At 47.2% G+C, this 142208-nt stretch overlaps 3 protein-coding genes, 1 long non-coding RNA gene and 1 pseudogene across 9 annotated transcripts; 3 read left to right on the top strand and 2 right to left on the bottom strand.

The window, feature by feature from the left end:
• The first annotated feature begins 42180 nt into the window (after positions 1–42180).
• Positions 42181–48054, top strand: LOC130858724 (uncharacterized). The gene is made up of 3 exons (XR_009055102.1): positions 42181–42287; positions 45898–46124; positions 46243–48054. It is a non-coding gene; the product is annotated as an uncharacterized LOC130858724 (long non-coding RNA).
• A 4601-nt stretch (positions 48055–52655) lies between these two features.
• PTMA (prothymosin alpha) lies at positions 52656–57617 on the top strand. 2 transcript variants are annotated; one of them, XM_057745659.1, is made up of 5 exons: positions 52656–52788; positions 55601–55672; positions 55929–56022; positions 56511–56584; positions 56862–57617. In XM_057745659.1, the coding sequence occupies exons 1-5, from the start codon at positions 52744–52746 to the stop codon at positions 56907–56909; spliced, it is 333 nt and encodes a 110-aa protein (XP_057601642.1). In that variant the 5' UTR covers positions 52656–52743; the 3' UTR covers positions 56910–57617. The 2 variants fall into 2 exon arrangements, with proteins under 2 accessions (XP_057601642.1, XP_057601641.1); XM_057745658.1 differs by having other exon boundaries at positions 55926–56022.
• An 8778-nt stretch (positions 57618–66395) lies between these two features.
• Positions 66396–114553, bottom strand: PDE6D (phosphodiesterase 6D). 5 transcript variants are annotated; one of them, XM_057746762.1, is made up of 6 exons: positions 114317–114553; positions 74403–74491; positions 73714–73839; positions 72894–72999; positions 70143–70306; positions 66521–66646 (listed from the first exon to the last, which is right to left on the bottom strand). In XM_057746762.1, exons 1-5 carry the CDS (start codon positions 114364–114366, stop codon positions 70189–70191), a joined length of 489 nt encoding a protein of 162 aa, XP_057602745.1. In that variant the 5' UTR covers positions 114367–114553; the 3' UTR covers positions 66521–66646; positions 70143–70188. The 5 variants fall into 5 exon arrangements, with proteins under 5 accessions (XP_057602741.1, XP_057602745.1, XP_057602742.1 ...); XM_057746761.1 differs by lacking the exon at positions 66521–66646 and adding an exon at positions 66665–66790; XM_057746758.1 differs by lacking the exon at positions 70143–70306 and having other exon boundaries at positions 66396–66790.
• Positions 114554–114976: 423 nt separating this feature from the next.
• COPS7B (COP9 signalosome subunit 7B) lies at positions 114977–139868 on the top strand. The gene is given in 9 exon segments (XM_057745733.1): positions 114977–115135; positions 119018–119096; positions 119099–119174; positions 122111–122288; positions 126435–126510; positions 128748–128836; positions 130613–130815; positions 132631–132736; positions 138420–139868. Coding segments are annotated over 9 exon segments (1029 nt in total). The 5' UTR covers positions 114977–115072; the 3' UTR covers positions 138579–139868.
• LOC130858758 (60S ribosomal protein L28-like) lies at positions 123021–123427 on the bottom strand (annotated as a pseudogene).
• Positions 139869–142208: the final 2340 nt, after the last annotated feature.

The following is a 142208-nucleotide window of genomic DNA, read 5'->3' as shown; positions in this document are numbered from 1 at the left end:
TACATCACTTGTGAAATTAAAAATAAATTTAAATATGTTAGACCCTCTGAGCAGCATGGACAGTAATTGCCAGTTGTTCAGAGAAGGGTCAGGCAGGTGTAGGATTCACTGATTGGCTGAGCTGGGTGGGAACTGACCAGGTGAAAAGGCACCTCGGGGAAGAGCTGAGGAGTAAAGGGAAGGTGTGGCAGGTCATGAAGGCAGCAAGACCCTCATAGCCTGAGAGAGGTTCCTATTGGAGAGGAACTGGCCACTGAGGAGATGCCAAGCAGCTGCTTCAGAGTCTCTGGGAGGCTTGTTTAAGAGCAAAGACACCAGAGAGTTCCCTGGTGGTCCAGTGGACTCGACGCTTTCACTGCCAAACCCCTGGGTTCAATTCCTGGTCGGGGAACTAAGATCCCACAAGCCACGGGGCATGGCCAAAAAAAAAAATGGCAGAGACCCCCCCCAGCCCCCCTCCCCCACCCCCCACACACACAGGCTCCAGAATTCCTGTTTGTTAAATTCCTCAGATGATTCCGACGGTAATGTAATGGGTCCACCTCTGTAAGGCTTCTGCTGGGGGTGAGGGGACCCTACTAGGGCAGCTCAGCCTTTATGTTTTGCATGGGGGCAGCCAGAACCTGGGTCTACAGCTAAAAACAAAGCATGAACACTGCTAGGCAGGAGTGAGAGAGTGGAAGTGGTTGTGTCACTTTGAAGTAAACTGGACTGTACTGGGCATGACCACATCTCTGAGCAGCCAGGCAACACTTGAGATAGCGTGGGCCCTGAGCAAGGAGGGCCAGGAGGAGGAGGAGGAGTGGAAAAGAAATGGCCAGGCCAAAAGACATTTCAGGAGAAGAATCAGAGGAAATGACTGACTCTACGGGGGATGCACAAAGGGCAGTGAGAAAGATGACCCCTAGGCCTGTGCCTCAGAGCTGGGCTTTGTCATGCAGACCCGTCCAGAGGCAGCCCCATGTTGGGGAAGTTTCCAAGTTAGGGGATGACGGAGAGTGGCAGTTCAAACCCTAGGCCAGGATAAATCTGCTTTCACGGCCACCTTGAGGGTACAGCTGTCCTGCTGGAGAATCCTGGCCATGTTAGGGAGTTCCCGGAGAAGAGTGGGAGGAGGGAGCTCGGGGAACTCACAGAGGAAGCCTCGGGTGATGGGGCAGCTTTTCCGTAAAAGAGTTTTCTCTGTGTTCCCTTTCCTTTCCAAGAGACCTTCACCATGGGAAGGCCTGGGACAGACCAGCACCACAGTGACAGCAGGGTGGATGATGGGGGAGACAGAGGGTGTGAGACCCTAATGTAGCCTATTAACCCTATCCCCTCCTGCAAAGGACTTCTCACCCTAGACAGAGGGCTCAGCATCATGGCTCCAGTTACCGGTAATCCAACTGCCAAGCTTCTTCCCAAGAGCCTCCCTCCTGCTCTTCTGTCAACTTCTCTCCACGTAGCATCCTTGCCCATCTCATGGGCTTCATTCAACCCAAGGTCCCACACACCTCAGAGCAGGAAACTGATGGGGAAGACACTTCCCACAGGTGATAGGGCCAGAGGAGGGGCCGAGTTAGCTCTCAGATTCATCTGGCTCAGGATATTTATCAACTGCATTTTTAAAAAATATATTTATGTATTTATTTATTTATTTATTGGCTGCATTGAGTCTTCGTTGCTGCGTGCAGGCTTTCTCTAGTTGCAGAGAGCAGGGCTAATCTTCATTGTGGTGCACAGGCTTCTCATTGCAGTGGCTTCTCTTGTTCTGGAGCACGGGCTCTAGGCACACAAGCTTCAATAGTTGCAGCACGCAGGCTCAGTAGTTGTAGCTCACAGGCTCTAGAGAGCAGGCTCTGTAGTTGTGGCACACGGGCTTCGCTGCTCCATGGCATGTGGGATCTTCCTGGACCAGGGCTCGAACCTGTGTCCCCTGCATTGGCAGGCGGATTCTTAGCCACTACGTTAAAGGGAAGTCCTCAACTGCATTTTTTATTAAGATACTGAAATACAAAATAATGTTCTGGCACAATGTGTTCAGAATATAAATAACATAAAACAAGCTCAGGAATACAATCGAGACAGTGAGGACAAAATTATAAATGCATTTTTTTCCTTTTGTTTTAACAACAGTACTGCAATAAGCATTTTTGTAGCCATGCATTTTGGACACCTTAAAGATTCCTCCCAGATAATTTCCAGAGGTAGAATTGACAGGTTAAAAGGTACTGGTTAATTTTAAGGCTTAATTTTCCTCCACAAAATTCTCTTCCAATTATTGGGCATTCCTAGAAGTAATTAATGAGGAAGCTCCTGCCCAACAGTGGGGATTCATTTGCTAGTCTGATACATAATAAGGGGAAATGTTATCTCAAGGGTTTTATTTTGCCCTGCTTTGAGTGTTAAGGTGGGTGAAATTTTTCTTCTCTTATTAACCATTTCTTTCATTCTTTTGATGAACCTGCCTGCTCCCTTCACCCATCTTTCTCTTTGGTGCCCTGTACTTTACAAAAGCATTTGGTATACTAAGGATATTTGCCCCTGTTGCCATGTTTATCTGGAAAATATATTTTTCAAATTTATCTTTTGCCTTTTCAACTTGTTTTGTTTGTGGATTTTGACATATAGAAATTTCTCATTAAAAAAGTTGAATCTAATAGATTTTTGCTTTATTTCAGTCTTGGGTGGGGTGCTGAGGTATAAACAGTAAGAACAGAAAGGAATTTTGAGGGAGGGGGTGACCATCTCTGGGAGGAGATGCTGAGTGTGGCGAGGCCCCAGCTCACCAAAGGGAGCTGTTCCAGGCCCACCCAGGATTTCCTGTCGGAGGTAAGAGAAGGGAGGGAGAGAAGAGGAGGAGAGAGGGAAAAGGGGGAAAGGACAGAGGGAGAAAGGTTCTGGATGGCAGGGGAAGGCCTGGCCAGACCCAGTGTGTAGATATGTCTCCAGGTTGGTCCTGCCTGGTGATGGGACTGGAGAGAAGCCTGACTGCTCAAGGAGACCAGCTTATGTCAACCAAAAACCAACATGGTGTCTGAAATGTCCTGGGAAGGGGACAGAATCTACACAAGGAGTAGTCTTTGGTCCCAACTGAGGGCACAGCTGTCCCATAGACAGGCCGTCTAAACACCACAGTGGAAGTTCTGCCTAAACACAAATGAGGCCAGAGTGTGAAAACCCGGCAGAGGTCAAGTCCTCATTTCAATTCCTGCTTAGTGAGGGACGCTGTCCAGAAGGAGTCTTTTCCTGTTGTTCACTCTACATTTGCAAAGACTCCAAAGTTGTTGCTGTTTTCCTGTTTACCAGAGTGGAATTTTAAGAATAATTTAAAAGTAAATTTGCCTTTCTCCTCCATCCAAAAGCTGAAAAAAATCTCAAGCACGGTTTGTGAATTTTAAACCTTAAAAACTGTTCTCTAAGTTTTCACACTGTGTGTTTTGTGTTTGCATAGATGAATTTGAAAAGGAAGGTCAGAGGCATTCTTTGTAACTTACTCTAGACATTCCAAAAGAACAATCTTTGGCTAGTGCTAAGAAGTTACAGAAATAGGCCATTTGGTCACTGGCTGATTAGAATGGAAAAGCCAAAGCTTTTCCGAGAGGAAACAAAAGGAGGTGAGGCTTCTAAACCGACCACTCAGAAGAGTGTGTGTGTCACTGAGGTGTGACTGTAAGTTTTGGGGGCTTGCCTCAGCTCTGTCTAAATCTGGGTAAGCATTTTGGGGGGTGGGTGAGCAGTCTCTTTAGTCACAGAGCTGTTTCTGACTTGAAGGCTTTCCCTGAGGGCATATTCGTGTGGCAAGAGGGTGTGCATGGGGCAGCCTGCTTCATGCATTCTGCCTGTACAGAACAGTACATGTGTGTCATCACAGGGCTCATGTGTGTCCCTGGGTTTGTCATTCTATGTTGCCGGGCAACCCAGTGTGTATGGGCAATCCAGTGTCTGGGTGTGTCCCCTTAGCACGCTATGCTCTCTCCTGTGAAAGTCTGTGGGCACAGCCTGCATGTGAGCATCTGGGCTGTGACCATCCCCACGTGAATCAGGTCTGTGACAGCCCCTGTCCTCTGGTCTCAGTGATAAATGCCCAAAAGCACAAGTGGTACATGGCTGGGGTTCTCCCAAGCTGCTGCCTCTGGAGGTTGGAGCTAAAACTGGAAGTTTCCATTTGGCGATGAGTGTGCAGACCCCTCTGTTTGAGTGGCGGACTGTTTAAGGCCCTAGCAGGACCCTGCTCGTGGCTGAGAGTTGGTGAGAGTGGTGAGAAGAGACTGGCTGCTCCAGACTCTTCTCAGCATCCTCCCAGGAATCTTTTGAATTCGATATTTGGAACGTGCCCAAAGTCTCTCAGTACCATGGGCAGTGATCCCTCTAGGCAAAAATGAAATGTCTGGAAACATCAGCAGGCAGACCTGTGAGTGCCTGAAACTGGTTCTAAAGGAAATTTTCGGGAAAAAAAAAGAATTTAAAATTATTTTGCACAATGAAAGCAACGTCTTTGGAATAGAGAAGTTTCTGGGGGTGATTCCTTTAGAGTTCTGTTCTATTTTGATTTTCGAGAGATCTATTTTAATACTGTAGAGGTGGAAAAATGGGTTCAGGAAAGGAGCTGATTCGCTCGGGCCACGCAGGGAGGTGGAGACAAGGCTGGAACTAGAACCGGGCTCCTGAGGGTCCCGGAGAGTTTTCCCCGCGTGTTTGTTTCTGTTTACATCTGTGTGTCTCTGGGCGTGGTCCCCTCTGAGTGGTGCACAAGCAGGCGCTAGGCGTGTCGCATCTGGGAGCGGCTCTGCCGGCTCGGTGATTCTCCACTGCAGGGAAATTCCGGGGGGCAGATCCTGCCTCAGCTGCGGTGAGACATTATTTCCTTGGGAGGAAACCAGCTCTCAGCAGCCAGAAACGAAACAGTTTCCACTCAGGGAGGGAGGAGGGCGGCGGGAGGCGGGAGGCGGGCCTTGCTGTGAGAGGCCCTCACTGCCCTCCTGGAGGCCGGCCTGGAAAGGAGCCGCCCTAGGGCCCATAGGCCCCTGGCTCCCTGAAGCCTCCAGACACAGTTTAAATTTAGACCTTCTATTCTGGTCCTTGCAGCTCCGGCCTCACCCTCGTAGCCGTAGAACAGGCCAGTCTCCCTGAGCATAACTGCTCCTCTCAGGCAGTGTGCAGTAAGCTCCTCTCCTGGAGGAGTGTCCTAAGAATTGTTTTGTGGCGCTGTGGAATTGTCAGGCAGGGAGAAATAGAAGAAAGATCAAAGGCAGGAAAATCCACCACCCTAACTCACATTTTGGGACCTGGGACCCCTAGGTCCGCTCCTTGGTCCCCCGTTCACCATCGGACGAGAAAAAGGGCTGACTGAGTGCAGCTCTGTGGAAACGTGCAGGAGGGGCAGCAGCCTCTCGCTTCCTGTGCTTACTACTTCATCCGGTCTCTGCGCCCATGTCCCCTCCCTGGCCACCCAAATCGGCGCACCTCTCCCTCTCGGCCCCTCCCCTGCCTCCTCGTCTCCTAGTGCGCATTGTCATCTGATAGCGGCCTGCGTTCCCTTGTCTAGCAGGTTCCTCTCCAGAATGGAAGACCCAGAAGAGCAGGGACTTGGTTTTGCTCAGGGCTGTATCCCCAGCACCCGGAGAAGTTAGCTGTATTACCCCGAACACTTGCTTTGTGACAGGCACTGTATAGGTGCTTTAAATGCATTATCTAATTTTATCCTCAGGACAATCTTGTGAGGATTTTTACCCAAGTAGGAGAATGAAGCCCCGAGGAGTTGAGAATCTTGCCCAAGAACACACAGTTTGACCCTAGCTGTCTGTGCTCCTGCACATACCCTTAACCGCTACACCGACTTGGCGGCTGAAACGAGCGAGGCCCTGCATATCCTCTGCTGGGGAGACCACCACTCTCACTCAGCCTTTGCTCGCTGAGCTCCCAGCGCCAGCCTAAGCGACGCTGAGCCAAACCCCTAGCTCCCGCCAGCTCACCCCAAACAGCCTGGCCTTTGGAGGGAGAGAAGACGTGCATTCATGGGGAGGGATCCAGAATATCTCACTGTGAGGAGTTTTATTTTTTGGTTTTTGCTTTTTTTCCCCTGAACTCCCCTTACCTAAAAGCAGTGCCTCCTCAAAGCACTCAACTGTCATAAATTCCCTCCCCCAAAGTTTTGCAACCAGAGAAGATTGACTCTTATCACTGGAAAGAAGTCTTGGGTTAAGAAATCACAAAAATAAATATTGTCAGGGCTTCCTAGGTGGTGCAGTGGTTAAGAATCCGCCTGCCAATACAGGGTACACGGGTTTGATCCCTGTTCCAGGAAGATCCCACATGCTGCAGAGCAACTAAGCCCATGCACCACAACTATTGAACCCATGTGCTGCAACTACTGCAGCCCACGCGCCTAGAGCCCATGCTCCACAACAAGAGAAGCCACGGAAATGAGGAGCCTGCGCACCACAATGAAGAATAGCCCCCACTCACCGCAACTAAAAGAAAGCCCGCACACAGCAAAAAAAGACCCAACACAGTCAATAAAACTAATTAATTAATTAATTAAAAAATAAATTGTCACAAAACTATGGAATCTCTCATCTATTCTCCCAAGGGTTTTTTCCTAAAAGTCATTTATTTTCTCATAAATGCCTTTGTCCCTCTCCCCTTCCCTTCCTAAGATGATATATAAGCCCCCAATTCTAACCACTTCCTTGAGTCACATTTTTCTGTGAACTCCCATGCATGCATGTGAATTAAACATCTGTCTTTTCTCTTGCTAATCTGTATTTTGCCAGTTTAATTTGCAGGTCCCCAGGTACTGAACCTAAGAGGGTAGAGAAAAAGGTTTATCTCCCAGATAATGCCGAGTTAGATCTGGAGGGAGAAACACTGGTGGGGCTGTTCTCTAGATGGGAGGGGCCTGTTGACCCCTGGCTGGTTGTTGATTGTCACAGTTGATTTGTGCTCATTTTTCTTCTGCCTGGTCACTGTGCATCAGAGGACACTATACTCTCTGCAACTGAGGTTTTTTCACACAAAGCTAATATATACTGGAACTTGCTCCCTTAGCCTCATTAACATGCTTCTAGCTGAAAGAAAGGCCCCACCAGGAAGGGCCACTGCCCCAAGCAGAGGGCCAGCTGGCCTAAGAGGATGAGTGGACATTTACTGTGGGGAATTCACCACAGTCTGCAGTGCAGCCCTTGGCTCTGTGGGCCAGAGGGGATCTCTTTCAGCAGGACTGATTCACACTAATTAAACTCACCAAGTACTGATGTAAAAACCAGAATGCTATCTTCCTATTTTGCAGAGAAGTCTGTCTGGCCAAGAAGATGCTCACATTGGCAGGTCTAGACAATCTCTCTCCCAGTGTGTGAATCTGACAGGAAACTACACTCCAGGGAGAAGGTTGCTATGTGGGCCTGGGATCTGGAAGGAAAGAGAAGCTGGTAAAGTTTGAGGCTGAGGGATAGGGGAGGGAGAAACTTACCACATTCTATTTTCAACTTTTGACTGTTCTCCCATGTGCTCGTATATCAACTCAAGGAACAATTTGTTTTTAAATTTTCATTTGGCTTGATATTAAACTGCAGAGGCAGCTCTCAGACCCAATTCTGTGCTCTGCTGCTAACCTGTTCCCAGGTCCTCATCATAGATCAGGCAGCACTGTACATCCATGCCGGGGACACAAGGACCCTAAGGCAAGGGAGCAGGTGCGGGGAACGGCACACGGGGTCCTTTGACAAGAGTTTGGGGCACGTATCTCCACGTATACCTTGCAATGCCCAGAAGGAATAGGAGGACCACAAGCACCTCACCAAAGCCACCAGGATGCGGTGCAGGCCAACCCCAGCAGATGGCGGCGTGTGGCCAGGCTCCCAAGGAAGGGTGCCAGCCACACACAGCACACTGGAGTGGGGACTGGAGGCCTAGGGAGAGGGCTGGCAGGGTGACTGTGAGGGTGGGAGGTGCCCTTGGCAGGCTGGACAGGCATGCTCCCTCATCTTCTCTGTGCCACAGGCCCTCTGGAGTATGCTAAGGCCTCTGGACCCCTCTCAGAGTGAGATTTTTAAGTGCATAAAGTAAAATACCCAGGATTACCAAGGAAGTAGATTATATTGAAATACAATGACCACGTGTGATCGGTAATTCTTTTTTTTTTTTTTATTGATTTATTTTGGCTGCTCCAGGTCTTAATTGCAGCATGCGGGATCTCTGATGCGGCATGTGAGATCTTCTAGTTACGGCATGCAAACTCCTTAGCTGTGGCATGTGAACTCTTAGTTGCGGCATGTGGGCTCTTAGTTGCGGCATGCGGGATCTAGTTTCCCGACCAGGGATCAAACCCAGGCCCCATGAATTGGGAGTGAGGGGTCCGACCAACTGGACCACCGGGGAAGTCCCGTGATTGGTAATTCTTTATTAATGTATTAAGTCCGGACCAGATCCGATGGTGGGCCTGATAACTACCATGATTTTTAAGTTATGATGAAGGTAGACGATGTTCAAAGTACCTGCACTGGCTGTGCTATGATATGAAAATAGCTGTGACTTCTATTGTGATAAGGTCCTGGGAACCGCCTGGACTACTGTGGTGAGATGCCTACAGGCACAATAGAAGGAAATGCTAGATTTCAATGAAAGATTATTGAAAATAGACATGTAAATTTATCCTGTCCAAGTTCACCAACTCCTAGAACCTTAACTGCAGGCTAAGAATCTGAGTGAAGGTTTGAAGGGGCACCAAATGGGGAAGAAAGGATGGATTTCTAGACCATCTCCCCCACACCAATGTTCATTTTTGCCATTCAAATCAAGTGTCAGAGACGGGAAGGCACAGGAGGGGCAAGGGAGATAAGGATGCCTGGGGGCTGGTCTAGCTGCTGCCAGGACACTTTTCCCAGCTGGAAACACATGTGGAATTTGCACAGATGGACGCTCCACCCCAGCCTCCAGGCCCTCCAGTGACCAAAGGAAATCAGGGCTTCCATCTCTCTCAGTCCTTCATTTCCCCTCCAAGGCCACCCCAGTTCATTTCACTTTAGGGGAGACAGAAAAGAGCCCAGAGCCCCTCTTCCTCCCCTCAGAAGGTGGCTCACTTCCCCTCAATAATGGGCCAACAACAAGGAAGTGGGGGAAGACCTTCCCCTCTGCTGTGCCTCCATCTGAAAAAGTGCTTTGAGTCTGCATCTACAAACAGGGAGGCCAGACGCTGGATTTGTCTAGGCAATTCCCTTCATCTGTGGGCTTGGCATATATATATATACACACACACATACATATATATATATTTCATATATATGTTTCATATATATATATATTAGTTTATTTGGTTTGCTTTTCAACTTTGTGTTCCAAAAAATTTTAAACATACATAAAAGTAGATAAAATGTACTCCCATATTCTATGACTCTCAACCTTTTGCAACACTGGCTTTATTTGTCCCTTTCCAGCATAATAATTATCACTCCCAAAAGTCCTAGCTTAGACAACCACATGCAATACCTGATCCTAGGCTGGATCCTACACTGGAGGGAAAAATGCTATTAAGGCAGACAGCGGCGGCAAAAAAAAAATGCTATTAAAGACATCTTTGGGTCAATTGATAAAAATTGGGATATAAAGAGTAGTACAGGGAGTTCCCTGGTGGTCCAGTGGTTAGGACTCTGCACTTTCACTATCGTGGCCCAGGTTCAATCCCTGGTTGGGGAACTAAGATCACCCAAGCCCCTCAATGCAGCCAAAAACAAAAAAACAAAACAGTAGTGCAGGTAGAAATATTGAGTTATATTTACTCAAGTTGATTTTAAAAATTGTGGTTATGTAAGACAGTTTCTTTATTCTTAAGAAATGAATAGGAGTAAGGGGCCACAATGTATGCAACCAACTTTCAAATGTTTCAGAAAAAAAGTGTGTACACATATGTACATTTAAACATGTATGTGTATATGTATGTATATGTATACAGAGAGAGAAAAAGATTGAAAATAAATAGGGAAGATGTTAAAATAGGTAAATCTGAGTAAAAGCTATAGGCGTGTACTTCACTTATTTGTATTCTTGCAACTTTTCTGTAGGTTTGGATTTGCAGAAAAACTTACAAAAAACATATTAGCAAACCAATGAGGAGCACTAGTGTGGACAATAAATTATATGGCCATCCTACCTAGGACTCATCTAAAGTCTAAAATGGCCAATATGGCTTGATTGGGCAGTGGGTCCCCGGTTTAAGGAGTTGCGTTCCACAATTCTGTGTCTGTTCTCTGCCACACATACATTTGCATCTGTCTGAGAAGCTACAGAGAATACCCATAAAACCAGTGCTGTTGTGGAGCAAGGACCACTTGCAGGGCGCTGGGGCCAGGACAGCAGGTGCCTGAGACTGGATGTGGTCTCTGGGCAGGTGGACAACGTTGGGGGCCATCCTGATAGGACAGAGCTCCTCAGCCCCAGGTTCAGCCAGCCCCGGAGGCCCTCAGTTGCTGGGGCTCCACAGGCCGAATCCCTTACCCCTGTTACCAGGGCGGAGACACCGGGGCCCTGGCCTGCAACAATTTCTGGCCGGGGGCATCCCAGCACCTCACTGACAGGACGCTGACACCCACAAGAACGAACCAGAACAACAGCTGACTGTCCACGCCCTCAACCATCGCCTCGGCTTTTCATAAATGGGTCTGGAGCCTTGAGAATTCAAAAGATCTCCTGGGCAGAAGCATTCTGCTCCATCATGCGTTTTTCTGTATCCATCTCTGGGCTGGAATTTAACGCATTAACTCTAATCTCCCAGACATCTTTTTTTTTTTTTCTTCTTTTTTGTGGCACATGGGCTTAGTTGCTCCGTGGCATGTGGGATCTTCCTGGAGCAGGGCTCAAACCCGTGTCCTCTGCATTGGCAGGCAGATTCTTAACCACTGCGTCACCTAGGAAGCCCTCCCAGACATCTTTACATCAACTCGTGTGCCACCCTCCCCCTGCATGCTTCTCCCACCCTTGAAATGCATATGCATAACAAAATCAATAGCTACTATTTACTGACACTTCATGTACATTTGATCATTTAATTGTCCCAAGGAGGTGAGTACTATTATCCCATTCTACACAGTTTAGTAAACATTAAATTCACCCAGCTAGAGAATTATGGAGGGGATCTTCCAGCACAGGCAGGCCTTGATGGGGCGGGGCAGGCAGGCTGCACGTGGAAAGCATCCCCACCTTAGGACCTGGGAGCCCAGAGGTTGAAAAGTCTGCTCTGGAAAGGACACACAGGTGAGGCACGGTCCAAGATTTATGAATCTCCATGCATATAGCTGGGTCTCCTGAGTATACACTTGGGAACTGGCTGCTTCGGTTCAAACCCCAGCTTAGCTGATCACTAGCTGGGTGACTTTGGGCAAGCGTCATAACCTTTCTGGACCTCAGTTTCCTCTTCTGTAAAATGGGGATAATAATAGTACCTCACGATGTGGCTGTGAGGATTAATGAGTTACACACATAGAGATTCTAGGACAGAATTAGCTCCTTTTACAAAATGCTGCCTTCTGTGCATCCCTCCTTTAAAGCTGCTAGATCCAGAAGACTCATTCACTTTTTGAAAATCAGTTAGTGAGGTTAGCCAATAGAAGGTTGATCACTCACGTAGTTATCTCTTCGTTTCTTTGGCCATGCCAAGCGGCTTGCAGGATCTTATTTCCCAGGTAATAAATCCGTGCCCCCTGCAATGGAAGTGCAGCTCCTAACCACTGGACCGCGAGGGAATTCTCCAGCAGTTATCTCTTAAGAAGAAAGTGCAAAAGTCTGAGAAAGAGAAGAGTTAGATCAAGGTGGGAAGATTTCAGAAATTGTGTGTGTATATGTGTGTGTGTGTGTGTGTGTGTGTGTGTGTGTGTGTGTGTGTGTGTGTGTGGTCTTTTTAAATGCAAGGAAATAGATCTGCAGGGATACACAGCTCCCATACCTTGAGGGGTGGCAGGAGCAGGGAGCTGAGATAAGGGCTTCTGCATTTTATTTCTGTAGGTGTCAGCATTTTTCAAAACAAAAAATTTAACAAGCACATACAACCATTGGACAGAGAAAGCTATTAAAACAAGAAAAAGCCTTTTTCAAATACCTTCTTTTCCTCAGATATTAGTCAGCCCATTGAACATGGGGCTGAAAATGGGTTTACAAATAACACAGGAAGTTTTCCTCAAACATTAGTTTGAGGACTTGGAATTTCCAACAGGGACAACAGAAAGGGATATTCTCAGCTGGGTCTTCTTTAGTTAAGAAGATTCCTGGTGCCAAGCCGGATGTAACATGAACCCACAGCCTGCCCTTCCAATTGCAATGTATCAAAGATGGAAAGCTGTTGCCCAGCTAGTGAGTTGTCTGTGAATGGAGGTGTTGCTGGACTATCTGGAGTCCTCTTCACCAGCACCTTGTCGAAGGAATTTATGCATCTTCAGGTAAGGGCTGCACTAGCTGCTTCCAACCCAGCATTGCTGGGATTCCAGCACCCCAGATCTTCCCTCCAACAGGTCCCACTTTGAGTGCTTTAGAGCAGCGCTTCTCCAATGTGAAATGTGCAAGGAATTGCCAAAGGCCTCTGTTAAAATGCAGATTCTGTAAATGTAGGATGGGGTCTGAGACTCTGCATGCCTAACCAGCTCCCAGGCCCAAGGCCTCACTTGAGTAGGGAAGGTCTGGAGTACTTGACCTAGAGGGTCCCCTACCCTCCTCATCTTGCTCCTTTCAATTTCCACAGCCTGTCAGTGTTTTTTAAAGTGTGGCTGCTAGACAGTTCTTGGTGCAGTCAGTATGAGCTGGACCACCGCATCCCCTACTCCCAGTGAATTGGCAGTTTGGAGACAACGTCATCATGGAACTAGTGTCAGCTCCCCAGAGAGAGCCTTCTTATCCCATGCCTGGTCCCACGGAGTGGTCTGGGCTGTGTGGAGACTGCAGCCCTCCTCCCCACCCCTACCTTCCATGAAGTGCCTCAGCTGCCTAGACAAGCATACATTTCTCAAACTGCCCATAAAACCAGTTTCCCTAGGTCCTTGCAAGATGGCTCCTACCTACTGGGTGCGCCTCCCCATCCAGTTGTAGAACAAAAGCCATTAGTCAAGAATTGAAAAATGGGAATAAATGTTGAAGGTACATGGGGAATCATACTCTTCTACTTTTACATATGTTGAATTTTATATAAACTTTTTGCAATTTAAAGCAGTTTGTTCTCAAGGCAGACGACCTTAAAAGTGCACGCACACAAAAAGGCTCTCTGTTCGTTATCGCTCACAACAAATTTGAAAGTGTGAACTACAAAATCCTAGATGCCTAAGGAAGGCATAGAAACTACTATCTTCAATTCAGTCCCTCTTATATCAGACCTAGTAGTGATTTCCAGTTTTATAAAGTAGCCCTGTAGCCATTTGCAAGATTCTGGAATAAAGGGCAATATGCTCACTAAGGAGTCAGTAGTGAGCTCTGCATCTGCCAGCATTTTTTTCTCCATTGGGAAACATCAGGCCTTCGCACCAGGCACTTTTCTAAGCCTTTTAACTGCATTAACTCGTTTATTCATCAACCCTACAAGAGTTATTACTATTATCCCCATTTATGAGAGGGAAATGAAGTTCAAAGAAAGTGACTTGCCGAGGTCACACAGCCAGTTGGAGGAGAGCCCAGGCAGTCCACTGCTGTTCTAAGCACAGTGCTTTTCATTCCGGAACCAGGCCCCAGGGCACTTGTCCCAACATGGATATGAAAGCCTAACCCTCTAGAGTCTTCTGAGGCATATCCTCACAGTGGAATATTATTCAGCCATAAAAGGGAATGGAGTACTGATACCCGCTACAACCTTGATGAACTTTAAAACATTATGCTAAGAGAAAGACACCAAACACAATGAGCACATATTGTGGATTCCATTTATATGAAATATCTAGAATAGGCAAATCCACAGAGACAGAAAGTAGATTCCTGGTGGGGTTGAGAGGAGGGGCAGATGAGGGATGACTGCTAAGGAGTGCTGGGGTTCTTTTTGGGGTAACAGCCACTCAACTTTGTGAATATATTAGAAACAACTGAGTTACATATACTTTTAAAGGGGTAGATTTAATGGTATATGTTATATCTCAAAAAAAAAAGTCTTTTGAGGATTCTCAAGAATCTGATCTAATGAGGAAAATATTTAATAATTTAGTAAACCAAAGCTGGTGAAGGGTGGCAGAATATGCTACCCACAAATGCATCACTTTGATGTAAGGATTCTTTTGAGCTGAAGGCCACTGAGAAGCAGATACAAGATAAAGCTCTCTACCCTCCTCCTATTTGGACATAAATTTGCAGAGGTGGCCCCTCTTCTCTCTACCAGGAAGGACAGAAGTCAATCACTGGAGACAACTCTAGACACTTATCAGTCTGCAGATGGCAACAGAGGGACCTACATGAGAAACCTTGTTAAAAGTAGCCCTTATCTACCACTAGTTCCCCCATATCTTTACCTTCCTACAATTTGATCCCCTAGAAACTCAAAGCCCTTTTCCTTTCTCTTGCCACGTCTCTAAAATATTGTTGTTCTTGTGTTAGGTGCTACATAATAAGCCCAAGTTCTAACCACCTGTTTGAGTTACTCCTCACTGGGTGCTGCCATGTGTCTGTGTCATGCACATTTTAATAAGCTTCTGTCTATTTTTCTCTTGGTAATCTGTTATTGTTATTTAGTGTACAGAGCTCCAGTCAGGGAACCTAGGATGGGTAGAGGAAAAAGACTTTTTTTCTTCTCCTACTCCTGCAGAAACCTCCATTGTCTGGCTCCTATTTCTCTGTCTCAGTTCCTGTCACTCGCGCCCCCTACCTCCCATGCCCAGCCTTTCTGGACTTCTTCAGCTCCTCAACTTTGATGTGCCCTTTCCCTCTTCAGAGTCTAAGGGAATGCTGGCCTCAGCTGAAGGATCACTGCCTCCAGGAAGCCTCCCTGGCCTTCTGCCTAAGTCAGGGCCACTGCCACCTCGTGTAGCACCTCATCATCCTATACTTAATACCCTGGTAATTTTCTCAGGGTCTGGCTTCCTTGTTAAACTCTAGGCTCCATGAAGGCAGCGATGGGCTGTCTTGTTCGCTATTCTATCCCTTGCCACCCGTACCTGAACAGAGGAGGCACTTACAAATCTGCTGAACAGAGAGACCTCAGGGCCCAGTCGCAGAGAGAGCACTGTGGCTTTCAGAGGGCCCTGCTGCTTTGAGAGGGTTGCAACTGACCTTGAGCCCCATCCTTACATGGGTCCATTTCACACAGCCCTTTTGTTATTTACACCAGATAACACACGTGCCTGATGCACCAAGCAAGCACTGACTTGTTTCTCAAATGAATTTTAAACCTTCTCTTTCCTTGATTAAAAGTTTTGAGCAGTCTTAGCTGTTGTTTGGGGTGGAGCTGAGTACACAGCTGTGATCTGCAGGGAGCTTTAGTAATGTTTTCTCAAAGGCAACCAGCTAGTTGATCCTGCTTCTTCCTTAAGAGAGAAGAGCTGGCTGCCTTCCCCTCAATTGTTAAGAATAGACAGTCTTTCACTAAGTAGAAGAAGCACCTACCATTTACCGATAATGCTGGGTGTTGGGATCCCTGCCTTGTTAAAGTTTAGACAAATAGGCAAGGACATAATTACAGATCTGATGGAAATGGCAGATTGGAGACTGAGGCTGCAAAGCAGATGCCTCAAGTTGGACGAAGCATCTCTGCTCCACTGTCCATTAATTGATGAACTTGGGCAAGACTCATAATCCTAAATCTCAGCTACTTCATCTGTAAATGAGGAATCATTCCTGCTCTGCCCTCTCTACCTTGAACCAACCATGTCCTGATCTACAAAAATTCATTCCTCGTAGGATCAAACCAGCTTGGGAAACTCGGGTAAGGCAGTTATGACCTGAGAATGTGCTATGGCAGGGAAAGAAAGAAGGCAGGAATAAGCAGGCTTTTCCTCCCAATCCCCAGAAATGATCACAAGTCACCAGAATTCTCCAGGTCACTGGATGCCAACATTCTAGAGCTGGAGTGCTCCTCAGACTTCACCTAGTGCAGGACTGCCCTGGCGGTACAATGATTAAGACTCTGTGCTTCCAACGCAGGGGGCATGGGTTGGATCCCTGGTCGGGGAACTAAGACCCCTCATACCCCAAGGTGCAGGCAAAAACCAAAAAAACAAAAAGCAAAATCACTTACTGCAGTCTCCCAACTGCACAGGACCAAGAGGCCCCACAGACAAGCAGGAACAGGAGCAACAGGAACTTCCCAGCCCCTTCCAGCCTCCAAGCCTTTTCCATTTGCCCACCCACAGCTCTCCCATTTAATCAAAAATGCACATGTATAACATGAATCAAACTTCTCAAGGCAAAAAAAAAAAGAAAAACACTAACTGGAACCATGCCAGCTTATTAAAGCGTGGTTGTCTTGGAAGGCGGGTTTACTACTTTTCCTGCTTTCCTGTCCTTTAAGTAACTTTTGAGTATTTAACCTCTCTGTGCTTCAGTTTTTCCATCTGTACCTGGTTATGAAAATTAAAGCGCTTAAAACAGGACCTGGCATATAAGTAGTCAGTGAATGCCAGCTATTATTTCTTTCGAAATATTTTACCAAGAACATGTATTATTTGTACAATGAAAAATGTTTTTTAAAATTTTATTGCTCTTAACAAACCTCTCTTCAATGAAAAAAAATTTACTTTTTGTTCATCAGTGTTCTCACGCTTCCCCCAAATCCACATTTCCAATCTGAAGTAGCAAGTTGCAAACTACAGTAATTTACGGAGGGGTCTGCTTTTCTTTTATGAAAAACCATCGGAGTCTGATCCCCAAAACTTTCTGAAGAGCTCCATCGTCCTGCTTCCGCGAAAAAGCGCGCGGACAAAGAGGAAAGAACGCGTGGAGGAGGCCTCGGGCGTTCCCGGAGGCGAGCCCTTGTTCCGCTCTGGGGAAAAGGCGCCCAAACCCGCCATTACAGCGCGCGAGGGAAAATGGAGGCGCCCGGCCCGCCCCAAGGCGGCGGCCACGAGCGCGGCGCCTGCGCCCTGCGCGCCCACCCCGGCCCGCGAGGCCGTTACGGCCGTTGAGGGAGGGCGAGGGGAGGGGCAGGAGCGCGGCACCTCGCCCCACCCCGCGCCTGAGCGCGCGGTTCCGGCGAGTCCGGCTCCGGCTCCGGCCCACCAGTCCGCTCCAGGCCTCTCCGGCCCGCCAGCCGCTCCGCAGGCGCTATCGCGCTCCGTGCTTTCCCTCCAGCCCTTTGTGTCCTGGCGCGCGTCGGAGGGGACGCGGGAACGCGCGCCACGCCGTGCGCCTGCGCCAGAGGGCGGACGGCGCGCCCTGCCAGGAGTCGGGAATGGGTGCCGCTCCCGGACGCCCCGCCCCCGCCCCGCCCCCTGGCCGCCATTTCGTGCTCCGGCGCGCGCAGCCACCGTGTGATGGATGCCCGGAAACCAGGACAACGAAGGCCCGAGCGCAAGGCCTGCGCGGACTGCAGGTCCTTCCGCTGCCCGCCGGGCGAAGATGGCGCTCAGAGACTGCAGCTGTGTCCTAGTAGGAGGGGAAATGGGCGCTTCTACCTCCTTTGGATGGGCCTGCAAACTGGCCTCAGGACCATGCACGGCCTCGTGTGTGCACCTTCGGGAGTGTGCACCTTTCCGTGTATGCTCAACCTCTGGAGCTTGTACAGCCATAGTATGCCCAAACTCGTGTTTCCACCCTCTGGCATGCACGAGCCCGTGGTTTTCCACGCGTTATTGTGTGCGCGACCTCGAGAACGTGCTCGCACCTGAATATGCGCACACTTGCCTTTGCAGTGCCTGGCTGCTTACACAGGTCCGGGTGTGCACAGACTCGGGTTGGCACCAGCCCTGTGTGTGTATAGACAGGTGCACTCATGAATCTAGTGTATGCACCAACGTGTTTGTCTGGCCCAGGATGTTCGTAGACCCAGGAATGCAATCCCAGCTTCCCACAGTCTGGGGCACCCGCGAAAACTATCCCGTTTCTGGCCTGTTTTGGATTCTTTTTGCTTTTGCTGAGTTTATACTCAAAACATAACCAACTGTCCGTGCCCTTGTGCTGTTCTTAACCTTTTCTCTGTTGTTTTCGCCCTGTTTATGGGCTTCTGCTGTGGACCTGACTTTGCACTGGGGGCACGTGGTGGCAATGACGCAGGGCTAGTGAGGGGAACTGACAGAGAAATGGGCAGTTGAGGGCATCGTGATGCAGATTTGAAGGAGGCGCCTGGCCCAGAAAGGTCAAAAAAAGCTTCCTGGAGGAAGCTGGAACCAAGGCCGGTCTAGCAGGTCAGGCCTTAGCTGAAGAGGGTATCAGGGGTCAAGCCCCAAGTTTGGGCTCAGGCCTGAAAATTTTGTTCTAGGAGGCATTTAAATAGGAGATACCATCAAATTCGCACTTGAGAGAGCACATGGAGTTGAAGTAAAGAGGGCAGGTAATGGAGAGGAGGCTGTGTGGGAAAAGGAGGCCTGTTGGTGGGGCCCAGGAGGCAAAAGATCTGGGGACCCAGCTCAGCAGGGAAGTGGCCTCCCCAGGGAGGGGATGAGAAGGGAAAGCAGGATGGGGAACTGGGGTCTCTCTGGTTTGCACCTCCTGCTGCTTCTGGCTCTTCCGTGTTACATACACTCTTCTCCCCAGGAGAGGGGCACAGACTCAAGCCCCAGCGCTGACCTTTACCAGCTGGCGCCTGGGCAAGCATCTATCTATGTCAGTGGGGATGGAGGGAGCTACTGCTTGTAAGAGAACAGCGCAGGCACAGCGTAAGTTCAGTGAACATGGGATGCTAGTATTTGAATTGGGCTGACTTCAGAAGTCGCCTTGTCTGGTTCTCCTTTCCCTTCCATCAAAGAACCACCTCATTTGTGTATCTTTCATACGGTTAGGGATAGTCTCCTGTTGTGCTCAGTATTCCTAGATACATTTTAAGGGCATAAAAGTCCATCTCCTCTAACATTCCCATTGAGAATTCCTCTATAACATGGCGAACCCGCCCCCCGCCCCCGTCCCCCGTTGAATATCTCATGATGGAGAGAGGGCTACTTCACAAGATAGACTCAGATCTTTGCAATCTGAAATGACGGTTTTGTGTTTTTTTTTTCCTGTCAACCAAAAGATACTTTCTGAGCACATGCTGTGTGTTACGCCTGTGTTAGGGCTAGGGATATAGTTCCTACCTCCAGGAGCTTAGAGACCCAAATTGCAGAATACCAGGGTTTGCAGAATACCAGGGTCCAAGAGCAGACAGATAGCTTCTTGATACTTGATATGTTCATGGTGGAAGTCCATGCAGTGTGTATTACAGCATGCAAGGCTGCTCCTATGCATCTTAAAACTGTAGGGCACTGTGCAGGTGGGGATTGGATGGGCACATGCTCCCCCTTCCCCCCCCACACACACATTGGGAGTGACCTTGTCAAGCACAGCCTCCCTCTACCCCATCCTTTTCACAGCTGCCCCTGGCCTGGGCATGGTCCATTGTCCATGCTACTGGGGGTTGGGGGAGCTGACGCATGCTCAGAAGCAGCAGCCACTTCACTGGAGAAAGAACCAGCAGGGGGGACTTCCAGTGGCACAGTGGTTAAGAAGCCACCTGTCAATGCAGAGGACACGGGTTCAAGCCTTGGTCCAGGAAGATGCTACCTGCCGCAGAACAACTAAGCCCGTGAGCCACAGCTACTGAAGCCCACGTGCGTAGAGCCTGTGCTCCGCAACAAGAGAAGCCACTGCAATGAGAAGCCTGATCACTGCAACAAAGAGAAGCCCCCATTCGCCACAACTAGAGGAAGCCCTAGCACATCAAGGAAGACCTAACACAGCCAATAAAAAATGAACCAGCAGGGACCCTACTCAGACAGGGGCTGTGGGCATGGAGCACACCCCCACTGTCCTTAGGGGTGGGGCGATTCTGCTGAGCCTTTCAGCAGCCACTTCTGGGCAGCCCTCCCTGCCTGCCTGGGAGGTGGGGCCTGGGGATCAGCAGCCATTTGTTGTTTCTGTGCCACTCAGGCTTAGGGCAAGTTTTTCCACCATTTTAATCCCCCGGCAGGGCCGCAGGCTGCAGCCTCCAAGCCTGAGATCTGATCTAAATAAACTCTGTGTAACCTGGAAATGGGTGAGGTGGTCCCACCTCCTCTCCCTCTGAATGGGCAAGTTGTACTGGATCATTGCTCCACTTTTCACACTCTTCCCAAAGGTCCAAGGATCTGGGTGATGGCAGCCTCCCTCAATGGCCCTTTTTCTGGAGTGCAGGCTCCAGAGACAGGCTCCCTGGCCCACGCCCCCCATCCCCCCCTCCCCCCGCCCCTAAGCAGGAGCCAGAGCTGCCCCCTCTGAATTCTGTGATAGGCATGGAGTCTGTGCCCAGGAAACACCTGGTGGGGAATCTCTCTAGCTCCCAAGAGTAAACTACAAGGACCTAGAAGGCTCCACCCATGGGCGGATTCTTACCTCCAAAGGGTCACATCTAAGAAAGGAGGGATCTCTTGGAAAAATGAGACTGTTTGCAGAATAAATGCCACCTTGTGTCTGCCTACTTGCTGCAGAGGTCTGTGGGCTTGTTCTGTGTAAATAACTTAATGGAATACTCCAGAAGGGGACGCAGCCCATGTAAGCCTGACCCTGCCAGCTATCCGACAGGTTATAAAATGTTTCCTCTCTAAGCTGTGGCAGGGAGTCAGGATGCCTCAGTCACAACCCACAGAAATAAAAGACATAGCCCTGAGCTCTTGGGGAGGGACAGCTTGGGGATCGAGGGGTGGATTTCTTCAGGGAGACCATCCGTCCACGCTGCCCCCAGCGTTTCTGGTTGGAGGCTCCAGGGTGTGGCGCCTCTGAGATTGCAAAGCCAGGTCCTGGATGTCCCAGCTGCGTCCGGCCCTCCCTCCCCTCGCCTCCGCTCCCCCAACCCAGGGCAGCCACGGGCTCTAGCGTTGGGGGGCGGAGGAGAAGGCTTCCGGGGCTTCCTTCCCAGCCGGGCCGGGTGTACCCCTCGGGCCGCGCAGCGTGGGGACCTCTGATCAAGGCCCCTGCCCACCCACTTCCCCGCCCTCCGCTGAGGCCAGTCGGGGACTGGGCGGGGCCCCGCTCAGGGCGGTTCCTGCGGGGTCAGACCGCCCCAGCCCGGCCCGTCCGGGAGGCGGCCGGGGCAGGGAGGGAGGGAGGAGGGGGCGAGCTGAGCCACTGCCCAGAGGCCGCGCCGCCCAGGCGCAAACATTTCCTTATGTGGTGGCTCCGAGGGCTTTGGGCGGCGCCCGGGGGCTGCCGGGGACAGTCGGACACGCCCCGGGTGATCGCGGCTCTCGGGATCGCGGAGTCGCCGCTCACTGGGATCTCGGCCTCATCCTATGGACTAGACAAAGAGGAAAGGCCCCCTGCCCTGTTCTTTGTCCCCTGGAGCGCGTCCCACGTTCTCCTAGGAGGAAGTGGTCACTGCTTCTCGGCTGGACCCTCTCTCTCCCCAACTTCCCCTGCGTTTGTGGGAAAGTGCCCCTGAGGTCTGAGGTTCGGGCCGAGACCTCGGGCCTGGGCGCAGGAGGGGTAGGCTGCCTGCCCCGCTGGTGCCGGGCATCACGCCGGCCCCTCCCTGGGCCATCTGCACAGGGCACCATGTGCAGCACCCTCCTTTGCCTTGGGAGCTATATTTGGCCCTGGGGGGATAACAGGGTGACTCATGGGAGAGACAGCCCAGGGGTGGAAAGTAAATGAGCTGCCTCCCCTCCAACAGGGCTTGACATCAGAACATGAGAACGAACTGCCTTTCCACTGCAAGGGCAGGACTCTAGGGTCCCTGCGCTGGGGGCGCAGGGACAGTGACCTGGGCAGGCACCCCAGCTTCCCAGAGCCTGATGAGTGCACCCTTGACTCTGACACGCCCAGGTTCTGTGATGTCTGCGCTGAATGACTCTAGATTCTTGGGCCGGTATTTCACTTCTCCAATACTGCAGCCTTTGAGCAGACTTTAATATCTGACAGGGCAGGTTCCCCATGGGATATTTTTTAAATGGAGCTTTTAGTGGGATGCTTACCTCAGTCAATCTAATTGGTCTAATTTCAGGGAGTGTAATTTGAGGCTGCATTTGAGGGGTAATCCCCATCCAGTCAGGGAGGCCTTTGCCTGCAGCACCACCCCCACCAAGCTGAGGGAGAAGAAACTCCCTAGGCCTGGCTCCCTGCCCTCCTCACCAGCTTCCTGTGACTCCCAGCCCTCCTGTATAGCGCCTTGATCCCTGGCTCCCTGGGGTCTGTTCCAGAGTCTCTGGCACTCATGCCCAAACTGCCTTCCCCAGCTACTGCCCTAACTACCCAACACTGGGAAAATCATCTCCAGCCCCATCCTGGCTCAGTGGGACTGGGCAGGATTCAAGCGCCCCAGAGGACCACTCTTCTGTGGGACATGAGGTTCCAGGAGCTAAAGAATCGTGTCAGTAAGATGGCAATGGCCGTCCTTGCCCAATGCACTGAAACAGAACATCAGTGGATAGACTGTCCAGGTTTGTTTTTGGTTTTAATATTTTATTTTATTGGCGGTGTCAGGTCTTAGTTGCGGCACATGGGATCTTCTGTTGTGGCTCAGGGGCTTCTCTCTAGTTGTGGCGTGCGGATTCCAGAGCACATGGGCTCTGTAGTTTGTGGCAGGCGGGCTCTCTAGTTGAGGCGTGCAAGCTCAGTAGTTGCGGTGCGCGGGCTTAGTTGCCCCACCAGGGATCAAACCGGAGTCCCCTGCATTACAAGGCAGATTCTTTACCACTGGACCACCAGGGAAGTCCCGACTGCCCAGTTTCAAGACCTCCTTTCACACTGGGGAGAGATCCCCAAGGAATCTGAAGAAGGGAGAGGGGGAAATGGATACTCAAAAGCACGAGACACTCTGTAATCTGTATGCGGATGAAAAGGCCAAGTCTTAGATTAGAAGGGCTTTTAGTAGATCCCTTCTCATTCACCCCAACTATCTGAAGCAGAAGCCTCTCTACTGAATTCCTGGATTGCTTCCAGTGACAGGAAACTCACTACTTCTGTGTGTTCTATCTTATACAGAGCTGAAACCTGCCTTCTTTAATGTCCATCTTCATAGTCCTCGCCTGACTGTGTGTTCTGTGAAGGCAGGGTCCTGAGTCCCGCTGCCGCCCTCAGTGGTGGAGCACAGTGGTGTTCCGTGAACATGTTGTCAGAATGAATGATGAAGCAAATTGAAGGTTTGCTCAAGTGCCACCTTGAAGCCCTCCACTCTGGGCTAAACCACACCAGCTTTGCCCCCATCCCATATGTAACATGGTTTCCAGAACATTCTTCATCCTTCCCATCCTGCTGCTGCACCCAGGTGGCAGTGTTTCTTCTCAGCAGTGGGCCGCCCGAAGGGCACGGCACAGACATAGAGTGGGTGTGGACCTCTCACTGTGTGCTCTGTGCTGTCATCCACGCCGCCTGACCCTGCAAGGCCTTATTTTTAGCCTCCTGCTGTGGCTGCATCTCTCTGAGCCTGGTCTTTGGTGTGGCACAGCTGTAACTTTAACTTTCACAATTTTAACAAAGAGGAGGGCTCCTTGCTGCATATGACAATGGCGCCCTGCCCTGAGAAGGGCCGGTGGTTCCAGCTGGCATCTCGCGGGGCTGGGCTGGGCTGGGCTGGGGACCAGCAGTCCCAGTGCTCCTGGGAAGGACCTGTTCTTGGGGCCAGGACTCTGGTTGTGGGCAAAGAAGATGCCAGAGTGTGGTTGTGGCTCAGCAAGCTTTGGGGCTCTCCCTGAGACCCCAAGCTAAGACCCGTAATAGGGAAATCAGCAGATCCCTGACCCTGGTTGATGGAGCCCCTCAGGGCCCCAGGGCTTCCGGATGCTGTGGCTCAGCTTTGCCCTCCCACAAAGCTGAACAGGTGCAGGGGAGCTGTGAACGCCCAGCTAGGGTTTAATCTGTGTTTGTTGACTGACTGCTGGATACTAGGAGGTAGGGAGCAATGCCGGGTCAGTGTCTACACCTCGGAGCCCTGATCCTTCCAGTCCCCTCTGCAGTTTGGGGTCAGGCCAAAATCACACCTCCTGCCCTCAGTTTGTGGATCTGATGAAGGGTGGCAAGAGGAGGCTCTGGCCCTGAAGCTGCCTCGAGGGACTGGGAATCTGCCTGGGACCAGGCCTGGCCTGAACTTGCAGACAGAAGACAGGTAAAACTCTACAAAGTCCCCTCGGGAAAGACAGGGTAGAGGTGGGGGGTGTTTGCTCAGAGAGGTTTTCCTCCCCTGAAGGGGCTTTATAGCATCCAGAGTGCCCACCCTCTAAACTGCCTGTCAGCTTGAGGGCAGGGGTGGGGGGCGGCATTCCAGGTCACCAGGTGCCTGATGGTGCAGTGGGTGGAGCTCAGGCAGGGGTCTGGCCAGTGGGGGAGGGGCACAAGGGCGGATGGGGAGGGAGGGGCAGGATCACTGCTCCCGCTGACACCCACTGCAGGATCCTTGTGACAGAGGAAACCCGAGACACCAACAAGGTCAGTGCAGGGCAACTGAAAGGAAGAGAAAATTCACCCACGTCTGAGAAAGAAAGGAAGGCTTGGGAGAGGTCCCTCTCAGGCCAGCGGAACCCAACTCTGCCCCAGCGGAGGGCAGGGCGGGCCCTGGGGCCACTGGCTCAGCTGAGCTCCAGGAGGACACCAGCTCAGCCCCCACCCCACAGGGCTCACTGGGGGCCCCAGATGTGCCAAGGAGAGCAGGCACTCACCTAGACCCCTCCTCACATCCCCTGCCCTCCACCCAGCTCCCTCCTGCTAACACTCTGTCAGCCTTTCTCCACTGTGCTGACTCCCAGTACCGGCAGGTATCTTTCTCCCTGCCTGCTAAGAGTGGTGTGGATTTGCCAACAGGCTCAGGCCCAGACCCCCGGTCCTGCCCCAGGCCTTAGAGAGCCTGAGAGAGCCCCCTGGAACCTTCCGTGGTCCATTTAAGGGAGGCTGGGGGGCGGGGGGCAGGGGTGTGAAGAACCCTGGATGGGTTTTCAGGGCCAGGTTTTCATGGCTGAGGTCCCATTCTGACCCTAACTGGCTGGATGAGCTCAGGGAGGTCACTCTGCTCACTGGCCCTCAGTCCCTGGATCCCAGCTCTGCTGGCCAGTGTATGGTTGTTCTGATTCTCAGAGGGTGGGCCATATGAGCCTTGCCCAGTTGGGAAGGAGCCAAGTGGAGAAGGTCAAGGTCAGAGCCTGGGTGAAATGCAAATGAGAGCCCAATATGTAAATCAGTCAGTGTTTGTTCCTTCTTTTCTGACAAGACCCAGGGAGTCCCAAGTGCCTCACAGAGTGCCTGTGACCTGACACCTGGGTGTCCTTGCAGAGAAGTGGACTGGGCACCTGGGGTCACTGGTGGCATGGACCATCCCTCCACAGCCTAAGCGCATGGCCCTTGGTCCCTGGCCCAATGAAACACACAGCATTCTGCCCCTTCTGCAGTCGCTTGTGTCCTGTGTCATCCCGCAGACTGTGGGTGGCATCTGTCACCCCCAGGCTCAAAGCGGAATGTCTTTGAGTCTGGGGCTGAGTTGGTTCTGTGGGTCTAGGGGTGCATTTGGCAAAGACCTTTGAGGAGCTGGCTGTTCACCCACTATAACAGGGACAGTTGTGGTTTGGGGCAGGGGGTCCCCCTGGGGCCAAGCTTGGGACCCTGCCTCAAAGGATGCAAGGCATTCACATGAGACCCGGCAGGGTGACACCAGCACTGGGGGTGGGGGGGGGGGCGTGTTGCCAGGGCTGCTGGCCAGCCAAGCAGCTGGGCCACTGGGGCCCCGGGGAGACCCAGATGTTGTCTCTTTTCAGCTCATTGCTTTCCAAAGTGAAAGGGGGGGAGACTGGGTAGGCCACAAGGAGGAGCCAAAGGGCCCCCCAGGGTTTACTGAGGAACAGCTGGGGAGGGAGAGCAGGGGCCATCTGTTCCCCAGGCTGTAGGCTTCAGGGAGCAGAATGGGCTACAGGGAGGGCCTTCCAAGCACCAGTATGCAGGGCTGCCCCTCAGGCCTCATTCCTCTGGGAATGGGCTCCAGGGGTCATGGCTGGGGGCTGAGTAGATTAAGGGGCTGAGAGATGGGTTCCAAGACCTCTGCACAGAGCACGCTCCTGGGAATTGGATGTGGGGGGGATGAGACCAGAAAAGGAGAGTCAGTTCCCATGGGAAGATGAGGAGTCCACCCCCAGCTCCTTCCCTCCCTCTGCCTAATGGAGGGCACCAAAAACACCTTGGGCCTGGACCACCTGATATTTTCAAAGTCCTTTCAGTCCCTGGACAGGGACAGAGGTCTCCATTTTGCTGAAAATCTCATTTTCCACCCAAATCAATGAGCCTTCGTTCTGGAGGGTCTTTGGAGTCCCCCTGAAGAGCTGGGTGAGAGCCTCAGAGGAAGGAGACACAGGGGATGGGAGGCTGTCTCTGGGTACTGTCCTCTCAGGGCTCTCACCTCTGACTGTCCCCCAACCCCAAGCCAGCTGGAAAGCCCCACTCCCTCCCCTTGTCCCTACCCTCCTCTTGGCTCCCTCTCCCCACCATCCAGGTCCCAGAGAAAAGAGAGCCCCTCCCCACAGGGCATCCCACTTCCTGCCTCTGTCACCTGCAAACAACTCAGATCCCTGTCCCCAATGAGGAAGCAGAGGTGGCTCTGCTACTGTGCTGGCTCCCACCCTCCCCCACCCAGTTCCGGCACCCAACTCCACATTTATACTCAGTGGTGGGTCCTTCCCATCAACACTGAAGCCACCACGTCCCTCCATGTTAACAGGAGTGCCCCAAGCCCACCTGCGCCTTGGCTTCCTTGCCTCACAGCCACCCTCCTGAAAGAGATGTCCACGCCCGCCTCTGCTTCCTTCCACCTTCCTCATTCCTCAGCCCAGGCCACCCTGGAACCACTCAGAGGTTTGTCTCTGCAGTGCCATGTCCCACTTGCTGTGCTCCTCTTCCCTCCCTCTCTGCTCCCCTGGCCCTTCCTGTCCTCCTTGCAGATCCCTCTGTCTGCCTAGGTCTCAGTGCTAGAGTCCTCCCCCAGGAGTGGCAGAAGCTGGAGGTGTGGACAAAGGCACTGGCATCAGACAGCCTAGGTTCCACAAGGCCTCACTGCCTACCAGCCGGGTGGCCTTGACACGTTCCTTCACTCTCTGTGCCTCAGTCTCCTCAGCTGTAAAGTGGGAGGACAACATGGAGGTGACCTGCCAGGTCTCATGAGGGGCTGGAAGCACTCGCCCTCTCTTATTATTGGCCGGCCCAGGGCAGCTGCCGCTCAGAAGAGCCAGAAGGAGTACCGGCTCCGAGCTCTGCCTGCTGGACCCCGGCGCTGATACTCTCAGGGGCAGTCACGGGCCGGGTAACCAAGGGACGTTTCACTGAGGCCGTCCCAGGGCAGCAGGCAGTTTGGCTGACCTGGAATCCCAGCCATCTGAGAGCTCACAGCCATGCACACACACACACGTGCACACACACTCCATGCATTATTCCTCCTGAGCCACTACGGGAGTGGGCGCCATTGAGGGGCTCAGTCATTGGCACAGGATACCGTGTTCTCCCCTCTGCTGCCACTGCTCCCAAGGAGGTCAAGTCCCCCCACCCCACCCCACCATGAACCTGGAGGCCCCTGGAGCATAAGGGGTGGAGGCTGACAACAGATGGGTTAACTCTTGGCCGGGCTCCTGGAAGGGGTGCTTCTTAGGGCACACAGCTCCCCCCTCCAATCCTGGCCTCTGCTTGGTCCCCAAAGCAGCTGGCACCCCTCCCCACATCCCCCCCTCCACTGCCTCTGACCGAAGGGGGCACAGGGCTCCCCCAGGTGGCCAAGTATGCGAGGACGCGAAGCTGGGGAGTGTGCAAGGACTCGCTTCAGATATCTTGCTCCTTCAGCCGTATAAATACATCTGCCTGGTCAGACCAGGTGTTCCAATTTAGGCTTCAGAAAATCAGGTCACCTGGATGTGTATTCACAGCTGTATGAAAAAAGCAATGCATGCGGTCCAGGTATAATGTACTCTTGGCCAGGCTGTGGGCAACTGCTGGCAGACATGGGTAGAGGATTGTCTGCAGGACCTGGCCTAATGCTCTGCTTTGTGTCATGGGTCATAGGACACAGACATGGGGACAGGAAGCAGAGCATAGAGCCCCAGCTAAGCAAGCAAAAGCACACCAGCACCAGTAATCACCACCATTTATCATGCGCCTTTGGTGTGCCTGTCACCATGCCCCAGGCTTTCCATCCTTCGTCTCTTTACTTCTCACAGCAACCTAGGAAATAAGCATTATTAATACCCACATTTAGCAGATGAGGAAACTGAGGCTCAGTGAAGTTGTTTAAATCCCTTGTTTAAAATCACGCAGGTGAAGCCTGAATTTGAACTCAAACATGTCTGACTCCAAATTCCTGGCAAAGTAACTAGGAAAGACATGAATATACTCATGAGATGCTCATGAATGAGGGCATACGACTCCTTCCTACCCCAGGAGCACACACAGCAGGTGCTCGGCAGAAGCGAGTGGAACTACGACAGGCCAGTTATACAAGCACAGTGAATACACATATATGAGAGAAAGGGAGAGTTAAACCAGCGTCCCTCCCAGGTGCACACGCAGGCGCGGGGTGACCCAGTAGCCGCCGATGTGTGCAGGAAGGCTCAGAGCTTGGGTATTTGTCCTTCTAGCACACAGACACCCGGACACCATGCAGTAAACTAAGATCCAGAAGGTTCCAGGGATGGGCTGCAGCCTACCCTCAGCTGAGTGGCAGCGGCGGCCCAGCGTTCTCAACCCCGACAGGTTTTGGTGATAGCCACACACAAGCAGGGGAAGTACACATGAATCCGGGCTTGGTCACAGGTGCCCCACCCACACATACATCTTCTGAAGACAGAACCTACTGCCGCCATCTGTTCTGTGCAGACACAGCTGAACTCTTGGCCTCTTGGGCAGACAGTCCAGCTCACACTGACAACTACATACACACAGAACTCTCAGAGAAGGGAAAGAAAGGTCAAGCTAGCTAGGGGCTAGAATCTTTGCAGCCGCATAGACATTTGTGCCTAAGCCCTGGGATCAACCGCCTAGGTTGCAGTCTGTCCTCAGGCATGGCCTCCCACCTTCCAGAGTTGAGACTTTTTTTCTGCTTTCCTATTTATTTTGAAGAATGGGCCAAGGCCCGGAATGCCCAGGATGGCCACCAGGAGGCGCACAAGCATTGAATAATCCTTTTCAGCACAGCCTCCTACCAAAACCTCTTTCATTCATTCTTTTTTTTTTTAAGATTTTTTTTAAAATTTATTTATTTTATTGGCTGTGTTGGGTTTTTTTGCTGTGCGCGAGCTTTCTTTGGTTGGGGTGAGTGGGGGGGGCTACTCTTCATTGTAGAGTGTGGGCTCCTCATTGCCGTGGCCTCTCTTGTTGCGGAGCACGGGCTCTAGGTGCGTGGGCTTCAGCAGTTGCAGCACATGGGCTCAGTAGTTGTGGCTCACGGGCTCTAAAGAGCAGGCTCAATAGTTGTGGCACACGGGCTTAGTTGCTCCACAGCATGTGGGATCTTCCTGGAGCAGGGATCGAACCCCTGTCCCCTGCATTGGCAGGTGGATTCTTAACCACTGTGCCAGCTAGGAAGCCCTCATTCATTCTTAAATATGTATTAAACACATATTCTGTGCCAGGTGAAAGGACCCAGAGAAGAAAGGGTGGTGAGGGGAGTGGTTAGGGCAAGGGAAGAGGCATGTACCTATGCTTCAGTAGGACAGAAGTTTAGATGGGGAAGGTGTTGGCAGGAGGCTGGGTCAAAAATAACAGCTACAAGGAAGGGAGGGAATACGGGGATATGTGTATAAAAACAGATGATTGAACTTGGTGTACCCCCCAAAAAATAAAAAATAAATAAATAAATAAATAACAACAGCTGGATTATACCGAGCACTGGCTGTGTTCCAAGCTTTTCGAAATTTTGATATGCATTAACTTATTTAATCCATAACTGTATGAGATAGGTACTCCATTATACTGCTTTTATTGTGGGTGCAGTAAAGCAGGCATAATGATAGTTACTTACCTCACAGCTTGTTGTAAGGAGTAAATGGATCGATATGATTATGTGCAAAGCTCTTGGAACACTGCCCAGTTGTTACCATATCCATTTTACAGATGGGGAAAACAAGGCCCAGTTAACAAGGAGGCAATCGTAAACAGGCTCGTTACAGAGTGTGGGTTTACTCAGTCACTAGAACTCCCTGGTAGGTCCAATTGGGGAGGAGGGGGTTCCCGGGGGAGAGACAATTTCAGCAGGGAAGGGACAAGACCTAATTTGTATTTCATGCTGGCTCTATGGTGGGCCAGCCTGGTGGGAGGGGTCTGGTCAGGTAGAGGCTGTTACCAAGGTCCCAGATATGACTACACATATGACTAGTGGCAGTGGAGGGCAGAAAGGAGAAGACAGATTTTGAGAGACATTAAGGAAGCAGCCTGGAGGGTCTGGGTGCCCAATTTCATGCCAGAGTTGGGGGCAGGAGGAGGCAGAAAGCAGTGGATGGGGAAACAGAGTGAGGAGGGGATAGGGGTGTGTGGGCCCCCCACCTGCCTTCTGGCCTTGACCTAGGAGAGGGCTCCATACCCTTGGGGCTGAAGATAAGGGGAAAGCAGACCCCAGGTCCCTCTGCCCCATCTTTTCCAGAGAGCCTGGGGATGGTGTGAGGGTCAGGAATCCTAAACTCTGGCTCCCTTCTGTTTAGGGACCATGGGGCTCTGGGCTCCACAGGGATGGCACTGCACTGGTCTCTCCCATCCTACTTGACACCCTAGCCCTTGCCCACAGGGCAGGACTCAGGAGTCTCACCCACCCTGTCTGGCTGCTTGTTCCCCAGCATTGGGACAGTGATAGCATCCTCCTCCCCTCCTAAACACTGAGGTTTCAGGCTCACAAAGCCCCCTCTTCTACAGGCTCTCATTTAATCCTCAGATCAACCTGGAATCAGGACCTTATTATCTTGGTTTCAGAACTGAGGGAGCCACCTTGGAGGTAAGGGGCCTGCCCTGGGTCCCACAGTGGGTGCCTGAACCAGCCCTCTGCCAGGACTTTTGGTACAAATCATGGGCTTTTACCCCCTTCACTCCCAGCATCACTGGATTCCTGGTGGTCATGCTGGGGAGATGGAGGCAGCTGTGCTCTGTAGCTTAGGACTCTGTGCAGAGCTGAGAATGGGGCTGGTAAGGGGCATGGTTTGGAGTCACTAGGGTCCTTGGGCAGAAGCAGGGTCCAGCTTCAGTCCCAGATAGAGGAACCAGCTGGGTGGGGCACAGGGCCTCCCAAAGGGTGGAGGTGGAGTGGGACGTGCCTGGGCAAGCAAGTGGGGACAAAGAGGGCCTCAGCACACCTGGCGCCCGGCGGCCCGAGCCCGAGCCCGCCAGGCCAGATTCAAAGAGGAGCCGGGGCTGTGATTGGTGGCCCATGTCCCTCGCTCCACCCCTTCTCTCTCACCTCCCAAGCAGCTGGGAAAGGGGGCTGGAGTAGAGAAGGCCCCTTATCCTAAATCCTTAAGCACCAAGCGCTGGACCGGCTGGCAGTGAGCTCACTTAACTCCCTCGCGTGCTCCGAGCCCTGCCGGGGCCCTGCCTGGTGTTCTGGCGGCGCCATCAGCCCCAGCGGCTCCCCAAGTTGCCAGGCTTGGGTGCTCGGGCCTCAGGTCTCCAGACACCTCTCCTCTGAGCCATCCTTCAGCTCACGGGCGCCTCACTCGTTTTTTTCCTCCGCCCGTCCTCTCTGAGTGTCCCCTGTTCTCTGACCCCCCTCCCAGTCCAAACACTAGGCGTTAGCCAGCTTCCTGGGACCTAGCCCCTTTCCGCTTGGGCACCCTGGCCCTCCGGTGCTGGGGACCTGCCCTTCGGGCGTCCCCGCGGGGCGGTGGCCCAGGCCTCCCTGCCTGGGTCCCGGGGGACCCCGCGCTCAGCTGGCCGCGGGGTAGGGTGGGGGTGGGGGTGGGAGTGGGTGTACAGGTTGCGAGGCTCTGCGGAAGGCCAGCCGAGGGGGGTTGGGCAGGAACTCGACCCCCGCCTGCGCCCCGCCCCCGGCGCAGATGGCGGGGTGCAGACTGTCCCGGGCCACAGTTCGGGGCTCGGGTTTCGGCCGCGAGGGGCCCGCTGAGGCCGCAGCCAATCACCGCCCGACCCGGCCTCCCCCGCGACCCCAGCAGCCAATCACGGCCCGGCCCAGCCGCCCCCGCCCCACCGTGTCCTTTGTTCCCGCTCACCCCGGCGCGGCCCCGGCGGCCAGGCTCCTGGCCTCCGGCCTCTGGCTCTGCGACTTCCGGCCAGCGCTGACCGGGCTGCATGCACGTGCCTGTGTACTCGGTGTGTGCACGCGCGTGTGTGCCGGGTACGCCCTGCCTGCCCCGGGGTACTCCTGCCGGGCCGCCAACACAGGCCTTGCACACTCTTGTGCCCGCAGCTGCCCCTAGATGGCCTGACCACAGCCCCAGAAAAGCTCTTTTGAGAGGCTGGACTTTGACCATGGGCGGTGGGCTACGAGTGAGCGCCAGGACTGGGCAGTGGTCCAGCTCAGGCCCCACCTTTCCTTCCTGGGCCGCGGTTTTCCTTGCTCTCTCACGCTTCCTCGCCTTTGCTCAGGCTGCTTCCTTGGCAGCTGCCTTTCAGATACCTGCACCTAATGAACTCAGAACCTTCCTTCCAGACCTACCTTGGGGATTGCATCCTCGGTGACACCTGTCGGGGTGGCAGATGCCTCCCTCCCATGTCCCCCTCACTCACTCATTGTGTGGTCCCCTCTAGTCTGGTTTGGTGGTGTCCACATCACCAGTTGAGGGACTGAGACTCGGCAGCAACAAGCCCTCATCCCAAGTACTTGGGGATCACACAGCACCTTCAGGCCTAATCTTGGTTCCACCTGAGAGGTTTGTTACCTCTGGCCTACTGTAAGGATTAAAAGAGCTAAAATCTGCGAAGAACAGAGTGCGTGCCTGGTCACCCACACAGGCTACAGCCCTTGCCATCCCAGGGGCTTGCCATCCCAGGGGCTTGCCCTCCCAGAGGCCCTGCCACTTCCCAAATTCCCAGATCCAGTGGAGTTTCCTCTTGCTCTTCCTCCCCCTCCTTCCAGTCCCCTCCTGTGACCTCCAAGCCTTCTGCCCAGGACTCCATCCTAAGTCCCCTTCTCCCCCTATTTCCTCCACCTTCCATAAGTCTATTCACTCCCAGACCTCCCCCTGCCCTGCCCAGATCTGTCTCCTGGTCCCCCTGGAGACCTCCACCCGAACATCACTCAAGCATCTCAAAGCCAGTTTGGAGCAAACTCCAGGTCCTCGTCCTGCCACACCTACTCCTATATCTGTAAAGGACTCACATCCTCACTATTGCCCAGGCCAGAGACCCAGGTGTCATCCCCACCCTCACCCCCTTGCTCATCATCCACTGTGACCACATCTGTGGCTTCCAGTCCTGGCTGCCCCACTCTCTCAGGGCCAATGCCTTGGCCCACACTCTTCTACTTTTTGCTGTTTCTCCTAATTGGCCTCTTGCTCTCTGCCTCCACAGTCTGCAGCGCCCACTGCTTGCAAGATTTCTCCTCCCATTGCCCTCAGCATCCAGTTCCAGCTCCTGGGTGCAAGTGACAGGGCCCTGCCATCCGGCCCTGCCTGCCTTCCTGTCTCAGCCACAGGCACACAGAAGTATTTCCGTTGAAGCCCTTGACACAACTAGGAGGTTGGGAGTGGGTCCACCTTCCCAGGGCTCCCTAAAAGGAGTGATGCCAGGCACTGGAGTGACCAGAGGAACACCTAAGGCTGGGCAGTAGATTGGCTCAGCAAACAGGCTCTGCAAACAGGCACACTGGGTCTGGGTTCTGGCTCTGCACTTGCCCAGTTTGTAACTTTGGCTTTGTTACTCACCTTCTCTGGCTCTCATGTCCCAGATAGGTTTAATATTGTCTCTTCGAAGGTCTAGAGGAGATCTTAGGACCCAGGGCCAAGAATGGGTAGGGGCTGTCTCCCCTCCCAGGTACTCCCCGGGGCCTTAGCTTCTAAATCACCTGGGGGAGGGGCAGGGCCTAGGTTGGAAGAGCCAGGTGGGAGGCCTGGGGGAGGAGGAAAGGGGCAGGGGAGAGAGAGGGGGCAGGGAGGCTGACAAAAGAGACCAGCTGCTGTTTGCACACAAACCCCAAGTTGATAAAGAGTGGAGGGCGGGGGTGGGGCGGGGAAATGTCTTGGCAGGAGCCTCTGCCAGCTGAAGAGTCTACCCAGGATCATCGTGCCCCTCCCTCCACTGCCCCCCACTCTGAGCTCTTGCTACTCGCACCCAGCTGTACATCTGCTCCTAGGACTGCAGCAGGGAAGGGCAGGAAGGGCCTAGAGTGGGTGATCTGGCCCCCTTATAGCCCAAGGCTCAAGTCCTCCTCCTCAGGCCACACACATCCTGAGAGCAGCCCTGGGGAAGTCCACAGGAAGGGCCGGAGCCCAGGGGAGCCCAAGAACTCAGAGCAGGCCCAGACGTCCAGTCTCGGAGCTCCTGGTCAGAATGAAGGCCCTTCGAGGAGCTCTGAGAGCCTGGAACTTGGAGAAGAGAGGAGGCTCCCGGATGTGAGGCCTGAAAGAGTCCTCTGGCCCTGGGGCCTCCCCGCAGGGGCAAAGTGGCAGACCAGGGCTAGGGGGGAGGCCAGGAGGCTCCTGTCAGCTCGTTGGCCCCCAGCAATGCCAGGAGGGCCCGTGGGTGGCCCATCAGACCGGGTGCAGATAAACAAGGCCCAAGGAAGACCAGCTGGGACCCTGGGTGTCATGACTGGGAACCCCTATCAGTCACCCATGCCCGGAGGGTCATGGAAGGGCCCTGCTCCATCTGTGCCCATCTCCCCTGCCCCTGGGTCTGGCTGGCCTGTCGGCATCTCCCCAGCGCAAAGAGCTGCCCCCTCCCCACAGCCAGCTCCTGCCATGTGGGCTGTGGGCGCAGCTGACAGGCTGTGCCTGTGCAAGAGCGTGTGCCAGCCTAGCAACAGCTCCCAGGCGCTGGGAGAGGCAGCACCAGGAGGGCATGGCAGCCCCCGTGCCCTCCCCTCCGCCCACCGCCTCCTCTTTCCCCCGGTGCTTGAGCTTCCTGTCAATACCTGCTCCAAAAGAGGGTCAGCCTGGTGCCAAGCTCCAAAGACAGAGGCAGGATCCGGACATCCTGGGGACTTGGGCTTCTGTGGGCCAGTCCCTAAGGAGCCAGGAGCCAAGCTTTGCAGGGAGCAACTTTGAGAAAACTCTACCTTGCAGACCCTGAGCCCTGGGCCAGAACACAGTTGGAGAGAAGACTTTTCCCTTCAGTTTCCTTCTCAACAGTTCACTCTCCTTCTCTCAAGGCTGGAATAGGACTGGGTGCAGTGGGAGGGCAGGGATGGAAGTCCAGGGAGGAGGGAGAGCTGGGCAAAAGCTTGGCAATGGAATGGGGAGGGGCACAGGAGCACAGTGAGAAGGAGGCGTGGGACCAGGCAACAGTGGGGCCTTGAATGCCAAGGTGAACGAGATGTTTGTTTATCCTGGAGTCCATAAGACCCACAGAAGATGCCGAACAAGGAGCAATGAGATGGACAGGGCAGTGGAGAGACCGCGGCCACAGTCCAGTGAGAAGAGGTGAGGTGGATCTGGATGTGGGGGAGCAGTGGTCCTGGTGTAGGGATAACACCAGGGGTCCTGGGGTCGCACAGGCCTCGGTTCCAATCCACACCTTGAGCCTCTCTGGGCCTCTGCTCCCTCAGCTGTGATTTGGGGGCACGATGAGGCCTCCCTTGCGGCTTAGTTGGGAGGGTTGGATGATGTAATGCATTCGGGAGCTCTCCTGAAACCGAACTCTTGTCACTGGTGGGAGGGAAGAGTGGCTTAAATGGGGGCTCGGGCTTCTGAGTCACAGGGTGGCCTCCACGTGGTCAGAGGAGCACACCCATTGCTGGCTTCCCTTGGGGGGGGGTGCACACAGTGAGAATGGTGATGGGCTGGGGGTGGGGGCGGTCCAGAAATGCAGGATGTGTCCCTGAGCCCAAGCTCAGCCTGAGCAGGGGTGTGGCTGAGCAGGAACAAGGGGTTTTGGAGCAGCGGCCTGCAGAGGCAAACCGCTGGGACCCCCATGCAAGGCCCAGTTGCCACAGGGAAAAGGTGGGGTGGGATCAAGAAGGCAGCACCCCACAATGTTCTAGTTGGTGAATGGGGCTTGATGTCAAAGGCCGTTGGAGTGCAGAGAAATAAAGCTGTCTTCTTCCATCCCGAGTGTGTGCACAGGTGCCCATTTTGTTGAGCCTGGAGGAGTGTGTGTTCAGGGGTTTTGCAGCTGAGCAGAGGACCAGCCTTGGCAGGGGCTTCAGGAGCACTGGGCCCTAAGGATAGAGAATGCTCACTTAAGACCCCAAGGCCAGTGCTGAGAAGGCCGGCCTGGTGCCACCCCGAGAGAGGACCAGGCTGGCTGCGGCCCAAGGCCTTACCCGGCCCACCCTCCCAGGCCCAGGCCACAGAGGAGGCATTGATGGCAAAAGAGGCACCCAGAGGCCACCGCAGCTGGTGCAGCATGGGCATTGCTGGGCCTTGGAGGGGGAGAAGGATGATGCCCGCAGCACTCAAGCCTCCATCAGACCTCGGGGCCCAAGTGTGAGCATCCGTGGTGAGGCCCCAAGCAGCCTCCTCCTGAGATAACTCTGCGTTGGGGGCAGGGGCGCCTGACTCAGGGCTCCCACACCCCTGCAAAGGAAAACCTTGGCCCTTCCTTCTCAGGTGTTGGCAGGTGGCAGAGGGCCCCCCCCCCATAATGGGTAGTCTCAACCCTGCCTAGACTCCTTCAGTGACCCTCCACCACCAGGCAGAATCTGGGCACCTGTGCCCAGCCCACCTCTCAGGCCTTGCCTTTCCCACTGGACTCCCAGAAGAGCTTCCACTTGCCTGCCACGCCCCGACCTCCCTCTCTGATCCTCTGCTCTCTGTGTCCTGAGCCCATCGGGCCCCCACAGCCTCACCCACCTTGCCTGCCAGTTCAAGTCTCAGGCTTTACCTACCCCTCAAGCCTCAGCTCAGGCTTGCCTTCCCCATGGAGCCTTGTGAGATTGCTCCAGGCCAACTTAGGCCCTCCTAGGCTCTCCCTGCCTTTTGCAGGCACCTCCAGTGTCCTTATCATCTTAATTATTATGCTAGAGTATAATTGCTCACATGCAAAGCTCCTTAGGGACAGAGGGCTCGATATCTTCCTCTCTTTCTCCTCGTAGGCACCGAATAAACATTAGAATGGCCAGCGGCCAGCTCTGCCCCTGCCAGCCTTCCGCGGATGCCCACGTGAGCTGTCCACTCCAGGGACCACCTGGCCAGGGTGCTTTCAGCACAAGCAACTGCTTCAAGGCAAGCCAGGCTCCATTCACCTGCACCCGAGTCCAGGGGGACAGGTGGGTGTCTCCCCACAGACACACCGTCACACAGACAGGCACCCACCAGACACAGAGACGCAGGCCCACACAGGAACAGACTCAGACAGTCAAACGCATCTGCACACACACACAAGTACAAGCACAGGTGTGCACACACACACTGACACATTCTTATGCAGACACAGATATGCACACACGGACACATACACACATGCACACACGGACACACACACACATGAACCCATAAACACATCTGCAGACACGTGTACACAAGACCCACTCACATAAGGCACACCCTCACAGACATGCACGTATACTTGCACACACAGAACACATGTGCACACGCAGGGACCCCCAAGTACACACCGAGCCAGGCCTCAGGGCAGGAGGAGGGACTGCTCATCTGGGCCGCCAGCTGCCACCACCTTCCTCCCAGAGCCCCCAGGCCAGCAGAGGGCGCCCGAGGCCCCTTCCCTCCAGGCCCGGCTCCGGCGGGAGGGAAAGTGCACAGTTGCCACCCGCCCTCCCAAGCTAGGTTCCCTTTGTTCCCCCACCCGGAAGGAGGCCACTGCGCCTGGGGAGCACCCAGCCACAGAGTCCTTTAGGCGCTGATCATTTGCACGCGTCTCGGCCCCAGAGGGGAGCACGGGGGGCCACCAGGTAGTGCGAGAACCGAGGCTCAAGGCCGGTGCCTGGCCTGAGGACAGTAGCAACCACAAGGAGGAAGAGCCAGCCCATCGCCCACTGCCCGTCCAGGCAGGACCATGCAGCCCCTACGGCCCGGCAAGCCCACACCCCTCACAGGCCTGCCGCCCTTCCCCCTGCCTCACTGTCTCCCTGAGTGTTTTAAGTGTTCTCCCCTGGGAGGGGGACCACCCAGGAACATTGAAATGGGAGCAAAATCCCAAAGGCAAGCCTTACATCCTCCCCTTTTGCCAGTGCCCAGCTCTTCTGGCCCCATCGAGCCACCGGTGAGGCATTTGATTTTCTAAGGACAGAAGCCTCAGGTCTCCCTTACCTCCCACCCTGAAACCCAGAATCCTGGAGCTGTGCTAAGCAGAGATCACACACGGGAGTCATTCAAGATCTGCCTCTGCTGCTTACAAGTTAAGGGCCTTGGGTGAGTGCTCTACCCTTCTGAGCCTCAGTTTTCTCATCTGTAAAATGGGCATCCTTAACAGTTCCTACCTCCTTGCAGGTGGATGTGAGGACAAACAAGGCAGCAGAGCCCTGGTTGGGGGCCCAGCACACAGTGTGTGGAAGCTGGCTGTTATCCCTGGTGTGATTACTGTGTCCTGACCCCTCTTCTGCCTGAACCTTTGGGGCAGTGTTTGGACCCCAGCAGAGGCCACGCAGTATGTGCTCACTAAACCCTGGGATGTGGACAGGATGCGGGCAGCCCGAGGATGCGGCACCTGTGCCATCAGCAAACAGCATGTGTCAGGGAGAGCCTGGCAAGATGCCAGGCCATGTTTTCCAAGTGGTTGGTTTCTCGGGGATGTGAGTGTCTATTCCTTGCGGGGCTGAGCTCTCAACCTGGTTCTTCCTCCTTCCCCAGGAGGGTAGGGCTAGGCTGGTCCTCTCCATCCGCTCCTCCCCACCCGCTTCCCAGTTGTCTACCTTAATTAGGCTCTTTGAGGCTCAAGAGGGGGTATCTGTGCCTCCTCTCCACCCCCAGACTCAGGCTCACCCAGAGAAGGGGTCTCCTCTCCCTCAAGGGCATTGCTGCCCCTTCTGCAGGCAGACGGGGAGCCCTGGCCAAGCTGGTGGCAGGAGTGGGCCTTCCTGTCCTCCGCTGCCTGGCCCCTTGCTCAGTGGTCAGCCATGCGTGGGGCTCGGCAGGGCCCAGGCAGACTGCTCTCGTCATTAGCGGCCAGGCTCGCTCCAAGTGAATTAGCTGGTCCTCGGGGAGTAAGCGCTGAGGCCTGCAGGCTCCTGGCACTGGCCAGTGATTCATTCACCACAGCCTCACCCCTGCTAGAGGCCAGTAGTGTCCCTGCCCCCAGCCCACTGGCCTAACTGGAGGCCGGGGAGCAGGAGGCTGGTGCCTGGAGCAGCCGAGGCTGCCCATCCGTCTGCCCCATCATCCTGTTAATCAGGCTGCTCCCCTGTGATGCTCCCGCGGGTGGTGCTTGCCTCCAGCCGCCGGCCCCTCCCACACGCAGGCCTGGTGGCCCTGGACCCACGCCCAGCCCTGCTTCCGCCAACCTGGCCCGTCCCGCCAGGCTCTGTCTCCTGCTCCCTTTGTCACCTGGGCACTTGAGTGACCCGAGGGAGGTCCCCTCATCCTTTTTCCTCCTCCCTCTGTGCCTTCCTGCCCCCCTCAACTGAAGCCCTGGGATCCACTTAACTGGTCTTCATGAAAAACAGAGGCTCTGTCCATGTATAGGAGGCTCCTGGTAACTGCTTGGGGCCAGTCCCTGCCAGCCTCAGGCCGGGCCCGCTCAGAACTAAGGTGGGTGGGGAAGGCACAAGCTTGGTCTCTGCCACAAAAGCCCTTAGGAGCCCACATGCATCCCTTCAATGATCCCCCTCCTCACCTTCTTTTACTCCAGGTGTCCCCAACCCCCAGGCCGTGGACCACTCCCCATCGCTCCCCATCACTCACATTACCGCCTGAACCATCCCCACCCCCCTCCATCCGTGGAAAAAGTGTCTTCCACGAAACCGGTCCCTGGTGCCAAAAAGGTTGGGAACCACTGCTGTACCCAATAGGAGATAGGTGTTCAGAAGCAGGTGTTGTTGAATGAATGGATGACTGCCCTCCCCCACTGCAGACGTGACTTTTCATCAACACTTGTGACTCACATCTTGTCAAATCTCTCCAGCTTGAAAACTGTCCTACTGCAGCTACGGAGTGGAAAGCACCCACATTTCGTGGCCAGAGACCTGAATTCCGGGTCCAGCCTGTTGTCTATGATCTCAATGATGACTCCTCTAAGCCAACAGATCCCCATGGTCATGCAGGGCTGGTCCATCCCCCAGGCTGACTGTGAGGATTAGAGGCATTTTCTCTTGTGCAGGGAACCCAGGGCATAGAGATACCACCCAAAGGCAGCCACAGAGGACTTGCTCGACATGCTCTTCCTGGGGGGGCCTCCCTAGCACACATGTGTGCAATTTCCCCTGTATTGTTCTATAATCCTGATGGTTGCTCTGTAATTGCTCTCAAATGGTTTCATCATAATAAATAGCATCTGCAGAGCAGTTTACAGTTTACAAACTAACTTTTGCCTCATCCCCTTCCCACCTTTGCAAAAAGAAACTGAGGCTCAGAGAAGTTAATTGACTTCTCTAAGACCACATAGTGAGGAGGAGGCTGAGCTCACCCCTCCCCAGGCTGTGGGGCCTACTGGTCCCCAGGCCACAGTGTCCCCAGTTCCAGGCAGGGGAGGGAGGCACGGGGAGGGAGGCGCAGGGAGGGAGCTTGGCTGGAGGCAAGGAGGCTACCTGGGATCTGATGGCCGGTGAGGAGGCTGGCACCTCACTAGGTGCAAGGCCTTCCACGCAGGATTGTGTGCTCACCTGTGTGTACAGGTAGGCATTCAGGTTGAGACCAGGTGACCCCCAGAGGGGGCATATTTAGGGATCATGCCTCCCAGGGTGAGACGTGGAACCTATCTGTTCTTAGGTTTAGGTGACTTGGAAATTTCTAGACAAAGACTGGGCCAAATGAAATGCTTCCACTGGAACTGAGGATCCATTCTCACCCAGATAAGCTGCAATATTAGCTGTTTGTTTGATTTGTTTATTTCCTGTTGTTGTTTTGGTCAGAAAACTGAGGCACGAGGGAGGTGCATGGACTTGTCCTAGAGGCACAGTGAGTGAGAATGTGAGATGGAAAGGCAAAGCAAGGGGCCACAGGAGGGAGGGTTCTTCCGGAGGAAAGGGGATGGGGCAGGGAGGAGCCATCAGCAGGGAAGGCCCCCCACCTACCCGGAGCTGCCTCCTCCTCTGTGAGTCCCAGCTCAGGAGATGCCTCCTCTGGGAAGCCCTCCCTAACTGCTCAGGCTGAGCTTGTCTACTCTCTCCCCTGGCTTTTGTTGGGTTTTTTTATTTTTTTATTTCTTTGGCTGCATTGGGTCTTTGACGCTGAGGCGTGGACTTTCTCTAGTTGTGGTGCGAGGGGGCTACTCTTTGTTGCAGTGCATGGGCTTCTCAGTGCAGTGGGTTCTTTTATTACAGAGCACGGGCTCTAGACATGTGAGCTTCAGTATTTGTGGCTCCCAGGCTCTAAAGCGCAGGCTCAGTAGTTGTGGCGCACGGGGCTTTGTTGCTCCACAGCATGTGGATCTTCCCAGCCCAGGCATCGAACCCCTGTCCCCTGCATTGGCAGGCAGATTCTTAACCACTGTGCCACCAGGGAAGTCCCTCCCCTGGGTTCTTGCTGCTGTGGCCTTCATCACACTCAGTGTGTACCTTCCCAACTGTGCCTGCCTCCTTCACTGGGTGGTGACCAGGGTAGGGAGCATCTGTGTGTGTGTGTGTGTGTGTGTGTGTGTATGCTAACAATTAAGATGGTTTAAAAATTCAGAACAGTACAAAGGAAAATAAAGCAAACACCTGTGTACCTGCAGAGACCGGCTTTGTGCTCCAGCCCTTAGGTGGGAGGGATGCTTGCATCACTGCAAACACTGCAGACACATGCTCATGTCTGCACATGCATGGACACACATGACTGGCTCATACTCACAAAACATGTCTTCAGACATGGCTGTGTGTTCACAGTTGCACTTCCAAGGCACGTGCACACCCATAATCGGGAGGTGGAAGGACTGGGATGGGGCCTGGTCCAAAGAAGAGAAGCTGGGCCAAGGCCAGGGGTGTGGCTGCTGTGTGCCTGTCTGCCGAGGGTTTCCAGGCCAGCACCAGGCCTGCCCCTGGCTGCCATTCTCACTCAGTGCTTCTGTCTTGATAGGCAAGGCAGGCTCCCCCACCTACCGGGAGCCCACAGGTAAGTCACCAGGGTTGGGGCTCCCTGACTCTATTTCTGGGATTTCAGGCTGTGACATTTGGCTCTTTCCTGGCCTTTCCTACTGGCCCCTCTGCCTCCTATAGCTTCCGGCAGCCGGGAGGTGGCAGGCAGCCCTGGCTCCTGGATGACTTACACACGGGCGCAGCCACCATGGACAGATAAAGACTGAGGTCCCCTGGGAGGGGGACCTGAGGGCAGGGATCAGAGCTTTCAGGGCAGAGCTGGGTGACCTTGGGGCTAATAACACCAACTGCTCTGCCACAGTTTCTTCAAAGGCAACAAATCACGAGCTTTGTGTGCTGAGAAGTTACTACCAAGTAATAATAACAGTTACCAACAGACTCTAAGTTGCGGGTTGCTTTCTATTGAGATGTGAACAACGTGACCGCTGCCCAGTGTCCTGGAAGAGCTCAGATCCCTCTCCCCATATTTCAGGAGCAGTTCAGCTCTCTCCATCTGACCCCAGCGCAACTCCAGGCCCACGCAGGCACATCCGGGGCTTCAGGTGCGCAGCTGGACTCGAAGGCTCTGAGCCTCAGTCTGCAGCTGGGGATTTGAAGAGTGTCCCCTCCGCATCTCACTGGGAATTTGTGAGGCCCTCAGCGTCCTGCGCCTTCCCCAGGGAGCCAGTTCAGGGAGGGAGGGGGCGCCAGGCGGGGTGGTGGCTCTTCCTAGCCTGCCTTTGGGTTCTCTGAGGGACCAGTCCAGGCTCAGCCAGGGAACATCCAGGTTGACAGTGCCAGGAAAGGGGCAGGGAGGCTGTGGGTGGCTCCTGTATTCTGAGCTCCTGCAGCTCGTTCCTGGGAGGGCTGGACCACACTTCCTTGGGCTGAACAGCATGCCAACATTTGGGATACTCCTGTCACATGAGGAAAGAGCCAAATCTGAATTATTTGGTGTAAGTACCATTGAGGGGGCCATGGAGAGGGGTGGCTGATTTTTCACTCATCCTTAAATAATGTAACGAATTTTACCATTTCTTGGAAAGTCCTCCAAAAGACAAGAGAATGGTAACAGAAAAATGGAGTGGGATGGAAGGGAAGTGGGGGGGCAGGGAGTAGACTCACCCAGCCATGTCAGGGCAGGTGGGGTGCTGGGAAGGGCTGGGAGAGTCGGGGACAGCCACTCATGGAGCCAGGGCAGGGCCCGAGGGAGGCCAGCGCTGGGCAGCTGGGGTGGTGTGGAATGACCTGTCTCCACCCCGCCAGTTCCCTCCGGGGGCCTCCATTTCCTTTTCTGTAAAATGGGGCACCTACCTGAATTGGTGTGAGGCTTAAACGGCATAACCTGAGAGAAAGTGCTTGGTATAAAGGGCTCTAGCCTGTTTAGTTAATTATCAGGTTAATTAATTTAGGCCTTGGTTCTAGAGTTCATAGAAATACTTAAAGGCCAACAGAAAAAAAAAGTCACTGAAGTTGGGCTAAGGGAAAATAGGGTAGGAAGTAAGAGGGGGTAGGGTCAGTGCCATCAACCTTGGGGTGTGCTCCAGAGCCCAGAAGTGCCCCAAGATGGGGCTGGGCTCTGACAGCCCAGACAGAGAGGGAAATATGCTTAGTTACAAGACACAGAGGGTCTTTAAAGAAAAACCGAAGCAAGTTATTTGGGAGAAGTCTTTTTTTTTTTTTGGTGGCACCCTCAGCAGTGAAAGGGAGGCGTCCTAACCACTGGACTACCAGGGAATTCCCCAGCAGAAGTCTTAGGAGGGTATAACTGATTCCCATTTTACACGTGAGAAAACCAAAGCTCACGGAGGTTAAATTGTGCCCAAGGGCGCATGCTAAGCCACAGAGGCCAGTGAGGAACCCTGGTCTGATGGGCTCTTGCCCCACCTCCCCCAAAGAGGACAGCAGCGGGACCTGGAGTTTGCGCTTCTAACCACCAGACTACACTGCCCTGCTAGTGCTGAGGCCTGAGAGGAATTTGTCCTGTGGGTCGCTATAAAAGGAACATTGTGCAATGTTGTATTTCCACAGCCCAGAGCAAGGCCATGGTCAATGGTAGCCTGGAAAAATGTTTAAGGCATTGTTGCCAATTGTCTACTGATGTCACGAAAAAGCTCAATGGAACAGCCTGGGAGTATTTAGTTTTCAGTAGGCTAACTTTCTGGTGAACCCTTGGCAACAAACAGTTGCAAAATGCCGTTCTCCCCAGGTCATCATATCCCACCAGAAAGAATCTTGCCTCATAACCAGAAAGCACTCATCTGGGAAGGCCTCTCTGCCCCTTCTGCAACCTGAGAGGCATCTGCTGGGGGATAAGCGCCTCAGCTGGTGAAAATAAACTCCTTACCAATTGATAGAGGAAAGCCCAGGATCCTGTCCACCCTGTTCAAAGAGGTGGGGGTGGGCGCACGCTGATGGGGGTAGGATTACTTGTGACCAATGACTTTTCCCTTTGAAACAGAGAGAGAGAGAGAGAGCACGTGAGAGAGAGCTTGTATTCTATCTTTTTAAAATTTTTATTGGAGAATAGTTGATTTACAATGTTGTGTTAGTTTCTGCTGTACAGCAAGGTGAATCAGTTATACATATATCCACTCTTTTTAAAATTCTTTCCCTATATGCACCTGGTTTTAAAGCCCAGCTCTGCCATGTACTTTGGGTAACACCCACCCACTCTGTGCCTCAGTGTCCTCTTTTGTGAGGTGGGGATGACAAGCCTCAGAAGACTGAGTGAGTTACTGTGGGTCTAGAATTCAGAACAATGTCTGGCCCAGACTTTATTCAGTAAGCAGGAGCTGCTTTTCTCACATGGCCTGTCTACCGCTTACACCTCAACATGCTGGGGTTGCAGCTGTGTCACTCACTTGGGCCCTGGTGCGGCAGGTCTTCAGGATTCTAGCCCAGTAGTCATGCCCTAAGGTGGAAGGGCACACTTGGAATGTCTCTGCTTGATTGGAGCAAGGCAGGTTTCAGAAGCACCCTCTTTCCTCTGACCCTCCTGCCCCACTTTTTTGTTCATGTGCCTGCCTGGCTGGTCTCTATGTTGGAGCTGCCCAGACTCTCTCGCCCCTGTTCTCTCCCTTACATCTTCCCCTGACTTCAGGCTCTTACCAAGCCCCACTTGCTCCAGGAAGCACCCCTAACCCCTCTGCTCTGCCCTGGCATTTGAATTTTTAGAGCTGGTGTCAGCCGGGGCCCCAGTCATTCATTGAGAGGGAGGGTAGGTGGCATGGAGCCCTGGCAGCCAGGGCCAAGGGGGCTCTATTCCTGGCCAGGGGCCACTCTGCTGGCAAATCAGGCTCCTATTCTGGGTCCCAATGTCTTCACCTGTAGAATGGGGCTCTTTCCCATCCTCTCCATCTGCAGGGGTGCTTGCCCTAACTGTTTGAAGTGTGTTCAATTTTTCTCTTCTCCTTTGGTACGAAGCAGGCGTTAGCACCAGGATTGGGGCTGGCTCAGTGGAACGTCAGGCCCAATTCCATTTGATTCAGAGCAACTGAATGGTCATTTCTTGATGAAGTGTAGCCAGATGTATAAGGCACAGGGCCACACTGAGTGGGGACCCAACCAGACATGCACCTGCCACCCCCAGCCTGCAGGGAGGGGAGCACTTGCACAATATGCCCAGAAATCCCCTCTCATTTCAGCCCAAATGATGGGAACAAGGTGAGGAGGTAAAGAGACTTGCCTAGAACCAGCATCCATCAAGCCTAGGAGTGGTCCTCCAGTCCCTGGCGCACTCTGCTCCTGCTGGTGGCCCTGTGAGGAAGAGAAGTGGGACTGAAGAGAGAAATCATGGAGAACTGCCACCACTGCCATGTGACAGCCTTCCACGAAGCTGAAAGCTTTCAGTGACCAGAAACTGGGGTTCTCAGTTAAGGACATTTCTTAATGCTCATCCTTCCCTGCTTTGAGAGCTGTTTCATTTCATGCAGGCTCACTTATTAACATTAATCATTAATTTCTAATTTCCCTTTTATTTGTTTCTTCAGGTATTCAGAACACATTTTACTTGTATCATGAATGCTCCTTGTTTAATAATAGTGGTGACTTCTGAAGAACATTCTGGAATACATTTTATCATCCTGAAAATCTTAACTGAGGAAACCTCCAACCTATCACATATGGCCCAAGAGGAGACTGGTTTCTACCAAGGTGATAAATACTTCAGGGGGGTCTCAAAACCATGTCTTGGCCAAGGACTTTGCACCCCAGAGCGCTGTGGCCCTGTGAACAATGCAGGATGGCGTGGGGACCAACAGCCATGCTGTTCTCTCCCTGGGACCCGGGCCGCATTCTTCCCTCTGCTTAGCGAGTTCGGGAAAACCGAGGCCTTGCCAGCAGCCAGGTGGATGGGGAGGTGCCTGGCCTATGCTCCTGAGGTAACACTCGTCAAGCACCTAAGTGGCAAGAGAGAATGGCCTGCCCTGGAGAAAGCTGCTAAGAGCCAGCAAAGAGTCACAATTCCAGGCCTGGCCACGACGCAGCACGTTGAGAACATGCTGCAGCTGAGGAGGCATTGGGGGCTCCCAGTTCAGGTGCGGCAGCTCTGGCTTTCCTCTCAGGCTTTAAATGCACGTGGAGCTCGAACTTCCCTAGGAAAGGTGCTGCCACCTTTCTTTCCCTTCCCTGGGGAGGTTTGAGTTCTGGGATAATGTTTCCTCCTGTTTTGAGATTTTCCTATAGAATTGCCCACGTGAGAGCCTCACTTTTTTTCCCCTGTGAAATTCTCAGAAAACCTCTGGGAGGAGAGAACATTTTTTTTAAAGGAGCCTGAGAAATCTCCTCCCCTAGTTCTAGAGACCCTCCCTCCCACCTGGATCTGGAAGCCAACAGATTCCTGTGCTCACAACCATCACTGCACATGGCAGCTGTGAGCCCTCCCGGGAGGGCGCGGGAGGTCCTGATCCCCGCATCGCCAGCTTCCTCTGTGATCTTCCCTAAGCCCCTCAATCCTTCTGCTCTGCCATGTGCAAACCAAATGCTCCCAGTGTCACCCTGGCTTCTCCATGGCAGAGAAGCAGAATCCAAGCAGGAAGCTGTTTTGGGATTAAGGGCTACAGGACCCTTCTTCCTGACAGTGCGTCACAGATTTCTTCAGAAATGCCTTACCATCATGTGAGTAAGGACCCATCCAGGGTAATCAACGCACCTGCTGGTGCGTCCAGGAGTTTCCTGGTTGTAGCACTGAGTTCTGCCTCCTGAAACAACCCAGACAGTTGGTCACCCTGTCTGTACTCCCCTTAGGTGTTAAAAAGTGAATAGCTCCTGGCTGGTGGTGGGTCCTCCACCCCTCATACCTTCTCCCCCCCAAACAAGACTGGGGGAGGCTCCTCCAACAGGGGTGAAAGAAAGGTAGAAAAGACCCATTTGAGTTTGAGAAGAGGAGAGAGGAAGCTTCAAGATGTCAGAGCCTGCCTCTCCCAACTTCAGGCTTAACTGGGCTGGGATTTCTGGCCTGGCCCAGAGAACCTAGCCCCTCAGCTGGGGCCCACTCTTGGCTCCTGTCTTGTTGGCTTCCACGTGGGGCTGGGTGGCAGGAAGGAACAGGTGTGGAGATGCCCTGTTAAATGCCTCCTCACGGTCACATACCTGTTAAACCTTTCTTCGGGCGCACTGCTCTCGCAGGCTTTCTCTGGCAGGGCGGCAGGGCGTGTGCCCACCCACATGCTCCCCCAGACAGTACCTTCACCTGCTCCTGTGATGCTGGGCCCACGCACTCACAAACGGTACCCAGAGCTTAAGCAAAACACCCACTTGAGCTATGCAAATAGGTGCACGTGCACGCGCGCGCGCGCGCACACACACACACACACACACACACACACACACACACACACTACACACTACACACGATAGATGCAGGGAAGAAATAGCACAGGCCGGCAGAAGATTCCCGGAGACACCATGGCATGAGTGTGCTCAGGGGATGGCAGTAGCCTTGTACACAGCACACACCTCTCCCCCAGCCTCCTCAGCGCGTCTCCAACCAGGACTCCAGTTTGGCATCAGTTCGGAGCAGGCCCTGAACTTCAAGAGATGTTCCCCACCCTCTCCCTGCCAGGCAGGAGCCTTTGGGTGGCCAGACCTGTGTGGGTATCAGGGCCTTTTGGCACAGCTCCCAGGGAGAACGGGCAGGCCCAGGCGTGCTGCACAAGAGAGCAGGCGTGTGGGGGGTGGCTCTTACACAATCCCACCCGGGCTCGGCAGGGCGGGAGAGTTGAAAGGCCCCTGGCAGCTCCCCAGGCCCTGATGCCTGGGCAAGGAAACCACAGCCTGAAACTCCTGGTTTCTAAAGGCGGGATTTTTTTGAGGCCTGTTCCACGCAGGCTGTCTCTCAGGCTCTGTCATTCCTCTGAGGCCAGAGGGGCTGCCAAGCATGTTGGGCACCGACTCACAAGCTTCCAGAAACTCAGCTAGGCCGGTGCCCTCATTTCTCACCGAGTATGGGAAGAATTTGCTGAAGACATTGTTCCTTTGTCCAGAGTCCTGCAAAAACTGTGAAACCAACCCACTCAGGTACAGATGGCAGCTGGAAAATGGAGTCCTGAGAACACTGACAGTTTTCCTGGATGTGCCAGACCCTATTTAAAGCACTTTCTGAATATTAACTTGTTCAGTTCCCACCATAACCATGGAAAGTAGGTACTATTTTTGTCGTCTCCATTTTTTAGAGGTGAGGAAGTAACTCTCCCAAATTCACACAGCTAGCATGTGGCAGGACTGGGATTTGAACCCAGGCAGCTTTACCAGCATTTATAGTCTTTCTGGTCTTTTGGGAATCAAAATTGTGAGATGACCAATTAGGAATATGTTGGAAATGGCTCAGGAGCAAGAATAGCAAACTTAAGTGCCTACAGGGCCAGGCAAGTGAAATAAGTGTGTGCCTCAGGCCAGCCGGGAGAGGCCTGTTGTCCAACTAAGAGTGTGTAAGCAACCCAGCCAGTGTCCCTAATGCAAATTCCCTAAAAACAAAACTTGTCTGGAGGCCATCTGGGTCCCCTGGCTTAGAGCAGCTCTAACCTAAGCCCAGTGCACCTCAGGCTGTAAACAGACCAGGGACAGGAAATGTGGGATACCAGGGCATACCAGTTTGTCTTGGGGGTGGGTGGGTGAGTTTGAAAGGCCACAGAGGCAGCAAAGGGCAGAGATGCATCAGTAAGTGAAAGTGATAGGGGATGGCAAGAATGACCTGTTCAGAAACAGCAAAGGAGGTAAGGGGTTGCCTGTCACTGGAGGAATGAAGCTCTTGATTAGCCTAAATAACCTGCTCACTTATGGACTATCAAATACCACACTCCTATGGCAGGATGGAGGTCCAAGTCCCCTTCTGATGCATGGCTCATCTAACTACACGGATTCCTCCATTCTAGGGTTTTAGCCTCAACTTGGTCACTGAATTCACCTGGTTACTCCAAGTCCCTTGGTATAATCCCTTGGTCTGTTTTCTTGACTTGTTACAAGGAGAGTGATATCACCTTAGAGGTTAAACCTATAAATTTGCTGATTTTCAATTGTTTTGGACCTATAAAAAACATCAGTTTTACATAATTTAATCCTATAATTGTCCTACCTACTTTGGAAGGTGTGGAGAATAAATGAAAGTCTTGAAGCACAAGCCAAAGGCTCACTGCCATGTACATACCAGGCACTCAGTGAGTGCTCGGTGAAGGTAAATGCTGGTTCCAGAACCAGGTGGACATTATTAGCCTGCCTTACCCACTTCTAGCAAAGTCAGCTGCATAGGGACAGGGTCAGGCAAAGCAGTTCTCCGAGGGAAATTCACATTCATCCAGTTCCTCCCAGGACTCCCCGGGGACCCCCCATGATGGCCAGAATCCAGAAGAGTCATGCCCAGTTTTCAGCCGTGGACACAGAGACGACTGCCCAAGGCCACTACCCAGACAGGGAAGAAGACTCAATTGCTTAAATGCGGCACAGAACAAGCTCTCAATGCATCCGGGTTTTGTGGACTAAACAACCCCCTCCAGGATCACCAGAGTTTAATGGTTGCGCCGCAGGTCGAAGGCGCTCTTCTACCCCCATTTATGATGGCTCACAGTCTCTCCACTTATCGGATAGTGTGACACAAAGGAAGGGTCGCAGCTGCAGCGTCCAAGGAGACCCTTCCTCCTTTGGGGCGAAGGGCGGTCTCATGTCCGCGTCGCAATAAAGGCAACTGACTGCGGGCGGGAGCGGACCGAACAAAAGGTTGGGACGCGTGGTCCTCGGGGACACCACTGCGAGTCCCTTGCATTGGCGCGCGCGCCCGCCCTAGGGAGAATCCCACCTCCAGCCATTGGGGCGCCCCGGGGCAGGGCGGGCGCCCCCCCCCGCCGCTGCGTAACCGGGACGGGATGGCGACCGCCAGGCAGCGGGAGGTGGCGCGGTGCCTCTGCCCTGTCCAACACCTGCCCCACGTTTCTCCCGGCAAAAGGACAGGGAGCCCGGGCCTCTCTCTCCCCAAAGGGCAATTCGCTCGGGAAAGCCCCCACAGGCCAGCGGCCACACTGGCAGATGTAAACGGGGGTGCGGGCCTGACGCGCGAGGGATAGGGAGAGCGGGAGGGGGCCCAGACCTGGATGGCGACCCGGCACTCCGAGCCTGCTCCTGGCTGGGCAGCGGAGTCCCGGGCCTGGGGAGACAGCCGGGCAAGGGCGGGGTGAGCTCAGTGAAGGGGGTCTCGCGGTGGGAATGGGCCCCTGACCTAAGAAAACCAAGAAGGGCGACCCACTCAGTCTCTCCTCTCGCCCAGGATCTCAAGCACTGCTGGACTTGGCATCCGTCCCTCCTCCGTGATCCCAGACTCCGGGTTTTCTCAATTCCCAACTCGTCCCCAAGAGACAGACAGCGGAACCAACCAATGGTAGGACGCAAAGCGTCAACTTTGTGTTCGCCCGCCACTCTCAGCCAGTGTGCACTCGCTTCTCGCGAGTCCCGCCTTCCGTGTCGGGCGCCCCCTTCTGGCAACACCAGTATGAACCCTATCTGTCGCCATCTTGTGTGTGGCACAGGTATTTTTCTGGAATGTCTTTCCACTTACTCTTATCCTTTCTCCCACACAGCGGGTTGCTTAGTTCGACAGCCAAGTGAGATGGTGATAAGGAGAGTGTAGTCTACAGTTTTCCGATCGGCTGAGTGGGTTGGGTCGCCACGTCACGCAACGCTTGCCGCGTCCAACGCCATCTTGAGTGTGGCATCTTGATGGTTCCTTTCTTCGGGCTCCGCGTGTTCCCTAAATGGCGCCCCAAACTTCAAGGAACCCCCAAGGACTAGCCCAACTGAATAAGGGATGATTATTTCCCCATGCATAACCCTGCAAAGAATAAGTTCATGTGCCCTTCGCAGAGCCTTAAGTGGAGTGGGAGAGTAATAGACTCGAAGGCCGGGCCCTGGAAGGATCCCAGTAGCTGTCGCGACGGCAGTGACAGCTCGGGGCAGCCGCAAACCAGAAACCTGAAGTGCGGGGACCGTTATGTGGTGCGACGCCGGAGGGCTGTCCTGCTCGAGGGCAGAGCCCACACCGGCCCTGGAGTCCCCTCGATGCACGAATCCCCGAGTGTGCGTGCTTGGCACGGAGCCCACTCGTCGGCTGGCTTAGGCTGCGGACGCCAGGGCTGGTAGTGGGCGGCGGGGTCACCTTCCTAAAGACTGCGGGCGCCCGGAGCTGGGCAGAGGGGGTGGACGTGGCAGAGGACGGGGCGGCCCAAGTACCCGGGTCTTGGCTTCATGCCTTCATCGCTCGTCGTGGGGCTTCCGCCGACTAGCGCTGGGACAATTCATGGGGGAATGTGCCAAGGCGCGGGGGGCGGGCATCTCCACGGGCACTATTCAGGGCACCGCCCGGGGCGAGCACAGCCCAGCACCCGGCCTTCCCCTCCCCCTCGCTGGCAGCCGTCGCGAGGGCCGGCCGCCGCCTCCTCTTCCCTCCCCCTCCTTCCGAGCAACCGCGGGGAGGGGTGAGGATGGGGGGGGCTGGGCGGGCAGCTTTGCCGCGCTTTGGCTTTCTGCGTCAGCAGCCCCAAGCAAAACAGCGGCGGGAGCGCGCCCCGAGGGCGAGCGCGCGCCCCTCCCCCACAGCATTAGTGCCGCCGAGACCCAGCAAACTCAGGCCCTGAATGACAGTACGGCCGGCGACTGCGCAGCGCGGGACACACCAAGGCACTGCCGCTTTAAGCATGCTTGCCCATTGTTCGGAATCGAGCCAATGAGCGAGCGCCCGCTCCCTGCTTTCAGCCAATAGCATTCGGGCTAGGGAGGACGAGCGCCGCCCACTAATCTATATTAAAGGTTCTGGCGCCGCGTGAGTTCCCCACTGGCTGCTCTGAAAAGCCATCTTTGCATTGTTCTGTGTCCGGCTCCTCGCTCGCCGCAGCCACCTCTGCCGCGCGCCTCCGCCGCCGCCGCCGCGGACTCCGGCAGCTTTATCGCCAGAGTCCTCGAACTCCCGCTTTCTTTTTATTTCGCTGCATCGGATCACCGGCGTGCCCATCATGTCAGACACGGCCGTGGACACCAGCTCCGAGATCACCACCAAGGTGAGGTTAGACGCCGCCCGCCCCTTTGGGGTCCGCGCGCCGCCACCCCCGGAGCGGTGTTTGGCGCGCAGCACCAGGGTGCCCCGAGCCTGCTGTTGCTCCCTTCTGTGGGGAGCCCGCCTTCCCCCAGTCTAGGCTCCCAGGCAGCCCAGTCTTTGTGCGTGCGGGGGAGGGGGCGGGAAGCACCGCGGGCAAACGTGATGTCCGTCGGGGAGTGGGCCGGGAGCCCTCAGGGACGCGGAGGGTCGGGTGCGGAGGCGGAGAGATTCAAGGGGAGGCTGCTCCACGGCTCCCGAAACTTGTCTGTGACTCGTCTGAGTGGCGGCGGGAGGATAGGGGCCGGTCTGGGGGTCGTCGGCCCGCGGGGCGCACGGAAATAACTTTGAAACTCGAGCGCGTTTGGAATCGGAAGTGCTGGGGGGGCGCGTGTGCGGGCGCGGGCCGGCTGCGGAAAGTGCCGGCTCCGCGGCGAGCGCCCGCCGGCGGCGCTGCTCTTTGTTCGGCGCCGGGCCGCCGCGTTTCGCGCCTTGTAGTGGGTCAGACAAGGTTTATCTGGACTACGCTCTGATAAGGCAGAGTAGGGCGGCGGGCCGCGGCGTCAGTTGTCTCCGCGGAGGTGTGAAGGTTTTCTCCGCCCTGGGTGTCCTCGGGCAGTCGGGGACGGGCGTCCGGGGTGGGGGGAATGTGCCGGGATCGGCCGCCCGGCCTCAGTAATTCTCCAGCGGTACCGGGTTTGACTGAGGAGGAGGCGAGCCCACGCGCTGGAGGGGAGGAAACGGAAAGTGAAGGAGCGGCGCGCCGGGGCGATGATGGGCGCCCCCCGCGGCTGCCCGCGGGCACCGTATGTGCGGCTGCTCCGGGGCTACGCGGGCGAACAAAAGCTGCGGCCGTAACTGCCTTGTTACGGGGTCGAGCCGGGCGCCGGAGGCTGTTGGGGCCCGGTGCTGCGGATTCACTGCCCTCGGATGTGAGGTCCTGCGCGTTTGGCGCAGCTCCGCTCCTGCGCGCCGCGTCGGTCCCGCAGGCTGTCCCGGGGAGTGTCTCCGCCCTCGGCGGGAGCACGGCACTTTGAGGAGGGACCGCTTTTTTTATCCTTCGGTTCTTGTCCGCGTGTCTCTCGTGCCTCTGCGGGGATAGGCGCGAGTCACCTTGGCGTCTCCTTAATCCCTGTGTCCCTGGCGTCACCTCTGGTTCTCTCCCAGAGGGACGACTCCCCCGGAGGAGCGGAGCTTGGGATCCGGATCTCCGCAGGGGCTCCCTCCGGCCTTCTCTGGGCCCAGGCAGGGAACTAGTTTGGAGGAGAGGGTCGGTCCTCTCCAACGCGGTCGTTGCCTTTCCTCCGAGGTGATTTCTCGCTAGGAGCAGTAAATATCTCTGGAGTGCTTCTCTGACGGTCTCGGGCTGTGGGAGTAAAAAAGCCCCGCGGACTTCGGGGCGGCCTCCTGCAGGACTTTGCCCGCCAAATACAGAGACGCAGACCCCGCGCATCTAGGCCTGGTGGGGGCAGGCGGCGGGGGTGTCCAGAGGCCCGGAAAAACTGGAGAGCAACTGGCGCGCCTTCCCCGGTGCCAATGCAGCCCGCGGGTGCCGGGTCTCCAGGGTCAGGGGCGCACTTGGCGGCCCCGGGCCACGTGCTCCGCGCGCGCGGTGCGTGCAAAGGCCCGCGCGCAAAGCCCGCCGGGCGGGGGTGCGCGCCTGCGCGCCGCGACCTCCCCGCCCCCACAGCTCCCCGGGGCTCCGGCCGCCAGGGGGCGGGAGCGGGCGGCGCCGCGGTCCGCGGTGGTCTGGACGGGGAGAACCAGGAGGAAGGGGCCTGCAGGTGCCCTGGGGCTGTTTGCAGGACAGCAGCTGAGCGGACCCCCGCCCCCGGACCGCTCGACGCCTGTTCGTGATGGCGGCGGAGTCTGCCGCACTGGGTGGAAAAAGTTACAGAGCTTTTGGGTGTCCGCGGCGGCGCTGCCCTTTGGAATCCGGGCCGTGTCCGCCTCGCGAGGCGCGCTCCGATGGACACAGAGCAGACCCGCGGACGGGCGAGAGAGGCCCGGAGGGAAATCCGGTGCCGCGGGCGGCGCTCCTCTTAGTGCGGAAGGGCCTCGCTCGGGCCCAGGAGAGCTTCGCCTGAGCCCGCGCGTATTTCCAGGCAATGGTGTGCCGCCTCCTGGGACAGTTGTCGGGTATGGAGGGCTTGGCGGGATTCCGATTCTTTAAAAAGAAAACAAAACCCCACAGTGTTGCACTTGCCAGGTCCTGGGCTACTGAGGGCTTGGAGCGCGGGGCCTCTGGCTGGTGAGGCGGCGTCCCCAGTTTTGCCGGTTCGCTCCCTCCCATTCCCTTCCCAGGCTAGCTAGTCCACCTCGGGGAGTCTTCCCGCAGTCTCAGGGCCCTCCCCACGCTACCTTATTTATTTATGGAGCATACCTGTTGTCTTCCAAGAAGGATTTTTGAGAGGTGGAGCTCCCTCTGGTCGGAAACAAGTCTGTGGTGATTGTGTGAGTGAAGTGTTCCCCGGCTTGTCCGCCCGGCCAGACAGGTTTCAGGCTGTGGTGCCACATGGCTCTTTTCTTAAGAAGCATGAGTAAAGGGGCAGTGGAAACAGTCATCGTGGGCCCTGATTTTAAAGTTTCATTTTAAGGGTTGAGAGGTAGGACAAAATCCTAACCACAGACACCCAGTGCTGCCTCCACCTGTAACGTTTAACTTTTAATTTTGGACACCCAGATCAGCACTGGATCCTTCGTATTTGTAGGCCTGGGCCCCTTTGCCAGCCCTGGGTTGCTCAAAAGACTTATTGGTTCCCTTTTCCTTTTTGAAGGACTTAAAAGAGAAGAAGGAAGTTGTGGAGGAGGCGGAGAATGGGAGAGAGGCACCTGCTAATGGAAATGCTGTGAGTGTCCACCTTGGTCATGACCCCTAGCAGTTCCTGGCTGAGGTTTCTTACTTAGACTTTGGGCTTTACCCATGGTGGGGGGAGGGCCCGAGGCCTTGGACAGGTCTGTGTCAGGATCTCTTGGAGCTTCAGGGGGCATCTTTGGAGTGGTGTCTTCTGGTCTGTAGAAGCATTGGGCAAGATTTGGAAGAAGGGATGGAGCAGAGGGACGTTTTGTTCTGGTCAATAAGCTGGTCTGTTTTCTGTCGAGGAGAATGAGGAAAATGGGGAGCAGGAGGCCGACAATGAGGTAGATGAAGAAGAAGAAGAAGGTGGGGAGGAAGAGGAGGAGGAGGAGGAAGGTGATGGTGAGTAGGTTTGTCTGTCTTTTTTTGGGCACCTTTCCCTCATCTTCTTTCGCAAATGGGGAGAGATTGGGGGCTCTCTGGGGGTGGCAGGTCCAATGGATCGTATTCAACGGGGCTTGTACCTTCAGAGCCGGCATCTCCCTCCTTGCTTTAGGCTAGTGGTGTGGAGCTGTGTGCCACACACCACACTCACTCCCACTCCCACTGGAGAGTGTCCTCCACACACTGAGGTCTGGCTTCTCTGGCTTTTGCTTGACCTTTCTTTCCTCTGAAGACAAGATGCCGGCAATGTGGGTACCCTGACTGCCTAGTTTGTCAGATCAGGGACACTCAATCCTAGCAAGCCTAGTACTTGGAGATAGCCCAAGGAGCTGTGGTTTTCTTGTCCCCCTCCCCATTTCTGGTGGCCACTGGGTGGGAGGGTACCAAGATCCTCCCTGATTGGCCGAGGAAGGCAGAGAGGTTTAGCTGGGCTTTGATCTCTCCAGGTGAGGAAGAGGACGGAGATGAAGATGAGGAGGCTGAGGCAGCTACGGGCAAACGGGCAGCTGAAGATGATGAGGTGGGTCTGGTCTGGCTTGAGGAGGGGAGAGGGTTGGGTTCTGAGGCGCTAAAACTGGAGAGGCCGGTGGGATTTCAGTGGTTGTAGTTGGTGTGGTGTGTGGTCCTGAGTGGTTCTTTCCTCGTTTTGAGCAGGAACAGGAAGGAACATGGGCCCAGCTTCCCAGAGTCCTCTGGGGCTGCTTGTGCCTGGTCTTCACTCTGCCAGCAGGAGCTAAGGCAGTTGGTGGGTGGGCCTGATGAGTTGAAAGGGACCTTGACAATTTTTCCCTTCCTAGGATGATGATGTTGACACCAAGAAGCAGAAGACCGATGAGGATGACTAGACAGCAAAAAAGGAAAAGTTAAACTTAAAAAAAAAAAAAGGCCACCGTGACCTATTCACCCTCCACTTCCCGTCTCAGAATCTAAACGTGGTCACCTTCGAGTAGAGAGTCCCCGCCTGCCCGCCCGCCCACTGGTGGGCAGCGCCACCCGCAGATGACACCGCTCTCCACTACCCAACCAAAACCACAACGTGAATTTGCAACAGGGGAGGAAAAAAGAACCAAAACTTCCAAGGCCCTGCTTTTTTTCTTAAAGTACTTTAAAAAGGAAAATTTGTTTGTATTTTTTATTTACATTTTATATTTTTGTACATATTGTTAGGGGTCAGCCATTTTTAATGATCTCGGATGACCAAACCAGCCTTCGGAGCGTTCTCTGTCCTACTTCTGACTTTACTTGTGGTGTGACCATGTTCATTATAATCTCAAAGGAGAAAAAAAACCTTGTAAAAAAAATGAAAACAACAACAAAAAAAACAATCTTATTCCGAGCATTCCAGTAACTTTTTTTGTGTATGTACTTAGCTGTACTATAAGTAGTTGGTTTGTATGAGATGGTTAAAAAGGCCAAAGATAAAAGGTTTCTTTTTTTTCCTTTTTTTGTCTATGAAGTTGCTGTTTATTTTTTTTGGCCTGTTTGATGTATGTGTGAAACAATGTTGTCCAACAATAAACCGGAATTTTATTTTGCTGAGTTGTTCTAACAAAGCTGTCTCAAGCCTAGTTTTTCATTGGTTTCTTTGGGGGCAAGGAGAGGAGGGGAGGATCCTGAACTCCAGACCAGCCATCCTTCCCGGGGACAGTGGCTTGAGGACACCAGTTGTGGGGGGAGGTGTGCCCCTTGGGCAGCAGGGTCTGGTGGGTAGCCATGGTGGTCAAAGACTAAGCTGCAGTTGGCTAATGGGAGATGAGAGCATTGGAGCTACGGGCTGCCCACTTAACCAGCTTAAGCCTTCCTACAGAGTGTACAGAGAGCCTCTTCTCAGCTTAACCCAGGTTCCCTGGAAGGAGGCATATACACTCCCAGACACAGGGAAAAGGCTACATATGGAGCTGCCCTCTGGATCGGGGGGGGGGGGGGGGGGGGTGCGTGGGCTATCGGCCAAGTGTGAACCCAGGGCCAAAGATCCCAGAGATGCCACCTCCCCGTGGGACAGCTGATAGCTGTGACCTTCACCTCAGACCTCACTGCATTTTCCTGGCCACAGAATGGCTCCCCCTGGTGGTGACATGTGGCACATTCTGGTCCCTTAGAATATATCTTCCAGGGCACTGATGCAGACTTGCCCTTATTCTCCAAAGTCTGGGTTCCAGGAGTAACATACCTTAGTTGGTTGGGTGGGGGGCAACCTATCCCTTAAGCACACTTGGATGGTAGGTGAGCTGTTTCGATTTTCAGGCAGGTGAGCAGTGAGTCAGGAAAGCAAACTGGAGGAAGTGTGACCTCAAACTTAAGCTCGCTGAGAGAGGTGACTGTTAAGAGCCCTCTAAGAAACTTCTGGGGTCCACAGATGAGCTTCAGGGGCAGAAGCCCCCTGTAAGCACCCATGGTGTGAAGTGTGCCTTCTCTAGGGGTCAGGGAGGGTTGAAACCCCAGGGCTGGGGGTGCCAGGAATTTGCTTTCATCATAAGGTGGAGAGGCTGCAGGACCCACCTCTGCTGGCTGGATGACCTTGGCCTCCTTTTGTTCCCCCGAATTCACTTTCCTCAGCCTGGAGTACCCTTGGGTCTTTCCTGCAGGCCGAGGTGGCTGTGGGCAGAGGAGGGGTAAGGACCCAGAATCCACGCACCCTCCCTCCCCACCCCTGCCCTCTGACACTCTGGCTTTGTGGGGGTTCCTTGCCTAGCCTTTGAGCTGGCTGGGGTGGGGGCACTGCTTTATCACAAGAAAGGCCTTGGAACCCCAGCCCTTCCTGATGGGAGGAGACACTGGATATTTCATCTATACCCTTCTCCTTCCTCCCTCCCTCTCAGGCCCCTGCCATTTGCATGAAGGAGTCATCTGTCCTTAAGACAAGTTGGTGGGGGTGGGGGTGTGTTTGGAGGGGGGGGGATGTTAATAACCAGGTATCCATTTACAACTCCTTAAGGACAATCTATTTGTCCTTAAGGAACTGTAAATGGGCCACTGATAAGTGTGCTCTGAGCACTAGGACTAGGTGAACTGACAAAGCAGGGAGAGCTTCCTGGGGAGGTGGCATTGAAGGGCCATTGAGACTGGAGGGGCCAGAAGAATGAAAAAAAGATGTGGGTGGATGATTTGAAGGGTGGGGAGTAGCAGGGCTTGGGCAGCCCTAATGCAGGAGGCCATGGAGGGCACATGGGCAAAAGGGGCAGGCAGGGACAGGCAGTCTGAGCTGGTACCGAGGTAGGATTTGGGGAAGCCATGGAGGTTTTAAATAGGAAAGCTCCTTGGGAACCATTAAAGTGACAACTGCAGAGGTAGGGTTGGGGAGGAGGCTGGATTAAGGGAAAGTGCTGGGAGGGAGAGAACCGGGTACATTTAAATCATGTGGGTTAAAGCATCTAGACGCAGGATTGAATTAATTGGATGTTGGATGCAGTTCCCACCAAGGACCCCAGGCTCCGGCCTGAGCCCTCTGGCACAGGGAGGAGGCGTTTACCACTTGGAAGGGGCGGGAGACGGTCTGGACCCGCGTGGTGCCCTCACTGTGTTTGAGGCTGTTGTGTGCACAGGTCTGGAGGGCAGGAGAGAGGCCTGGTTCAGGCCACAGTAACCAAGGTGGAGGTGTGAACACGGTGGGCCAGGGCAAGGGCATAGCAAGAAGAGACAAGGCACTTCACACCAGGGAGCCCACCAAAATGGGTGCAGACCCTCCCAGTAAGTGACAGCTCTGAGACCAGAGCCACCTCTCCCTCTGCCCTATGCCTGGCCTCCCTTGCTCACCAGCCACAGCAGCCTCCTTGTGCCCGGGGCAAGCTTGATCCTCCCTCAGTACCTTTGCATTTGCTGTTCCTGCCACAGGAATGCCTGACTTCCAGACTGCTCTTTACTTGCTCCATGTTAGGTCTCAGTACTAATGTTATTTCCCTAGAGAGGCCTTCCCTGTTCCCCAATTCTCTCCCTTGGCCATACAGCAATTCTCACAATGTGAGCTTGTATATTTACCTGTTTGTTTGTTTTTTGGCTGTCCCCCACTGAGGTCAGGGGCCACTTCTTATTCATCAAGTTTTCCTGCACATGGTAAGTATTCTGTCCATTCCATTCATTTTTTCATTCATCCTTCTGCTTGCATATTTACCAAATGCTCTCTCTATCCAGTCACCATTCTAGGCTCTAGAGATCTGGAAAGGAACAGGACAGACACGACAGGACACCTCCTAGTGGTGGGACATCAGTCATTCCATACCTCATCTCCCCCACACTTGTGGTTTCTGCCAGGCGCCCATGTTCTGGGAGGGCCTTGCCCTTCACAGGGGCTGGAGCCTGTGGTGTGTGGAGTAAGGATGCAGTGTGGAGGTCCCAGGCTGCCTATGTCCCATTGAGATGTCCCCTAACTGCTGAGTCAAGGCCAGATCAAGGTTTTGGTACCAGGGACCCTTTGACCCTGTGTGCCCATCCCATGTGTCCTGCCAGGCTGGGCTGCTGGCCCCTCAAGGCAAGACTGGATGCTCTTTGTCCTGCCGCCCGGAGCAGCTCCTCCTGTGGATGTTCCCAAGGCCCTAGAAGGGGCCTAGAGGGGGTCCCTGAGGCAGGGGAAGGGGTCTAGGAAGACCACATAGCAGACAACATATGTAGGTGGGATCAGGTCTAACCCAGTTTGGAACAACAACCCCTAAAACCGCCAGAAAGGAGGACAGAAACTTAGTTAACCCTGTGCAAACACAGACATGCAGCCTTGTTAGTATGGAGCACATTAACTGAAGCTTTCTGGGTCTCTATCTCCTCCTCTGCACAAACGGAACAACAGCATGAGGCATGTGCCATGGCCCAGAGTTGCCTTTCTCAGGGTCTCGCCTCTGCACTGAGCTCCTGGCACTCCTTTTCCCATCCTCATTGCCTCACCCCTCCGGAGGTTTGGTCTGGAACAGTCCTTGTTGCCTTCAGCAGAACCCTCTTTTCTCTAGTCCTGAGCTTGGTACACAATTTATCACTACCTGGGATGTGGCCCAGGGTCACTTTGATTCTACCATAGTCTCCTCGGAGGCAAGGGCAGGGCCCCCAAGGAGCCCAAGTTGGAAGATTTGTGAGGAATGGGCGCCCTCTGGTGGACATAGAGGAACTGCATGTGGCTCCCCTGCGTTCTGCTCAGTCCAGGAAAGAGCCCGTCAGTGGGCCATGGTCCTAGGGAACACAGCCTCACCCCCACCCCCAACAACAACATCTTCCTCCCTCTCTGTTGCTGGAACCCCAGTAAGACATGAAAGTCAGTGGTCATTTCCCAAGCCTTCTCTCTGGGCAGCTGATGGCCCATCTCAGGGATCTGGTCCTTCTTTTCTTGAAGCGGAGATCCCAGGCCTCCCCAGAACCAGAGCTGAGGCCAGGGTTGCCTCCTTTGGAGTCATGGACCTTACCTGGGTTCTGCACCCCTGCACTCCCTCTTGTTTAGTTCTATTCAAATGCTTGGTGTGCAGAGCGCCCTCCTTGGGCAGGCTGAGCTCTTAGCTGTCTCTGAGCCCTGTTGTAGGACCTCTCACAGCGGCTGCTGCCCTGAGTACAGCCCTAGGGCCTTTGGCTGCTTGGAATTGGGGGTGGGGTCAGGGGTTCCCAGCTGCACTCCCTGGAACTCTGAGCTGCCTGCCAAGCTGCCCCAGACCCGAGTGTCAGGATCTGGTGTCGCCTCTCCAAAGCGCCATTGCTGGCCCAGGGGTCCAAAGGCCTCCTAGATCCCAGTCCTTCCAGGGCCCTGATGCCCAGCCTCCTTTGAGGCCTCCTATGTCCTGGATGCAGGCCAGTTCTGTCTGCCTCAGGCCCCTGGCCACTCTGTGGTCCGCTCCTGGTGGAAGCTACTTCACGAGGATGAAAACCCTGGTGGAAGTTTCACTTGGGGTAGTCCAGTTCTGCAGTGTGGCTGCTCGTCCCCTCCAACCTCAAGCCTTTGAAGGCAAGGGCAGGGCTGTTCTCAGGTACCTCCTCTCAAGAGACCTCAGACTGTGCCCACAGGCTCTGGTCTGAGCTCAGAGAGGTGATGAAAGCTCAAATTAGGAAACACAGCTGAAACATTCTAAGGCTGACTGGGACATTGACCTTATATACTGGGTGAATGATATGTGCATTATTTATAGAGAAGGCCTAGCAGCCAGTAGCTGGTGTGGATTCCATGAAGTCCTGGGCATAGCCAAGAACCCAGCTTGGAGGGTGTATGCCCTCATGAGCTCTCTGTCAAGGCTGCTGCCCATAGCAACAAGAAGTGCCAGGTGGTCATTTGAGACAACCTCATTTCACATGCACCCATGCTGAGGCCCAGCTGTGAGGCTCTTGGCAGGGAGTAGATCCCTTGCAGCAAGCAGATGCTGGTGAGGATTCCAGAAGGTACTGGGACATCTGTTGTTTTTGCCACCAGCAGCCTTCACCCTTCTCTTGGCAATAATCTTGCTGAAACTGTACGGTTTGCCTCCTGAAGAATTTCATCTCCCTCAATCTTAATCAAGCCCCACAGGCAGGATGTGACTCAGTCCTGGCCAGTCAGCACCTGGAGTACCACCCTCTTGGCCATACTGATTGGCTCAGAGCTGGCACATGACCAAGGTTGATCCAATCAGAGTGAGCCCTGAGATTTTTGATTGATTTACTGGGAAGGGAACAAACTTGGGCCTGAGCCTTGGGTCTTGGACTTAAGCAGCTAGTGAGATGGTAAGGCTGTAGCCCACACAGATAGGAGCAGAACTGAGCCAAGAGGCAGAGGAACCCTAAGTTCTGATGACATTGCTTGAGCCCCTGAGGCCAGCAATGCCTGAAGCTAGAAAAATCTCTGGGCTTTTTAATTATGCAAGTCAGTAAATTTCTTCCTAGCTTAAGCTGGTTCAGGTTGGGTTTTCTGTGGTTTCTGAGTCATACTAGTAAACAGGAGAATACAGGTCTCCAGGCTCTAGTCTCCAAGGCTTCCATGAACAAAGACAGCTTGAAGAGGGAAGAGTACAGAGGTATGGGGGATCGCTTCTCTGGAGTGGTTTCCAGGTTGAGAGGGAACAGAGGGAGGTGAATCAGCCTCAGAAGAGGCTGTGATGCTCACAGTCCATCTCTCAGCAGGATCCCAGCTGCGGCGGGGGGAAGAGGGGGCCCAGGGTCATCTGAGCTGCCCCTCTTGCATCACCTGCCTGGAACCGCTCTTTCCCTCATCTCTAGCCCCAAGTACTCTCTGGTCCTCTGACCTCCCAGGGACTCACTGAACCTCCAGTGTTCCCACCTGTGCCTCACAGCCAAACGGTCTCATTGAACTAACTCGATTGCTCTGGGAGGCTCCTGGATAAGAGGTGAGACCCCTCACCTTTATGCAGCCTGGTGCCTCCCGACTGTCTCTCTGCCCCAGGGTGTGCCTGAGAGGTGAGATCCCCTGTTTGGGGAAGTGCTGGGCTAAACAATGTTAGAAGTGTCTTCTTTCCACGGAACTCAATGGATCTTTAATATACCAAGGAGTCTCCAAGAATAAGGTTTAACGTGCAGCTCATTCCAAGTTTATTTGACCTGGATTTTTTTCACAGAAAGCCTATTAACATGTTGAAGGACATTCATGTCCAGAAAAAGCTGATCTTGCACAACAAGGACCATCACCAGGGCTCAGGGAATATTTGCTGAGCTACGCAGATGATGGGAAAGGATTCCTTTGGGAACCGATTCCACAGTCTGGCTCTTAGAGGCCTGCATGGGGCTCACACAGGCTCCCTCGGCTGCAGGTGATCAGGGACCCTGTGCTCACAGCAGTGCCCTTTGTCAGTACAGCCTAGGAGGTGTGTGGCAGCAGTAGATTGGGGAACAGCAAAGGGTAGAAGCTGGTACAAACCTTTCTAGAAAGCATTTGACCCTATATATCAAGATTCACAAAATATGTACGTGCTTTTTTGACATAGAAATTCACCTGCATATGCCATTCTGTGTCCTGGGAAAACTTCTATCCCTTCTCCATAGTTATTCTCTGGGTCCTTCTTGCCAGTCTCCCCACAACGTCCCAAGTCTGACTCTTGTGGTTCCCGCTGGAGCCCGGGGCTGTGGCCTGCTGGACAGTGATGCTGGGCAGTCACCTAGCCTTGAAGGGCTGAGGAAGGCTGGGTTCCAGTCGCAGAGGGAAGTGACAGTGGCGTCTACAATTCTGACCCCTTTGTCAACACTGTCCCTGGTGAGCTGCTCTACTAGTCAGCCTTGCAGTGAGCGCCCCCGCCCGGGAGAAACGCGTTCCTTTCCTTGGAGACAGTGTGGTCTGAATCCATTTTATTATTTTATTTTATTTTTAATTTTTGGCTGCGCCACGCAGTTTGCAGGATCTTAGTTCCGTGACCAGGGATCAACCCCTGTGTCCCCTGCAGTGGAAGTGCAGAGTCCTAACCAATGGACCACCAGGGAATTCCCTGAATCCATTTTAAAGAAAGAACATTTACTGACCTTGGCAGTAAATGGGTCCCATTATTAGATGGGTGGGCTTTCTATTATTTTCCTGCTGGGGCACCTGCCAAAGTCGCCAACAGTGACTTGACTTTTGAATGGTAGTCTCTTGTTATGCAATGACATTTTTCCCAGGGGCACTCCCAGTGGCTATTTGCCTCCCTGGGAGGCTGAGGGGTTTGCGGGCAAGGTTTTCCTCTACAAACGACTGCGTGCCTCCTCCAAAATGCCACCAAACCCACAACTGAGCTCCCAGAGTTCTGTGCCATAATGATAGCATTTGAGCCTGGAAACGCTCAAGGAGCACCACGGGCATAATACCATTTCAATATCATAAAACGTCTACTTTTAAGTAAGTGCGAACCCACCAAGAAAAACCTTAGCCTAATTCTACCAAGTGCATTATAGATCATTGCTGAATACACGCCAATTAAAAGAGTAACAGTTAGTAGACAAACTGCCAGAAGAGATGATGCGGATTCCAAATCTGGCCAAGGGTTGGGCCAATAAGTATGATCAACAATGTACCATGAAAGAAAAGAAATGACCATTATCAACTTCTGCAATAACACAAAACAGTGAAATGAAATTCCAGTTCTGTAAACAGGTAGACCGATCATGTACAGCTTGATTATACAGGGGTGTCCTGTGCACCATTCAGAGAGCATATCATCTAGCTCAAAATACACACTTCAGCCAAACACGGAAGTAATAATTATAACATATATGAAACATTCAAGTGACAATAATTTTGCTTATCCTCTTACAATTGAGAGGAGCTATTTGGGGGATGATTTGAATAAATCAAGTCATTTATGAAATCATTCTAAGAAATTTGAGTAAATGTCTTTTTTTTTTTTAACTTTTAATACATTTCCTTCAATAAGTGCAAGATTTTAAAAGGATTCCATGGGGGACTTCCCTGGGGGTCCAGTAGTTAAGATTCCGAGCTCCCAATGCAGGGGGCATGGGTTTGATCCCTGGTCGGGAATGAAGATCTTGCTTGCCACACGATGCAGGCGAAAATAAATAAATTAATTAATTAAAAAAGAAAAGCATTCCGTGGAACCAAAGGCTGTCTCAGAGTACAGAGCTGGGTGGTCAATACCAAATTTGTTGCTACTGCTGCCAGTGATGTTTGTGTGTGTGTTTCTTTCGTTTTTAAAAATATTCATTTATTTATTTGGCTGTGCCGGGTCTTAGTTGTGGCATGCAGGATCTATTTTCCTGACCAGGGATTGAACCCAGGTCTCCCACCCCAACCCCCACCGCATTGGGAGAGCAGAGTCTTAACCACTGGAAAACCAGGGAAGTCCCTGAGTATGTGTTTCTAACCCTCTGAAAGGCATAATTTTAAACTAAGGGCTTTATCAGAGATCCCCAGATGCCTTCTGTTCACAGTAATCTTTGTGTCTCAGTAATTTTTTTCATGGTGCAACTAGGCCAAAACAAATAACTAACAATTCTATTTATTAAGTAGTTAGGTCCAAACAACTTATTAAGTATTTACGTCCTAACTTAGTAGCTGTTGTATTATTTTGGAAAAAGTCACACAGATTGCGAGAAAAAATATTATTTCATTTATAATCACAATGACTTACTAGTGGAGTTTGTGTACCTGTTGAGCACTGCACAGCTTCTCAAACCTGGAATCAGATTGGACACCACTCCCCTCATTTCCTGTTCACACTGATTTTGAGCAGTGTACGACGGACGTCCCATATCGCTGCATTTCCTTCAAAAACCGAAAGACTGTATGGCACCCCTGTGAATTCACTGCAGTGCCGTGGGGTGCCTCGATGTACAGTTTGGGAACCAAATGTATTTACCAGATTTCTGCTTCTCACTCCACTGCATTGCATCCTTCAGTTTATTCAAAGGTATAGTCGAAGCTGCTCAGTTTCAGACCAAATAAAAGCACCAAAAAGAATTGCTAAGTCATTTAATGTTTTCACTTTGAGGATCATTTAAACAGTGCATTTTGAACACTGCAAAACAATTACCAGGTCACTAGCAAGAAATTCTAAAAGTAAACTTGGCAATACACAGGGACCGGCGAGCAGATGCACATCCTGGGGCTCTCTCTGGTTGTGATGTGAAGGATAAATCAGAAGGGGAGGCCATGCCGTTGGCTGGACTGGCCCCAGATGGTTGTGGAACTGCCGCAAGGGCGGTGGGGCTGGAGGACACGATGTGGGAGATGGTTATGAAGCCTCCGTCTACTGGATTGCAGGGCAGCCCACTCTCCCTGCCAACCTCCAGGAAGTTCTCATCTTTCCCCCACACCTGGGCAGATGTTTCTATCCAGCCCTTCCATCCAGGCCTGGGGGAAGGAGAGCGAGGACATCAGCACCGGACCCTTTGCCCTGCTTCCTCCTCTCCATCCTTCCTCAGATGGAAGGGGCAGGCTGTTACTCCTCCCACAGGCAGGGCCTTCCCTGTCATACTCTGAGTTCTTTGTAGCATCAAGTGTGGCACATCTGGCTCTTACTTTGGAGATGAGAGGTTAAGGGACTTAAGAAAACTCTTCCTTTGAGTAAAGCCTGGCTTTCCAGACTGTTGGCTTGCTGGGGAATTGTCAATCCTGTTTTGCGGTCAAAAGCTGAATGCTGACTTCTTTCCGTTTCCTTACCTCCTCATTTCAGACACGCTGCCCTTGCACTGTCCTGTTTTCTTCAGAGCATTGATTACTATCTGAAATTATCTGTTTTCTGTTTCCTCTCATTAGAATCTAATGGTAGGACTTCACTCATCTTGTCCAGCAAGTGTCTCCACCACTTAGAACAGTATCTGGTACACAAAAAGTGCTCAATAAATAGGCATGGAGTGAATGTATAATGCTTAAAGAATTTGCACAAGTGGGATTTCCCTGGTGGCCCAGTGGTAGGACTCGGAACTTCCACTGCAGGGGGCATGGGTTTGACCCCTGGTCGGGGAATTAAAATCCCGCATGCCACAAGGCACGGCAAAGGAGGAGAAGAAGAAGAAAGAATTTGCACCAGCATGTTCTCAATATATAATAGCTAAAAAAAAAAAAAAAAAAAAAATCCCAAATCTACCAACAAACATTTTAGGAACAAGGCAGCTGGAAGAAAATGAAGAGCCTGCAAAGGAGCAAGGAGGAGACACTCAGGAAAGGGGTTCCCAGAATCCCAGCAGATAAAGCAAGGACTGGACAGGGGTAGTGGGCTTAGTGGAATTCACTGATGCCTCGAAGGAGAGGAGGTCACAGGCCAGAGCCAAACAGCCGTGGGTTGAGTAGTAAATGATAGGTAGGGAGTGCAAAGAGTGAGTGGAGACACTTCTGAGAAGTTTGAATCTGTAGGGAAAGAAAAGGATGGAGCAGGAGCTGAAGGCCATGCAGGATTGAAGGAAAGCCTTATTTATTTACTTGTTAAAATATTTGCTTGTTTGTTTGTTTATATTTGGTTGCACCAGGTCTTAGTTGCAACAGGCACGCTTCTTAGTTGCAGCATGCATGTGGGATCTAGTTCCCTGACGAGGGATGGAACCCGGGCCCCCTGCATTGGAAGTGCAGAGTCTTAACCACTGGGCCACCAGGGACGTCCCCAAGGAAAGCCTAATTTTTTAAAATTTATTTTTTTTAGGGCAACTTGAACATATTTTGTAGGCTGAGAGTTGAAGGATCCAGAGAAGAGGGCTTTTCTGATTTTTCTGAACTGCATGTAATCTCTCCTTCCTTTAAATGCCCACCTTGTCCTACTCTTATGGCAGGTACTTATAACTGCGCAACTAGACAAAGCTCAGGAAAGGCAGGCCTGTGCCTTGCACAACATCTTACTGATACACATAACAGGCGTGTAAGTGTGGCCTGAATGCGGCTAGATCCCCTCTGGTTGACTGTGCTTCCTCCACCTCCTCATGCCCAGCTAGGGCCAGGCTCAGTGCTTCACCAGGTGCTCCATCACAGAAGTTACCCAACACACTGGCCAGTGACACAGATGGGAAGATGGACGAGACGGTTTACTCACATCACACAGGAAACCTTAACCAAAACTCTCTAAACAGAAATCTATGTTTAAAGGAGTCTCTAAGTTCTCCCAAGTCTTTCTCAAAGGCCATGCTGCCTGGGATTTTTCTGTCCTCTCCTCTAAAGACTCTGAAGTTCCTCTTGATTGCCCTGAGGAACTGAACGCTTCCCCTCACTTGCATAGGTCAGAACTGGGACCGTCCTTTGTCCCTTAAGCATGCTGCTTGGAGATCTCAGTTTATCTTACAGCCACCAGTATACATATGTATGTCTCTAATATTTGCTAAATGCCTCTACCAGTATTTCAAAGTATGGTCCACAGACCACTTGTGGCAGAATCATGCAGGGTGCATTCATAGGCAGATCTCTGGGCCCCACAACTACTAAGTCACAATCTCTGGGGGTTGGCAGATGCCCATAAATGCTTGAGAATCAGTGGCTGTGCACGGTGCCAGGCCTGATCTCAATGCTTCTCCTTACAATAACATTTTGTGGCCTTTAATGTATCCACAACTCCCTCCCCAGATTTTCAGGCATTTGGACCAGCAGCCACCCTGCAAAGACTGACATTAACCCACCAAGGGCCCTGGTCCCTGCAGCTCCTGTGCCCTTTCCTTTCACCTGACTTATTCCCTGGCCTGTACCACCTCCCTTCTCCTCCCACCATAGCATTCAGCCATCCTCCCCATCAGCTCAAATCCCACCCTTGCTTGGAACTCCTTGATTGGCATTGTTCCTGAAGCACATGCTTTTTTGCCTTGCTTGTTTCATGATAAAATGATCAATATTTCCTGAGCACATGTACCTGGAGAGATGGCAAGCTTCTAAGAATGACTGGGCTAGGATTCTTTCTGCTTTTCTCATAGTGGCTAGTAAAGACATGTGTCCCTGACAGTGCTGGCTGGGTGAGTAGGTGGAGAAGGGCAGTGAAGGAGGTCTAAGCAGGTGGAGAAACCTTCCCTGGGAAGTCCTTTTTCTATCAGAATGTGTCCAGGCCCCTGAGAGCCTTCCCTGATGGGACTCTGGGGAGGAGATATAGTCCAGGAAAAGGGAAGGAGACAGGTCCACTCCACCCACAGATGCACACAGGCCCTTTGTGGTAACAGATGGAAGGAGAGCAGGGATCTGGGAGCAGGGGCAATACCAAGGAGGGCCCATCTCTTGGTGTTTTCCCTCCTCTGGCCTTAGACCTTACTACTTGAGGAACTAGAAAACTTTTAATTGTTGGTAGTTTATAAAGGACAGTGAAGGCTACTGGTATCACAGAGGTAAGTTCCTAAAAAAAGAACCCTTTTTATTTTTCTTTCAATTGTCAGACTTGAAAGCACTGTAGATATAATCACTTTTCCCCCACACAGGCTTTCTCTGACCACGGATTTTAAGGTCTTCCAGCATCCCACCCCATCCCAGATGCTTTCCCATTGTTTTCCAGTTGAGTTTAGGGAGATCTTTTCTTCATTTTGTAACTTCTAGTCTCTCATTTAGGAATGTAAGAGTCCTTACTCTACCAACTTAGAACTTCTAACCTTTCTGGAAATCTCTTGAACAAATGCACATTATAAACGAAGGGAAAAAGTTAAAAACAATACAAACAGAGGGTGCACATACGTTGTGGAAGAGAACCACTAAATATCATATCTAAAGACAAATGTTAAGGTCTGGGTCCTGTTCGGGTATGTTGTACCTTCTTGGAAAGCAGCAACTGAAGAACTCAGGAACCGCGAGATCTATTAGTCGGATCTCTGGAGTAAAATATAGCTGTGATCCTGTGGTCTGTTAAATGTCTTTCTTCCCATCATGGAGGCAGGTTCACATTCCAAAAAAAGGAGAGATGAAAGCAGTGCCATGCTAAAGATGTAGGAATATTTTAATTCATATGTTTTAATTCATTACGTAATAATAATATCAGTCTATTTTACAAATTAAATGTATGAGAATGTATGAAATAGAAATGGTAGGAAAAAACTAAACATGGGTCAGGAACATGAATTTTTCCAAAACCAGGGGCCAAAGGAAGATGTGTTGCTTGCAGGGCCCAAGGAGGAAGCAAGGAGGGTGACGGGAACAGCTCGTGGTATGTGTTTGTTCCCGTGTCAACTCCAGGAAGGAGTCGAGGCATGCCCTCCACCCTGGTCTAGTATTGGGAGTTTAGTCTGGTCAGTTGAAGACTGTGGCTTGAGAGAAAAAAGCCATCTGGTTACCTACACAGAGCTGGTCCCCTGGTGGCCGCAGGTGGGTTTTGCTGTAGAGGGAATTAGGGGTGGAAGTGTCAAAAATCAAATGTATAGAGGAGAAAAGTAAACACTTTCCTCCTTCCCCCCTAAAAAAATGAATTCTTGAAATGTACACACATTCTTCTCTCAAACGTAGAAAAGTCTCACTCTGGATGTGCTTACAAGAAGATCGTCGTCAAAAAACTTTGTCTCTATGATAACATTTCCACTATAAGTAAGAAGAGAGAGCAAAAGAGTGAGTGTGTTAGGCAACAGATCTCATTTCCACTAAGTGGTTTCAATCTGGGTCTGCTGGGCCTGTGGACATGCACTCACCTATAACCTTGGCTTAGGGATATTAAAATCTGTGTCCATATGGGGTGAGAGGTCTAACATGACATTTAACTTCTGTGACTAGGTTGGTCTTCTTCAAGTTCAAGAAATCAGAACAGGGAGCATGTCTTAATCCACAGGATACCTAAGGCCCTTAGAGTGCTTTGCACACAGGGGTGCCTATAAATACAACTGGCTTTCTGATCCACATGGAAACCTGCAGACCTCAGGGGGGGTATCTTTTCCTATAAAACTTACTCTAGTGGACAGCTGTGAGTTGGCCTGTCCTGCATCTATTCTCCTCACTTTGAGTAACAGCACTCTGTTCCTCTCTTGGGGAACCACCCTATTTCCAGCCTATGGATCAATCAAGTGGCCCTTCCCTCACCTGGCAGAGGGGTGGACACAGGATGTAATTTGGCCAATCAGACTCTCTCCCCTGAGCAAGATCCTTCCCACGGCTGCTCCTTGAGGAAACCATCCACAATTCCTGCCACCTGCATCTTTCAAGTTGCTCAGGTCTTAGTCCTAGATTCAACTTTGTCCTGTAAGCTAGAGTCAGTTTCTATGATTTATGGCTTAAGAACCCCAAACAATACACCAGTATCGTATACAGTGTGCAATTTCATTTTTCTTGGTGGGTATCTTAGTGTTTCCAAATCAAACTACTCTTGAACTGAGTTAAAGGCAACAGGGGTACTATTTTAGGGTTCTAAAAAGTAAGATATAACTTAACCTAAATATGTTATCATAGACTTAGTGGTGTTGGTACCTGAAAGAAATCAGGCCTGGCCAAGAAGTCAAATAAGGGTTAATAAACTCTAAAAAACGCCCTTCTACATATGAGACTGTACTTTCCCAGGGTAATTACTATACAGAAGATACATTTTTGCTGGTAATTAATTACAAAATAGGTAAATAATGAACTTAAGATCTGACTGGCTGATAGAACATAAAAATACCTACTCTCATGCAAATTAAAAATCTATTTGAGGGCTTCCTAGGTGGGGCAGTGGTTAAGAATCTGCCTGACAATGCAGAGGACATGGGTTCGATCCCTGCTCCAGGAAGATCCCACATGCTGCGGAGCAACTAAGCCCGTGCGCCAAAAAAAAAAAAAAAATCTATTTGAGACATAAAATAAATAACCTCTATTTACAAATTCAATGTGGCTTTCATAAAAGACCTATTTAAAGAGATGATCCAATATTACGTAATTATCTGTGTGAATAATTTGTTATTAGGCAATACTGCTAACACTTTTAAAAGACTAAAATCTTTTCCCAAGAGAAAATGGTAGGTGGGCAGTTATTGACTGACTTTTGGGGCAAAGGACAAATTATTCTTTGAGCAGGAAGCATATCTATTAAAGTTGTAAGCTAGTCTCTGCAAAACTATAACCAAACATTATCCTCTAAAATAGAATTAGACTTTGCTGGATTCTGTGGAAGGCCATTCAAACAAAGTACAGGTTTGATAGGAAAGGGAGCAAATTAGCATAGATTTAATATATATTATGGTTTCCTTCCATATCATCTCATTTTATCCTCACTATACCTCTGTGAGAGAGAGTCATTAATTCTATCTTTAAAGAGGAGAAGAGTAAGGCCCAGAGGTAAAGTACATTGTCCAAGACTACACAGTTAGTCAGGGTTAATCAGGAATTTAGTCTAAAGGTCTACTCTGAATTCTTTAATTCTCTCCATTCTGTTACACTGTCTTTTTCACATGACAAAAGTCAGTAAGCTGTAACCTTGGATACTGCTGGATACTCTTTTACCCTTGTTCTCAACCTAGATTGCCTGCCTACTGAACAGGACCACGAGTCCCATGTGCCTGGAATTCCTGCTTCTAGACCCCTCCACAGTTCCTGTGGCCCACTCACTCACGTTAGCACGCTGGCTGGCATCATCTGGGACTCGGGCGCTGCCTCTATCAGGGACTGCCAGGTGTTTGTGGAGTTAGGGATCACAAAGCCAAACTCGAAGAACCATTCTGAAGGGAGAAGGAAAAGTGGATGAGCTGGTGCCCTGGGCAGAGTCTCAGGGCTCCGTGTCCCCATCCTTTAGAGCAAGCCTCTTCCTACCCCAAGAACCACCACTGAAGCCTTCAGAAACTTCCCAGGCCAGAGGCACAAGAAAGAACATGGAAGCCCCCTTCAGCCTGTCCCTTGGACCACACCAGAGGCCTGCTCCCTATACTCTGGGATCTAAAGGACAAGGACCAGCAACATTTTCTTAGAAGTAGACTGGATGTAAATCATGTAAACGGAAGCAGAGAATAGGCCTTTTCACTTGGAATTTCAGCTCTAAGACATATATGTGCACTCTTACACTTCATGGTGAAAACTCAATGCAGAGTGGCCTTGCAGTCAAATCTGTACGAGACTATATGGAGAGCTCTGTACCAGGCCCTAACCAGTGGCTTCCTTGTGACCAGGTTACAATACCTTGTCAGTGACAAAGCAGGCACCAACTCCAGGCCCTCCAGGGTCAGTAACCCTCTTGTTGGGCTCAGAGCCCCTCGTGGTTGCCAGCTTTGCTTTTGCCCCTTTTTGCTGCGGCACCCAACTCTGCCGGGGTGTAGGAGCTCTCTCACAAGCTGAGTTGCACAATGACTGTTATGAAAGCAGTGCTTTAGTTCACTGGGTCTTGACTTTTGTCCCTGTCACCCTAAGCCCAGATTTCAGGCATGTAGGTAGCAGAATACCTTCTAGGCATTGCCCTTTGAAGTAAACTTTTTGTTCCAGGCGGAATTTTTCCATTTGCTCTGCTGAAGAGAAGTTCAGTTCTCGAGATACTGCCTTGCATTTGAGGATTTTCTTGGGAACACGGGCTGGTAAAGAAAAAGAAATACTGAAACCATTCCTGGGAGCTTCTTAGAGATGATTTAGAGCATCTATTATCTATGCTAAATTTCATAGAATGCCTTGGTAACAGAATTACACTTTTTAATTAAAGGCAGAATTCCCAGACTGGTCCAGGGCATTTGACAGAAAGATCTTCAAGGAATAACAGATTTAATACATTTAAAGCCCAGCTCTTCTTATCAGGAAAGGGGCTGAATGGAAAACTTGTTTCTATGCTGTTCTGTTGGTTTTAACCTCTTGGTTTTTCCTTTATTTCACGGAGATAAAACGCAAATTTTCTTTTGGAAAAAAACTAAGATCTTACTTTCTATCTTGGTTATGTTGTAATTCTAAAAGTTCAGCACAAAGCAGGTTTTGGGAGGTAGGAAAAAGAAACATAAGAGAGAAACTAGAAATCTCAGCACCACGTGGGTTGCCGTGCTGTGCCTGTAGAAGCCCGTCCCTTGGTGGGTCTGCACTGACCCAGCTTCCTGATGCCCAGCTCCTGCTCTGCATTGTCAGCCCTGTGCAGACAAAGGGTGGGAAGTACCTTCATGCTCCACTCCAGGGACTGACAGGTCTTCTGTTCCTTGCCAGAGTATCTTCCCTGTCTCAGCATCCCGAAGGTTCATCCAATTTCTGATCAAATTTATTAAGGAAAAATAAAGCACTGAAGTGACTCCTACTTTGTACTCTAGGTGTCTCAGATTTGCTCCTATCAACTCTTGTTTACTTTTTAGCAAGTTGGCCTAACTGCTAAGTGCCAGAAAGCAAATAAGAATGTGTAGGAGAGGGACTTCCCTGGTGGTCCAGTGGTTAAGACTCTGCGCTCCCAATGCAGGGGGCCCGGGTTCAATCCCTGGTCAGAAACTAGATCCCACATACATGTTGCAACTAAAAGATCCTGCATGTGCAGCTAAAGATCCCTCACGCGGCAATGAAGATCCTGCGTGCTGCAAGTAAGAGCCGGTGCAGCCAAATTAATAAATTAATTAAAAAAAAAAAAGAATGTATAGGAGAGTGCAAAAGACATTTAAAGGAAGAAGCAGAGACCCAGGGGAGATTTTTTTTTAATCTATAACATAAGAACTCAGAGACTACACATCTAGAAGCTGCAAGAAAGAGGCAGAAAATGAAGAGTGCAAAACTTAAAATTTCCCAACAGAATCTGATCAGCCAGGATAAAATACCTAAAGAAACAGAAATGAGAGAAATCCCAGGAAATGACTCAGGCAGATTGCCCTACAGTGAAGAGCACAGTCTATAAGCTTTACTCACAAGTCCAGATCTCTCAAGTAGCTTTTTAGTGGCCTGCTCTTAAACATGAGAAGATAGCCAAGAAGAAACTCAAGAAAACATTTACTACGAAAGATAGACCAAAACAAAGAGAAAAAAAGCAACTTAGAGGAAAAAAGAGACTATAGAGGAAGATACAAACTATAAAGGAGCATTAAAAACACAACACAAGGGACTCCCTTGGTGGCACAGTGGTTAAGAATCTGCCTGCCAATGCAGGAGACACGGGTTCAATCCCTGCTCCAGGAAGATCCCACATGCCACAGAGCAACTAAGCCCATGTGCCACAACTATTGAGCCTGCACTCTAGAGCCTGCAAGCCACAACTATTGAGCCTGCCTAGAGACCATACCCTGCAACAAGAGAAGCTGCCACAATGAGGAGCCTGTGCACCACAATGAAGAGTAGCCACCCCCCCCACCGCTCTCTGCAGCTGGAGAAAGCCTGTGCGCAGCAACAAAAAACCCAATGCAGCCAATAAATAAATCAATAAATAAATTTATTAAAACACAAAACCAAAAACACAACACAAAAACAACCAGCAAAACATAATCCCTACAAATACTGTACTAAAAATTGTATACAATTGAATTTTGTATATTTTAGGTGATTTTTCTCTGGCTCAAGGTTACAACTTTTGAGACTGATCAACTGATAATCTCTTTCAGTCAGAAAATGCCTTCTAACTTACATATTTATATTTTGTTGTTTCCATATTGCTCATCATACAATAAATGAGTCAACAATGCCAATTAAAAAAAAGTATGTTCAGAGTACAAAAAAGAACTCTGGGAAAATATATATTTTGATCGCAAAACCAAACAACTCCATGCAAGGGTTGGAAGACAAAGTTGAGAGATTCTTTCAGAAAGAAAAAGAAAAAGACTACAAGGATAGAAAACAGGAGAGTAAAGACACAAAAACTGGACATCAGTGCAAGAGGTCCAACATCTAATAGGAATTCGAGAAAGAACAGAAAACACCAAGGAGAGGAAGTTATCGAAAAAATGAACCCAAGAAAATGTCCCAGGATGAAAAGGTCCAGCAAGGGCCCGAGTCACACCATTGTGAACTTGCAGAACATGAAGGTTAAAGAGAAGCTTCCAGAGGGAAAATGAGTTGTTACACAAGGGGTCAAAATCAGAATGAATGAGACTTTCAGCAGGGACTGTGGAGGACAGAAAAAAATGGAGCAGTGCCTTCAAAATTCTCAAGGAAATGATATCCAAAACTAAAAAAAACCCTTTACTTTCTCAAGAAACTAATGGTAATATGCTCCTTCAGAATGACAGGGAAGACCAAGGAAGAGGATGACATCGAATCCAGAAAGCAAGGGATCTAAAACCAGAGGCAGGTAAAGGGGTCCTTAGAGTGATGGTGAAGGAGACCCCAAGACAAAAGCTCCTTAGCAGGCCTGGAGGGTGACTGGTCCAGGGTCCAGACAGGAGCAAGTCAGAACACTTAGGGAGAGATTTTCTTTTAAGAAGATGAAATTTAAAAAAAAAAAAAAAGATGAAATTCATAGACTAATGTGATTATATGGAAAGAGGATTATGCAATTAGGGGAGATTTGGGGGTCAAGTCAGCGAGAAGTATAGAAAATTGAAGCAAATGAATAAAAAAACCAAGACAATTATTAACATCAGGGAAAAATCAAAGGTGGTCCTGGGAGAAAGAGGTAGTCACAGTATACTACGCAGCTTCAGTGCAAACAGTGTTGATGTGGTGATAATAGAAACACAGCCTGGATCCAATACAATTTTCCCGGGAGAAGGGGGAGGGAGAAGCAAGTGTTTGTGTGATTAAGAGGAAAGTGTTAAGAAAGAACAAAACTCATTTCTATTGTGGGAAGTCGATAAATAATGCCCAAAATGGAAACATTAAGATATAACCACAGCATGCTATTTAGAAATATCAAGATAAATACCAAATAAATCAGCTAGAAAGAATTGAAAATACTTTTCTCTGAGGAGTAGAAAATAGGAGTGGGAGCACGTGGAACACTGTTCTTCATCAGAAACCGGGTAGAACTATGACTCAATGCTGTGCATATACAACTTTGATAAAAATAAGGACTAAATTTAAAAAGATAGTCCCAGGTTTTTCTCTTTCTGTTTTTAAAAACAATGAACAAATCATTAAAGGAAAATGAAATGAATATTCTCCATGCATGCCAGCTGAGCCTGAGAAAGATGGTTAATATTTGTAGAGACTGAGCTTCAGATAAATACTGTTGATACAGTTTATATCTTTTTTTTTTTTTTTTGCTGTCTAGCAACCAAACCCTCTTCCCAACCAGCACCCTGAAGCCTCCTTTCCCCCACGGGTGGCAGTGACTGCTCTGTACTATAGCAACTAGACGATCCAGATCCTTCTCTCCTGGTCATGGTGCAGCTGGGGGCAAGCACATGACGTAGCCTTGGGCACCTGGGGCCCTAAAGGTGTAGTCACACAAGGATTTGAGGAAAAGTCAGCATTTCTTCAGGGTGGGGCAGCAGATAGTGCCAACCTGACCTTTTCTGCAGTGTGTCCCCTGATCCTGCAACTGCCAGTCAGTTCTGAAAGCGCCAGAGAGGCTTTGAGATCCTTTCCCATTGTTTGGGTAGCATGCAGTGAAGGTCCCTGAATAACACAGTTGATTAGCATCATTATGTATATAACGGTACTACATTTAACCCTCTGGAGAGATTCTTCCTGAGTTTTGCTGCTATATTAAAAAAGTCACAAAAGAGAACAAAGGGTTATCCAGTAGTGTGCCTTGAATGTGATGGGTACCCTAAGCTTCCCGTGCCCTTGGTCTGCCTGTGTGCTGTCCCCGACATGAACCCACCATTGCTTTGATGTTGTGTGATTGTGCTACTCTCCTCTCAGTGTGTAATCCTAACTCTCCTTGTATGCTCATTATATCGTTGGATACTGCTGCTCTGCTGCACCTATGTGGTTTTCTCTCCTCTGTTTCATATTTCTACTCTATTTTTTTAAACAACTGAATCCAAAAGAAGTCAAAAGTAGCCATACTTGCTTAGGCCATGTCTTACAATTCTAATTACTACACATATACTTACCCATTCTAGAGTCTCCATATATTAAGAGAAAGCTTCTCCAACTGGAGAAATAAAACAACAGATACGACCACTCTAGCAAGTCCACGCTGAGCCTTGATCTAAACGGAACTGCCTTAGACATTTAAGACCAAGGTTTTCAGAAGACACGGTACTCATTCAACCTGCTGTGTACATGTTTTTTATTCTTTTTCTACAGATAGTCTCTTATGTACAAATATAGCCACACTGGACACCAGACTTTCTTAAATAACAGAACTAAAATTACTTCTAAAGTTCCAGGCTCACATGCAAGTAGGACATTCTAGCAAAACTACTATAAGAAAAGCCTTGTGGAAGGGGGTCTCCCCGCAAAGCAACAGATGGATCAGACCTAGCAGCTTCTAGAAAAAGCATTACTGCCCCTGGCCCAGGTCAGCAAAGAAAAGCCTGGGACTTACTCTTCAATCTGTTAGGGGATGAAAAGAAAACAGCCTTAAATTAGAGTATTCTCTCTGACAGTTAGTGGATAGTGAATTTAAATTTTCTCCATTTTATAACAAGGGAGAGAGGCTGCTAAAAACATATGGCTTATCTCCCTAATATAAGCATCTCTTCTCTTTATAAATAATCAGATTAAGGACTTAATTATCTTTTGGGGAAATATATTAAAAAAATATCTTTGGCCAATTCAACAATTAGGTATTTCCTGCACATACCCTAATCTGGAATACTATCTATTGGTGTCTATATCATGTGCTTCATTTCATAATCCTAACAAAACCTACAAGATTTTAGCCTCAGCAAATAATACAAAATTAGGAAAATACAAACAGAGCTCTATCCAGTGATGTTGGGATGGAACCTACTTAGAGCCCCTCCAAGTTCTGTGATTTTAAGGGTGAAAAGGAAGACCCTTAGTTCATGACAGAGATGCAGTTATTTGGGAACAGCTTTCTAAGTCATAAAAATACAAATCCATGATAGCCTATCAGTAAAAAGAAATAAAAATTATTGACGTGAGTGTGTTAAAATAATAACAATGAGAAAAACTGGTCCACAAAAGAGGAAGCAAATTTGGCTAAAAATGTTGGAAATGAAAGGCAAGCTCTGATGACTGAGCATCATCCTGCTGAAAACATTTTTGTTTTAACAGCTTTTTGCCAATCAGATTTTTAAAACAAAAAGAGCCTGAGTTTTAAGACTCAAAGGTCAAGTGCCTTCCAATCTTGAGAGAGGAGAGGATTAGGTGGACAAGCTTTAAGGAGGAGAGGCTGGAGGACTATTTATAAATACCACCTTCTGGGTCAGCCAGGTCTTTTCTCATTTAAAAGCTCCCTGGTGATTTATATGCAGAATGAGCACAAAGGAATGCTCCTTTACTAAGGGAAGCCTCTGCTGGGAAGAGAGCTGTCCCTGGTAGCCCCTTATTTGGAACCAGGCAGGCAAAAGAAGCACTCAACGTAAAAGTGAGAGCATCTTAAAAATAAGCTTCAGAGCAAAAGCAATAATTTGTAAAGTAACAAAGGAAATAAACCAAGACAAACATTATGGAAGAACGAGAGACACTTGGCTCAGCATGTGGTCTGGTATGATTTAGGTGCAGTCCAGTGCAGGAGCTGGGGACAGACCTGAGATAGAGAAGGCAGTCAGGAGATGGTGGTGGGGTGGGAAGGGAAGGTGTGGGGATAGAAAGAAACCAGCTAGATGAGTGGGGTACTAGGTAAATTTCCTTGCCAGATGTGAATGCAGGAACTGGGGGGATAAAAAGATTTAAAATACTTTGTAACAATCATCTATAGAAGTGCTTTGGAAGCAGTACTCTTGGGAGTCCTAATTAGTTTCAAATGGAAATAGTCAACATCAATTTTTATATATGAAGTGGAACCAATCTACTGTACGTGTCAGTACCTCACTGGCCAGTTGAAGGAGGAGGAAAGAATGAGTGAGATTAGGGGAAGCGAAAAGAATAGAGAGAGGGAATGGGAAAGGCAAAGAGGGGAATGAGGAAAGAAACACAGAACACACACAAACAGGAAAGAGACACAAGGCAGAGAGTTAAAGAAAAAAAAAAAAAGACACTAAGAAAAAGAGACAAATAGAAATGCCCACATAAACTCAGAACCAAGAGACAGGCTCAAAACAGAAGGAAACAAAAAGAAAGAGACTTAGGAAGTTTAGAGATGAGATTCCAGTTTTTCCTACTTTAATATTGTCTTGGTTAGTGGCTTTCATAGAATGGTTTCAAATTGATGGGTAGAGGAGACTGAGCACTCCAACTCTCAAGCCCCTCTGAAAACGTTAACTGGCTGATTCATAGTTTCTTGGAATTTATCAACCAAACTGTGGTTACCATTGGGGACAGGGAACAGGAAGGGGTGATATAGGGGTAGGGGAAGTAAGAGGTACAAACTATTAGGTATAAAATAAGCCACACAGATATACCGAACAACATGGGGAATATAGCCAATATTTTATAATAACTATAAATGGAGTATAACCCTTAAAAATCGTGAATAACTATATTGTACACCTGTAACTTATATAGTATTGTACAGCAACTATACTTCAAAAAAAAAATCTGTGGTACTTTCGAGAATGAAAGAGGGTGTTAACTGGGAAGCACACTTAAATTAGTTGGTTCATGTAAAGTGCTTAGAACAGTGCCTGGGCATTTAGTAAGCAGTGTGTTAGCTATTATTATTATTAATTATCATCTCCAATCTGGCCTCCTTCTAGTCTTGCTTCCTCCTCCAATCCATTCTCCTCCCAGAGGAAGTGGTTTCTTAGAACTGTAAATCAGATGTCAATCCCATTTTCCCCTTGGCACTTAAAAAAAAAATGGAGTCCTTTCCATGGTTTCCAAGGTGCCCAGTCACTATGCTGTGGTTACAGTGGGCTCCTTTCTCTGTCTCCAACACAGTAAGGTCTCTCTGGCCTGCGTGATGCCCATCGGAGAGCTTTTGCCCTACTCTTCACACCCTCAGGTCCTGGCTTCACTGGCATCTCCTCAGAGAGACTCTTGGGACCACTCACTTTCCAACAGTTTCTAAATCGATCTGCCTGACTCCCAAGTCAGGGCTCCATCTGTGTCCCTAGGCCAACACCTGGCCACACCTTGGCTTCCTTTAAGCAGAGGATTTGTGATTTCCCCATCTTCCCTGAGAAAAGGCTAAATACCACTCCACCTTTGTGTGTTACTTTCCTGATCAAAAACCTTCAATGGAGCCTCACAGACTGATTCAGGGCTCTTCATATACCTGATCTCGAACAGTCATTCATTCGATAAATGCTTATTGACAACCTACTATGAGCCAATATTGACATCAAAGTTGCATGTAAAAAATTTTAGGCAATATTGTTTCACAAAAAGTGACAGGTGGAGGGAAATAACATTTCTAAATCCATATATTATTTTATTAAAATTATGATCTTAAGTATGCATGTAAAAATACTCCATCCACATCCCTTTTTTAATAATATTTTTTTTGGACTTCCTTGGTGGTCCAATGGGTAAGATTCTGTGCTCCCAATGCAGGGGGCCTGGGTTCAACCCCTGATCAGAGAACTAGATCCTGCATGCATGCTGCAACTAGGAGTCCACATGCCACAACTAAGAAGCCCGCATGTCACAACTAAAGATCCTGCATGCTGAAATGAAGATCCTACGTGTTGAAACTAAGGCATGGCACAGCCTAAATAAATAAATAAATAAATATTAAAAAAATTTTTTTTCACTGGAAAGATAAGAAATTGCCTTACACTCCAGGTCACCTTATATTTGGGCATTATTCTGATAATTTTGTGGGTTTTCTTTACTCAAAACCAAAGACCTTATTTACTCATTTCCTTTAAGATAATTCATACTCAAGCTGGATAGTTGGCAATGATACTGAGATAATTATCTAATGATATTAACTCCAATCCTGATATCAATTTAAGGATGGAATATATATAACATGTCAATTCATAGCAATTCACCAAGAAGGGAGAGGGTTTATCAAGTGTTATTCTGTCCTACTCTTTTTTCTTTTAAATAAACTTTTAATTTTAGAATAGTTTTAGATTTACAGAAAAGCTGTAAAATAGCAGAGTTCTCATATAGCCCACACCAGTTTCCCTTATTATAAACATTTACGTTTGTCACAGCTAACGTAAACGTGAACCAACACTGATACATTATCGTTAAAGTCTACAGTTTGTTCAGATTTCCTTGGTTTTACTGTGGTGTCCTTTTTCTGTCCTAGGATCCCATGCAGGATCCCACATTACATTTAGTTGTCATGTCTCCTGAAGCTCTTCTTGGCTGTGAGAATTTCTCAGACTTTCCTTGTTTTTGATGACCTTGACAGTGCTGAGGAGCACTGGTCAGGTATTTGCTGGGTGGCCATCAACTGGGGTTTGTCTGATGTTTTTCTCATGATTAGACTGGAGTTGTGGGTATGGGGGAGGAATATCACTGATGTAAAGGTCCATTTTCATCGTACTGTGACAAGAGTACACACTAGTGACATGACTCATCACTGTTGATGTTGACCTCAACTGCCTTGCTGAGGTAGTGCTTGTCAGTCTCCTCCATTGTAAATAGTCTTTTCCCCTTCTGTCCATACTGTACTCTTAGAAGGAAGTTGCTGTATGCAGCCTAAATTAAGGGGTGGGAAATTATACTCCACCTCCCTATGGGAAGAATAACTATATAAATTATTTGGAATTATACAGTAGAGATTTGTCTCTTCTTCCATTTATTTTTAAATGCAATTATTTATTTACATCAGTTCAGTTGATTTTGTTATCAAATGACTGTGCTCTGATACCTAAATTTTTATCTACAGCATGAAAATATTTCAACACTAAGTGATCCGTTTAAAAATACTCATTTAAGATGTTCACCTGTAAGTCTCAGGGATTCATTTGGATTGTAGGGGCAAGATAGAGACCACAGGGTATATTAGTATATAGTCACAAGGAAAAGCTGACAGAGAGGAAAACAAAATTGGTTTTGAGCAGAACACCTGGATTAGAGTCCAATTTCTACCACATAATATCTGTGTGATCTTAGATAAGTCATTTATCCTGCCTGAGTTTTAGTTTGTCAGCTACCGATAATACCAAAGCCTTAACATTACTGCAGGATTATATGAAATGCTTACAAAAATGGTTTCTAAATTGTTAGACACGATACAAATGTAGGATATTATTATATCATAATTATTCAGGATTAGAAAAAAAGGAAGTAACTTCTGAGCTATTTCAAATTCTCTAATAAAAGCACATTATCTTAAATGCTGTATAATCTTCAGTAAGGGAAAAGTTAAAAGTTTAGTTGTATTAGTTAACGTTTGACTTTGGTTTTATTCACTCAAAACCTTATAATTCCTAGAAAATCTGTTGTAGTCCTTTTTGTTGCTCATATATTAATCAGCATTTCTTTTCCCATCTTCATTTGTTTAAGAGTATAGGTAAGACCTAATGCTACTTTATACTTGTAAGTATATATATACTAAATATTAGACATATAGAAAGCAGAAACTGTATTTAGGGGTTTGAGTAGCTTAACCTGAAAAAATTAAGGCAGGAATGGCTCCCTTGGTTTTAGCATTTCAAATAAAACCTAACTTCCTTCTGGTTTTCTACTTCACTCCACTGATATGTATTAACTAAAATTAGGAGGTAGGTAGATTTTTTTTTTTTAATCACTAGAAAATGATTTTTTCTTCTATTGGCACTTGTTGTTAAAGCTAGTTCTCTCAAGGTATTTTTTTTCTCCTTTATATTGTTGATACAATAGCCTCCCAACTGATTTTTCTCCTCCAATCTCTAGTCCATTGTTTCTTAAAATGTGGGATGATCTTGTTAAAAAAGCTGCTTCCAAGGCCTCATCTCAGAACTGTTTGCTCAGAATCTCTTCAGGTGAGGCCTGGGGAACGTTCATTTTAAAAAGCAATTCTTCTGTGCAACAAAGTTGAAGTACTACTTGTTTAGCCTTTACAATCTAATACACTGTGACTAGAGTTACATTCCTAAAGTGAGAGCTGGATCATGTCATTAGTTCCTCTACAAAAACCTTCAAAATATTTTCACTGTTCAGAGAAAACTTCCTAACTTCTTAGCCTGGCATTTAAAACTCTTTACATTGTGGCCCAAACATCTCTCTAGCTTCCGTTTCTGCTCCCTATACCTTCCTGTACCCCATTCTCATCTAGGCACAGTGACTATATTATGCCCTATGCACCTGTATGCTCTCTGGTCAGCTTGGACACTTGTTTGAAGTCTCTCATGCGAGGAACCAGAGAGATCAAGAGAGTTGAGTTGCCGTTTGGGGACCTAATCAAGTGTTATGATCACCACAAGGGCACATCAGACAAGTTGATAAAAGGAGGTGGGAAGAAGCCTTTCTTTAGCTTAGAGGACCCCTGTGGAGGCAACTGTGACAGAGGAAAATGGGAGTAACAAAGACAGAGCAATTATCATTGGCAGAGGCTGGCTATAATTGCCCCAGATATATCAACTGCAGAGCAAAGGCACCCATATCACCCCAAGAAAATCTCTAAAATACATCAAGTGTAACTAGTCTTTACTTCCATCACTAAGAGAAGGAAACACTCTTTGTCTTTTTTATTTAATGCCATAAATGTCGCACAGCAAAACTTGTTCCACAAAACGGCTGTTTCTCATCATGCGATGAGACTAAGAGAAAGGCAATAAAGCAGAGCTGTTCAGTACCCTAACCACAGTCACACAGCTGAGAGGCAGCAGCCCAGGATTTGGAATGATGGTCAGACTCTGAAGCTTAAACTTCTTCCACTATTCCCGCTGCCTCCCCATGAAATGGAATAAAGCAAAGATAAAACAACTGTCTTAGTCTTCTTACCCTTTCCTCCAAAGATTAAAATTCACCTTGGTTTCTATTACAACTTTTTAAATTACCATGTATTTTTCTTAACGAGATGAAAAACAACTTATTTGTTAAAAGACCCAGAAAAACTCTTAAGTCTTTAGCATTTCTAGAAACACCAAACTGCTCAAGCCAACGGCAATTCTGGTTTCAGTCACTGGCTCCTACTCTAGGCGAAGCTGATTGCTCATGAAAGTGATTCACAGGTAAAATACAGCTTTTAATTCTTTCAACCATTAGTAGTTCAGGTCTCCCTTAGTTTACTCATTCTTCTATATCCTAATTTACAGTCCTTGGATGATGTAGAGATGAGGGTGACTATCAGGTGATAGAAGAGGACTATACTTTTTTTTATACGTTTTTAACAATGGATGAAAAGAAATATTTTGTATTCAAGGAAGAGAATGGGTCAAGAAGTGTTGAATAAGGAGAAATAAAGATGCTATGTATAAAGTAAGCCATGAGGAAACACTAGAAGCATTCCTTCTATAGTCAGAAGTAGGACAGAGATATCTTCTAGCACCACTATTATTTACTTTATTCTGGAGGTACTAGACAATACAATTATAAGAGAAAAGAATAAGAAATATAAAAATTGGAAAAGAGAAAATAAAATTATCATTACTTGCAAGTGATATGACTATATATCTGGAAAACCCAAAAGAATCAAAAGAAAACCTACTGTAAATAATAAACTGATAAGGATGCTTGGCCCCAAATTAAAACTATATTAACAAAAAACAGAAAATATAATGGAATGAAAAATCTCACAAGCAAAAGCAACCAAAAAGTTAAATACTTAGGAAGAAACAAATCAAGAATTTGTAAGCTCTACAAGAAAAAAACACTCTAAATGCTACTGAGGGACACAAAAGAAATATTAAATAAATGGAAAAGCATACCCTAATTTTGGATGGAAAAAATAATGTCATAAAGATTAATAGGTAAATTTAATGCAATCCAAAAAAATGTAACTATAGGATTTTTATAATAAAAAGGTAAACTAATTTTAAAATTCATATGGAAAGTAGGAGAATCATCAGGAAAAGAGTAACAAGGAAAAAGTAACAAGAAATATATCCTTCCAGATGTTAAAACTTACAAAGCTATAGTAAGGACTTCCCTGGTGGCGCAGTGATTAAGAATCTGTCTGCCAATGTAGAGGACACAGGTTCGATCCCTGGTCCAGGAAGATCCCACATGCTGAGGAACAACAAAGCCCGTGTGCCACAACTACTGAGCCTGCGCTCTAGAGCCCGAAAGCCAACAACAACTGAAGCCTGTGCACCTAGAGCTTGTGCTCCACAATAAGAGAAGCCACTGCAATGAGAAGACTGCGCACAGCAACAAAGAGTAGCCCCGATCACCGCAACTAGAAAAAGCCCATGCGCAGCAACGAAAGCCCATAGAAGCCAATACATAAATAAATAAATACATACATACATACATACATACATAAGCTATAGTAATTAAAATAGTGTGTAGAGCTGAATATGATTAGACAGATCAATGGAAGAAAACAGAAAATCAACCAATGCAAGAATATAGAAAAAATCATATGGAATTTAGTATATATTAATAGAGACATTTAAAATCAGTGGCAAAAAAGGACTACTGAATAAATAGTGTTAGGACAAAAGGGTGGCCATATAGAAAAATTAAATCTCTACGTCACTCCTTCCATTAGAATGTATTTCAGATAGACCAAAGTTAAAAAAGGAAGGAAGGAGGGAAGGGGAAAAATACAGAGGGAAATGTGGGAATCTTTTTTCTAATCTAGGAGTGGGAAGGTCTAATATGATGAAAAATCCAGGAGCCTTTATAGGAAGTCTCTTCCTTCTCTGACCAAACCTGCAAACTGCCAGAAATCTTCACTTCTACTGTCATTGTCTTATTCCTCCCACTTAAAAGCCTATAGAGGATCCTTATTTCCTTTAACATATAATTTATTCCTCCACTTGATTTTTAAAAAAACATAGTCCAGCTTTTAAACCACAAAGTCACTGTATAACCTTTTATACTGTTTGAAAAAATTTTAATCTGTATATTATTTAAAAATGAAAGCACAAATAACTTCAATAAAAATCACCTCCTAATTATTAACCAAAGGACAGGCCTAATTTTTCATACCCTAGGTCACTTGAATTTCTTTCTTTCTTTGGAAGCTTTTCTCTTTAGTGATGATTTGGGCCTGGGTTCCTCACTACTCTAATATATAGGAACTTCTGCAGAAGAAGATTCCAGTAGGATCTGTTGAATTCGATCAGATTAATCTTTGCAGCAGCTTCTGCCGTATCAGCTCTGGGGTCACTAGTTTCACTTCACTAAAGGCAGTGGTGTGTGGCTTCTTTACACAGAGGGGCAGAATTACCAGGCCACATGTTTGACCTCCTGGCTGAAACAGATACACTAACCAGACATCTCTGAATGAATCAAGACTTAAAAATGAGCTTCTACTTGCCAAACGGCCCTCCTCAGTGCCTATTTTTGTCTTCCTCTGATTTTCTAGTGCTTGCTCTCCATTACACTTCCCTTTATTCTGAACGCTCATAGGCTTCTAGCAGGTGTTTTGGGTACTGGTTACTGTTTCCCTAATTTGATTATGGGCTTCTTGAGGGCAAAGGTGTTCCCACTCACTGAGATGATAGCAAAAACAGGGAAATCTTTGGCTGTAAGTTCCTGGCTTTTGTGTCACATCAATCAGTAACTTTCCAGTGTGCCAAAAGTAATTAGCAAAAATTTTACTTTTGGTGGGGGCGGGGGGAGGTTATAGGGCTAAGAAGGATGAACAATGAAGAAATTGCTTACAAATTCTTAGGTCTAGGGTACTCTACATAAGGATAGTCAATATTAGTTTTTTATAGAGTACATTTTCTTAGAAAGGATTTTTAGGATTATGTTTGAATTAAGGCAAAAAAGGGACCAATTTCTTAATTAGCATTTTATTTTATTTTTTATTTTTTTAGCATTTTATTTTTATTCAACTTTGTAAAGTACAATTTATTTCTTTTTCATGGCACTTATTCACAGGTATCTTAGACTTACTGTACAGTTACGTTTTTTTGTTTGTTTGTTTTTTCTGCGCCTTGTGGCATGTGGGATCTTAGTTCCCAACCAGGGAAGGAACTGTGCCCCTGCAGTGGAAGCTCGGAGTCTTAGCCATTGGACTACCAGGGAAGTCCCTACTGTACTGTTCTTATTTACCTAGAACTTGGTTCTCATTTTCAGTCTTCGTAAAAAATAATCAAATTCTAGAAATAATTTTTTCCTGCCATTTTAATAACACTTTAGAATTATAAACTTTGGAAAATGGAATCTCTTAAAGATGCTACTGAAATCAAAACAGGGGCACATTCCTAAACTGTGCCAGAGAAAACAACAAAGACTATTAGCTCTATTAGCTTGAAATTTGACCAAGTACAAAGGAATCATTTTTAAATGAGCTATTATTATTATAAAGAAATAGCGGAGTCTGCTTTATATTTTCATACTATTTTTAGAGATTGGATAACTTGTAAAGATAAATATCTTCTTGCTGGTCACTTAAATGCACACATTTAACTAGAAAAAGTTACCACATCTAAGATCCTGTGAGATTCCTTAATATAAAAGGAGAGAGATTGAAAGGGAGAGAGCAGAAAGAGAGAGAAGAGGGAAAGAGGGAGAGGGAGAAGGAGAGGCAGGGAGAGAGGGAGAGGCAGGGAGAGAGAGAGAGACAGAGAGAGCGCATCCCTGCTTTTTTATTCGGGTGAATTTAACGTTAGCGATTTAAAACAATTGTGTGAAAAGAAAGGTCTTGTTTTGTTTTTTGTTTTTTGTAAATTAAATGGTTTAAAATGCTCTGCAGGAATTTACTGTTTTAAAGGTACCAAATAAGTATCTTATAAATGGAGTAAACTTTCTGTAATATTAATGTTTTTAATTAAATTAAGTTAATTAATTTATTTGGCTGCATCAGGTCTTAGTTGTGGCATGTGGGATCTAGTTCCCTGACTAGGGATCAAACGCGGGCCTTCTGCATTGGGAGTGTGGAGTCTTAGCCACTGGCCTACCAGGGAAGTCCTTGGAACATTAATGTTTAAAAGCCCTAATTTGAGAGTTATAAGTAAATTTCTGTTTACTGTGATTTCTTCAGGCAGGGCACATCCATGGTAAGTCTTCACTGTGATAGGAAAGAATGCCAGTCATATCAGACAACAACTTCTAAAGATTATTATACCCCAGATCTGAACCCCCTAAAAGCCAGAACTTAATTTGTCACACCACTGTAATATATCTTTCCCTACCACACCAGACCTCTCTCTTAAAAAAAAAAATTTCTGATGTCTTCATAAAGTTACATTTTTTTCCTTTTCTTAAGTCAAAGAATCTGAAGTGCATCACTGTCACATCAATGACACCTTATAATAAGCATACACTTTCAATATGGCCTCAAGCAAGGGCCAAGACCAAATTACCTACATGGGAAACAACTTCCAGGGCAGCACTTACTTTAGTCAACCAAGAGAATCTGAAATTCTCTGCTATATTAGCATTTGCTGACAGAGGTGACTGCTGTCAGTTTGCTCCTGTCACTATTTTCCTTTGTCTCAGTCAGAAGCCACAGGGGAGCGCTACACGGTTTACTTTTGACTTGTAACAACAGCAGAGGTTATGGATTCCCTCCCCTGCCTAACTTGACTCCTGGCTCCTCCCCTGGAAACAGGGTAAAACTGGGGACAGAACATAACAAACAGGATGAGCAGTTTGCTATTCCATGAAATTTTTGGTTGGCTACTTGGGGAAAATGGAAATGTCTGTCAGAGGAAGGAAAATAAGGAAATTCTATAGAGCTGGCCTTGACAAGAAGGTCCACCTGCTTCTTGTTACCCTCTGTTTCTTTGTTACACTTCTCACTTCTTTTAATACATATTGTGGAATCTGTAAATAAGATAGCTGAAAAGCAACTAGTTCCATGACTGTTTTGCACAGCTATTCACCAAATGGACTCTCAGGGTAATCCTAGAACGTATGTTATCCAGGTACTGTACCAATGTCCATTTCCTGTGTTTGGTAATAAGCTGTTGCTATGTAAGATGTTATCACTGAGAGACACTGGACGAAGGGCACAAGAAACTCACTGACCTATTTTCACAACTTCTTGTGTTAAAATTATTTCAAAATGAAGTTTAAAAATAAAAAAATAGACAGATACCCATATGTACATCCACACTACTAGTTTCTAAGACAACATTTAAGCCTCTAAAGGCTGTGCTTTTCTTTATGGCCTTCAATATCCCGTTGTTGTTTTGTTTATGTTTAAACTTTATCGCTTAGTTTTTTTCCTTAGTGTTATCAGAGTAAATGATATTCAGTTATATAACAAAAATTTCAATAGGGAAATAAGGCAAAAAAGTGGCCTTATTTCCAAGTGAAGTTAAAGAGAAACTGTGGAAAGGGCAGGAGGAGGAGATTTCTTGTCCTCCTTTGTGGTTTACCTCTCATGCTGAGAATTATAGGTTTCAGGGTGGGGGAAAGCTGCAGAAGAGTTAATAGTTGTGTACAGAGCTGCTGAGTTATAAACAACTGGTGGTGGTTTTGGACCCAGGTAACTAGAAAAACAATGGTACTTAGAACATGTAGGTGGTGGTAGTGTTGGGAAGTACACTAACGAATAGTTTAAGCTATAATAACTAGTTACGGAACTAGCACAAAAATAGGCAGGCTGATATACTAGAAAACCTAGCCATGACCCCAGCATATATGAAAAATTCTATACTATGTGCTATATTCCAAATCACTGAAGAAAAATGGTTATCTCACACTGTTTACTATAAGATACTACAATTGGCCTCAAGAAGTAGACATAAAGAAAATATAGGCGAATATTTACGTGACCCAAGGATGAAAAAGGCCTCTCTAAACAGACATGCAAAAGAAAAAAATCATAAAAAGAGTAAAGTGTGTACAATTCGATAAAAATAGTTCAAGACCTGAGTGGTTTCAGCAAGGGAGAGAGAGTACTAGGGTTGGGGACAGAGACCAAAACAAACTAGTTTCTTCAAACTGTTTTAAGTTTTTACAAGAAGAATATATTTGTGTATTACTTGAGTTAATTTAATTTAAAAATTATCTCAGGAAGTAAAACCATTGAACACCTTCTACCTCAAAATCATCATAAACATAGTTAAGTCAAATGAAAAACTAGAAAAATATAATATGACAAGCAGAGGGACAAGGTCTTTACTACACAAGGAGCATTTATAGAAGAAAAAGACAAAATGGTTCAAAAGAACAAAATGGCAAAACATGGGGGAAATGCAAGTTTTCACCTGTCAAACTGGCCCCCTGAGCCTGACCCGCAGAGATGAGGAAGAGCTCTCTCCAGGGTTTCCAAGGGAGGCACCCCCTTGGGGGAGGACCAGGTTTCAGAGAGGCAGACAGGTGTTTAGAATGGAAAGGGCTTTCTGACAGGGTGGTTTTGGGGAGGACTGGGTGGAGTATAAGGCAATCAGATGAGACCACCAGAAAGGACTGGTACCCGGAGAAGCCTGCATTTTGGGAGGGTACAGGAAGTCTATGGAATCATGGAGTCATTTATAGCCTATTCTCAAGGTTTCCAACTCTGATAAAATTATTTTGGTGCCAAAATTGCCCAAGGGCTTTGTTTCTTTGGGCACTGACCTTCCTGACCTCCCTTGACTTTCTTTTCCAGTCAGTCACCAAGTCCTGCTATTTTCTTCCATTAAAATGCATTTTCACTTTTCTCCCTCCCCATCCAATCTGCACACTACTGCCAGACTATTGTTTCTAAAGTATCACTTGGACCATGTCTCCTCCCTGCTCAAAAGCCTTCCAGTGCTTTCTATTGTCACTGGATCAAGTACAGACACACAAACTCATCTGACACCCGGAGGTGTCTCCAGTTCACTTCAAAAACATCTTCTCCAGCCAAAGTGGTTCAATCACAGACCTGTCCCTATATGACACATCATCCCCCAAAACCATTTTTATGCTTTTCCTAAGCCTGATTTCATACTTGGAACCCCCTTTCCTTTGTACTTTTCCACAGTCTAGCATTCTTTCAAATTCAGTTTCATTCCCTGTTCTCCCATCAGTATACAATGCAGTTAAAACACAGTTGTGGAGTCTCACAGCCCTGGTTATAATCATGGCTGTCATTTAAGAGTTTTGTGGCCTTAGGCTTAGTTTCTTTCTTTCTTTTTTTAATTGAAAGGAGAGAGCAAATCTTTGTCTTTTTTTTTTTTTTTTTTTTTGCGCACAGACTTCATTGCTCTGCAGCATGTGGGATCTTCCTGGAGCAGGGATTGAACCCGTGTCCTCTTCATTGGCAGGCAGATTCTTAACCACTGCACCACCTAGGAAGCCCAGGCTTAGTTTCTTAAGGCTTACTTTGCCTCAACTCCAAAATGTAAGAAATATTTATACGATTTTTGTGAAGACTCAATGAGAACTGATGTATGTAAAACTAATACGGTGCCGGGGAGACAGCAGATTAGTAGTGCCTGGAAACTCACTAGATTATTATTCATTATTATTGTCCAAATACACTCTTTTCTCTGAGTGTAGAGTTTTTCTTACTAGCTGGTAAGAGCTTGTGTGTACTTTTATTTTCTCTCTTACATTTAAACTTTTTATACTCATTAACACTCAGTGTGCCCAGCCCTGTATTAGATGCTTCACATACACAAAACCACGAGTTAGGCACCGTTACCTCTTATCACTTCACTTTCTAGATGGGAAGACTGAGTCTGGAGATATTAGAAACCTTAGCTAATATGAAACAGCTAGTAAAGGGTGGAAGGAAGATGCAGGTGATTTTCTTTTTTTTGGGGGGGGGTACACCAGGTTCAATCATCTGTTTTTATACACATATCCCCGTATTCCCTCCCTTCCTTGACTCCCCCCGCAGGTGATTTTTTGATTGACCTATTTTTAAGAATGAAAATTGCCTAGGATTTCCATGAATGATCATTGGACAGTCCTAATGAGTCAGGTCTGGTCTTCCCTCACCTGGAAATTTCTCCCAGGGAGAACTGAGCACTGTCACTAGATCTGGCTTCAGCATCACTCTCCAAACAGCCAGAGCCGGTGCTTTCCTCCAGGGACCACCATGACCCTCTGACTTTCAGAAAGCATACTAGAAGCCCTGTGTTTTGTTATAAGAAGAGAGGAAGATCATTTCCAGAGTCAGAAATCATGCCACAAGGCATCAATAACAAAAACCAGGCTTCCATCAGCAAAAAGCACTCTTTCTGAGGAGAAAAAAAGAGAGCTCTTAATAGAAAGAGCCAAGCCTTCTGAGTGCAGAATAGGCCAACTTTTCCCAAAGGTAACATTTGAAAGAGTGTGAATCTTACAAGGTCAGAAAGACAAAACCCTAAAGGACAAGGGAAGGACAGACCCCACTACTATTTATTCTTTACTCTGATCTATTACATGAGAGTGCCAGTACATGCAACTAGAATTTTTTTTTTTTCCCGGTAAGAATTGAAGAAAGACAAAATTGAACCATTATATTAACTGATATAATTATATTTACAAACTGATTTCAAGTGGAATCATTACATATTAGGCCTCTTTAGGAGCCTACAGTTTCTAGACCGTAAAAAAGCATTGCCTCTGAGTGAAACCTGAAAATTTTATCTTGCTAACTCTCAAACTGTTTTGGCTGATGAAGATTAAAGAACTCCTCTAAAACAACCAAACAAAAGAAACCAAAAGCCATAAAACAAAACAACAAAAAGCAAATTTATGTCTAGGAAAGTTAAAAAGGGTTAAAGGATACAAAAACAATAGGTTCATCTACTTAGGAAATAAACATGCCTCCCCTACTCTACTGTCTGTAACTACCGAGGATACTTCAGAGGTCAGAAGGAGCAGAATATACATTCCTATCAGTAGGGGACCTGCCCACTGCCAGCCTCTGGAAACCCTGGGCGTGGATTCACTAAGGGCCAGTATATGTAACTCCCTGAATTGGGAAACTGGGATTGATGGGCGACCAACAGAAGTTCTGAGGTTTCTCCCTTCATCTACCCACTTGTCAGATTCTGCTTAGAGGCTCTTTACTTGTGGAAGGAGGGCAAAGAACTTTTTTCTTTACAACGCTTTTTTAATGCTCTCCTGCAGGTCAAAAGAGAATTATGAGGATTGGACAAATATCATTAAGATGGCAATATTTCCCAAATTCAACTTGATCAATATCAAACTCCCAGCTGGATTTTTTTTGCAGAAATCGACAGAATGAGTCTAAAATTCATATGGAAATCAAGGGACTCAGAGTAGCCAAACAATCTTGAGAAAGAAAACAAAGTTGGCCAAATCACACTTTCTGGTTTCAAAACTTGCTACAAAGCTACAGTAATCAAGATAGTGTGGTACTGGCATAAGGACAGACATATATATCAATGGAATAGAATTGAGAGTCCATAAACAAACCTCACATTTATGGTCAAATGATTTTCAACAACGGTGCCAAGACAATTCAATGAGAGAAAGAACAGTCTTTTCAACAGATGGTGCTGGGACAATGGGCTATCTACATGCAAAAAAATAAAGTTGGACCCCCAGCTCTCACACCACACATAAAAATTAACTCAAAGTGGATCATAGGTCCAAATGTGAGAGTTAAAATTATAGAACTCTTTGAAAAAATATAGGAGTAACTCTTTGTGACCTCGGGATAGTTAAAGCCTTCTTAGATATGACAGACTAGAAAAACACGTGACAAAAGAAAAAATAAATTAGACTTCATCAAAGTTAAAAACTCTTATGCTTCAAAGAAAACCATTAAGAAAATGGAAAAACAACTCACAGAATGGGAGAAAATATTTGCAAATCATAAATTTGATAAGGGAATTGTATCCAGAATATGTAAAGTCTTACAACTCAATAATAAGACAAATAACCCAATTAAAAAATGGGCGAGAATCGGAACAGACATTTCTCCAAAGATATACAAATAGCCAAAAGCGTATGAAAAGGTGTTTGACATATTGGTCATCAGGGAAAGGCATATTAAAACCACAACGAGAAACTACTTTATATCCTCTAGGATAAGTATTATCAGGAAGACATAAGTTTGTGTTGATGATGATGTAGAGAATTTGGAACCCTCATACACTGCTGTTGGAAATGTAAAATGGTGCAGCCACTTTGGAAGAGCCTGGCAGTTCCCCAGAAGGTTAAACAGAGTTACCATATGACCCAGCTATTCCACTCTAGGTATATGCCCAACAGAAATGAAAACATGTTCACACAAAAACTTGTACATGAATGTTCACAGCAGCATTATTCATAATAACCAAAAAAAGGGAAGATAACCTAAATGTTCATCAACTGATGAGTGGATCAATAAAATGTGGTATATCTACACACTGGGCTGTTATTTGGAATTAAAATGGAATTAGGTACCGATATATGCTGCAACATGGATGAACCTTGAAAACAGTATCTTAAGTGAAAGAAGCTAGTCACAAAAGGCCAAATATTCTTTGCTTCCACTTATAGGAAATATCCAGAATAGTCAAATCTATAGAGACAGACGGTAGATTAACGGTTTCCTAGAGCCAGGGTGGGAGGGTAGAGGAAATGAGGAATGCCTGCTAATGAGTACACGGGTTTATTTCAGGGTGATGAAATGTTCCAAAAGTGATTGTGTTGATGGCTGCACAACATTGTGACTACACTAAAAACCAATGAATTGTACATTTTAAATGGGTGAATTGTATCTCATTAAAGCTACTAGATACATACTTTAAAAAGAATTATAGAGATATGAAAAAACACCTTCAAAATTAATGAAAGGGTCATAAAATGTTTCAAAAAGCAAAAATCCAGGAAAGAATCAAAGAGACACTTGGCAAATATGTGAAAAAGGAATCTGTAAGAATAGAAAGGATCTAGCAAAAAGTTAAAGTATTCTTGGTCTGGATCTATTCTGAAAAACAAATTTAAAAAAACACGTGGGGAGAGGGATAAATTGGGAGTTTGGGATTAACACATACACACTACTATATATAAAAGAGATAAATAACAAGGACATACTGTATAGCACATGGGACTATATTCATGTAATAACCTATAATGGAAAAGACTCTGAAAAAGAATATACATATATATATATATATAAAACTTTGCTGTACATCTGAAAATAACACAACTTTGTAAATCAACTATACTTCAATTAAAAAAATACATTATATGTCAATTCTATCTCAATAAACCTAGAAACAAAACAAAAAAACACAAGCAGGAGAGTCCAACACAACCTGTTCCACGTTTTTTTTGAAGTTTTATTTTATAAATGACACAAAAAGGTCTGGTCTGCACATGAACTCTTTGGATATAGGAAAGGCTTAGTAGCAGTTATTTCTCATGCCAAATATACCTTCCACCCTAACGTTTTCTAAACCATTGCTTTAATAGTGTAGTATATGCACATCCTCCAAAACACAATACCATTTTGAACATAAATAGATGTGGTCTAAAAATCTAACTAATCCTCAAATTTTGATGTAATTTTAGGTAGAAGGTTTCCTAATTATTTCCCCTTTTTCTCTCCAGAATGTCCAGAATAGCCATTTACTATACAGTTGCTAAACACTTACTGGTGTTAAGTAATGATCAACTTACAACTGGTAGAAACAACAAACAAACAAACAAAACCAAGAAGTCAAGTTAATCCATATTTGAATATGACCAAAGGGTTTTGGATTATAACATGGCTGATTGGACATTTCAGTTGTCTAACATTTACGAACATTTATGAGTGTTAGGCTCAGGGCTAGGATATACTATGATTAATAAGACATAACTCTGTACATGTTCTCTGGAGTTCTCCTCCAGGTAGGGAAAACCACCAGGTAAAAGAATAATAATGCAATGTGAGAAGGACTACCTATAATGGAGGCTTGTACAAAGTAGCATCTTTGGCTTGCCTGTGATCAGGTCTTTTGAGATAAGATTAGTATCGGTGTCTAAAACATGCCTCCTAAGCTGAATATCCGCTCACTAACCTGTATCACCTTTCAATACTGTGCTATACCCAGGTGTCTCCTCTCTTCCTGATTTGCATAACCAGGCAAGATAGTCAAGGCTGATAGCATTACTGTCTCAGGTTAAGGCACAAACTCAGATCAAACACTACTCAAAGGAACACACACCTCCTCATAACTTTAGTCAGTAGGTATAGCTCCTGAGGTCTTTAGGTTGTGAAGTGTGGTGGAATCTTTCTCCTCAGAAGAAATGCTAACTTTAAAAGCTCTGTTAGGGGACTTCCCTGGTGGTCCAGGGGGTAAGAATCCGTACTCCCAATGCAGGGGGCCTGGGTTCAATTCCTGGTTCAGGAACTAGATCTAGATTCCACATGGATGCCACAACTGCGAGTTCGCAACTGCAACAAAGATCCCGTGTGCTGCAACTAAGACCTGGTGCAGCCTAAATAAATAAATATTAATAAGTAAATAAATAAAAGCTCTGTTAGCACTACAAGTCTGTGAATAAAATGTTAAGCCTATTTTTCTGAAATTAAAAGCTGTACATTTCTGAACATTTTATATATAGATTCGGGTAGAGAAAAAGTTAAATGAATTAAAAAGATGACAAGCAGAGCTTTTCTCCTGCAGGGTCAGCTACTGTGCATCTTTTAAAAGGTTTCCCAACTGCAGAATGTATCTCCTTTCTTCTGATTGTAAAGAGACCATTAGCAAAATTATTTCTTTTCCATACGATGCAACTGGACTGGGTCAAGAATAGAACAGTCGAGAAGAATAGGCAGATCATTTTTTTTTTTTTTTGAAGCTGGAGGATTGGTATTTATTCACAAGTTTGGGAAAAAGGAGTTACTTGACTTTCTTTAATTACAACATAGTGCACTTCCCTGGTGGTGCAGTGGTTAAGAATCTGCCTGCCAATGCAAGGGACATGGGTTCAAGCCCTGGTCCAGGAAGATCCCATATGCCAAGGAGCAACTAAGCCCATGTGCCTCATCTACTGATCCTGCGCTCTAGAGCCTGTGAGCGACAACCACTGAAGCCCACATACCACAACTACTGAAGCTCATGTGCCTAGAGCCCATGCTCCGCAACAAGAGAAGCCACCACAATGAGAAGCCCACGCACTGCAATGAAGAGTAGCCCCTGCTTGCTGCAACTAGAGAAAACCCATGCACAGCAAGATTCAACACACCCAAAAATAATAAATAAATAAATAAATTTATAAACATCAACAACACAAAAAAATTTTTAAAAAATTACAGCATAGCCTGGCCAACTATACACTGATGTTTTCAAGATGTCACTCAAAGGATATTCCAACTTTTCATATCATAACGTACACATTAATGCAGAGGAAACTCAAACTATAATAGATATTAGTTGTCTTGAAGCACAATTCCAACTAAACCAAAAAGGATTTGAAGAGGAAGTTCAGAAATATAATGCCCTCCAACAGGACACACAGACTGTTATCCAAATATCATTAAGGATTCCCTAGGGTACAGCATCTTCTGGGATGGTAAAGTCAAGTTCTATGTGTTAGGTTTAAGTGCTCAAAAAAATGCTCAGTTGACAACAGTTGCAAAAGCCTTTGGGAAGGTCTGATCTGATCTCACTGCAGTTTTGATGTCTCCATTTAAACATCTTGCCTTCTGTGGACAAGGAAAGCTTCCAAACACTAAAGGTTTCCAAGAGTTAAACAGTCAGTGACTCACAGGCTCTCGTCAGTATATAAACATACCTTTTAAGTAAAAATCCAGTCATCCTGGGTCAAGATTCACTTTAAACAATATAAAAGCCTATGTAAATGATATTTAACAGTATGAGAAAATATTTGTAATATATTGATGTGTGAAAAAGGACAAACTTTTTTTAAATTAAGACGTTTACAAAATACATATAATGTGATCGCATTTATTAAAAAGTATATATACACACATGAGGATTTTTTACCAAAAGAATCCATTGCTATTATAGAAAGTTTGGAAAATAGAAGACAGAAAAACAATAGCTGTAATCCTATAAGCCAGAGGTTACCATTTAATATTTTGGTGTCTATATTTCCAATTTTTTCTATGTATATACATGTCCTCCCAATAAATGTAATTGTAAAAAACATAGTCTTTTACTTAGTCATTAGTCTTGCACTGATTTACATATAATGATATTCTAAGAAACTAGGGCAAATTATAAGATCATGCACAAAAGTGGTTCTCAACCTTGGCTGCATATTAGAATTGTCTGGGGAACGTTTAAAATTCCCAATACCTGGATCACCCCCCAGACCAATTCAATCAGAATCTTTGGAGATGGAGCCTAGGCATCAGTATTTTTCAAAGTTCCCCAGGTGAATCCACTGAACAGCCAGTGTTGAGAACCACCACGTGAGAGCCTTCCCCACTTTGAGCCAAATATGATTTACAGCAGTGCTTTCTTAAATTTTCATGTGCATATATATCATGTGGGGATCTTGTCAAAATATAGATTTCGGTTCAGTAGGTCTGGGGTAGGACCTGAGATTCTGCATTGGCTCAGGGACCATACTCTGAGTAGCTGTAGGATTTGTGGGGAAAAAAAAACTCTTAAAGAGTGGAAAGAAAAAATTACAGCCACTGAAGCCCACATTCTATGTCATCAGACAGGGAGGGGTAGTCTACAGCAGGTGAACAAAGAATTGATGTGAGGAGAACAAGGTGTTTCTAGGAAATAAGATTTTAGGGGACTGAAAGAAGTTTGGAATAACTACATTTTTCAGGGGAAAACAGTCATTGGAGTTTATGGAGTTTGTGTGCTCAAAGGAGGGCAAGCTTGGAAGAGAAGAGAGGTAGGTGGGCGGTGAGAAAAAAATCAAATGTCTAAAAAATTGTTATGGAAAAAATAAAATATTTGGTTGCTGTGTTGGAAATGGATAGAGAAATACTACAAGAGGACCTGAAGAATATTTCATTGCCAAAAACATGTTTGGGAACCGGTGCAGCTAATAAACTGAAGTTGGTGCAAATTAATAACCATCCTCCATCAACTCCCTCCTGGGACATAAGAGACCCCAGGAGCATAAGTCTCCCTTGGCAGTGCTTTAGGAACCAACAACAAACAGTGGACTATTTGCCCACACGCTTCTCTTTGAGTGCAGAAAGAACATGGAGAAGCTCAAATATGGGGTATCTTTGCAGCTTCTTGGTAACACTCTTCTTCGAATTTCTAAACTTGGTAACTGCAGACATATAAGGCCAGGGAAAAGGTGAACAATATTTCCAGCCTTATCTGGCATCTGGCTACATTAATTGCTTAAAGCTGATCTTTCAAAGAAAGGGGAGGCAGAGCAAAAGAACTAATATCTGAGTACCTACATTCAATACACATGACAAGCACTGTCCTAAGAGCCCCTCTCTTTTCTATTTTTCAATCTTATCTCATTTAATAATGACACACATGAAACAGTAGTGCTCTCAGAAGTTAAATACCTTTCTCAGGAACTCACAGCTAGGAAACATAGCTCACATTCAGGCAGAGGGCTGTCCACACTACATACTCTTGGAAAGAAGTGGCTTCAGGCAGCCGCATGGTCCTGGGTATCTTTTGAGGACAGGCCTCCAATGCTAAAAGAGCTAAGGAAACTGATGAGAGGATGAGAAAGGCAGGCAGACCCCCAAATATTCCACAGAAATTGTCCTTTGCCCCTACTAACAAGGTTCTTTTGGGATATGGTTAATACAGAATAAGGACTATGGGGACTTCCCTAGTGACTCAGTGGTTAAGAATCTGCCTCCCAATGTAGGGGACACAGGTTCGAGCCCTGGTCCAGGAAGATGCCACATGCCACAGAGCAACTAAGCCCGTGTACCACAACTACTGAGCCTGAGCTCTAGAGCCCTCGAGCCACAACTACTGAGCCCGAGCGCCACAACTACTGAAGCCTGTGCACCTAGAGCCCATGCTCCTCAATAAGAGACGCCACCACAATGAGAAGCCCGTGCACCACAACAAAGAGTAGCTCCCACTCAATACAACTAGAGAAAGCCCGAGTGCAGCAACGAAGACCCAACGCAGATAAAAAGTAAATTAAAAATAAATAAATAAAAATAAAATAAATTGGAGCTACTTAAAAAAAAAAGAATAAGGACTATGTATTGAGTTATTGATGCTGTACAGTTGTCCCTCAGTATCTGTGGGGGATTGGTTCTAGGACCCCTCTCATACCATAATCTGTGTATGCTCAAGACCTTTATTTATAAAATGGCATAGTATTTGCATACAACCTACGCATATCCTCCTGCATACTTTAAATCATCTCTAGAATATTTATAATACCTAATATAACGTAAATGCTATGTAAATAGTTACTGGTGTGGCAAATTCAAGTTTTGCTTTTTGGAACTTCCTGGAATATTTTTTCCTGAATATTTTTGATATGCAGTTGGTCGAATCCCCAGATGTGGAACCCACGAATATGGAGGGCTGACTGCACTGATCCACAATGGAAACAAAACTCTATTTATGATAATAAAACTTTTGTTATAAGTTGCATTGAATTAATTATTTCAAATTAATGATCTCCTTGAAATGCAGCTATGTGTTCGAATATTAAAAAGTACACCTCCCGCTTTTCTATTCCCTGAATGATACCATGAATTCCTTGTTTGAAAGGGATTCAAGACCTTATAATTTGCTTTTAAGAAAAAAAATTTGCAGTGTTATAAGCAATCTGAAATTATCTTAACTGATGTAGAAAGCTTGTTTATTAGAAAGTTTTTGATACAAAGACTTCTTACCCTATTCAGCTAATCTGAGAAGATGCAAAAGGAAACAAGAAAATCTCAGGCACGCAAGCCAGTTGGCAGTACAGTCCACATTATAACATGGAGAAATACTTTCATTTAAAGAGTAGGGGTTAGTATTTGAAATCAATCTTTGCCAACTGTAGAATTGCTCCTAAAAGCTAGTTCAGATAAGCAGGTTGACATTTTTCTGCAGACATTCAGAGTAAGTTTTATATTTTTGGCAAGATCAAAACAGGCACAAGTTGTACTGGGGATTCTGCAACTGTGTTACTCAAAATGTGGTCCACAGACTGGTGTGGCTTGTGAGTGTGTTCGTTACCAGTCTGTGACAAGTATTTAAAAAATTTAATAGCAATTTAGCAGAGTAATTTGAATGCTGATTCTAATAATAAAAATTTTGACTTTTATTTTGTATGTCATTTTTCTAATAATTCATTTTATTTATTTTATAAAAAATATCAGTCTGTAAAAGATTACAAGTAAAAACCTGGCTTGTCACCAGTAATAGTTTAAGAAGCACTGTTCTAGAGGACAAAAAGACCTCTGCTCTTGCTTGACATGGGCAAGGGTAATCCTACGTGAGCGTCCAGTAAAAAAATCCTTCCATTCTCAGACACACACATTTCTGAGGAACATATAAAGTTCAGGTTTGTAAGCAGGTTTGGGGAATACTGATTTTTAAAAAAGGTTATAAGTTAATAATAGGTTAAAAGCATAATGGAGAAAGTTGAGATAGGAAGGTAGGTCAAGTTGAAAGGACAATTTAATAAAGAACAAGAAATCAACAGGCAACCAGGAGGGTAGCAGGTATAATGAACTACTATAAGCCTGGAGTGAAGAAGTTAAAAGGGTAAGTCAAAGCTTATTGGAGGGAGGAAGACACTGAGTCTAATCTGTTATCCTTTCCATTCTCCAGCCACCTCCTACCCTAGCTCCTAGGCACAGCCTATCCTCCAGCCATCCCTAATTGCTGTAATTCCCAAAGACAATATCTTCTTTTGCTTGAGTGTTTAGCAGACCGCTACTCCACTCCGCCTAGAATGTGCATCCCACCGTACAGTACTCTCCTTAAGGACCCAGTGCTATTGTCAACCTTTCTGACTGTGGTCCCTGATACATCCTGAGGCAAAGTTTTGATCCTTCCTCAGTGCACCTGTTCACTTGTTCATACTTGCATCACAGTACTTATTAGAATGTAGCATGCATATAAGTTTGCAAGTCAAATTCCATTGGCACTATATTATTTATCCTTCTCTTCTCAGTGCTCAGCACATAACTGCCTCTCAAATACATGTTGAATCACACCAAACATCAAAGAGCAAGTCAGAAGGGTAGATTAGAATTCTCTTTCAGGCTGAGGAACCAGAAAGCAAGGCTCACTGAAGAGTGTCTAGAAGCCAGACAAGGAGAGCTGCTCATTCAGGGTTTAGCAGGCTATGGAAAGGCCAGCTTAGAGCTGGAGGTCAGCAAAAAACAAAAAGCAACAAACCAAAAAAAACCCATTTTCCTTAAGGAGAACAGTTAAGTCAGTAAGCCAAATTGCAGGTAAAAACACATTAGAATTTAAAAGCCCATTCTGTATGAAGTTGAATTCATGACTTGGCAGAGTACCTGTAAATTATACATGGGTATGTGGCTCATTACCTATAGTCTGAGGAATTTCAAGGTAGGTAGAATTTTCAGGCAGATTGGCTGACTAAGCAGAAATGACATACCCTAACGTCTACTCTGGCAGGCCTGAGTAATAGGAGGCAAAGCTTCAATACCAAGGTCACAGGCATTAAGAAAAACCTCCCCCAACTCATTCCTCTGGGGTGGAAGCTGCTGCAGTGACCAGCAGTAAACAAAGGGAGTTTCTATTTAGTGGTAATCTGAACATTTTCATCACAGGAATGCCTTTCTTGGCTCTGCTTTCCTAGTTTTTGGTTGTGGGTTTTTTCTTTTTGTTCTTGTTCTCTGTTCTTTAACACTCTTGCCTTTATGATCTCTCCCCTCTCAAACTCTCTCCTCCTTGTTCACTTTCTTAGCTCACTTCCTTCTCTTACTCCCACCTACATCAATTCTTAGATATCAAAGCCCTCCTCTTAGGCTCCTTCCGCACTAGCATTGGTTATATAGAACATCCTATTTTTTAGTATATTTTAAGAACCAATTCTAGTTGGACATTTAAACATCTTTCTTTGCCCAATAAATTCCCAGTGATTTCTTTCCCTGTGGTATTTTTCCTATTTATGAGGACAAGGTGAGAAAATATAAATGGATCCCTAAGAAACCTGGTTTCAGTATCCTTGAAACATAATATGCAGCACTGTAATCAGTGGTGATATGCTTGTGAAATAATACTCTGGCCCTGGCAGAGGTACTATGCTTGGAAAGCATACAATAAAAATTCAAACTGGCCTGGGAAACAGTGGAGGCAAGTAATTTAGTAATGAGAAAAAGATCACTATTTGAAACATAACACAGTCTTCTCACTAGCAAAGTCAAACAGTGAAATAAATCTTTCTTTTTGTAGTAGGTCTATTATTCTACTGATACATGTGCAGTTATGTGCCTGAAACTGCTCATAAACAAACTAGAATAGACATAACCAAAGAGATTCATAGAGACTCCCTTTGCATTTTTATTTGCTTCCCAGAACCTCCTGATCAAAAAAGAGAACGAGAGGCACTTTCCTAAGGGTACATTCCCAAAAGGATCAGCAACTGTGTCTTATACATTATTCAGAGGAATAGGGCTATTACCATAAATCCTATGGAAATCCACATTCAGAGATCCTGAATTTTACCTAGCTTTAAAAATGCTACAGTATTGAGAAATCAACTTCCTCAAATTATAACCTTATTTAAAAAAAAAAAAGCAAAGCCAAAGATGATTTTGGCTTTGAAATGGGGCATATGTGTCATATGGGGGCTTACTTCGCTATTACTCCAACAGCCATAATTACCTCCCAGAATTGTGAAAAAGGCTTCAGATGTCTAACCTGGAGTAAAAAAGGGATCACTAAGACTCTGGCTTTATCAACACCCTGAAACATGAAACCTGCAAATTGGCAAAATAGAAAGCAAGAGCTGACCTTTAAAGCAAAGATAAATAATTTTAACAATGTTAATTTTAACAATTTTAACAATGTAATAGTAAGCATAATGCATCTATAGAGCTATAGTTTTTAAAGTGAGTTGGCATATATTATTCCACTCAGATTTCATAACACCTCTATAAGGGAGACGGAGCAAGCATCCCTGTTTTGCAGGTGTCAAGCAACTTGCACAAAGTTGGATAAGTTTAAATAAGTGACTTTCATTCTTTAACAAAATCTCTCTACCTATTCAAGCTACTCCCCTAATCTCTGCTTTCTCAAGTCACCAGATTTCTTGGAAGAGTAATCTATTCTTGCTGAATGTATTTCCTCATCTATTATCCATTTTTTAATCTTGACAAATGATAGTTAATTTTTTTCCCCAAACAGCTACTATTCTCAATATCTGCTATTCTCAAAAAGATCACCAGTGAACTACAAGATATTATGGGACTTTCAGTACAGTCTCAAATATTCAATGAGTGGATGAAATTTCTGGCAATTTCAAGGACTTGTTTTTGATACTCACTCTTGACCCCAACTCCCCTCTGAAACCTTCTCTTCCCTCATTTTTCATGCCTTCACTTTCCTTCCTCTGTTACTCCCCAGTATCTTTAAAATTAAACTGCTCAACACCTACTCATCATCCAAGATTCAATTCAAATGACAATTCTGAAGTCTTCCAGAACGCCTCCAGCACCAGGTTCCACATTACTTCCACAGTACTTCATACTACTAGGCACTTAGCACATTATATTTCGATTGTTACCATGTCTGTCTCTGTCCCTCCCTCCCTCATAAAAGTTTTTTGGATACAGAAACTGGCTTATTATTTTGTATGTCTTGGGTTTAGCAAATTACCTGGCACTTATAGACCCTGCTAACAAATGTCTGAATCAACTACCAGCAAGTGGCAGCCGTAAGGCCAGAGCTCCTCTACCTTTACTCTTCTCACAGAAGGTGGCTCAAAAGCAAAGCTTCTTAAATCTCTCAACTTCTTATTTCATGAAAGTAAATCATCAGGCTAGATTCTCAGACTCAGTCCCTTAATTTTTTTTTTTCTTGCAGTGACCTGTCTACGAACCATCCTTTCCAAGCAGAACTGTCAGCCAGGTAGCAGTGCCACAAGTGGTATAGTTATGACTCTCCTACAATTTGCCCATCCACTCTTTCTCTACCATGTGAGGACACAGGGAGAAGGTGGACATCTGTAAACCAGGAACCAAATCAGTCAGTACCTTGATTTTGGACTTCCTAGGCTCCAGAACCACTGAGAAATAAATGTCTGCTGTTCAAGCCACCCAATGTGGTATTTTGTTGTGGCAGCCCTAGCAGAATAATGCATGCTGCTCAAATAGTTTCTGGAAAATGTCTTTTTTTCAGTTAACTGTAATTGTTAGAAAATTCTTCCTTATCCCAAGCTAAATCCTGCCCTCTGTATCTGAGAGTTGAGGAAAAACAAAGAAGAACATGGGGATATGGTCACAGTAGAAGAGAATAATTTTCAAGTGAAAAATAAATCTGTGACTTAAACCCTGAGGAAAAATTTTAAACTTAAAATCGATAATGTGGCAACAAAAATAAATTCTCCAGAGAGGCATCACAGTATATTATAAAAAACAGTAGTTTGTAGAAAGACAAACTAACGTTAAAATTAAGGTTCTGACTTTACCTGGTGACAACCTTGTCAATCCTTACTTCCCCCATCTATAAAGTGGGGTAATAATGTATAGAGTTGTAATAATGCAATAATATGTGAAAGTTCTTTGTAAAACTGAAAAAGACTACAAGAATGTCAGATATTATTAGGCTATCCTCTTTCTTCTTGTGGCTATATTTAAAGTGTTATTTATATTAGAGCTATTTACGTTTAGTTTTCTAGACTTTATCCAAATTCAGAGGCAAAAATTGCTCTCTGTAACTTTGAATCAGGGGATCCACAATACACTAAACAAAATACATCATCAGTACTGAGTCTCTAAAAAGTTGTCTGAAAAACAAAAAGGAAACAATATCATGCTTTAATTATATCACATCACAAAAAAAATGTTTTGCCTATTTTAGGTATAGTACATATCTTAATAGAAATACTTGATGAAAAGAGTTCCTGTTAACTAAGAAAGGTTGTCACCAAATCAAAGAATTGCAGTGTTGAAAGGACATGAGTCCTTCTGGAGCTCATCCACTCTAACGCCTTATCTGATGCGTACATAACTTCCTTCTGCAATACCCCTGATGGACAGGCATCCATTTGGTGCTTAAGATAGTTTCTGGAAAAAATATTTTTCTTCAGGTAACTCTAATTACTAAAACTGGGCTAAACTCTGTCCTCTGTAACTTCTAACCTTGTGTCCTCTGAGAGCCACACAGAACACATTTAATTTTTCCTCTTTAGAACAGTTTTTTAAACTTTAGAACACTCATATCCTTTGCCCAACTCATCTTCAGGTTAATCTGCCTCAGTTCTCCAGTTATTGTACGGACATGTGTCAAGTGCCTCTCCTCTGGACCAGCTCCACTTTGCTGTGCTCCCACCCCCACCTCCACACTGTAGACTAAGCAAATTCCTCTATAAACAGTGTGCTTCTTTAGTCCAATCCACTGAGATCTTTAGGGATATTGGACTGTAAGAAAATATATTTGCTTTTCCTCTCAGCTTCAAAATTATCAGGTCAAAGGCAAAAGAAGAATGTTGCTCCTAAAATCTTGATAATTTGAGTTTTAAGCATTCAAGCAATGGTTGGCACAGATTATTAGGCAAGATGGCCTTGCCCTTACAATATCTTCCTATGATGCTAAAGGTCAGGAATAGGGACAGGTCCATACTTTTTAGAAGTCAAGGCCTCCTCTAACATGGGGATTTGTGGACACAGAGTGCTGACAAGTGAAGCCTATGAGGCAAAAGTGAGGTCAAGCCTAATAAGAACCTAGAGCTGGCAAACCTCAGCCCTACTGACAGTCCTTTATCAAATACAGTGATAATACAACTGGAATTTTTCATGAGAGTCTTACCATATTCTGTTCCATTTTTCCAGGAGTTAATATAATATTTCAGTATAAACACAATCCTGGAAGGAAATTTAGAAGGTCTGAAGAAGACTATAAGTATCTTGTTACATTCCAAATTCCTCCCCCAAATGTAAAAGCAGCAATTCCTGTTTAAAAATCCTAAATAACAAAATCAATAGGACATTATAGTAATTTAATCCATTCAAGATAACAATAACAACTTCTCAGAGCCCATGAAGAAGGGTACTGGAGAGCAAACTACCAATCACAATCTACATGATGTCTATGACCAGACAATCTGTGATCAGCACAATCTGTGTGTTTATTGGCTGTATGGGTAGTATGTTTTGGTTGCTTTCCCAAAATTTGGGTTGATAAGATAAAAACTGTATTTTAGGAATTATAAACCCCAGACTCATTTTTAAACACTTGGCCAAGGCATCTCTTAGGCAATACTGACATTCAAGAAAAGTCCAACAGTTTACTATTTTTAACAAGGAAATCTAAGTGAATAGAAGATGTAAAGCCAAATATTTTTGACTGGAAGTGAAGTCAAAAATGAAGGTGCTATGAGAAAGAGAATGTGGGGGATCCAGGAGTAACCTATGGAGAGGAAATGCAAGAATACAAGTGAAAGGTGCTTTCAGAAACCTTCTGAGTCAATCTAGTCCTTTTTTTGCTCACCTGCCGTAAATTGGCATGTGATTAGTTGCTAGAAAACTAGATAAACACTAGATATACATCAATGCTTCTTAATTGAATCACTTCTTCAAAGAGGCAAAACAGATGTTACATTTGCTCAGTTAGAAAGAGAATAGCATGAAATCATTGGTTATACCTCAGAAAAATAAGTGGCTTTACAGTAACAGTAACACTATTATTATTGCTAATAATATTAACGAGTATTAATAAAGCAAATAATATAGCAGTTAACATTTATTACTATGTGCTAGGCACTGTACTAAGCATTTTATATCAGTCTCATTTAATCCTAATAACAACCCTCTAAAGAAATGAAATGGATACTGAGGTTCAGAGTTTGAGTGCTCTGCCTAGGGTCACAGTGGTGGGGGTAATAAAATCTGAACCTAGAGTCCATGCTCTGATGACTGCTCTGTGCTTTACTGCAGTTACGTGTAAACTTCTGAGAGATATCAATTACTTTCCATAAAGGTCTCACAACACACACACACACACACACACACACACACACACACACACACACACACAGAACAAATAAAGCATCCCTTTTCCCCAATAGTTGCCAACATTGAATATTATCAGTTTTAAATTTTTGTCAATTAATTGGGAAAAAAGGGATAGTTTGTTGTTTTAATAAAGTTGAACATCTCTGAATTTATTCATTGGTCATTTGCATTTTTCTTTTGTGAACTGTTTATTCATACCCTTTGCGCATTTTGAGTTAAATATTTATCTCATTGATTTGCAAGCAGTCATTTATATTCTGAATATTATATTAATGTCTGGGGTATAAGTAAATAAAGAAATGGAGACAATTAGCTAATGTTTAAAAAAAATTAAATCTGCTTCATACCTTATACCAAAGCAAATTCCAAATGGATTAAAAATAATTAAATCATAAAGCCTAATCCTTTCTTATGGCAATGTGTCAGTTCCTCAATATTAATTTAATAAAATTATGGATTTATGTTGAGGTAAAAGTAATTTGAATAGGCAGAACAGGGCATTACGGCCTATACTAGAAAACTAGTATAAGACTTTCAGTGACAAATCTATGTCACTGAAAGCAACTGAAAGTAACTATCTTCGAAAGCTATGAACATGGTAAATTTATTAAGTTTAAAAGTTTCAAAATAATACTTATGATTCAATTTTAATAAAAGGATATACATTAAACATTAGCTACATTAGAAGGCTGTATTAAAATATTAACAAAGGTCATTTCTAGGTAGCTGGAGTTTGTAAAAGAAAAATTAAATACTATTTTTAAAAATGCATTGCTTTTGAAGATATCCCTTCTAAATAGACATAAAGATGGTTAGAATTCTGGAAAGAAGGGTCTGTGACTCATTCATTTTATGTCCTTTAAGCGCACAGTGCCTTGTTCAAAAGTCTCCCAACAGACCTTTGTTGAATGAATGAAATGGGGAATGCAGGATTTACAAACAAAATCTCCATATCAGCTACTTAAAATACTCAAATTCAAAACCTTGCAGGAGAATCACATTTGTTCCCCAAGTAATATTTCATTCATAACTTTAGTTCATAGTTATGAAATGTTATATTTTTAACAAACAAGAAAAATGCAAGACTCTTAATGTGTATGAGCTAAAAGCGGTGGGGGGGAGGGGAAGATGGATGTGAAAAAGAAATCTTGGGAATTCCCTGGCAGTACAGTGGTTAGGATGCCGAGTCTCCACTGCCGGGGGCATGGGTTTGATCCCTGGTCGGGGAACTGAGATCCTGCAACTCTGCGCAGCCAAAAAAAAAAAATTTTTTTTTAATATTTTATTTTTGAAAAAACGTATGACAAATACAAAAGTTTATATTGAATTCTCTCAGATACAAAGACTATCCCTGATTTATGAAGTATGTTACTCATACTTATTGAGTATCTATTATGCGCATATAGGCAAGCTTATATTTGTATAAAAAGGACATGAATATTGATAAAGAACTTATCATATGACTTCAAACATATAACTTTGTTCATGCCATATCAATCCTATTGTAAACTATACTAAATCATAGTATAAAACTATAGTAATTGAACCAATGCATACAGGAAAGGAATGGGAAGAGATAAATGGATCAATGAAACAGAAATATTCCAAAAATAAACCAATGTCTTATGGAGATTTAGTATATGATAAAGATAGCTTTCAAAACAGTGGGGAAAGGATGGCCTAATTACTTAGTAAACAGTAGTGGGCAACTGGCTATCCAAACAGCAAAGGAAGTTAGATTTCTACCAGATACCATACATGTAAATACATTTCAGGTGAATTAAAGAGCTAAACGTTAGAAAGAGAAAAAACATAGGAGAATATTTAATTAACCTTAAGATAAGGAAGGTTTTGTTAAACAAGACACAAGGGCTTCCCTGGTGGCGCAGTGGTTGAGAATCTGCCTGCTAGGGACTTCCCTGGTGGTCCAGTGGTTAGGAGTCTGCCTTCTAATGCAAGGGGTGTGAGTTCGATCCCTGGTCGGGGAACTAGAGCCCACATACTGAAGAGTGACTAAGCCCACACACCACAACTAAGACTCTACACAGGCTAAATAAATAAATAAATATTAAAAAAAAAAAAAAAAAAAAGAATCCACCGCTAATGCAGAGGACATGGGTTCGAGCCCTGATCCGGGAAGATCCCACATGCCGTGGAGCAACTAAGCCCATGTGCCACAACTACCGACCCTGCTCTCTAGAGCTTGCGAGCCACAACTACTGAGCTCACATGCCACAACTACTGAAGCCCATGCCTAGGGCCTGTGCTCTGCAATAAGAGAAGCTACCGCAACGAGAAGCCCACACACCACAATGAAGAATAGCCCCTGCTCTCAGCAACTACAGAAAGCCCGTGCACAGCCACGAAGACCCAGTGCAGCCAATAAATAAAAAATAAAATCAATCAATAAATAAATTTTTAAAAAAGACACAAAATTCAGAAGCTACATGAAAAATACTGATGAATTTGAAGTGATAATTTAAAATTTCTGTTCAACAAAAAACAAACAAGCAATACATTGAGAGAAAACATTTGCAACATACAATACAGGCTAAGGATTGATATTACAATAAAGAACACCTGCAAAGCAATAAGAAAAACAAACAATAGTAAAGTGGGCAAAAACAAAATCAACAGGCAATTCACAGAAGAAAAAGAAATGGCGAAACAGAAAATTTTGTGACTTCTCTAATAACAACAACGACAAGAAAAATAGCTAATACATAATGCTTACTAGGCATCAGGTTGCTTGGCTAAATGCTTTAGATATCAACTCATTTAATCCTCACAACAACCCTAGGAGATAAGGTACTATTTTTATCCCTTTTTATAGCTGAGGAAATTGTGGCAGCAGTTAAAGAAGCTGCTCAGGGACATAAAACCAGGAGTTCAGGGCTGGAATTTCAATGCAGACAGTATAGTTCTACAGGCCAGTATAGCTCTTAACCATTATCCTATGTTACCTCTCCAGGGATCTAGGTATCAGGGAAATACAAATTAAAACAAGATGTCATCAGTTGTTCAAACTTACAAAAATAAAAAAGACCAACAAGGTCAATGTGCAAAATGAGTATTGTCAATGTTGTTGGTAGGAGAACAAAATGCCGATTTCTTTTTGTAGCAAAAACTCTTCTTACAGAAACAGATACTCTGAAAGTTCAGAAAAACAACTTATCCAATAAAGGTGGACAACAGTCAGGTAGTTTCTTACTGAAACATTAATCTTGTTTTTTCCTGAAGGTAGTAACAAATCCTAGAACTCCTTTCCTTTTCTCTCTTACTTCTCAGATGCCAATAAAGGCTACCAGAGGATGAACATCCCATTGCGCCCATGCTAACTTTTTTTGGTGGCTGTTTCCCTTGTGATTTAAACTGCCCAGGTCAAATTTTCCCTGAAAGCCTGTTTCTTCATGCACTAAATGAACACAGGTTCTCCTTTCTATTCTTTTCCATATTTGTCCCTTAGCCTCTTTCTCAAGAGCCAAAGTTTCTCCTGAACAAGGTTCAAGAGCCAAGACTGAAGGTGAGAAGCTCAAACTTTCCCTTTTTGGTTTGTTCAAAAGCCATTAAAAAGACCCTTTCTTATTTTCAGCAACATGTTAACTTCAAGCAGAAAAAAAAACAGTGCTTGTGAAATCTTTCAATTTTCCATAGTCTCCAGTTTACTGTTTACAGCATAAACGTTAAGTAACAACATAAATTGCTTAAGGGAAAAATAAAATCCATGCCATAGCTTTTCCAACACTTCAGCTATGTCTATCTACTTACAGGCACTATTATGAAGAGAAACACAGGAAGGTACATGGAGCTATAAAAAGAGGCTGTTACTCAACTTCACTGCACAAAAGTACTGAAAGTTTCTCATGAATGGCAGTATGCATAGGTGATAATGCCTTCCCTTACAAAGGGAAAACTTGAAAAATTTCATTTGTACATTCAAAACTTCCTGTAACTTTTTTGCTGTTGTATTCTAAAACTGACTACCAACTTGGTTTCTGATTATGACAAAGCAATTAAAATTCGCAGGGCTGAAATGGACACTGTGAAAACACATGGGCAGCTCAGAGAACAGTGCTTGACTAAACCTCCAGGGGAAGAAGAGCCCTAAAGGGATGACTACATCTTCACTGAGAGACGAATTTAAGAATATTCCATATTGTAGCCATAGGAAGTAAGAAGAGATTAAGGTCAGCAGGAAAATGTAAGACTGGAATGGACAAGACTGCATTTTTTCATCTGCATCATATGGTCACAGATTAACACTCCACTAAAACACAAAGCTTTACTACGGTGAGGAGAGAAGGTTGCACCCGCGGCACCACAACAGGCCTGAGGCAACGATTTCTATATCCTACTCAGTCTTACCGTCTCCCCAACGTAATCAAATAATTGCTGGACAGCTCCACCATGTCTACGTGTTAACCACAGAATTCGAGCGAGCATATACCTTTGCCAGCAGACCCAACGCAAAACCAAAACGCCTCAAGGCATCTCATGCACAAATTTAGGGTTCTCGTTTCGCTGGAAAGAAAACTGAGGAGCTGAGGGAGAAGCAGCGACCGTCCAATGCTTCCAAGGGCCAAGACAGAGTTAAGATGAGGTCCATCTCGGACTTCTCCCCACCTTCCTCCGCTCCAGCCCTGGAAGGAGCCACAAGTGAGGAAGAGAAGTTGTGGAAACAAGACGGGGGAAGGGGTGGGGTGGGATGGGAGAACCCGAGAGTTCAACACCAACAGCTGCATTTGTCCCACACAAGGTCACACCTTCAAAGTCCCTTTTCCCTGCTGCCCTGGTGGGCTTCCCGCCAAAGCGGCTGCTGGGCTTCGAGGCCAGCCCACCGCGCCCCCTCGGCCCTCCCCCGCGGGCCGCAGCCCCTTCCCAGCCTCTCTTCTCGGACCCGAGTGCGCCTCCCCGACACCCGTTTCCGACGTCCGGCCCCTCTCTCAGCCCGATTCCGCGGCTCCCATCAACGTCCCCTCCCTCCCTCCGGACGCCCCTCTCCCCGCCTCCAGCGCCCGGGACGCCGTTCCTTTCCTCCCTTCCCGCCGCCCTCTCCTCGGGTGCCCACCTGGTGCGGCCCCCGCCCCCGGCCCGTCTCCTCAGCGAGCGGCCGCCTCCCAAGTCCACTCGGCCCCGCCCCGCTCCCGGGCGGATACAGTTTGAAGCCCCTCAGGATCTCCCTGGCCCGCTCGTCCTTGGTTGACATGATGCGGCGGCCGCCGCCTGCGGCTCTCTCACGCTGGCCCGGCGGAGCCTCGCAGACAGTGCCCGGGAGCCGAAGACAGAGCCGCAGCCCGGCCTGCAGACGTCGGGCGAGCAGCGGTAGCGCCCAGACACAGACCGGCCTCTCCCTCCCCTCAGCTCCCGCTCCTGATCCCTTCTCCTTCCTTCAAGCCTCGGAGCCCCCGCCCTGAAACCAATGGAAAGCCCGCCTTGGCGACTGACATCTCGATCAACCAATAGAAACACTCAGCGGCTTCGCAGGGGGACAGAGAGCGTCAATCGGAAGGGCCCTCCCCGGGAAGTCCCGTAGGACAAAATTTTCATTCTGTGTTGTTGCCTAGAGTTTGCCCCAGCGGAGGGTTGGCTTCAGATCTGCAGAGGCTCGCTTCGAGACGGCTTCTGCCGCTGGGCACAGTAGGGCTCTGTGATGACGGCAGGTTGACCTGTGCGATGTGGTGGAGACTACACTTCCCAGCATTCCAGGGGGAGCCCGCGGGACCACGGATCCCGACACGCAACAGAAAGCCCAGGGACTACAAATCCCAGCATTCCCTGCACTCAATTCCTCCGTAACTTAGATTCCAGTGTGCCGCACAGTGTGCGCAAATTCTTAAACCGCCTTTAGGCTTGGTGTTTTCTGAATCCCGAGAGTTGAAACCAGGCGGGAATATCCTCTTCAGCCTCAAAAGATGACAGCCCACAATGAGGTAACTTCTATTTACATGGAACTCAGAAATCTCCTGCAAATCATGGTAAGGCTGAAACAACAAACACAAACACTGATTAAATCATGAAAGATAATATAACAAAATGACTCCTCCAAATCGTACTTGTTTGTTGGCCTGGGGCGCCGTTTAAGTGTTTTGCAGGGGTTTCTGGTGTGCTCCTGCGTTGGACTGAGAGAGAGATCGATTGTGTACTCAGAATATCAATACAGTCAGACTTTAGAGAATTTGCTAATCCAGCCCCTGTTATTTTACATATGAAGAAACTGAGGCCCAGAGAGGCAAGCAGATTGTCGAGGGATCATAGCAAGTTGGAGCAAGAGTTAGAATTCGGCTCTAAGTCTACTGCAGCCTGGGCTTTTTGCACTGCACTAGGGTGGTGATATTTTTAGCAGCGCGGCTATGCGATCTTACTCTCCTTGATGAAGTTTTCCCATCAAGGTTGAAACACCCAGAGGTTAGTGTGGACAAAAAATGTTGCCTGCCATTCCAGTAAACAACAACAAATGTTGCTCACCATCAAGCCATCAGTTACTGTAGCCACCCCTGAAGATGGGCCCAGAGGGGAATTCAGGATGGAGAAAAACAGGATACTTGCCCCAGATAATTAAAATGCATATTTAAGGAATAATTTCAATGAGGTCAGACACTTACATCTTCCCATACATGGAAAAGCGCTAAAATCATTAATTTGGGGTATCCGGTATTTGTTGATTAACAGTAATCTTTTGATGTTCGATTACTTGTTTTCTTTTCAGCAAAAACTCCTTTGTATCCTGGCTCTTCCCTTACCTCTTCGGAGCAGTTCCTCAGAGCTATCTGAGAGGCTGTCTCCTGGGCTATAGTCCTCAGTAAGGTCCCTGAATAAAACATAACTTGCAACTTTTAGGTTGTGCATTTTTCTTCAATCAACATTAGGTAAGCAGTTATTTGGTGGCTTTCCTGCAAGTGAAGGACTGCAATGTTTGTTTATCCTCATTCTAGGTAAGACTTGGTGTTTTGATTTGTTCTTTGTTACTCAAGGTGACATCTAATATGATTTCAGAAACTAGATAAAATTGTAGTGTAAGCTGAGGTTGCCTTGGAGACCTGTTGTCTCTTTTCTTAGGGCTTCCTTCCTCTTCCAGTACCACTTTTGCCCATCTGGGCACCCACCCAATTTTTCCTTCCATGTCATTCAACAAACACCTTTTTCAGCTTTTGTTATTTGCCAGACTCTCTGTTGGTAGAAGGTGAAAGACATGGTCACTGCCACCTGGAAGATAACCATCTAGTTAGGGAAATAAACAGATTCCACTGAAATTCAAGATGAACTGTGATGAACAGCACAAAAGAAAGGACATTAGAATGCTACAGAGGCCCCCATGGAAATATATATTTCAGCTGGCAAAACTTGGTGGAGGAGGTAGCATGGGTAGGATTTTTTTCTGTTAAAAGTTTTTTTTTAAATTAATTAATTAAAAAAATTAATTGGCTGCATTGGGTCCTTGTTGCTGCGCGCAGGCTTTCTGTAGTCTCAGAGAGCAGGGGCTACTCTTCATTGCAGTGTGCAGGCTTCTTATTTTGGTGGCTTCTCTTGTTGTGGAGCACAGACTGTAGGCGCTCGGGCTTCAGTAGTGGCACGTGGGCTCAGCAGTTGTGGCTCGCGGGCTGCAGAGCACAGACTCAGTACTTGTGGCACACAGGCTTAGTTGCTCTGCAGCATGTAGGATCTTCCCGGACCAGGGCTTGAACGTGTGTCCCCTGCATTGGCAGGGGGATTCTTAACCACTGCGCCACCAGGGAAGCCCCTGTGTTAAAAGTTTTTATCTGTAAGTCCTTTTTGTTAATGAAGTATAACACAGCAAGGGCACAATTTTTGCATACGTATACACCCGTGTCACCACCCCCTAAATTCAGATACAGAACATTTCCAGCACCCCCTTGTGCCCCTTCCCAGTCAGTACTGCATCTTTCCATCCTGATAAGCACTCTCTGACTTCTGTTACCATAGGTCAGTTTTACCTGTTCTTGAATTTCATTTAAGTGTAATCCTACAGTATGTACAGTATGAGTCTGGCCTCTTTCGTTCATCAATATTTTTGTGAGATTCATCCATATCGTATGTAGTAGTAGCTTGTTTTTGTTTTTTAAATTGCTAAGTAGTATTCCACTGTATGTATGTAGCACCATTTATCTTCTCTACTGTTCATGGGCATGTAGGTTTTCATTTACCAATTTTTGGCTTTTATTAACGAAGCTGCATTGAACACTTAAAAAAATATATTTATTTATTTATTTATTTAGGCTGCACTGGGTCTTAGTTGTGGCACTCGGGATCTTCGTTGCAGCATGTTTAGTTGCAGCACGCAGGATCTTTTTTTTAGTTGTGGCATATGGACTCTTAGTTGCGGCATGCATGTGGGATCTAGTTCTCCGACCAAGGAATGAACCTGGGCCCCCTGCACTGGCAGCACAGAGTCTTAACCACTGGACCCCCAGGGAAGTCCCAATGAACATTCTTAAATGTTTCTTTTTGTGGACTCATGCACTTATTTCTAGGAGAGGAGTTGCTGGTTTGTGTGGAGGGCATACGATCAGCAATAGCAGATATTACCAGTTTTCCAAAATGTTAGTACCAATTTTCACCTTCACCAGCAATGTAAGAAAGTTCTAGTTGACTCTTATCCTTGGCAATAGATGGTGGTGTCAGTTTTTAAAATATTAGCCATTTTGGCTAAATGTGGTATCTCATTATAATTTTTATTTACATTGTCTTTGATGTGAAGCCCTTGTCATATGTTTGTTGGCTATTTGATGTTCTCTTTTGTGAAGTGCTTGTTCAGGTCTTGCTGACTTTTTTTTTCTTTAATTTATTTTTGGCTGCACTGGGTCTTCATTGCTGCATGGGCTTTCTCTAGTTGCAGAGAGCAGGGGCTACTCTTCGTTGTGGTGTGCAGGCTTCTTATTGAGGTGGCTTCTCTTGTTAGGGAGCACAGGCTCTAGGCACGCAAGCTTCGGTAATTGTGGCATGTGGGCTCAGTAGTTGTTGCTCACAGGTTCTAGAGTGCAGGCTGAGTAGTTGTGGCACACGGGCTTAGTTGCTCTGCAGCATGTGGGATCTTCCCGGACCAGGGCTCGAACCCATGTCCCCTTATTGGCAGGCAGATTCTCAACTACTGCACCACCAGGGAAGTCCCTGGTTGGTGGAATTTTAACAGAAAAATTTGAAAAACATTGCAAAAAGGAAGAGAGAGCAAGTTTGAGCATAGGCCCTAGTGTCAGAGAGGGAAGATGTGAGTCCTGTTGGGTTGGGAAGGCATGGAGTTCGGGCTCTAATGAGGGTGGGCGAGACAAAGCTGGAAAGGTAGGAGGGAGGCATACTGAGAAGGGCTTTAACTGCAGCTTTGGAGTCTGGACATTACTCTGGAGGAAGTGGAGGCACAGCTGGAATATATATGAACTTAAACGGAACTTAGTTGTCCTCCTTCCACCACCAAATTTGCCCCTTCTCCTCCACAGCCCTGTTCACTTAACACCACCTCCAGACAGCTCTGGCCTCCCCAGCCAGAATCCTAGGTGATAACTTCCTTCTCTATCCCTGCATTCAACTGGTCACCAGGTCTGATAGATTCTATGGTCTAAAAGTCTCCAACAATGACCCTTCTATTTCATGCCCAACTACTGCTGCCTTTCTTCAAGATCTCACAGTCTCTTAACTGGAATACATCAGTCACCTCAAGTGTTTCCCAGCCTCCAGTTCTCTCCACATCCAATCCATTCCTATAGCAGCTAGTGTCCCAAATGGCAATTATTCAGAACTCTCCACAGCTTAAAAACCCTAAATAGCTCCCCAGTGCCCTTAAGATAAAAAGAAAAACTCTTTTACATGGCTTGTACTCTTTCTGGTTTGCTTGCTCATTTTTCCAGGCTCAACTCAAGCCTCACTTCTTCCAGAAGCCTGCCTTAAATCACCTCTCCCCAGGGCACAGTCAGGAGAACCTTATCTGTACCCTGGGGGTACGTGTAGCATCATCTGTCCTAGCCAGACAGACCTGTCTCTTCCAGGAACATTGAGCTCTCCCAGGTAGGAACTTTGCTGTATTTAGGTTTTTACTGGGTATAGGTCTCCAAGAACCTTGATGAGCTGACTGCAGCCCTGTAGCCCTCATTTCTCATCCGTGAACCCTGAGCTCCAGTCACTCTGGGTTTCTTCTCTGCATCGGTGTATGCTGCATAGCGCAGGCCTCTGTGACTACGGGCACTACCCTCTTTTCTTCCCCCTTTTGCTCATAACATGCCCACTTTCTCTTACCCAGCACATTCTCTTCTGTGCTTCCAAAGTGCTGTCATCTCTCTCTCACAGCACATAACACCTTGCAGCTTTTTGAAGGCAAGAACATTGTCTTATCTTCATATAACCTTCCAGAACAGAATAGGTGCTAAAGAAATTTTTTAAATAAAGGAATGGGTTGGTGCTTGGCTCCTTTGAATCTGTCTGTCTAATTTCTGCACTAGAATGCACAAAAAGTAAATAGGGCTGAAAGTCTGTGGTGTATACTTTAAAGGAACAGCCTAAGTGTTCAGTTTGTAGCATTCCTAGCCATCTTCCAGGGAAGTTGGTAAGTACCAAATGCAACACCACGAATGTCATTTTGGTCACAGAACCATTGTTGGCTCAACCTATCTTCTGCTTATTTTAAAACATTTTCCGAGTAGAGGTGAAGACATGGTCTTTGGCTTCAGATAGCCTGTGTTTCAAAGCAGACTTTGACACTACTGGCTTTTGGATTTTTTGGCTTAGTTATCTCACCTGAAAAATGGGAATAATATTACAGGCCTAGAGTTATTATGAGAATTCAACGAGATAATGTACAGCACTTGGCACGTGGGAAAACGTTCAGTAAACGGTAGTTATTAGGTTTAATATGTCTCTGTACCCCGAGGGTAGCCACAGTCGCCATAGGTAACTTCTGAGGGGTAAAGCACTGCCAAAGAAATTTAGGGCCCAGGATGGTAATGGCGATGGTTTAGGTCCCGGTACTGCCTAGGCTGCCTTCCTCTCCTCAGGACCCCCACCCTGCTCTGGGCTACAGCCGGGCTCGGACCCTCTTTCCCCTGGAGGTCTGAGGCTGCGAACGCGGCGGCGGAACCTAGTGTGGGCGGAACTCGAGTGCAGCGGAGAGAGGCTTCCGGGGGAGCCGCAAGGGCAACGGGTCGGCGGAGGCAGAAAAGCGGCGGACGCCGGGCCGATCATGGGCGCTTGACAACCTGCGGGCAGGCGCCGGGAGGCCAAGCAGGCGACCGAGAGGACGGAGAGGCGGCGAAGACAGGTAGGGGCCGGCGACAGGGTGGGCCCCGATGCTCCAGGTTCTTCTGAGTGGTCAGGCTTAGCGCCAGCCCTGGGAAGAGCCCTCGGCCACACCGCCCCGCCCCCGCTCCGGGGAGCGCGCCCCGCGGCTCCTCTCCCTGCACCCGCGGCCCTGCCTGGAACACGCCACCCGCCCTGAAGTCCACCCCAGTCCGCGACCCTCAGCATCCGCACCTAGGTTGCTCTCGCTTCCCCACCCGCAAAGGCTGCCACTTTACCCCTCTGCCGTCCATCAGAATAGCGCCCCCTCCCCGCTCCCCCCAGGACGGGAATTCTTCTCCCCTGAGTTCCTTGCCGCCTCCTTGGGCCCTCCCACTCCAGAAGAAGGCGATTATCAGCGCCTCCTTATCTCTTTGCCCCCGCAGGTTTTGCTCCTTAGGCCGAGATTTTTTTTGAGGGACCGAAGTTCTGTCCATTTTTCTATCCCTTCTCCATCTGCACGCCCTGTCATTTGGTGTCTTCACACGTATCCACTTGGAAGCGAGGTTTCTGTTTTTCCTCTCCTAACCATCACCTTCCCCCGACATCTCCTTCCTACCCTCTCCCCCCAGTTTCTCCTTTCCTCAGCAACCTTTATGCCCTAGCACTTCATTTATACTGTTTCCGACGAGACCTTCTTAGGTAACCCTAAGGGTCATACTTGTTAATGTAATACTGTGAAAGGGCTGCCACTTTTGGTGCCTGCCTCCAAAGGAAAACTTAGTTTCTCTTGCACCAAACTATCCTTCTTTGTTTTATTCTCTTCTTCGCTCTGCTGCACTTCTTCATTTTCTCACACTGCCCAGTGTACATCATTCTTGGAGGAGTAATCTTTTTTCATGTAGGACTCCTGTAGAGTAGATATGCAGGGTGTGTGTTCACACACTTAGCTTGTAGTAAGTAGATTATACAATTGAGGGACCCTCCTGCTTCTAATGTCTTCAGGATAGCAATACTATATCTTCATTGTTTTCTCAGATCTTTTTATTGTTTTCTTGAGATTTTGTGCAAATTCTGAGGTTGTGTTTGGTAAAATGTCACATATCAATAGGAGACCAAGTAAAGGGATTTTCTGCATGGATTTACACAGCATGTCTGCATGTATTTTCTTAGTTTAAATATGTTGCTGCTTATCTTTCAAGATGATCCCCGCCTTCTATTTGATCAATGACATTTGATTAAGTGGGACATCTTTCTTGTCTGCTTTTTGTCTTTCCTTATCTGTATCTGGCTGTAAGTGGGATTCTAATGACACACTGGCAGCTGTAACTGATTGCTTTTGCTTAATCTGCTGTTTCTGTATATTGGCAAGATTCTCTGCTTCTTTAACCAGAGTCTAAAAATGAGGTAGATTTAAGACACCTACTGAGATACCCCTGTGTTTGTTTAGGTCCTGGTTAGGTTTAAGGGCTTAGAAGGTGCCGCCTTTGGGAAAGGGTCAGATGGAATGAAGTGGCTTTTACTAAATGTGTTTCAGACCTCAGAATAAGGACAAAATCCCTTTAACTCCAAGTTATATCCTACCCATCTCACAAAGTGAGATCTGGACTCAGGAGCTGTTTTTTTCTTTTTGAATACTACAAAAAGTATTTCAATGTGTGACCCAGCATTAAATAAGCATAGACTTTGCAAAGGAGAAGGAAGAATGACTGAAACACTTTTCTTTTGGGCAGATCTCAAGGCCAGAGAATGGCAGGTGAACAGAAACCCTCAAGTAACCTCCTGGAACAGTTTATCTTACTAGCCAAAGGTACCAGTGGCTCAGCCCTCACTGCTCTCATAAGCCAAGTTTTGGAGGCTCCTGGAGTATATGTCTTTGGAGAACTGCTGGAGCTAGCCAATGTGCAGGAGGTAAGAGCAGTTTCCAAACAATTTCTCTGTCTTCTTCTAAACCTTCCTGTGATTCTCCAGGTTTCCAAGGAATTCCAGTGCTGAAGCATTGTGGACCTGTGAGATGCCCTTTTGAGAGAGGGATGGGAATTGGTGAGGCAGGGGAAGAGAGCAAGTATGATGTCCTGGGCTCCTTCTGGTCAATATTTTCATCTGAATTTGGGGTAAATTTATATTGTGTTGCTACTATTTGAAAGACAGAGGAAAAATCCAATTGAACCTAATAAGTTAGAAAAGTAGAGTATCAGCGTGGACTGATGTTTAACGGGGGTAGTTTCAGCCATTCTTAGGGACAAAAACCTTCAGTGCAAATATAGACAATGAAGATTGGTCAGGTACAGACATAGCAGAAAATATTTGTCATTGAACACGAGATGGGCATGAATAAAGAATATATTGTTCCTGTGGAAAGGGTAGTATTGTGCTGAAGAAGATGTGTAAAAAAGATATGACACAAAAAGCTGGGGAAGTAGTCCTTTTTGCTTTGTTTGCTTGCTTGTTGGGTAGTTATTAAAACCTTGGGTATCACCTTTGATTGTTGTGCCTTAAAAATGAGAAGATCTGGTGAATAACCAGGTGGAACCTATACTTTTCAACATCTACTTCCCCTTTCGGATATTTTTATATTTATTGATTGATATTTTTGTATTGATTGAAAATCTGCTGACATCTTTATTACTCTGGAGGTTGTGCTCAGGAGCTCTTGGTGGGGTGGGTTGGCTTCCTCTTCACTGTCACAGCTGCTTCCTGGCTGCCCACAGCCTGCTCTCCCCGTGGCTGCCTTGTGCAGATCTGGGCAGTACTCGTTCTTGAGGATCACGTGCACGATGCTGCTGTGCGTCGCCCGGGCATTCTTGTTGACAGTGGTCCACACACATGAGGTGGCTGACTTTTGCCGGCCAGTTCTTCCCTTCATGACACTAGAACACCTTTGCTGTTAGCTGCTAGCCCCGTGGCCATAGCCCTGCTGTGAATCAGCCTGTTGTAGCAGAATGAGTGTGGGTCTTCAGGTTGCTGGACTTGTTGCTGTACGTCTGCTTATTCCTCTTAAGGAAACTTGAGCAGTTCCCCATGGTCATCCATTGCAGATGTGTGGACATGGCATCATTTCCTCCCCCTGCAACAGCTGGAAACAGGCCCACTTTATATGTATATATATATTTTTTAATTAATTAATTAATTTATTGGCTGTGTTGGGTCTTTGTTGCTGTGTGCAGGCTTTCTCTAGTTGTGGTAGACGGGGGCTACTCTTCGTTGTGGTGCTCAGGCACCTCATTGCAGTGGCTTCTCTTGTTGCGGAGCACGGGCTCTAGGCACTCGGGCTTCAGTAGTTGTGGCATGCGGGCTCAGTAGTTGTGGTGCACAGGCTTTGTTGCTCCACGGCATATGGGATCTTCCTAGACCAGGGATCGAAGCTGTGCCCCCTGCATTGGCAGGCAGATTCTTAACCACTGCACAACAGGGAAGTCCCCACTTTTATATTTTAATTGTAAGTTTTTATTTAATGTCAGGCTGGCTTGCTAGACTGTAAGCTCTGTGACAGTAAGGTCCATTGTGCCCACCATTGTTTCCCCTGAGCTTATTATGTAGCCTGACGCACAGTAGGCTTTCAGTAAAAATTTAATTACCAGATAGAAAAGGAATCCTATGAGGGAAATTTAAGAAAACTGAGTTTTGTTGTTTTTTTAGTAAATAGACTTTATTTTTTTAGAGTAGTTTTAGATTCACAGCAAAGTTGAGAGGAGGGTACAGAGAATTCTAATATACCTTGTGCTCTCATACATGCATAGCCTGCCCCATTACCAGTATCCCCCACCAATGTGGAACTAGACTGACTCGTCATTGTCACGCAAAGACCATAGTTTACATTAGGGTTCACACTTGGTATTGTACAGTCTGTGGGTTTAGACAAATGTATAATGACATGTATCCACTATTACAGTATCATACAGAGTATTTCACTGCCCTAAAAATCTTCTGTTCCGCCTAGTCATCCCTTCCTCCCCTCTAATCCCTGGCAGCCACTGATCTTTTTACTTTTCTGAGAATGTTATATAGTTGGAATCATACATATGTAGTCTTTTCAGATTGGCTTCTTTCACGTAGTAATGTTGCATTGAAATTTCCTCCATGTTTTTTCGTGGCTTGATAGCTCTTCATTTTTCAAAAGAAATGACCAAGGGGTAATGTGTTTCTTCAGGTTTGGGAAAATCCTAAATGAATATGCCAAGTGGTTGTTTCATATGGAAGTTTGGGTAAGAGGAGATGGATGAAAATTAAAGCCAGAAAGACCTCATTGACTTAGGCCAGTGGGAGAAATTTTGGAGTGTCTGCTCTAGAGATAATAATCTTTTATGGCTAGTTTTGTAACCATCTCTCTGAAAAGTGGGGACTAGATTTGATGATCTCTTCCACTTCTGATTTAGGACCTCAGGAGGTTCTCGATAACCTGAGAAGGTAGACTCGGATATTTGGATGCCAGAGTTCTCATTGGACAGCTTAGCAAATCACCTTTATCTTCCCACAGTTTTTCTTCCCCTATATGTGAGCTGAGAATAAGCTAATTGCCTTTCAGTGGTCAGCAATTACAGCTTTAGTTTTTGGAACCTTTTTTTTTTTTAAGATTTATTTTATTATTTATTTATTTTTGGCTGTGTTGGATCTTCATTGCAGCGCATGGGCTTTCTCTAGTTGTGGTGAGTGGGGGCTTCTCTTGTTGCAGAGCACGGGCTCTAGGTGCGTGGGCTTCAGGAGTTGTGGCACGAGGGCTTCAGTAGTTGTGGCTTGCAGGCTCTAGAGCGCAGGCTCAGTAGTTGTGGTGCACGGGCTTAATGGCATGTCGGATCTTCCCAGACCAGGGCTCGAACCCGTGTCCCCTATGTTGGCAGGTGGATTCTTTTTTTTTTTTTAAATTAATTTATTTATTTTATTGGCTGTGTTGGGTCTTTTTTGCTGTGCATGGGCTTTCTTTTTAGTTGCGGTGAGTGGGGGCTACTCTCCGTTGTGGTGCACAGGCTCCTCATTGCCGTGGCTTCTCTGTGGAGCACGGGCTCTAGGCCCGTGGGCTTCAGTAGTTGCAGCACATGGGCTTAGTAGTTGCAGCACATGGGCTCAGTAGTTGTGGCTCACGGGCTCTGAAGTGCAGGCTCAGTAGTTGTGGTGCACGGTCTTAGTTGCTTTGCGGCACGTGGGATCTTCCTGGAGCAGGGATCGAACCCGTGTCCCCTGCATTGGCAGGCGGATTCGCAACCACTGCACCACCTAGGAAGCCCCTGGCAGGTGGATTCTTAACCACTGCCTACCAGGGAAGTCCCTGGAACCTTTTTTAAAAAGATGGTTAAAATTAAGTGGTATAATTATTGGTGTCCACATAATACCACTTGGTTCCTGTTCAGACTTGATTGATTTTGGTAAATTGGAAGAGTACCAGGTACATATTCGTGAGTAAGGGAAACACCCAGTTACGGTAACTGGCAGCAGAGCAGTTCCCGGCAGAGCAGTAGCTCTTAATTTTTGTTCTGCAGATGGCTCTTCATGGTTAGCATTAGCGAGGAATAAGTAATTTTAATGAAAATTTTTATTTGGGGCTGATATCCTGGTTTCTTGCCCCAGCTGGGCTGTTCTGTCACACCTTATGCTGTGCTGATCTCCAGCATTCATGGTCCACATGTAGTCCTGAAACTTGGAGCCGACCCTATACTTTTTTCAGTTTGGATTGATAGTGGCTTGTGCCGTACCTGCCAAGCTGATGTGTTGACAGGGCTGCTCCAGTGTGTTTTAATGGCAAGGGAATCCTGAGAAAACTTGAGCTGCTCCCAGTGCTTACTGCTTTGTGAGTGATTAGTGCTTTGTGTGTGTGCGTGTGCACATCTGTGTGACAAAAGTAGTTCCTTGGGCATGCTATATGGAATGTAAAGCATGTATTCCTGAGAGAGAAAGATAAATAAATAACCTTATTTATTTTTTCCCAAAGAATCAAAGAGTTGGAAGGGACCTCAGGGACCAAGCAATAAACAGTACAGAGCTGTGGCATGTGATCACCTGCTTGAACACTGCAGTGATTGGTAGACAGCTTAGTCTGTGAACTGTTTTTTTTTCCCTCCTCAGCTTGCAGAAGGAGCTAATGCTGCTTATTTGCAGTTGCTGAACCTGTTCGCCTATGGAACATACCCAGATTACATAGGTGAGTTGGTTAAGATTCTCCAAACATCTTTCTTAATTATGTTGTTCTGTCTGGGTATGTTGCCTTCATGAGGGTCACTGAGGTCTGGAATATAAAACTTGGGCTGGGTCCTTCCTAACCTGGCTGTCTCATTTTACTGTGCTCTGTAGATGACCTCACATGAGGACTTTCGTTCCCACCTTTTATTTCCTAGTGGGTAAATGAGGACTGTATTTACACTCTTCTATAAATATAGCCCTTGTTTATTTTCCAGATAAGATTCTTGAGGACTAGTGTTTGTAGAACACTTGGAGTGTTGTGAAATGTCAGAATACTTTGTAAAGTATTTAAGCATTTTACATATTATCTAAATACTATCACCATGTTGAAGAAAGTTTGGAAAATAGGGGGAAAAGTCACTTATAGTTGTACCACCATTAAACTACTGTTAGCATTATGGTGCTGGTCTTTGTCTCCTTATGCTTATGCTTTCTAATATGTAGGTATAATTAGATTATGTATACAATTTTGTATCTCACTTTATTCGCTTATTTCATAGGCATTTATCCATGTTTTAAGTCTTTGTAGTCATTTTTAATATTCTGTAATCTAGTACTCCATAATCTACTTACCCCATTCTCTTTTGTAGATCATTTGAGTGACTGTGTCATAAATTAGAATCTTAAATATCAGGAATGAGGTGCATGCATGTCCAAATACTAACACCCAAGCCGCTTTTGTCTGGCTTCCTAGTTTATTTTAGTGGTATGACATAGGCCTGGCAGTTTATTTTGGTGGTGTGACTCAGGGTCTTCACTACTGTATCCCTGACTTCCCTTTTTTCTCACTTTCTTTCTCCCTGGTCACTTCTGCTTACTCTCTGCTGCTGTCATACTGGGCAGTTTGCCACTTGCCAGCTTTTTCCAACCTACACTTTGTTCCAATGGATATATCCTTTGCTTCCATCCTCACTAAAGAGGAGCATTTTACAGACTCTGGAACCAGGATTCTTGCATTATATTCTATCTCCACTTGCACTAGTTGTGTGTCCTTTGGCACATTAAATGATCTTCTGTACCTCAGTCTCTTTATCCATAATATGGGAGTAATAAAAAGGTCCACAATCTCTTATCTGCAATCCTTGGGCTAGATGTTTCATAACTTAGATTTTTGGGGACTTCAAAAAGGTAATATGATGCATATACTCTTTTCTGTAACACCATTGAGAGATGTGGGCAGCACCGGTAGTCAAACACATTCACAGTTTTGCAGCAAAACAAATGAATATTCACAACAAGTGGGATAAAAAGCCTAACTCAATTTAGTTCAGGAATTGCCACCAAATGAATTTCAGCACCATGCTCAAGGCAAAAAAAGCAGTTTGGATTCACCTTTTTTGGAATCCAGAATTATGGATAAGGAATTGAAGACATTGTGGGGCAGTTGTGAGGACTGGCTGGATGTGTGTACATACCTGTGGGTCCGTGTGTGCGCTTCCACTGAGTGAAGCTTGCCCCCTGTGTTACCTTGGCTGCTGCTGCCATTGCTATTCTCATTATTGTCGTTGCTAAAATTTTGCCCATCCTTCAGAGATCATCTCAGACTCCACCTTTCTTTCTTTTTCTCTCCTGTACCCCCCAGTGTGACTGCACTCATTTGCACTTTCTCTTTTTTCTTTCCCCCTCTCTCTTTCTGCCTTTCTGCCTCTCCCCCTTCTCTTCACCCTCTTGTTCTCGTCTGGTAGTCTGTGCCTTTCTTCTGGTAGTTCTCTCTAGCATCTGTAGCTGTTGAAACATCAGATAGTAAGACTGAGGACAAATAAGTCCAGGCCCATTGAGTTGCACAGCTCAGTGGTAGTTGGTGCTCCTGGAGTTGTGGAGTGCAGCAGCCCAGACAAGGCCCATCTTATTCCCCTGTGAATCAGTTAAGACAGTGCATTGCACATAACAGACGCTCAGTGAAGACGTGTTGAAAATGGTATTCCAGTAAGATAATTGTCATATTTTGTGCACTCATGCCTGGCTTCTTAGGAGACTAAGCTTCTCATGTGTAGAGATTCAATTTTTTCCTTCTTTGGAAGCACATGGTATTTCAGAGAAGACCAGAGGTGCTTATGGAACATTTGCCTAATGAGTAAATGCAGTGTCATGACAGTGATTCAGTAGTAGGTTTGAGGTGGGGAGTTGGTGCGCTTATTCCATGAAGAAATCCTAATTTTATTTTGTGTCTTGATTTTTGTGGTGGGTGGGACTGAGCAGCCAACAAGGCGAGCCTGCCAGAACTGAGCACAGCTCAGCAGAACAAGCTGAAACACCTTACCATCGTGAGCTTGGCTTCGAGGATGAAGGTATGGCTCGAACCCTTTCCTGTCTTCCTCCACACCTTGAGGCATGTCTCGTTTGGCATCAGTGGGGGAACTTCCAGCTGCACACAGTGGAGTTGCATCATAAATGCATAAAATTTGCCTGGCAAAGGACAAAGGAGAAAAAATAACAGTTAAAATAATGTAGATAATTACTCACCATTCCATTTGGGAAAAGTATGCTCAGGAGTGGTTGTGAATCAGCAGGTCTCAATTCTGGCACACATGGTACCCCACGTGCTGTGAGCGCTTTGTCGTGCTTAAAGAGACTGGTGTTTCAAGATACAGATTTTTCAAAAGCAAGGCACCTCAAGGCAAGTTAACCACTTCAGCTGTTTTAGTGCACAGTGAACTGTTCCCGTACTGGAGGAAAAACATGCTGTGTTGGACTTACTGAGGGGTAGATTTTTTGATATGCTGCCTTCCTCTGGGGATTTTTAAGGTTAATTATACTAATTGGAATTTTTGCCTTATAGGCTAACTTCTGACCCTAACCTTCTGTAAGGTACCACTCCACTATATATCTGAGTTCAATATATATAGTGAAGGACCCTCCACTCTATATATCGATTTAGAAGATGTGTAACCAGCTGCTCATAGCCATTAACAAAGAAGATCCAGTTTGATTAATTTGTTGTTATTATTATTAATTTTTGGCTCTCTGCCCAATCCCGGCCTAAACGTCTAAGTTTTTGTGGGGCTGTGCTTTTGAAAAAGTTTGCTTTTTGCATTTCCCCTCTGTGATTGAGCCGGAGAGACATATTTACTCTTGGATTGCTGTTTCACTTGCTAAAATGATTTCATCTGGTCTAATCACAAATTTCTGATCCTTAGCTGGGCAATTCAGGTGGGAGGCCTATTTTGTTAGGAAATGAGGATCTGAATTTTTTTTTGTCCTGATCATGGACTTCTCAAGTGTAGCAAACAGTAGGAGCGACTTTTCCCCTCATTTCTGCAAGCTGTCATTGTAAGCTCATGCACCAACCCTGGGTTTCAGACCTTTAGTGGTAGAAAACCCCCCAGGTATGTTTGTCCTCGTCTCCACATACATTTTCCTCTTGCCTGTTCCTGCAGATATGATTGCTGTGTTAATTTTCAAACTAATAGTGATGTGTCAGAGGATTTGCAGAAAACTGGGTATGTAGGTATCCAGTTGTCTTGGAGTCATGCAGAATGTTGGTACAGCCCATTACAGGACTACTGTTGGGGAATTGACATTGGTTGTAAGAGACTAAGAAAACAAATGTAAATTTCAGTATGACCTCTGAGCTGGCAGTACCCACAGGCCACCTGTAGGTGGATGTGTTAGCCTGTAAGTCGTTTTAATTGTGCTCTGCTGGGCAAGTAGCCAGTTTGTCTCTCCGGTGTCTGAGGTTGTTTGGAGTTGTTTTGATGATCTGGCATTTTATACAAATTCTGCAAGCTTCCAGAAGGCAGCAGAGTGCCAGATACTGAGTATTTCCCTTTCTCCTCTAGAAAGAGTCTTTGGGATCTCTAAGAGTATGCTTCAGAGCATGAAAGCTGGAAACTGAGCAAAGTCCAGGAGGCAGAGGTAGAGGAGAACGCATTCCTAGATGCTGTGGGTCTTGTTTGGTCCCACAGCTCATTGATCCATCTCTTGTTGCTATAGATGTTAATAATTACCACTTGACTGCATTTCCCAAATCCCTGAGGCAGATGTTGGCTATCTGGGTAATAACCTGAATTTTCTTTAATGTTTACCAATGGCTTTTGTAAATATCACATGTACCTTATCTATAGTGTATCCCCTACTCCGTGCTGCTGAAGGACCTGGAGATGCGGAATCTCCGGGAACTGGAAGACCTCATCATCGAGGCTGTCTACACTGATATCATCCAGGGCAAGCTGGACCAGCGAAACCAGCTGCTGGAAGTGGATTTCTGCATTGGCCGTGACATCCAAAAGAAAGATATCAATAATATTGTCAAGACCTTGCATGAATGGTGAGGCTCAAAGGAGGAGCCCCCCTCTTTAGGGAGGGGATACCTAGCATGCCCTTTGTGCCTCTGTTTGGGGAAATGTGGTCTCCAGGTGTCAGCTGGGGCTGCCTGGAAGCTGGGGCCATGGGACAGCAAGCTAGGGAGTGGGGCTGCATTTGTGACTACAGCTGTGTCACAACAGGAGTCACTTCAGGCTTCCTAGTGCTATGGTTGTAAAATGTTCTTGTCCTATGCAGTTGAGGGCTATTTAGTAGCAGGCTGTAAAATACCCAGGATTGGCAGGTGGAGCCTCTGAAGCCTCGCTGTGTGACACTGATCCAGTGCTTCGCAAACTCACCCTCAGCATTTGGCCAAGCGTGGGAATTAGTGTTGGGAAGATTCTTTAGATAAGAGAACCACGTTCAGCATCAGTAACATTGGGCTAATGTTTGTAAAACATTGTGAGGGATATTGAAGACAAGGAATGGGTCATTCTAAGTTGGAACACAGACTCACATACAAAATATTTGATAGCCATATTCCAGTATATAAAAGGAAGTGGAACATTTGCATGTACTCTGTTTTAATGGAATTTGATGTTTGCAAGAGCTGTTGCACACTCTACAAGGATTTGTTATGAAGTTACTCAAAACGGAGTTGTGAAGGAGGGCCAAGTTGAGAGTATAATTGGAGGTGAGGAGAGTATGTTCCCAGGCAGGCACATGGCATGTTTGGAGGTTGTGAAGCAGGGTAAGCAGACTTTGTGCAGAGGGGTGGGGAAATTTTGTCTTTAAACACACTGACTCTCTGGGTTAGCCTCTAGAGGTAAATATCCAGGGATGTACAGCCCAGCTTCGACCCTCCAAGGGTCCCAAGTACCCTGAGTTTCCCTCAATTTAGCTACGTTGGACCTCCAGGCGTGTGCTGCCCACCCTTTACGCCAGGTTATGTCCCAGGGGTGACTCCAGACACCTTCCCTTTACAACATTTGGCACAAGCAGGAGCTTTCAAAAGATTGTAAAACTGTTAAGTCAGAATAAATGGGAAATAGAAAATGCCCCTAACATGAAAATGGTCTGGTATACAAAATCTAGGTTTCCAGTCCTACTGAAGTTGGCTGTCTTCTTCCGTTTTTGAGGTGACCGACACAGTTTTCACCTCCATAGTCGGGCTTCAACGTGTTTGCACCCAGAGGGGCCATCCTAGCCCCCATCCCAGGATGTTTACTAGTACAAATTCTTATAGCTTGTTTTTAGGCATTGGAGTTAGATTTGAGACAAAATTGGTATGTAGAGTGGTACCACAAATACAACAGAATGTTCACAACTATTGACTCTAGAGGGTATGTGGATATTTACTTATACCTTCAACTTTTTTTTTTTTTACATTTTAAAATTTTCAAAATAGAAAGTGGGGAAAATGAAATAATGAGGAGGGGGTGGCAATTAGGAAGTAACACACTTCTGAGAAAAAGGGTTATCTTCAAAATAGGATGCTTTTAGAAAATCTGTCTGTTGAGAAAACTGATTAATCAGTGCCACCTGTTAAGTCTCTCCTAATTCCTTTAATTGCACAGTCTGTGAAGCTTTCCCATTGGATACAGAGGTTGGAAATTAAAGCTGTATTCTAAGAAACCACCCCACAACCTCCATGTTTGTTTCCATATGCCCTATGTTATGTATTCAGAGAGACCTGTCTTTTGGAAGGAGTGAAGGAGCAAGAGCCCTGGCAGATGGAGTGTTACAGGAAGTCTCTAAGGAGTCAGGGAGGGAGGTTTCAGAGTCTGGAGGAGAACTCCCAGGCTTTTCTGTGGCTCAGGGCTGGTTATCTCCTATATAGGTGTGATGGCTGCGAGGCAGTCCTGCTGGGCATTGAGCAGCAAGTTCTGAGAGCCAACCAGTACAAGGAGAACCACAGCCGAACTCAGCAGCAGGTAGAGGCCGAGGTAAGGAAGGGAATGTCTGTCCCCACTCCAGGGTATCCCTGTTTGTTCCTTGTCTTGTGAATCTTGGTGTAGATGAAACAGCACTCGCTCACAAGTGGGCACTGGGTGAGGTCCTGGGGTAGAGGTGAGTGTGATCTGGGCCCTGCTCTTGGAACTCTCTGTCTCCTTTCTGATTCCTGGTCGCCAGAGGGTGAGCGGGCTTGGATAGCAGAATATTGTAATTCCTCAGTTCACATGCACTTTGCAGCCATGGAGCAAAAGAAACGAGTTTGGGGATGGGTCTTAAAGGTGGATGGAGGGATGGTGGTTACCAGGTGGGGCAGAGAAAGGGGCGTGGTTGGGCAGGGACACATGGGGCTTCAAGGCCCTGGTTCTGCTCTGCTTCTGAGGCTGTGTGGTAGGTGCACAGTGTTCATTTTGCTCTTCTCTAATCTGTACATTTATGTTGTAATCTTTTAAAATGTGTGATATATTTCATCCTGAAAAAGGAAGAAAGGGAAAAAACTTGGTGGATGAAATGCAAGTGAAGATAAAAGTATGTGATTGTGGTGTTAGACGCCTGGTTGTTCAGGACACTCTTAGCCTTTGGTAGAGATGCAGGCTCCAGCCCTTGAGTTAATGGGAGTTTGTGTGCCTGTAGCCTGGACACCTGTGGATTCATCTCCCAATTTGTTTGGAGCCCTGAAGGTCAGAATTTTAGCACTGAAAGTCCTTTTCTAGCATGATGGAGCTTGAAGCATTAATGGTATTTAATGAATTTTAGAAATCAGGTGTGCTAGCGTGTGGCAGAACGGGACATGAAATAAGTAGTTGTGCCTTTCAAAGGGGGATTTGTGAAATTTGAAGATTTCCCCTACTCTGTTGTATGTACTCCTTGAAAATAAAACCTGTCTTATTTAAAATAACCTGTTCTTTGTAAGACCAGCTCCTTGTCCCATGCCTAACGCATAGTAGGTGCTCAAATGATTGTTGTATATTTCAGGCACACCCTTTAAGTGTCAGTGGACTGCTGTACTCTGCTTTTCAGGAACTAGTGTGAATTTATTTCAGATATACACACACCCCTGTATACATATACATACCTACTCTGTGAATGTTCCATCCATTGTAAATTTTTAACCCTACTTTTCTAGCTAAAGAACTATGAACCATATTTAATTTAGCATTAGTCAAAGACTGATGCAATTAGAAAAGTAAGCCTGCTGCTTCTCTAATAAGCTCTGTGATCCCCCTTTTGAATATTGTGGTCTCTTCTCTGACCTGGGATTGATGTCTGAGCAAAGTAGGAAGGGCTAACCACGCTCTCCTCTTCACTGATTCTTCCTTGTAAATCAAACCCTGGAAACAGGAGATTTGGAGGCGAAATGCCTACTGTACCTGGGATAGCCTGAAACACTCTTTGACCTGGTTGGTAGCCCAGGAGGAGGAGCCTGATCACTACTGGCCGCCCCATTGTGCTTGGACTGTTGCTAATTGTGTGGCAGGTGGTGGGCTTGATTGTGGCTGTTTGCAAAAATGAACGATACTAGTTGTTAGAATTTTGAATGGCTCAAGTTTATTTTCGTAACAAATGGCATCTGATGAAAGAAGGCACTGCCTAATGTTGAGGCACGACCAATACTTAGACCACAGTGTGTGCCCCTTAAATTATGGTGAGAGAGAGCCAGCGCAGATGAATTTGCTCTCAGTGGCCACTGTTGGAAAACACAGCTGCTCCTGCTGGCAGAACGTGGTGCTGCCACCAGGTGGCAGTAAGGATTTGATTAAGTTTGAGAGAGAGAAATTTGAGGAAACCACCAAGGTCACCTCCACTACCAATTAAAACAGTCTGCTAATTTAATAATCTTCTAGGAAATCTGGAGCAGACAAGTATGAGAAGAGTGGGAGCATGGTCAAAGCCCAGAGCCTTGTCAGTTTTTCCACTCACAAACGCATGGTCTGGCTACTACATGTAGGATGCTGATCGTCCCCGGCTGAAGGCGCACGGAAGGTGCTCACTAAGTATTTGTTGACTTGAAAAGAAAACAAACCTACCACAAACAGAGCTGTAATTCTGTCCTATTCTGCTTGTATTTATGCTTCTGTTACTCTTGACCTAACTTTTTTAGTAATTTTCTCAACTGAGTTGATCTTTTCTTTAGTTAGACTGCTTGTTCTCAGAGGGGAAAACTTGATGTTTTTTTCTCCAAAATCTTATAAAAGCAGCTATCTTCTGTGAGTATTAGCTTTAAGAGCCTTCCCTCTTAATGAAGTCAGCCCCATCACAAGACTAGTCTCTCCTTTTAGTCTTTCACAGAAATAACACTAATTAGTTACAATTCCAGCGTACTTAGAGGAGATAGAACAGTGACATTAGGAGCTGTTTGATTACCTCTGAGCAGACACTCTGGAGGGGAGGTAATGATCGCCTCCACAAAGCACCTCCTTATTTACATTTGATTTTGGAGTGTATTTTTCCGTATATTTGAATGTGCTTGTTAGTCTGATATTATGTGGAATGTCAGTGTATCGCTCTTGCTGCATTCACAAAATAGGCTGTGTCCCAGTCAGGTTCTAGCGCATAATTGGGCAAAGTTAGCTCTGTTTTTCTTTATTTGAAAATCCCCCAGGAGTTAAGTTAGTGACGGAGCTTGAGCCTGTTGGCCGTGGGGGGCCCAAGAGTGTGCTTCCCGGAGAGTGCTTCCCTCCAGCTCCCCATGCTCGTTTCCTGGGTAGCCCTTTCCCCACTGTGCACTCTACTTCTGTTGTCTGCCTTTGCTCTGCCACACAGCTCAAAGACATCTTCCTACCCTAGCGCTCTTTTCTTTCTCCTTTTGCCTGCATATTTAAAGTCTCTTTAGAACTAGGCTGTGATTTTTACTAGGTGCAGTCCCATCTGAAGATTCCTGAGGCCCATGATTTGAGGGGCTTGACAGACTCTAGGTCATCTGGGGTAATGGGATGGGGATGGCCTGCAAGCCAGACACTCAAGGAAGAAAATTAGAAGGCATCAGGGACATTTAGGCCAAAGAAGACAAGTCTGCGGGTATTAGTGATCGTTTAAAGGGCGGCTATGTGAAAGGGGAGTTAGACCTCTCCGGATTGTTCCTCGGAGCTGAGACAGGCTTTATTGGTGGACCTACCTGAGTGGCCACTCTTGGGTCCCAAAAGGAGCTATCTACCGGTAGACCTGCACAGCTATTACAAAAAGCTAGTTGACTCTTAACTCCCCTTCAACTTTGAGAGTCTGTTATTGGCTCAGCAGTCTCCTTTGTGAGTTCTCTGTGTTTAAAATGCTAACAATCAAACTGACTGAGCACAGCATATCCGTAATAGGACCCACTGTGAGCCATGTTACTCCCCCATCCAGGCTGAGGCCTTGTTTAGGATAAACGGCTTCATTTCTTAGGCTAAGAGACCCTTGCCCAAGAAGCCCTGTTTTTTCCTATGGCATATGTACCCGACTGTGGAAGACTCAACTTTGTTAGTACTGGAAGCTAGGTGTGAACCCCTGAAACACAGAGGAGACACGGCACTTCGGAGGCCGCCATCTGAAAGTGAGAGGCGCTGCCAGGCAAGATAGGTTGAGGGGAGGCAGGTCAGCGTGTGCTGGTGGTCAGGGCGGGTTTGTGGAAGAGGAAGGGTCAGAGGCGGCTAGTGAAGGAGGCTTGCCCAGGCTGGAATAACGGTGCAGGAAAGGCAGCAAGGCAGCAGAAACGACTGCTTCTGGGTGTGAGGCTGGGGACTAGCGTGGCTCAAGTGGATAGCATGTGTTGTGGAAAGGAAGGAAGGTACAGGATCTTGAGTGGCGTGTCAGAAATGCAGAACAAACCAGGTTTTTCCTTGGGGTGTAAGTCTCATTTCTTTTTCTGGCATACTAGGGTCACTGAGCACCTGAAATAATAGCTTTTTGGGAGATAGTTTCTATAAGAAAAACCTGCTTGAGGAGGTAAATAGGCATTTGAATGAATGCTTAGAAAACATATCAACCTGGACAAGCCTTGGAGTGTTATTTTATAAAGCAGTGATAACTGAGAAATCACATTTCTTAATCTCTCCTCCAAAGTCATCAAAATAGGCCTTGAAGTAAAACAAAAACAAGTATGTCTTTTTTAAGAGGAAGAGTGGCAGGCTATCCACTTGCTCCAAATTCTTCACTCACTGCCTCAGCAAGTAACTCTACAGAATAAGAGATGGCAAAGTGACAGTGAGCCACTAGGAGGTGGAATGCTGGAGCTCTGGGATGGCATTTCTTGGTCTGGCAGGACACTGGATGAACCCAGACCTGGCTCAGGCGACCCTCTGTCCACTGGCCCAGCCCACAGTCCTCGTCGATGCTCCTCTTAGACATGTTATTGTGATGATTGATATGACAGCAGTTTTGAGGCATGGCTGTTCCTGCATCTCAAAACAGCAAAAAAACAACATAAAAAATGACCTAGAATCGAGTCTGGGCTCATTCTGCCCATGATAGCTCCCCTCCAGGAACCTAATTTTTGTGTTGCTCTCATCTCTGCATTTGGACTCTTACTCAAGGCTCCTGATATTCTAACTGTTGAGAAGTGTTGATGCCGACAGCTCCCTTCTTGCTCTGTAAGAAACCAGACCTTCTTCCCAGAGAGCATGGAAGCCACCAAACAGGGGACATGCCTTTCCTTTCTTACCAGCAAACGTACACCTCACTTTGCACCAACCTTCTCTTTATTCCTTCTGATTGAGGGAAAAAAAAAAGCTGATGTTTTCTCGTGCTTTTCTTCCCCTTTTCCTTCCTCTCAGCTAGCTGAAGGGCAAAGGCATGAACAATCCATTAGTACTGGCGTTGGGGAATGTCTATAAATACGGGCACAGCAGTACGCAATTGGTAGAAGGACGAGTTGGTGCACTCATTTTTCAGAAGGCAGTATAGCAATAGTTACTAAAGTAAAATGTGCAGCCCCTTTGATCTGGAAAGCTCAGTGCTAGGAATACGTCCTCTGCAGGTGTTCACAGAAGTATGCAAAGGTAAACGTGGAGGGCTGCTCACAGGAGCACCGTACATCAGTGAAAAGCAAACTGGGAACTGGTTACACAATGGCAGAACATTCATTGTAGAACAGTACACAGATGGTACCTAGGATATGTTCAGCAGTTGCTTAAATATTTTGGAGCCCCTCTGTTAAGTGAAGAAAGGTATGCTGAAGACAGTACTGTGGTCACATATTTCTTTCACTACCTTTGTTTGTCATTTGTCACTTTGTTGGCTGCAGTTTATCCTCTAGTTGCTTGTTCCAGAAGGGCTCGTGGGAATTTGGGAATTGTATGCCCAAAGTTCTTGTGAAAATATCTGTGGTTTCGTACATGAACAACAGTGAGCTGAGTGTAGCATCTTGCATCATCCTTTCTTTTTCTGTGACCATTTTAACCAGTGCTTTCTTTCATCTGCTGTATTGTGTCTTTTGGCCAAATGTTCCACTGCCACTTGTCTTATTCCCCGTTTTCGACCAAGAAAGCATTAGTTCCACTTTTTTGCTTGACTCATTTCCATGTATCTTCCGTGAGTAGCCCCTACTTGTTTCTCCTCATCTGGGTTTCTGAAGAGAATCTCAGATTTTCTTGCAGAGGATTCTGGCTTCTTCCCTGAGTGGCCGCCCTTATAGCAAGAACAAGTTGTGGTAAGTTTCTTGCGCTTACAAGCTGAGCACACCAATTCTATGTCTCCCTCCAGGTTACTAACATCAAGAAGACACTCAAAGCTACCGCGTCCTCCTCAGCTCAGGAGATGGAGCAACAGCTGGCTGAACGAGAGTGTCCCCCTCACGCTGAGCAGAGGCAGCCCACTAAGAAGATGTCCAAAGTGAAAGGTCTGGTCTCCAGCCGCCACTAGGGCCGGCTGGGGCAGCTGGCACTCACCAGGCCTGGGTCAGGTGGGGAGGGGACACCAAGGGCCTATTTCCTCCCCTCTCCACCTTCAGTGAGTTCCAGACCTGCCCGTCCCCTCACCAGCACCTCCCCCCACGTTGGTACTGTTCCAGAAGAACCATTAACTCCCTTCCCTCACCCACTCCCTCTTCCCCAGTTGCTCCCTTCAGACTCAGGGGCTCCACGGATGCTATCCCAACAGGGCCAGACACTGCCCAGCTTCCCTCCAGGAGGTTCTTGTCTCTGTCTAAGGGCTTGTCTCCCTCCCAGTTTTTCTTTTGCTTCGTGTCATTTTGTCAGGCTGGTCATAAGCCGGAAGCAGCTTTAACTGGCCCACAGGGATGACTGCGAAGGAGGCCCCTCTCTGAGTGAGGGGGGGCATTCCTTCTCCAGCCCCATGTACCACAGTACCCACAATGGTGCAGGCGCTCTCTAGCCAGGTATCAAAATGCTTTGTTTTCCCTCTCCTGCCTTATCCCTTGTTGGCAGCTCCGATCAGGCCATGGAGGGATGTGATGCTGGGCTATGTTTACTAAACCTGCGGGTTTTCAGCCTCTTACGCCCAGCTCCAATCTCTCATCAGTTGGGAGCACTGGGCTGACTAACCTCTGGTATCTGAACACCAGTGGGGGGTGCTGTGGGTCTGCTGGGTGGCAGAAGTTTCTTCCGGCTTGGTGTTCTCTGCTGGCCTCGCTTCCTGCTGCCTCTGACTGCTCAGACTGGTTTTTGGTGTGAAGGCCCCAGCTGTCCACTGGGGCTCTCTGCCAGCACTGGCTCTCCCAAGATCTTTAATTCCCCCCAACTGCATCCGTGGTGGGGATGGTGGTGTTGAGGCCCCTCTGTCTGGTGTAGAATCTGTTGCTGCTTCTGTTTCTCTCTCTCGCCCTCCCCCCCCCCCCCCCCCGGCTGGTGACCCAGAGCCCTCTGATGATGCGTTCTCCTGGCAAGAGAAAAGGACTTGACTAGCCTTTCTGAACTTGAACAGTTTCAGGTTATATTTTAATTTTTTTTTTTGTACAGGTTCTGATTCTAATACATTTCAACATGCCTTTTTCCCCCTTGTGTCCATATTTGTTATAGACTAACCGCCGGGGATTTTCACCTAGTTGGAGGGTGGCGTGTGTGTATGTGTGCGTGTGGTGGTGTTTTTTGTTTGTTTGTTTGTTTGTTTTAAAGGGGAGGTGGAGGTCCTGGACTGATATTAAAGAGAGAAAAAGCACATTTTAGAACAAAAAATAAAAGTAGATTTAATGTATGTGGCTGTGGAATGTGGGGTTGCATAGCTGCTGGATTTTGAGGGGCTGGAATTAGGGTGGTTCAGGGAAAATGTGAAACTGTTTCAGTGCCGTGGTTAAAAAATGGATTTCTCCTTTTTCCAAAATGTCCAGCAGCTGCCTACCATCGATCGAATGTTAACAAAGTATTCTTGTTTCCCTTTTTATGATCCATGTCCCCATTTAACATTATGCCCAGCTGGAGGGTTTAATTCCCAAAGTATGCTTCATGAAACCCTTCGATAGATGCTCTGTGGAAAAGGGTTCTGTTGTTGAATAAATTCGGCACATCCTGCATCCCATATCCTCACTGGAAATTCATTGTTAAGGCCTCAGAGAAGGCCTGGGGGAGGAAGCCTGCTCCCACACTGATTTCACCACCAAATCCTTTTTTGGTAATATTTAGTGGAACACATTTTGGGGAAGTTTTTGGAAACATATTTTTCAAAAACACCTCCCAGCCTTATAGGTTTTTCCAACTATTCTTTCTGGACCCAAAACAGTCAGCTCTGACTCTTGCAAGTGGTCTTCCATCCTTATCTTTCCTGCTGGGGAGTAGACTAGGAAGCGTGGCTCACTTGTAGGAAATGTGTGACCACTTGCTGTTTGACTGCCCCAGGCCCTAAGAAGCTCTAGGTTCACCTTCTCCAGGGGTCTGCTGTTCATTAAAAATAGTAATGACAGTAATAAGAACAACATTCATAAGGTGCTCTACAGAATGTCTGCATGTACAATAAGTCATTGAATCCCTTCCACCAAACTGTCTCCTGAGAGGTTGGTAAGGGTAAGTATTTTTATGGTCATCCTCACTTCACATGTGAGAAGATGGAACTGAGAAATTCAAAGTCCCAGATGTTCAGTGGTAAATGAAGACTCCTGAACCTCCTGACTTGTGTGCCCTGCCATCTTCTCTGTGTCTCATTCTAATTTAGAGTTTGCTCCCCAAACTGACCCTTGGTACCCTTCTACCTGCTTATTCCTCTGAGGGCTCATCTTGCTCTTAACTGACACCCAACACATCACAGCCTCTGCGTCCCAAACTCACCCAGTCACTTTATATGGAAGCCAAGAGCATGGGGATGGGGCTGCAGAAATTGTGGGAACAGCTAGAATGTTTTCAGCTCTGTTGGACTCTGGAAGGAGGCCTGGCTTCTGAGCTCTGCAGTTTCCCATCTGGCATGCTGTGACACCTAGACTTGGGTCTGAAATATGCATGGGTGTTTTACATATAAATATAATATTCAGAAGAGGTTTCCTTAGCAACAGGGAAACATCTTAGGTCAGGAAGGAGACACTGCAGTATGAAACAATTTGCTTGGTAGTAGTGCCTGTTGGCTGGCTCTAGCCACCTTCTTTAACCCTGAGTGGTCTGCTTCCTGAAGTCCTTTTTGATCTTTTTTACTTTCTGTCCAGATGAGAGTCATTATGGTTCTTCTTGGGTAACATTAGGGAGGTGGCCAAAGCCCCCAAGTATAGGCTGTTCTTATGTTCCAAATCCAAGATGACCACCACTGGTCAAGAATTTCCATCCCCAAACTTTAGAGTGATAGGAAAGGGTGATCATCAAAGAAGCTAATATGACAAACAGCTTGTGATATTTTACGTTTGCTGTTTTCTCTATCTCTGATGTGCTGAGTTGCCTGAAACCAACCACAGTCCAGTGTTTGTACTTCAGTCATGCTTGAGACTTCAGCCTTTTTTTCTTTTTTTTTTTAATGTAGCAATTGATTGACTTTTACTGGACCTGATGGGATGTCAGTGCTTCTGTGTTTGTTTCAAGTATAGCCTACCTGGGTCAGTCTGTGATTGTACCTTTCTTCTTCGGGACCCGTATACAGCCAGGAGCATCTGACTGCTTTATTAAGTCTTTTCTTGTAGTTATGCTTGAGGTTTACAGATTGAAATGTATTTTTTATTATAAATTTCATTTTACATTTCCTTTACATTAAATGCCCTGAGGGTGTTAAATGGATCTTTTAAACTCATGTCTGTTAGGTTATTTATAACGACCTCAGGACAGTAAAAGTGGGTATAATACATATTCATTATAAAAAGAGAATGTCGGTCTATTAGGGATGAGAACTGTTGTCCTTTAGATAAGGATGAAACCCACAGTGAAGTGATGGGGAGAGCAAAGATGGGGGCAGCCCAGATCTTGGGGTCCTTTGTGACTGTCGTTACATTGCTTTTTCCTAGCAAAACCCTACTGTGGAGTTATCTAGTTACTTACCTTTCCAAACTTTTTAGTCATAGGAAATGGGGTGGAACTGTGGGGGTGAATCATATAACCTATGAAGAATGTATAGAAGCAAAATAAGAAG

The sequence above is a fragment of the Hippopotamus amphibius genome, chromosome 8, assembly GCF_030028045.1.
Source record: "Hippopotamus amphibius kiboko isolate mHipAmp2 chromosome 8, mHipAmp2.hap2, whole genome shotgun sequence".
Classification (NCBI taxonomy): Eukaryota; Metazoa; Chordata; class Mammalia; order Artiodactyla; family Hippopotamidae; genus Hippopotamus; species Hippopotamus amphibius.
This window is presented reverse-complemented; position numbering and strand designations above follow the sequence as displayed.

Bases quoted from the DNA above. Each gene is read 5' to 3' on its own strand.
- PTMA (XM_057745658.1), top strand. From the start codon at position 52,744: ATGTCAGACACGGCCGTGGACACCAGCTCCGAGATCACCACCAAG. The intron at 55,673-55,925 runs GTGAGTGTCCAC...TTTTCTGTCGAG, and splicing joins CACCTGCTAATGGAAATGCT to GAGAATGAGGAAAATGGGGA. The intron at 56,023-56,510 runs GTGAGTAGGTTT...TGATCTCTCCAG, and splicing joins GGAGGAGGAGGAAGGTGATG to GTGAGGAAGAGGACGGAGAT.
- PDE6D (XM_057746758.1), bottom strand. From the start codon at position 114,366: ATGTCAACCAAGGACGAGCGGGCCAGGGAGATCCTGAGGGGCTTCAAA. The intron at 73,840-74,402 runs GTACTTCCCACC...TTTCTTTACCAG, and splicing joins CCCTGGAGTGGAGCATGAAG to CCCGTGTTCCCAAGAAAATC. The intron at 73,000-73,713 runs GTATTCTGCTAC...TTCTCCCTTCAG, and splicing joins CAAAGGGCAATGCCTAGAAG to AATGGTTCTTCGAGTTTGGC.